This window comes from Pseudoliparis swirei, chromosome 19 (assembly GCF_029220125.1).
Source record: "Pseudoliparis swirei isolate HS2019 ecotype Mariana Trench chromosome 19, NWPU_hadal_v1, whole genome shotgun sequence".
NCBI lineage: Eukaryota > Metazoa > Chordata > Actinopteri > Perciformes > Liparidae > Pseudoliparis > Pseudoliparis swirei.
In genome coordinates, this window is record NC_079406.1 from 12,746,466 (window position 1) to 12,887,644 (window position 141,179).

The 141,179-nt window shown below is 41.8% G+C and overlaps 10 protein-coding genes across 28 annotated transcripts; 1 reads left to right on the plus strand and 9 right to left on the minus strand.

The window, feature by feature from the left end:
• Positions 1-7,726: 7,726 nt before the first annotated feature.
• On the minus strand, positions 7,727-20,202 carry reep2 (receptor accessory protein 2). The gene is made up of 8 exons (XM_056439738.1): positions 19,989-20,202; positions 17,830-17,902; positions 14,004-14,080; positions 13,590-13,710; positions 13,339-13,452; positions 11,976-12,156; positions 9,664-9,827; positions 7,727-8,123 (listed from the first exon to the last, which is right to left on the minus strand). The coding sequence occupies exons 1-8, from the start codon at positions 20,018-20,020 to the stop codon at positions 8,052-8,054; spliced, it is 834 nt and encodes a 277-aa protein (XP_056295713.1). The 5' UTR covers positions 20,021-20,202; the 3' UTR covers positions 7,727-8,051.
• Positions 20,203-21,526: 1,324 nt separating this feature from the next.
• Positions 21,527-35,695, minus strand: kdm3b (lysine (K)-specific demethylase 3B). 2 transcript variants are annotated; one of them, XM_056439420.1, is made up of 25 exons: positions 35,252-35,695; positions 33,361-33,528; positions 32,448-32,561; positions 32,050-32,155; positions 31,533-31,657; positions 31,285-31,338; positions 30,416-31,114; positions 29,150-30,308; positions 28,860-29,076; positions 28,438-28,652; positions 28,178-28,330; positions 27,911-28,018; positions 27,651-27,778; positions 27,265-27,562; positions 26,901-27,154; positions 26,442-26,714; positions 26,134-26,305; positions 25,937-26,027; positions 25,309-25,439; positions 25,093-25,212; positions 24,829-24,852; positions 23,613-23,752; positions 23,110-23,286; positions 22,851-22,985; positions 21,527-22,520 (listed from the first exon to the last, which is right to left on the minus strand). In XM_056439420.1, the coding sequence occupies exons 1-25, from the start codon at positions 35,459-35,461 to the stop codon at positions 22,440-22,442; spliced, it is 5,352 nt and encodes a 1,783-aa protein (XP_056295395.1). In that variant the 5' UTR covers positions 35,462-35,695; the 3' UTR covers positions 21,527-22,439. The 2 variants fall into 2 exon arrangements, with proteins under 2 accessions (XP_056295395.1, XP_056295394.1); XM_056439419.1 differs by having other exon boundaries at positions 27,265-27,565.
• Positions 35,696-39,651: 3,956 nt separating this feature from the next.
• spon2a (spondin 2a, extracellular matrix protein) lies at positions 39,652-51,846 on the minus strand. The gene is made up of 6 exons (XM_056440038.1): positions 51,696-51,846; positions 47,968-48,196; positions 45,916-46,136; positions 40,625-40,816; positions 40,114-40,285; positions 39,652-39,846 (listed from the first exon to the last, which is right to left on the minus strand). Exons 2-6 carry the CDS (start codon positions 48,194-48,196, stop codon positions 39,659-39,661), a joined length of 1,002 nt encoding a protein of 333 aa, XP_056296013.1. The 5' UTR covers positions 51,696-51,846; the 3' UTR covers positions 39,652-39,658.
• A 4,106-nt stretch (positions 51,847-55,952) lies between these two features.
• Positions 55,953-70,976, minus strand: ctbp1 (C-terminal binding protein 1). Of its 4 annotated transcripts, none has more exons than XM_056439465.1 (11): positions 70,845-70,976; positions 69,707-69,755; positions 69,261-69,404; positions 64,734-64,888; positions 64,336-64,480; positions 64,037-64,243; positions 63,557-63,771; positions 61,302-61,432; positions 61,083-61,210; positions 59,838-59,955; positions 55,953-59,719 (listed from the first exon to the last, which is right to left on the minus strand). In XM_056439465.1, the coding sequence occupies exons 3-11, from the start codon at positions 69,319-69,321 to the stop codon at positions 59,542-59,544; spliced, it is 1,338 nt and encodes a 445-aa protein (XP_056295440.1). In that variant the 5' UTR covers positions 69,322-69,404; positions 69,707-69,755; positions 70,845-70,976; the 3' UTR covers positions 55,953-59,541. The 4 variants fall into 4 exon arrangements, with proteins under 4 accessions (XP_056295440.1, XP_056295441.1, XP_056295439.1 ...); XM_056439466.1 differs by lacking the exon at positions 70,845-70,976 and adding an exon at positions 70,579-70,687; XM_056439464.1 differs by lacking the exon at positions 70,845-70,976 and having other exon boundaries at positions 69,267-69,404; positions 69,707-70,563.
• A 436-nt stretch (positions 70,977-71,412) lies between these two features.
• LOC130210150 (protein FAM53C-like) lies at positions 71,413-77,399 on the minus strand. 2 transcript variants are annotated; one of them, XM_056440140.1, is made up of 5 exons: positions 77,382-77,399; positions 75,176-75,427; positions 74,998-75,058; positions 74,091-74,911; positions 71,413-72,766 (listed from the first exon to the last, which is right to left on the minus strand). In XM_056440140.1, the coding sequence occupies exons 2-5, from the start codon at positions 75,257-75,259 to the stop codon at positions 72,518-72,520; spliced, it is 1,215 nt and encodes a 404-aa protein (XP_056296115.1). In that variant the 5' UTR covers positions 75,260-75,427; positions 77,382-77,399; the 3' UTR covers positions 71,413-72,517. The 2 variants fall into 2 exon arrangements, with proteins under 2 accessions (XP_056296115.1, XP_056296114.1); XM_056440139.1 differs by lacking the exon at positions 77,382-77,399 and adding an exon at positions 76,998-77,336.
• Positions 77,400-80,110: 2,711 nt separating this feature from the next.
• On the plus strand, positions 80,111-84,756 carry phykpl (5-phosphohydroxy-L-lysine phospho-lyase). 4 transcript variants are annotated; one of them, XM_056439430.1, is made up of 13 exons: positions 80,112-80,533; positions 81,004-81,122; positions 81,246-81,405; positions 81,489-81,563; positions 81,649-81,736; positions 81,826-81,942; positions 82,074-82,156; positions 82,226-82,451; positions 82,832-82,986; positions 83,740-83,829; positions 83,932-84,065; positions 84,227-84,271; positions 84,560-84,756. In XM_056439430.1, the coding sequence occupies exons 1-12, from the start codon at positions 80,478-80,480 to the stop codon at positions 84,247-84,249; spliced, it is 1,326 nt and encodes a 441-aa protein (XP_056295405.1). In that variant the 5' UTR covers positions 80,112-80,477; the 3' UTR covers positions 84,250-84,271; positions 84,560-84,756. The 4 variants fall into 4 exon arrangements, with proteins under 4 accessions (XP_056295404.1, XP_056295405.1, XP_056295406.1 ...); XM_056439429.1 differs by lacking the exons at positions 84,227-84,271; positions 84,560-84,756 and having other exon boundaries at positions 80,111-80,533; positions 83,932-84,220; XM_056439431.1 differs by lacking the exons at positions 81,004-81,122; positions 84,227-84,271; positions 84,560-84,756 and having other exon boundaries at positions 80,443-80,533; positions 83,932-84,220.
• A 334-nt stretch (positions 84,757-85,090) lies between these two features.
• hnrnpaba (heterogeneous nuclear ribonucleoprotein A/Ba) lies at positions 85,091-88,751 on the minus strand. 2 transcript variants are annotated; one of them, XM_056439433.1, is made up of 9 exons: positions 88,652-88,751; positions 87,954-88,192; positions 87,415-87,583; positions 87,162-87,320; positions 86,943-87,074; positions 86,733-86,823; positions 86,432-86,587; positions 86,237-86,322; positions 85,091-85,807 (listed from the first exon to the last, which is right to left on the minus strand). In XM_056439433.1, the coding sequence occupies exons 2-8, from the start codon at positions 88,175-88,177 to the stop codon at positions 86,252-86,254; spliced, it is 1,002 nt and encodes a 333-aa protein (XP_056295408.1). In that variant the 5' UTR covers positions 88,178-88,192; positions 88,652-88,751; the 3' UTR covers positions 85,091-85,807; positions 86,237-86,251. The 2 variants fall into 2 exon arrangements, with proteins under 2 accessions (XP_056295408.1, XP_056295409.1); XM_056439434.1 differs by lacking the exon at positions 86,237-86,322 and having other exon boundaries at positions 87,954-88,731.
• Positions 88,752-90,269: 1,518 nt separating this feature from the next.
• nme5 (NME/NM23 family member 5) lies at positions 90,270-92,610 on the minus strand. The gene is made up of 5 exons (XM_056439443.1): positions 92,285-92,610; positions 91,629-91,834; positions 90,739-90,839; positions 90,534-90,652; positions 90,270-90,429 (listed from the first exon to the last, which is right to left on the minus strand). The coding sequence occupies exons 1-5, from the start codon at positions 92,408-92,410 to the stop codon at positions 90,346-90,348; spliced, it is 636 nt and encodes a 211-aa protein (XP_056295418.1). The 5' UTR covers positions 92,411-92,610; the 3' UTR covers positions 90,270-90,345.
• Positions 92,611-93,197: 587 nt separating this feature from the next.
• On the minus strand, positions 93,198-97,719 carry rack1 (receptor for activated C kinase 1). The gene is made up of 8 exons (XM_056439171.1): positions 97,519-97,719; positions 96,144-96,315; positions 95,344-95,491; positions 94,572-94,667; positions 94,295-94,405; positions 93,873-94,013; positions 93,545-93,655; positions 93,198-93,312 (listed from the first exon to the last, which is right to left on the minus strand). The coding sequence occupies exons 1-8, from the start codon at positions 97,625-97,627 to the stop codon at positions 93,247-93,249; spliced, it is 954 nt and encodes a 317-aa protein (XP_056295146.1). The 5' UTR covers positions 97,628-97,719; the 3' UTR covers positions 93,198-93,246.
• Positions 97,720-99,688: 1,969 nt separating this feature from the next.
• Positions 99,689-115,284, minus strand: col23a1a (collagen type XXIII alpha 1 chain a). Of its 10 annotated transcripts, XM_056438802.1 has the most exons (24): positions 114,832-115,284; positions 113,319-113,435; positions 111,129-111,155; positions 110,978-111,004; positions 110,781-110,834; positions 110,634-110,693; positions 110,472-110,516; positions 110,307-110,384; positions 110,114-110,137; positions 106,442-106,486; positions 105,854-105,898; positions 105,691-105,771; positions 105,552-105,605; positions 105,334-105,399; positions 105,207-105,233; positions 105,063-105,122; positions 104,910-104,981; positions 104,785-104,811; positions 104,610-104,663; positions 104,424-104,510; positions 104,124-104,222; positions 102,895-102,933; positions 102,532-102,573; positions 99,689-102,086 (listed from the first exon to the last, which is right to left on the minus strand). In XM_056438802.1, the coding sequence occupies exons 1-23, from the start codon at positions 115,198-115,200 to the stop codon at positions 102,571-102,573; spliced, it is 1,560 nt and encodes a 519-aa protein (XP_056294777.1). In that variant the 5' UTR covers positions 115,201-115,284; the 3' UTR covers positions 99,689-102,086; positions 102,532-102,570. The 10 variants fall into 10 exon arrangements, 5 of the variants coding, with proteins under 5 accessions (XP_056294777.1, XP_056294775.1, XP_056294776.1 ...); XR_008834580.1 differs by having other exon boundaries at positions 102,895-104,222; XR_008834578.1 differs by having other exon boundaries at positions 102,203-102,573; positions 102,895-104,222.
• Positions 115,285-141,179: the final 25,895 nt, after the last annotated feature.

Sequence of the window (141,179 nt, forward strand, 5' to 3'; positions counted from 1 at the left end):
CCAGCCCAATGGCCAATAAAACCAGCCTGAGAGCGTTAGGTGCGTGTGTGTATGTGGGCGTGTCCCATGTCCATGTGTGTACGTGCTGATCTGGAGTCAGTTTGGTAGGATTTGGGTATAAATAAATAATTTCATTTCAAATATGGATTTTTATTTAACCCTCCTGTTACCTTCGGGTCAATTTGACCCCATTCAATGTTTAAAGATATTCATGTAATTTGCATGCAAAATAGGTCAACCCGAACTAGCGGACAAAAAATTCAACCCGCGGCAACACTTCAAAAGTAGCCCAATTCCACGGGACCTGGCAACACTGTGTGCCAGGCAAAAATAAAACATAACACACCACACACATCATCACACCCTGTGACCAATCATGCTTTAGACAGAGGTTCGGACCGCCCAGCTCATTTGAATATACGGACACGTAAATGTCACACATAAATAAATGAAGAAATACGTGTGGACACATAAATAGAGAAATAGAGAAATGAAGAAATACAGAAATGTAGAAATATATTTATTTAATGATGTCCTGTTGATTTATAACTTATATTTATTCATTCCTGTATTTATTTATGTATACATTTATTTAAGCATTTATTTATACATTTATTTAAGCATTTATACATGTATTTAAGCATTTATTTATTTATACATTTATTTATTTATTCCTATATTTATTCATGCATTTATTTATTTATACTTAAGTCATTTTGAGTCCTCCATGTGGAGCGTGCTCACCTATATGTGCGCACCTGTCTGTGCGCATGGGGGCTAAAAGAGTAAAGGTGTTAAAAAGAGTCTGGATGGAGCGATGTGTTTTGTGGAAGAAGTCTCAACACTAGGGATGCATTTAAGAGTATTTATTTGACAGTCATTTCTGGTTGCTTTAAAGTTTCTGTCGACCTCCAATAATCAGACAGACAATCTAATGTCTTGTAAATAAGATTAGTACTTACAGTCTCCATTTAGTGAGCTTAAAGCTCCCAGTTTGTGTGTTGTTCTTAATCACCACCCCGATGGCGTGCTCTCTACTGTTCAGCATTTCAAAAGAGACCCAGCTTCGCGCCAAGGGAGGTAACAGCTGCTTTCTGCTTCCGGTTTAGAGCCCTACCTCCGGTTTTAGACTTCAGAATAAGAGCCTAAACAGGAAACCAGCTAGGATCTCAAGGGAAACGCACCTCTACCACAATAAAACCAATCTCATTCAGACTGTCCACATCCTACAGTTGTGATAACAATAAACCTCATAAAATGTTGAAAATGTTACAGTTACACATATAATACAGTGATCATACTTGTCTATGCTTCTTAATACATTAATCGGAATATTCCTCCCTAATATCCACTTATGTAAATTATCTTTCTATATGCATTATTTAAAACATAAGACTTCCTTATTTACATGTGCAAGTGTACATAAAATCCACTACAACCGAACAGGGCGGAGCTCCGCCGCGATACCGAGAGCGAGGAGAAGTGACCGTGTTTACATGCATTCGAATAACTGGCTTAGTCGGACTGAAATCGAATTATCCGTTTCCTGTAAACACCTTTGTTCGACTATGTGCGGTCCGACTACGATCCGATTAACACCCCTGGATAACTCGATCCGATCCGGTTGATAATTTGACTATCGCGGCATGTAACGGTGAATTGGATTAGGAACTGGACTTTGCGTCTGCGCTTTGCGATGCTTGAGATCCCGCCGCCTCTCCCTCCCTCCCTCCCATGTCGTGACCCGGAAGTCGAAAGAGACGATAAGTTGTCACTGCCGGGAGCCTGGCCGGCAGAAAACAAACAAACAACGCGATGGAGAACACAAGAGCCACCACACATTTCTGGACCGAAGAGCAGACAGAATTTATACTTAATGTATTGAAGGAGTTGAACATACTAAAGTTCATGTTTCTTTCTCAAAATGTTGATGTTGTTGTTGTTGTTGTTGGTAGTGGTGAAGAGGTCAAGCGGAAATGGCTGTATCACCACGAGTTGTAATGAAAACAGCGCCACCTATCGTATCGGATATGACATGCTTTCGGCCAATGATTCGAATTACTCACTGCCATGTATATTGGGATAACAGCAGATCCCCCAAAAGATAGCAGAGTCCGACTAAAGCAAGATTCAAATTATACCATCATGTAAACGCACGGACTGTGAACGCCACCACGTAGAGACAGAAATGACATGCCACTGTGTAGATACGATCAATAACATATGACCGTTTAGTTGAATAAAACAACCTGACATTACTTATGTTGTAATCTGGCGCTATAGAGAACATGTCAGTGGGGCGGACCCCCACCCTGTTCTCATGGTAGGGGAAACACTAGTAATTCCCACCGCTCCTGAACGCGGCGGCCCTCACTGTCAACTTTTCTCCTTTTTTTGCCGTCGCCATGGCAAATAGGTTTCGAGAAGGGTTCACGCCACGGATGCAGAGCCAGATACATTAGAAAGGAGGAATTACGTCTTTCAAGTTTTTATGATTTATTTATTCTGACAGATCTGGCGGGCCAGAAATAACACATTATATGACCGATGTTGCGGGCCGTATGAAATCTGACCGCGGGCCGCCATTGGCCCGCGGGCCGGACTTTGGACATGCCTGGTCTACAGTGTCCACCCCCGGTTTCCGCCCACTGCCACGCCCGCTTCTGTTGGACCAGCTGTGATGAGTTTCTGGTAATCACCGGCAGTGTTTATAGGGACCATGTCTTTCTTTGGCGCGCTGTCAGGTCGTTCCGGTCCATGAGACGTGAAGACAAAAGGACTCCGGGGAGAAAGCAGAGTTGAGACGAATATGTCGCAGCGTGAAGGGACAGTTGTTCCCCAGAATTTCTTTTAATATATTCTGAAAGAGATGAACTGTTTTTTTGTTAAATTGTCCAGCAATGCTTTTTCTCACAAGTTTCACGAAACAGTCTTTGACCATTTCATCCCACGCCTCCTGTAACATTTTGGAAACTTCGTTGTGTACTACTGGTGGAAATTTTAATTTATTTAGGATTTCTTTTATTATTTCCTTTCCACATTCCAAATGCTTGTCAAGCATGCGATAAGGTGAATGTAATGACGGCATCACAAGTTGTTTCTTTGCTTCACTAATCTGCTTGCATACCGTGTGTCTATCCTTTTTGTTAATGTCTGATTCTAACGATTTGAAGACATTTATTTTTTTAATGCCTTTTAAAAGCTTCTGATCTAATGGGAAACAGTTGTCATTGCATTTCTCATAATACGAGATAAAAACACTGCTGGGATCTGATATATTAGAATAATTTAGATCGTCAAAATAATCGGGGCCTCTTAAGCCCCAAAACTTTGTGTATGCCATGCATAAATGAACTTTATAACTTGTGTACCATTCATAGCCTTTGTCTAAAAGCTGAAACATACACGGGACCTTCTTTCCTCTTTCCAAGCATGGCGAGTTAAGTGAATATATATAAATATGTTGTGCCATTCCTTTTATTTTGCACAGAAACTCATCCAATTTAATAATTAGAATTTCTTCGCAGTGTAATTTTTTTTGGGGATAAACTAGTGGTAAAAAAAATTGCTACCGTCTTTCAAGTGGACCATGGCTATGGCATATTGTTTGTCCTTTTCAGGTTGTGTGTTCTTTACATAGTCACAAAATGTTTGCCATCCTGTATCAGAATACACAGCATCACCAACCTCATCCTGTGGAAGCTGTGTCATTACATAGATATACCTCACTGTTTTGTCTATAAAGTCCATACATTGTATCCAATAATATTTTAGTTTCTGTATTCCGTCAAAGTTTTGTGCCATTGCATAATTTGGTAAAGTTTGAAAGATACCGTATTTTTTGCACTATAGGGCGCACTTAAAAGCCTTTAATTTTCTCAAAAAACGACAGTGCGCCTTATAATCCGAAGCGCCGTATATATGGATTAATTCTGGTTTTGTTTACTGACCTCTAAGCGATTTTGTGTGGTACAAGGCGCTCACGGCGCTAAGTCAAAATGTTTTAGTACGACTTTGGTAAACTACAAAGCCGCACCGCTTGCAGCGTTACGGCTACCGTAGCCAGGAGCGTCGCGGAGTAATACATACTGTAGCGACCCTGGGTCAGGAACGCTACGAGACGTAGATGGCTTATAGGGTGTTTATTCAAGGAACATAGAACAAGCTACTGTTGGCCGTAGCCTACGCCAAAACGACAACAAACCGCTGTGAAACCTCAAAACCAGCTTCACGTCTGCTCCGGGTCATAGCTCCGCCCCGAACCCGCGGAACACAACAACACACACACAACAACATCACTCGCTGTCCAATCACAGACACGCCTCACAGCTACCAGCTCGTGAGACGTTCACTTACATCCGGACATAACATTTCCCTCAGTCCGTTACAATACTGTGCTTCGCCATAATATTACAGTGTGTGTATAAGGATCCCAAAATACAACCGAATAAGGTTGGTAGTTATTGTGAATACGCTCATTAACGTTTGAATAATGTTGCGAATTATTGTGAACGCGTTTAATAAAGTTTGATCGACTGAGTTATCTGACTGTTTTTTTCCCGCTGAATGCGCCTTATAGTCCGGTGCGCTTTATATATGAAAAAAGATCGAAAATAGACCATTCATTGACAGTGCGCCTTATAATCTAGTGCGCCCTATAGTGCAAAAAATACGGTACTCACAGATTGTGATCTATAATCTGTTCGCGAAACGTTGTTAAAACCCGAACGATGCCTCTGTGACCGCAGTAAGGTAGACGAGGTCCGACCAAAATGTATTCAATATGTGCGGTGTCGACCTTTATATACCTTTCCTTGTTTTTTTCAATCAGTCAAGTTTCATTACGTCTATTGTTTCTATGCCAAGTTTCATTACGTATATTGTTTCTATGCCGAGTTTCATTACGTCCAGAAACTGGAATGCAGGTTGTCAAGTTTAAAGGGTGGATCACAAATGTGTCATACAGGTCATGGGAAAAGTTAAGCTGCACAACCATGTTACATTATTAACACTCCCTTGATGGGACTCAGTTGGGTAAATTACTGCCCATGGAAGTGGTTTCAAGTGGGATTGTGATGCGCTGGAAATCTGCGTTCTGTTCGACACCAAACAAAAACAGAAAAAGAAAGAGCGTTGTATTAAGGCATTGGTGTAATTATATTTTGTAGCTCCAGTATATCATTAAATAAAGATACATTCTCATTCACAGAGACAGTCTTGGATGGTTATTGGTGTGCAGTGCAGGGTAAATGTGCAAAATCAAAACTACATCTGGAGGCTGTGCGGTTATTTAAACCTTGCTATTAGGGTCAACGTGTTACTGTCTGATACCACAGTCAATATCAACTATAATGTTTACGTTCAGATTTTCTATTCTCAGTTCATTGAGGAGTTATTGTTTCGGATAGTGGCGAAAATCAATTACAGCAGCTCCACGGGCCAACTTTTATATCTTGGACTATTTACCTCTTTGATTATGGGAGTATGGCACAATGAGGATAAAAGCATGCGCTTATAGAACATGTTTAATTTTTCCGATATGGTTGTTGAACACATTTGAAGTTATGTTTTTGGTCTAATCTTGACTCCCCATTTATAAAATGTAAAGAATCCCAGGTCATATTGGACCTAAAGCTCCAGCACCCGCTTATACCCAAAGGCACAGCCGTTTCATTGCAAACGCTGAGTCAGACCTGTAGGATGATACTTGTGTGGAGATGGTACAACGCTGAGAAATCTCACGTGCTCCCTGGAATGCCTTCACGTACCACCATTTGAGAAACACTGCTCGATAATCACAAAAGGGTTGTCGTTGATTTCAACTTTACAAAAAGCAGTAACACGGTTTGCATTTTCTTTATTAGTAGTTTTTAAAAGATACATGACCGTGTTGGATACAATTGTCCCAGCACACATACTGTAATGCTTTTGGACAAGGAGCTTTGAGAATTGGCACAAACAATATACAATACTGATTTCAAACAGAGAAAATAAACAATAAATATAAAAAAATTGGCATGAAAAGGAGATTAAAATGCAGGGCTGTATCTTAATGGAAGAAATATATTTATATTTATTCCATTGCATGCTGTCTTTTTAAAATTTGGAGCAAATGTTCATTTAACATGAAAAAACACTTTTGGCCCAAAGAATACTTGATAGCCAAAGTAGAGCACATCGCAATATTTGAATATACAAACAGTTTAGACTCAGTCTAGAGGCTCCTTAATATGAGTTAAAATTAATGAGAAAGACAGAAAAATAAATCACTTGCCTGAGCTTCTTCCAGTTTAAGAACATAAAATGTTTTTTAAGCACAAAATGTATTAAGAAAGTCAATGTATTCAAGCCCAGAGAATGAATAAGGCAAGCTCATACTGTATATACCGTCACGGTTATTATTTACACTGCGTTTAACTTTTGTTTAGTAACTCCTCAAAGAGTTGAGGTGGATCTGTCTCCCTCTACTGGTTCAAATCTGTGTCACACTACAGACCGCAGTAATGAGTGCAGAAGTAGTATCATCCTTTTAAATTGCTCAGCAGAAACCAGTCCAAAAACAAGGTCTAACACTTCCTCCACATCTGGAACAGCATCGGGATGAGATCAAAATGTCTCATTCCTGATGTTGGTTTTGGTTTAATTAGTTCCATTATGTGTTGCTATATCCTGGCTTCTGAGATTCTTAAGTATGGCAAAGAGGCAGACTGTTACCACCCGGCAGGGTAAACGGAGTGATAAAGTACAGAGCTTCTCCGTGACCTTCGAATGTTGAACCCAAACAATATACAGACGTCACTACTGTGTGAGAGCAGATATGTTACCTTAAAAACACCAGCGAATCTCTTCCATGACTACTATGTTTATCAGGTGGCCGGGCTATGTATAACTGATCTTACTTATTACTAAATCACATGACCAAAAGACCTGAATAAAACAAGTGTAACAAATAGGAGTGAAGTCCAGATGGAGGACACTAAACAAACCATTCACATCACCAGTACTGTCAATGATGTGAAAGTCACTTTAAAGCAGTCAGGAAGAAAATTGCTATGACTGAGACCAGAACTCAACAGAGCCAGACTCGGAGGAATACAGACTTAATGAGGGGAAGGCCGAGGATGCAGTCAAAGCATGAAAAAAATAAAATAAAGGTAAAATAAAGAACCCAAACAGGTACGATCACAAGTCATCCTGTTAAACTAGAAGGGTGCATAAGATAAGACATGGAGGTGATGTTCTGAGCCCAGCTGTCGTCAAAAGTGGGAACTATTACATCTGAAAGATATGTCTACAATTGTTGGCCAAAGCTTGAAATGTTAAACCACCTTCTTAATCCTCAGTAAAAAGAAAACAACTTTAGGCACAATAAACTGAAAGCCAACTATTTTGGTGATGTTGTCCGTGCTCTGAAGACAACATCCGAGGCTTGCTACCATTGGCGTCAGGTCCAGATGAAAAGCCAGACTTGTAGAGGATGACATTTTCTTTGTTTTTAAATTGGAACCATGCAGGAGTAGCCCGAGGGACATACAAGAGACTTTAATCTAGAACTAAGAGTGAAGAATGTAATATTTTACTTGAGGTACTTCAACCAAAAATTGCCTAGGATGTGAATCAATGAGTGGAAAACTGCAACATGGCCAGCTTACATTCTCACCGCCTAGGGACCTACACACCACATATATATACATATATATACACACACACATATATATATTATATATACACACACATATATATACATATAAGTGTATCACTAACCAGACTGAAACATATCTAAGAAACATCTGAGTGTTGAATCTAGGATGATGCAAGTAAAGAGGCAAAGTATGCATCAACCCAGTCACTGTAAAAGGACCAACCCAACAGCAGAGTGCCCAAATACTGCTGAAAACCAGAGCCTGCACTTTGATCTAAAAAACAGCAAGAGTGACACAAATTCAGTGCTTAATATATAGATAAATATATATACACAGTGTGTCTGCGTGGAACCCAAACAGAGGAAGAAGGGCCTGCAGGTTGTGTGTGGAGAGGGTTGATTGCAGCCCTCATGGTGGCGTCTCTGCATTATTAGTCGTGGCCTTTTTTTTGGTCGGCTTCTTCACAGTCTTGATTTGTGTCTTGAAGAGGGAGGAGAGACAAGAAGGAGACGCTATTAAAGACAGACCAACACAACCGGGACTTATTAAATATGGAAGGGAGGTCCAAAAGGTTGGACTGAAGTTGGCTGATATCTCGAGTATTAGTGTCACACCGCGACGGTCTTGCTCTTCATGGAGAGTTGTATCATACAGTTATACAGTCGTTTAATATTTTCTAGGGCAGAAACCAGATGACATAAAAATGTCCCCATATTCCATCCCAAAAGTGGACATATCACGTTTCTGATGTGTATAATCAATAAATATATTGATCAGTGTGATCACAAACTATAAGTCTTTTAAAGTCTATCGAGTGTGTCCTTGCAGTTTGTGTTCTGGCAGTGTGATGATGTCTTAAACATTTTTTAAAGGCTAGAATAACTTATTTATTCGGGGTACATCACAAGTCTCTGAATAGCATCCCTGTTTCCTTCACTTATTTATTTTCAATGTTTTAGTTCCTTTCACCATCACAGCTGGATCAGCTGTCAGTCGGCTTTAACAGCTGGAGAGGCTTTTGATAACTGTGCTTATACTAATGAAGACAGTAATCATCACTGTACTTATACTAATACAATACACAGTAATCATCAATGTATTTATACTAATAAAGACGGTAATCATCACTGGAGAGAGGTTTTCTCTGTAGCCTGTTGAACTGTATTGAGTATTTATATAAAGTGTGTGGAATTTATACGGTTGTATGTTGCTTATAAGCGCAGGATTTATTTTTTTGGGCAGAATGTGTTTGTCTTATTTATTAATTATTTGCGTTTGTATGTTTTAAAATTCTGATTGTGACGTTATTATTAAATAACCCAGAATACGATGATGGTTTCTCTTGAACACTGGAATAATGTTTCGGGGGAAACTGAGGTGACATAACTCAAACTGAAACAGCCTCTCGTGACTGAATGAAAATGACTATAAAATGATGGAAAAGAGGCTTCTGCAGACTGACACAATCTCTAGATCTCTCAGACTATAAAACAAGCGATTATGGGAATTAACAGATCATGAAAAATCACATCTTTTTATGAATGAAGAAAGTAGTTTGTGGTAATTTTGTTGTTCAGACCTACAATAAATATAAATTTTGACCAGATGGAATTTCGACTAGAAGAATTAACTTGAGTTTAATCTGTGACCCGTCTTCACTCTGGTATGAAACTCCAGGGATCAGTCCGATCAGCATCCAATCAAACATTTCGGGAAGTCTGCTTTTGTGCGTCCTCGCTGCTCAGAGATCCCTCCTCGCTCCTCAGAGCAGAAATAAGAGCTTTGGGACAGCCATCAATGTGGCCGCGAAGAACAACTTCCGGTTCAAGTAAGAAAGTGACAAGTAAGACTTGGGAAGTACCCAATATCTTCAAAAACAATGCAGGATTGTTTCTATTGGCCGACCAAACACATCTCTCGTGTGGGCTTCAATTGAAGGAAATGGGAAACTGAGTGACTATTTGTATTACAGGCTGTGTGTGTGTGTGTGTGTGTGTGTGTGTGTGTGTATTGGCCATACCTCGGTCTTAGCAGCAGGAGGTTTCTTGGTCGCCTTGACGCTGGCCCGTTTTGGGGCTTTGTCTCCTGCATCTTCATCAGAGTGTTCAGTCCTTGTGTCTGATTGGTCAGAGCTGTGTTGGGATGAAGCGTCGTCGACGATGGACGCGGTTGCCGAGGAGCGGGCTGCAGGATTAGACAAAAATGTATGATTCACTCCTGAAGGAGCTGTGGTTAGTAAGTGACATGTAACTCACACCACCCAGTGGACACATTGCAAATGACAGGTTTTGTTTCCACCCGTTTTTTTAAGTAAATTGTTGGTAAAAGAGTTTCTTCTGCCCAGCCACCATAACAGAATCTGAAACATACTGGATTTATAAAAGGTCAGATAGGATCATCATTGGTGCTTCCATTTTAGTGCACCAGAAGCTACAGGAGCAGCAGAGGGCGAAGGTCACCAGACTCCAGACGACCGCAACATGCAAACAGACTCTGGTGCTGAAGCATGTGTAAAACAAACACATCTTTCACTAGTATTGACGTTACCATGTACAGCAGTGGTGTGCAGCCTTGGTTGTGTTGTATGGGGTCACAAGATTCATAGGATGATTAATGGCATCATAGAAAATGTATTCAGACTTGTATTATAATTTTCATTTAAAATACTGACTAATATTGTATCCCAAAAGGCTTCCTATAAAATAATTAAATTTAACAATCTGGCGAGGGGAAGATAATGTGTAGGTTAATATATACTGTATTAGAGCTTGATAGCAGGGCACAACTAGACACGTCTGTTTTAGAGGACAAGAATCACCAAGATAACTCAACACATTTGGTTGGTGGATGCAGTTGAAGGTGGGTTTGGGAGTTTTGAATTATTCCACTGATCATCAGGTTGTGGTAATGTGCCAACAAAACAAAAAAGCCACAATGCACAACGACAGGGAAGAAATAGACGACATCAATGTATTCTCGCTTACAAAGAACGCAGGATTTTAAAAACGATATTTTAGTTATACGTTTGTTCGACATCAAGGATCCACACAATGTGTTGGGAACACAACAGGGTTTAAGAGGAGTGCAAGTTATGGCTGCAACCGCCTATTTTTTGTTCTCAATTAATCTGTTGAATGATTATTTTAGACCCACCAATTAATGTTTTGTCTACAGATTGCTAGAGAATAGCAGTAAAGTGGTAATCACAATAATTCTGAAACCATTAAGTTATGACTTACTTGTCAAAAAACAATTGTTTTTTATAACTAGCACAGTCTGAAAGAGAAGGGCAAGAAGATACCCGGCCCTCTGAGCCCACTGCCACTACATAATCTGGTTTTGAAGAGAAAAAAATAAGGAGGACCTCATGGGTCCATGTGCATGACGTTGTTGTTCAGAACAGTTGAGCGCAATAACATGCCAATCTAGACACCCAGTCAACGTATTCATTGGGTTTTGTAATTGTATGTAGAAAGTACATTTCAATATTATATCATGTAAAGAAGTATTATAATCAATATTTTTTTTTATAATTTTGCTCCATTTACTTTTTTTTTCTAATAACTTGAAAATTATTTTAGATTGTAATACTGTGACGGCTTAGCAGGAATATTTTAATAGTGATTTGAACAGTCTGCTCCATTCAATGAATGAAGTCTGTGAGATGTGACTGAAAACTCTGAAACAAAGGAAGTCCGCCTTTGAATTATCTTCACTATATACTGTCCACAAAAGATTATCAAAAAGATGAATCTGTGCACAAAACACCCTGAAAATTGGATTTAAAGTCTCGCGGTTTAAAAAAAGAAAGATGGAGCAACACACTGAACTGAATGTATCCGACTGGATTTTTAAGCTGCCCGTGGTTACTTTTAAAGTTTAAATTAAAATGGGCCACTTTGTCCATTGTTTCACTACCTCTGTGTCTCTCTGTATTCAGTTCACAGCTCGCCAGGCCCACACAGCCAGCAAACCGGCAGTTTAGTGAGACACAAAGAGTCTTCCTTCCAAGCTTCTCCTCCCACTGGAGTCACATGCTTTCAATCCCCCTCCCGCCCCCTGTCCCGTCCTCAACTCCACACTTATTTGCATATCCTCCTCTGCCCCACCATCGGTCAGCGCTTTAAATCACATGACTTTACTCGCGTGACCAGCTCTAATCCTGCTCTGATGAAAGTTAAACAAAAGGAAGTCCTCCGTGTGGGCCCCCTGCCCAATGAGCAAACTGGACAGACAGTACGTATGCATTTATTCGGATGTGTACGACTCCATGCCTCTCCATGGGACGCTGCTCTTAAAGCAGTGAGGGTTGTTACTGCAGTGAGGCCTTACTCTGCCGCGCAGCGGTGCTCTTGGCCCGGGGCAGCGTGCTAGAGCCCGAGCTCAACTCGTCCACGGGGTCCCGTCTCATGCGGGCGTCTGAAGTGTGCAGAGCCAGCTCGTCCTCAGCGTTGATGAGAGTCAGGTCCTGCATGCTGAAACTCCGCAGCTTGTCGGAGAGCACGCCCTGCCCCTGGGCGTCACGGCAAAAACAAACACAGACACGTCAGATAGGCGACAGCGTGATAATATGTATCGCTTATCACTGCAGCACGCATTTCTTAGAGGAAGGTGATTCGAACATTTTTTTTAAACTATTAATAATAATAATAATCATTTATTTTATATAGCGCTTCTCTAGATACCCGAAGTCGCTTTACAGAGTGCAGAGTCCAGTAGTCACACACACACACAGTCATCCCGGTGGTGGTAAGCTACATCAGTAGCCACAGCTGCCCTGGGGCAGACTGACGGAAGCGTGGCAGCCAATCAGCGCCTACGGCCCCTCTGACCACCACCAACATTCATTCACATCCATACGAACCGGGGTGAGGCTGCGGTGCATGTCTTTATGATGGTGGGGGAAACCGGAGTACCCGGAGAAAACCCACGCAGACACGAGGAGAACATGCAAACTCCACACAGAAAGGACCTGGAACGACCGGGATTCGAACCCAGAGCCTTCTTGCTGTGAGGCGACAGTGCTAACCACTGAGCCACCGTGCTGTATTAAAATCGGACCGTGTATCACCAAACAATAAAATTAGCAAATTAAATTCAGTTGACCGACGTAAGGCTGACAAAATGGAACAGAATTATATGGCAAATATGCTGGGCAAAACAATTACAAATACTTTTATCCAGAACACGAGCATTGTGTGAATGTGTGTAAATGTGTGTAAATGTGAACGCAGCGCATGACAGTTCAAAAGCAATTCATGGCACCTTCAGGTCTCACCTTCAGGCTGCTGCATTCCTCTTTTGACACACATACATATTTCTATTATTTAGAGACCAGCATGCTTGATGAAAGATTTAATTTGGTCTAGCCATAACGTCATGTTTGAAATTAGCAAGGGAAATTAGAAAACCAGCTTAATAGACTTTGGGTAATCCAATTTATGTCAAGAAGACACATGTAAATACAGCTGTGCATTCATCACAAATGCATTGGGATGTGATCACACTCTATAAGGGATACAAGGCAGCTCTGAACAATCTACTTCCTTAGAAAAGTTGGCATGTTTAAAGTACAGCAAACCTCCCAGAGCATAGAGGTAATTTTGCTTTACCAAACAAGTCAAAGCCTAAACATTTACATTTCAAAACATTCTAACATTTTCCACGTTCATAGATCACGAAGCACACCACTCACCTTGGCGGCTGCGGTGACAGCAGCATTGGCAGCCAGGTTGAGACCCCTCTTTCCAAACCTCATCATGGTGTCATAACTCCGGTCTTTGGCTTGCGCTATGTACTCGTCTATCTCCTGCCGCATACGATGACAACAGGTAGACAGCAATGTAAACAATTGGTAAAAAGAGGAAAAGGAAACTCGGAATATTTCAATGTGCAAACCAGTTTATAATTGTCAGACAAAAACCAACAAGAAAGTCATGCTCCTGCCTTCTCTTTGTTGGACAGCGCGGGGTGGACAAACTTGCGGTAGAGGACACTGGAGCCCTTGGTGTATGGGGACAGGAGCCAGATCACAAAGGCAATCTTTAGCTCAAAGTAAAACGGAAACCTGGGTAATAAAGCAGAGGTATACCATCAGCAGAGAGGACAAGAAGAGGAAAAGCTTTGCATATGGGTCAGACACCTACATTATAAATAGAAAGACAAAACAATGAGAAGACCCTGAAAAAGCTGAATAGCTTCATTTTATTGAGTGAAAACAAGATACTTCAATAGGAGTCATTGTCCTAAAAATATCAAGAGCACTTAGCACGAGATACACACAAGAATGTGTCTATTCATAATACTTATTACAAGCTGGTCTGGCATGAGGGTTGCCATCATGAGCAGCTCCTGACCCACCATGAGAGGAGCAGGTCTGTGGCCGTCTCTGCTGTCGTGAACAACGCAAACACTATCCAGTACATCATCCATTTCACCTGGACACACACACACACACACACAAGAGAAGACAGAAATAACATCACAAAAATAGCGCATGAAAAACCCCAGCATTCAGTGCACACGTGCTGAGATGTGTGGAAGAAAACAGACTTTGCAACATACGTTTAAGATCAGTGTGCACAGTAAATGTCCCAGAGACAAACTCAATGAAACACTATAAACTAGGCCTTCAGTTTATTAGAAATACATCCTCACATTCGAAATACCAATATCTTAGATGATTGAGAACATTTGAGAAAAGCCCTGCATGGTCGCGGTATGTCTTAAGGCATGAACAGGTACGCAGCCATATGAAAACACAGAATGATGAATCATGTGTCTCCTGAGAAGCAAGAGCGGGGGAATGAAAACGTCACTTCTAAAAATGGCATCCGCCACTCTCACTCCTCCATCCCTCATTTGCTCCTTCTGTAGCTGCGTGCTTGAGTAGCAATTGTGTGTGTGTGTGTGTGGGGGGGGGGGGCATTGCCATGGTAACCTGCTAGAAGGAGAACCAGTGCATATCTAGGTGGAGTGATAGGGAGGCCAGGATGCTGCACGTGCACAGACATGTTGGGGGGCAGGTGCTCAAACCAAAAAAAAGGCACCCAATGCCAAAAAAAAATTCTGACAGAGTTGAAGCATTAGCATCAATACACTGATGATGCAATACATCCTCGACCTGCGTTTCCTCTGGCAGCATCAGACCGCTAGCTTACATTTTCTTTATGAATAAAGATGAATTATTATATAGCAACAACAGTACAAGCGTTCTGATTGGCTAATGGGTCGTCATGCCAGCCACGTATTGCCCTCCTCGCTGGTCTGATACGGATCCGTTTTGCCCTCTTACGTGATTTTCAAATGAGCGATATTGATAGACATCAACAGTAAAGCAGCCCTCTGAACAAGAGGCCTTTGAATTTTTTCAGTCTGACCACGCAAATCCTAGACAAGCCCCTGTTAAATAGAACGGAATAAGAATTCTCTCTCTCTCTCTCTCTCTCTATTCATAACTAACGTCAGTAAACAGCTGGACGAGGCTTTGAAATCACGGAGTTTTTGTTTGTTTATTTTTTTAGGAAACGTCGGACCAGTTGTGACGTCATGTTTTCAGCAGCGCTAATGTTGTGGTTGATTTATCACCAAACAACGTCAGGGGACAAACACCGTCATGATCCGTTTGCAGGGCTTTCAAGTGTCACGCATTGAGCGTGAGACTCACGCATTTCGGTCTTAAATTACGCACTCCCGCCACACATCGTATTTCTCACGCTGAAAAAAACTCTCGCCGATTTAATGTTTTAATGTGCCGCAGCGCGCCAACATGAGCTGGCCGCGCTGCCCTCACCGTGGAGGACTCAAGCGCTCCCCTGGAGTTCTGCTGTGAGGTGCCGCTTATCAGCGGATCCAAAAAAAAGAAATGGGCCAATCAGAAAAAAAACGTATCTGTTGTATCTGGGTAAGATTTAATCCAGCAACCAATGAAAATAAAGCATCATGGAATTGCGAGCGTCGCGGAGCATGTCGGGACGAAATGTTCACAAGAACTCAAATAAATGCCCCGTCGGATATTAAAACACATTTGGGGGGACTTGATGACAGAGAGAGAAACTGTTATTCTTAAATACTGATGAATGAAAAAAGTGGGCTCCAGCAAAAAGGGCACTTTTCTCATCCAGGGCAAAGGGGCTGGTGCTTGAGCACCACTAGGGCTCTATCTGTGCACCTGCCTGCTGCTATATATATTTTTTATTTTATTTTTTTAAAGAAAGAAAGTTAAAACAAAACAGAATGGGAACCTACTGCTTTCCATCCTGGTTTCCACTGGTTATTTCATCTGAAAATGATTACTTAATTTGTTGTTAAGTTGTCGTTATGCTTAAAAGAGATAGTTTGAAGTGGGTTGTTTGAGGTACTTATCCACAGACACTTACTGTGTATACTAGCAACTACTCTGATCCACAAGGTACATTTACAGCTTTTGTCAAATGAGTGTGGTAACTTTGGAGAGATCATTGATGCAGATTGAGATCATTGATGCAGACTGCTTCAGTTCCTGGTCAAACAGGGATGTCTGACGGTGTATATGGCAAGGTAAACCGTTATATAAAATATTCTACATATAGCGAACATTTAAATAGACTTTTTTTAAAAGGTAAGTCTTTCTTTTAGGCGACTGAAACAAGTTGTATTGCCGACACGGTCGACAATACATTATTTCCCCTAATGTCGGTCATACTCGAGTCTGACTAAGGATGAGTACCTCATAAAACTCCACTTCAAAATCGAAACTAGCCTTTCAAAAAGCAAAATGATTGACATTTGTCGGTTGCGGCTTGCAAACACAAAATAAATCGTTGGCCCCTCCTCTACGGCAGAAGCGCACGCAGCTTCGCGTTTTTTTGAGCAGGTTCGACTTGGATGCGTGCTCATGACCTCCACACACCGATAAGCAGGCAGCAAGCAACACCCTGTTTGCAAAGAGAGGCCAAAGCAGCAGGGGCTTAAACTTGATTTCTTTCCAATGGCCGCCTATCATGGGGCCACTCCTCTGGTTACAAAAAGAAGCCTGGTTGTATAGAAGTCGATGAGAATATTACTCCCCTCTACAGTTGATTTACTAAACTTTGTAAAAATAAGTTTATGGTCTTAATCGTTTATTTGTATAGCCCATTTTCACAAATTTGTCTCGGAGTGCTTTACAATCTGTACACATAGACATCCCTGTCCCAGAACCTCACATCGGACCAGGAAAAACTCCCAAATAACCCTTCAGGGGGAAAAAAGGGAAGAAACCTTCAGGAGAGCAACAGAGGAGGATCCCTCTCCAGGATGGACAGGTGCAATAGATGTAATGTGTACAGAAGGAATCATTATACACAAATTAAAACACAATCAATGAATATGACAGAGTGTTTGAATAGTTGGTAGTTGGCATATTCCACTGAGGTCCTCTTCAATACAGCATGATGCTCATTTAGCAAAAGACGGCCCTGTATAGAGCAAAATATACACGATAACAGTGTATGCTTTAGGGCGGGGCGACCTTGTGATTGACAGGTCGCTACCAGAGCCGTATAAGGCGTCTCTACATCACTCCTCCGCATTCCAAATATGGTAACTTCCGTTCACTGGTTGCATAAAGCTAAAATGGCAAAATCCAAAATGGCAAAAACCAAAGTAGCGACGAACAAAATGGTGAACTCAAGGCTTCAAAACCGCAGCCCACAAACCGATGGATGACATCACCACAACCAAGTCCACTCCCTTTATGCAGTCTATCGTAATAAGTGATGCATGAAAAGGAGTGGGTTTTGTTTTTAGAAAAATCCTACTCATTCTGCAATTAAAGATGTTTTTCTTGTTATTTTTTAAAATGCCATCAAATCCCAAACTGTTGCAACAGCTCAGTTTTAATGTTATAAAACTCGATGGACTCTGACGAGTTTAAAAATAACAGTGAACCGAGTGGAAATTTGCAGACACTATAGGACGTCATGACAACTACGGAAGTGTCATTTTAAACTATGAATCATTTTGGTATCAAGTCTATGATTGATAGTCCTCAGAGAGACAAAATAATCAGTGTGGCCATCATCCAAACCAAAATTATTTCAGGTGATTCATTGAAGTCCTGTTAATAAACAAGTGTGTGCCTGGTCTAAATGATATATGTGGGCTTCGCAATACATTCCTTTACATCATCTGTGCATTGAAAACATTAGCATGGGGTGATACTCACATATTCCTTCACGTTCTTCGTTTTGACAGCCTTGTATGAGGAGTATGCTGGGTAGAGCGTCCCAAAGGCGAGGCTGCAGAAGGAAGAGGAGCAGAGGAGCGCGGGTCAGAGGGGCTTCAGCTTGAAAAAATGGCCTCCAGGTGTTAACTCTGACCTCCAACAAATGTATCTCCGCTTAAAAAGCAGGTGAGCCATGTTGGCTCTGCTCTATTGGGGTACGTCAGCAAAGTCAGTCTCTTGGTGGTTTTAAACCGATTGGTGTTGCCACAGTAGAGGAGAGTTGATGGGCAGTGGCTTGACAAAACACATTGTTTTAATGATGGGTTAACAACAATGTTAATGGAGTCACCATGTGTTAGTCCATGTGCAGACTAGGACACTACACCCCCCCCCTCCCCCCACCCACACACACACAATGTGGATATTGGTTGCGTCGCTGTGCCACTGTGGCAATTTGTGCCGATGTGATGGGATGAGTAATGCTGAGTGAGGATATAGCAGGAAGAATCGAGTTCAGAAAGTCACTGGTGTGTCTGGGCTGCTTTCAGTGTGAACGGCTAATTGTGAAATAATATTTTATCTGGATCAGTGGTTCTCAAATGGGAGTATATACCCCTGGGAGATTTATTTTCAATATATATAAAACTATCATTCAAAAAGTGTAAATTTAGAAACAGATTTGTATATATTTTAATAGCAAATCCGACAATGGCACAGCACTGTGCATTACATCTTTTTTTTCAAGCTGTTTAGGGGGTACTTGGCTGAAAAAAGGTTGAGAACCAGTGATCTAGACTAAGGAGTGGATGGTTTTCACACAGACTCTCAATGAGTCCCGTCCTCCTGGCTGCATATCTACTGTTTCTCTCAGCATTTAAGTAGCTCCACCGTCCCCGTCGTCGTCTGAGCCGCTCAGTCATGTGTGCAGCGCCTCTCAGCCTTGTACAGTAAGCTGAGGCGACTCATAGCAGCCATCTAGGCCAGTTGTCTCCTCAGCAGAGGCCCTGTGCCTCTTTGTATCCCCATCTCAGGTTCATTTCAGAGTTGTGGACATCCCATCGTCTCGCTGAGACACGAAGACCAGAGATATTGAGCATATAGTAATTGACCCTGCTTCTTCCCAACACAAAGACAAAGAGGCCGCTGTATGTTTAATCCAGAGAGAAAAGATTACAAATGATTGATCTTGTGTTAGATGTACCGCAGCCATTATGATGCATAACGAGTCCCACCGTTAGTCTCCCATCAATGGATGACGAGCCAAAAGAGCGCAGAAGCAGAGCCAGCTAGAAGCAAAACTGTTTGCCAATGTTATGCTCTTCTTATGTAATACAGACCAACAGATGAATACCAATAACACATCTACACCTGGGCCTAGCAAAGCCACCATCATAGCCTAGTTAAATCCACAATAATGTTACACCATCATTGACCGAAAGGGACATCAGACGACACAATATCCGAATAAGCAGTCACTTGATACAAGACTACATTAATGCAGCATTTTGAAATAAAATGTCTGCAAAGATGATGATGATGATGGCAGCTGCTAGCTTTAGTTGAGTCATCCACACTGTCGGGATGTGATGTGGAAGTCCAGACCTGAACTGCTCTTCTGATCACAGGGAGAGATGTGTGATGTCATGATGCATTATTGAAAATGTACACATTTATTTGGCCAGTGCCTGAATCTAAAGCTGGGCTTCACCTCGTCATCCCAGCTCGCTAACTGGTTACATGGGCGCTGTGATGCTCGCCATATTCAGGCTGCGGTGTTTTAAAACGCCGTGGCAAGCAGTCGGTGTCCTTGTCTGCAGCGAGGCCGACATGTGAAGCAGGTTTCACTTGAACAACGTGGGCAGCTAACGGCTCCGTATCCTGCCAGCACGTCGCCTGTCAGGTGGTTGCAAGCCAGCGCACGTTAGCGGATCGCATTCGTTATGAAAGCCAGAGCAACGGCTGTCACTGTTCGAGGGGGCCGTTGCTTCGCTTGGAAACTAACAGCTTCCCCCACGGCATTTGTTTGCACATTTATGAAACGTCCCTATGCACGGCCAGGAAATGGATGCTGGCTAGTTGTGCGCGGCGTTGAGCAGCAGACAGCTGATGAATGGGGCCGTAAAAGAACAACAACAGATGCAGCCCGGCCCCATACTCACACGACTATCCTCGAGATCATCCAGGACACCATCGTTGTGGACCGCCGCCCGGGAGCTTTCTCCGCTTCCAGAGAAGTCTAGGTGGTCAGCTAGCGGGCTAGGTGCCCCCCATTCCCCCTCCAGGACGCGGTGTGTTGCGGTGTAACCCGGTGCTGCCTGTCCGCTCCGCCGTGCTGTCAGGTGGGCGAGCAGCAGCCGAGGATGTGCTGCAGTCTCTGGCTGCAAACTGGAGGGACTCTCTTAAAGGGCCAGTGCCCGCTGGAGGGAAACGTGTCCTTTCAAGAAAATGATGCATATCAAATGCACTAAGAGTGACACACACGATCCAATGGTGCTTGATAACAGAGCAGATTATTACAGAGTGACTCTAAACAGGAAACATAGCTTTGAAGAACATCCTGTTTGTAATATAAAATCATGTCTTGGTTGGTTTCATGCTTTTATTGTCCTTCTTGGTAATATACAGTACAAGTCAAACCTCCCTAGCCCTATTATTGTGACCTACTTACTAATTAAGGCATGAGCAGCGAAAGCGAGGCCACACAGGACACATATCAGAGCACGTGGTAAACATTTTGATTAAATGTAATACATAATACCATGGCGTTAAATGTGCAGTGTGTAGGATTGGGCTGCATCTAGCGGTAAGGTTGCAGATTGCAATCAACGGCCACTTCTCCCAGAGGCCAAGCGCGCGCATATAGAGAAATGGAGGCAGGGACCAATTCATTCACATGAAACATCTTTTTGCGCCACATGACATCACGACTGACCCGGATGTTCTAATTTCACTGTTTTTGACCTAGAAGTTGTAATTCACCGTTTTGCCACGATGTAAAATGAACTCAAAGCCAGGTGTTCTGATAAAGTGAATGGCCATGGCTAGAGCCAGTGTTTGGTTTGTCTGTTCTCAGCTACTGAACAAACACGGTGGCCCACTCCGTGACGAAAACCTGCTCCATATGCTCACTCTTAGGTAACTAAAACACGATTATTATTAATTTTATAATACATTTCTGTCAAAAGATACCCGTGGATGCTACATAGTTTATTTAACAATGGTAACACTAATGTGCTTCATCGAGCCAGTTAAAAGGAAAAAATAAGAAGATGCAGCACATAAATTGCAAATGAAAGCAACTGTTAGAATAAAAATGTTAATATGGCTGAGAAATTAATCATTTTAATACGTTCACAAATAAATAAAAAATGAAAACACACCAACCATATTCAACACATGGAACCTTACGTTTAGATAAGTCATTTAATCCTGAAACAATTACTTTATTAATACGTCAATTAACAGAAAAATGCCATCTATTCAAGTACTTGATGGTTAGCATTTGCTGCTTTTTTCAGTTTTATTATTACTGTAAACTTCTAATATTTGCTTTGTATCAAACAAATTAATTGATGACAAAAGGCGTTAGTCACAGCCATAATTTAGACATTTAAATATATAGTTTAATGTTTTATAGAGACCCTTGTTGTACAGGCCTAGAGGTGTTGTGGATAATAAACAAACCGTGGACAAACAATAGTTTTTATAAACTTTAATGTGAAAAATCAAACGCACTGCTAAGATCAATATATATTGATACAATGTTAATGGCCAGTAGTTCTATTCAGCTGCAATTGTGATTCTTGAACAATGTTGTTGGAAGTCTGTAGTTTATTCATCCCATGAGACAAAGATAAGTGACCAAAAAAACCAACTAAACCTGCCATCTCTGAAGTCCCCCTGATCATTGCCTTGTGGTGTCTACAAAGAAAAGACTTCTTACTCTGAAAGTGAAATAAAAAAACAAAAAATACAAAACTTTGGTCTGCTTTCCCTCACTGGCTGCTTCACAAATTCATTACAGCCACAGAGGGCAGAAGCAATCAGCTGTTTAAAAACTCCCAACAACAAAAGAAATCTACAAACACAGGTTAACCTCGCTCCTAATTAAGAAAAATAATATCAACGTCATGAAAATAGGAAAGTTAGCCCAGAACTTGCATTTTATCCGTCACTTATATAGAAGCTGAACCTCTGCTCCAAAGGCAAATCAGCGATTACCTTCCCAACTCTCACATTTACAATGAAAACAACAGAACAAACACACTGACCTCAAATACAGAGTTAATCCCCAAAAATTATAATTGGAAAACAACTAGACAAGTCTGAGCGTACTGTGGAACAGCGATAAAGGCCTTCCTTTATCAAAGCGCTGATTAGACCCTTGCCGTCTAATCCCTCCCCCAAATCAAACCTCTCATTCCCCAAACCCAGACCTTCAACACCCCAAAAGAACCAACACTATCTTTGTAATCTGCAGCCTGTACTTGTGTATGTAGGTATTTAATGTATACTCTGCGCGTGTGTGTGTGTGTGTGTGTGTGTCTGTTGGGGGGGGGGGGGGGGGAGTGAGAGTGGTTGGTTATTTTGGGATTACATTAAGTGAGGAACTAAGGGCGTGTTAGTTTAGGTTCATGGGCCTTAAGTGTCCCAACAGCATCCTTCACTGCATGATAGATGATGTTCTTCACCTGAGAAAGAAACCACAGGAAGTCTGTTAAAACAATGGCATTGAAAAAACAACGCCTCACATTGATGAGGGCTTTTTAAAATGTTGTCACAAATGTATTGTATAAATTCAGTTTTATATTGATTTCCATCCATCGATACTTTATAAATTGAAATACTCTCAGCAATTAATAGATCTAGTCTGAATGAATCACTTCTCTTGGCAATCACACCAGCAGATTATAAAGGTTGTGTAAACAGAGGCATAGTTTTAACACATCATTCATTCTGTGGCTAGTCGAACGCATTAAAATGTGACACTAGAAATCTTCATGAGAGAAAAGCACACCAACCTGTAGCTTGTCTTCGTGGTTTGTATGAGTCGTGGACAGGTGTCTGAACTCTTGTGTCAGTCTGAAACAGTGTTTTACATGCTCAGGAGACACAAAGTCCTCTGCCACCTTGATACAGCTGTACAGGTTGTGAACCTGGAGGGGGAGAGCATAACATGGACAAATATGTTAATGAAACAAGATAATTAAGTCTCTTCAATTCTCTAAATAAAAGGATATCAAGAGCAAGCTTCCTAGATGGAGCACACTAGAGTCTGACCTGGTGTGGTGCTCCAGCGGGGATAAATACGGCATCTCCTAAGAACTGGACAATGGCCCATCCCTGGACACCATATTCTTCATAGAGCCTGCGGCGGAGAACTTGGTCCAGGTACCAGCTCTGGTCGTGAATGGGGTCGTGGTCTGGAGGGTTCTCTTGACCCTGCTCCTCTCCCACCTGACACAGAGAAACCATGATGAATAAGAACCGCACTATTGGCTTCGGTTGTTGTTGCTAACCAGCTGATGATAACTTGTTATAATAAACCAGAATGTAGTGGATGGAAAACCAACGATTCAGATACATTAATGTATACACTGGATGTAGTCTTAAATTAATAACGGTTGGCCAGCAAAGAGTTTTCTGAAAGGTAATTGCATTTTCGAAGCCCATTGTATCTGCTACAGGTCAACGGCAGTGCACTTTTCATAAAATACATCGGTGTCTTTGTAAAGCTCAAGAGATCAGATGCTATTTCAGACGGAAGTCTTCTGGCTGCTGACCTTGCGGAGAAGTTCTCTGATCTTCTCAGCATCCTTGGCAGCGTAGATGTGCCAGAGAGCTCCAGGTTTCTCCTTTGCCTCGTATACCCTCCTCTTTGTCATTTCATCCACATCACCCTCCTCAATAGTGGTCATGACCTCTGAAGGACCAAACAGAACAACAACACACGGACACACACACAAAGGGCACCAGAGGATTATCAGCAGTGTTTCAATGATTGCATTTTTGTTTAAATCTATGGTTGCTGACATTTCAACATTAATATGTTGACGACTACTCTCTTGAATTAATTCCAGTTTGATTACTTAACGTGTCATGACTCATGACCCAGTGACTGGTACGGTCAAGCAAACCTGCACGTCTAATTTGCCATAGTATAATTATTAAACAACTGCATGTATGTACATCCATCATATCGTTTGACAAAAAGGCAAAGAGCTGTTCTCATCGCGTGATAGGTTACAAGCGAGATGTAGGATTGGGGTCCATTAACGGTTTCATTCTCAGTGCTTCACAGATTTCCCACAACTTCTCTTATTAAAATACAGTTTGTAGCTGCATCATGTGACTGACGTGACACAAACATCACGGGCCGTTAATACAGCATTTGGTCAAACATAAAAATGCTATTAAAAATGACTAATGTTTTTAGTGCACCGAAGAATTCATATTGGAAATGGTGCACATCTTCAATGATTTTGACTTCAGACAAATGTGGATTATGAGGCTGAACCCGTTGAGAACCACCGGGGCAAAGAAAAAGACAATGACATTTACCGACATAATGTTCACATTCACAGCATTGGGTTGACCGTACGGAGCAGCTTACTACCTGAACATATACTGACCTCTCATTGACAGTAATACAGGAAGATAATAAATGAAAACTATGTTTGCTTCGGTGGACCTTTGCCCTTCACTTGCTCAGATGTTTTTCCCCAGAGTTTCTTTGCTAGCTTACTATGTGTATGCACTTATTTAGCCAGGTGGCCAATGAGGTAACATATTAGCTGTGTGTGTGTGTGTGTGTTGCATTCATTATTATTTGGGAAGTCACAATTACTCTTTCACAGAAAGGGTGATACATTGTATGTGCTAGTGTACGCCTGCAAGGGAATAGGTATAGCACAGATAATACCAACAGGATGAGGTGAAGGGGAGTTAGACAAAAAGAAGGGCATGCTACTGAAGTGAAAGAATTGAAAGTCTACAGACCTTTGCGTCCATTGATATATGCCTCTGAGGAAGAGAAATGTCATAATGTAAATGAGTGACCCACTGAAAGGTCTTTTCAGTGTCCTATCCAAGCCAGTCAAGCCTAGAGCAACTCAAACAGTAAAAGCATGATGTTCAGGAAACAGCTGTAACAAACATCTTTAAGAGTGTTCAGGAGTAGTCAATGTGGTTAATGTTTAAAATTGGTGGTTTCTTTTATCCAACAAAGAGAGGGGCAGAAAGTGAGTGTTTAACTCCACTGACCTGGCCCTGGTTCTCCCTCTATTTGAGGGATACCAACATAGACCATTACGTTGACAGCATCAGAGACATCCAGATGGAGATTAGTGGTTCCCACTTTCCTGTCTTCAGAAGAGGTTAAGCCTGAGGGAAAGAAAGACAATGAGGGAGTGAGAGAGAGAAGATGAAAGAAACGAGCGCTCTAAATGAGTCGACAGGGACTAAGCCAATCCTTCTCACCATAGGCGTTGTACATCTTAGGTCCAAGGTCAGGACGCACAAAAAAGTTGGGCAGACGGGCAGCAAGGTTTAAACGACCATCTCTTTTTGTGTACTCGGGCAACGGGAGGTTATCCATCAGATCGTCAAACCTGGGAAAAGTATGAAAGAATATTACAACACAAAATAAGATTCACAAATGTGTTTCGTAAAAATATTTTTTTTTTACTAAAACAAAAGCAAAAGCAATCCATCTTAACTTTTCATAACTGGTAAATTGAGATATTCCTCAAAGAAACAGACCAATTACTGTGGTTATTTGCAATTTAACAAGCTTTTGTAAATACTTACATGAAGCTACCAATTGAGGTGCAATTCATAAATGCTCAAGAATGGCAACGAAATGCATATATTAACAATCCAATAAAAGGATTAATATACCCATTAAATTAATTAATTAATTACTTAATAAAACACCATTAATAATAACACTCAATTATGAAATTTTGCGATTAAAAATTATATATATATATTCTATGTTATTAGTATGATACATAGTTGGAAACCCCTCTGGGAAAGAAGCAGGTAGCTTGGTTGGTGAACAAAAGCATGGAAAACATAAGCAGCCGCATATTGCTGTGACCCTCACCGTGTGGGCATCATGTCCCTGAAGTCTTCACCTGGCGGCCAATCCTTTAATTTCAACACCATGTGCTGGCCCTCACCATCTTGCAGTCGCTCTGCATTCATAGAAAAACACATGAGCTGAAATATCTGAAAGAACCGTGAACTAAAATAACACAGTGCCTTAATAATAATTTAAGAAAAAATAGGATGTACACTCACGAGAGATGACCTCGAAGCCGTCCCAGAAGTCTCGGACCTTCACATCGGAAATGATAGCACAGTTCCTACAGTTGACGAGGTCTACGTCCTGTTCTCCAAACTCCCTACTGAAGGCATCAGGCCGCCACAAATCACCGTTCAGGCGTTTATGTATCCCTGACACCAACACGGGCTGCACACGAGAGAAGAGATTAGACAGATGACGGTTACGTTTCAAACCGTGCATCTCAAACAGCGATCTTTCTTGTGCAGCTCCATCATGTTGCTGCCACAGATGCCTCAGGAGCTTTACTAATTGTGGTTCTTACTTGTCCCTGCTTCCAGCACTCTCTGAAGATTTTCCAGTTGTTGCTGTTGCTGGGGTCCTGTAGGCAGAGGAGTCGTCCGTCACAGAGCCAGGAATGTGAGGTATGTGGTTCCAAGACACTGAGGCCCATTACTCCGTCTTTACGGCCGCCCAAAATACCGAGCTCGCCGCCCTCAGACACCCCGGTCCGGCGGCCTTCTGCCTTCTTGGTCTCCACAACGGAGGCGATGATGTGATCCAGGAAGTTTGGGAGGCTGCTCTTCAGCTTGTCACTCTAACAGACAAAACCACTTTAACTTTACTTCAGGTAAATAACATGCTAATTATTTTAGGCTTTCCATATTTTAATTAGGCATCCAGAGTGTAAAGTTTGGCATGTGACATGTGTTCTTACAACCAATACCCTTTTCAATCAATTGCCGATTGGCCTTTTAGTAATAAAAATGAGCTTTCCACGTACCCCTGCTGAGGTAAATACAGAAGGGAATGGCACCCCACTCTCTCCAGGCCCCTGGGGGAGCTTTCCCGGTCCAGAGTTGAGCAGATCCCGGAGACTGGACCCCTCAGGTTTGGACTGGGTCATGCTGGAGCCCAGTAACAGACTGTTAAATAGCTTCGGACTGGAGGCAGAAGGCTTTGACAGGGCACTGAGTGAGTCCAGGCCAAAAGGAGGCCGGCTGTCTCGACTCATCATGGCGCGAAGCGAACCGGATTCTGGAAGAGATGGCAAGAGGATAGCGATGCAACTTCAACTTTAATATAGATTTAGAGGTTTTTCATGCACTCAGACGACACTGATTCAGCATTTCCTCTTTCCCACTTACCCTTGGTGTCATCCTTGGCTTTCTGTGTGGCCAAGTCTGCCAGCCAGTGCAGCGCAGAGCTGTTGCCCTCACCAGATGAGCGAGACTCCTTGGCAGAGGACTGGGTGAGGTTACAGGGGGAGGATGTACCACTGGTTGAGTTATTGATACCGCCCACACCTTCTCCTCCCCCACTGTCTGATGGCGCTGCTGTTTGTGTAGCTTCTGTTTTAATGGCTGATATTTCTCCCTCTAATTTGAGGGTGATGCCAATACCAGACGCTGCACCTGCCAGGGTTCCACTACTACCTGTTGTAGACTGCTGAGACAAGCACAACCAGACGTTAAAGTTGAACACTTCAGAATGCAGATGTGGAAAACTAAAAACATATGCAGCACAACTGTACCTGTGAAATCCCATTGGGGGCACCGGGGCGTACTAGAGGCTTAGTGTGTCGACTGGTACAGGGACAATTGGCCTTAATACCCCATTTGCCTCTCGCTGAGTGCACCATGTCACCTATGTTGTAAAGTGCTAAAAAGAGAAAGGCCCCAAAAAAAACAATCCTTACAACTCTTACTGTATCAATACAAGATGATATCCAATTACTTAATGCTTGTGGTGGGGATTGATCGATTTATGATTCAATCATAATGTACACGTTACCTGTCCCAGGTATAATCTGTGTAGGCATAAGGTTCTGTGGCTCGTGAGGTTGGCCTTTGGCACACTTCAACCAAGAGAAGACCTCATCCTCTCGACCGTCATCTAGATCTGAAGGAAAGAACATAATAACAGGTGTGTTTCCAACACACTGAACCTCAAAAGATCTCACAAAGTAATAACCCTGTGACCACCCGTTTGTATTATTTTAATGGTAGTGAAATGGTAACAACTCTAAAAGCCCCCTAAAGTCATTCGGTATCGACTCACCCTCCCTTGGCCTGTTCCTACGGAGCCGATAGCAGTCCAGACACACTCCAAAGCCACACTTGCGACACACCCAGTGAATGTTGAACAGGGTGGTCTCACACACGTCACACATTTCTCTGACACCTCGCACGGCACGTTTCCACGCCACTTTCTCTGAAGGACAGACCGAGAAAAAAAAGAGGATTATAATAAAAATAGATTTGTCTCGAGACAAAATGATAAAACATTAAAAGTGAATGAAATCATGTCTTTCTACTCACGGTGAGGTTCCACCATCATCATGGCCTCCTTTTCAGACATGACCAATTGACAGAACTGGTCTCCCACATTGGCCAGGATGTACTTGGATGTATCAAGGTCAAGGCCCTCTAGGACAGCCGGTGCAGGTAACCACAGGCCCATGGCCATGGAGTCGCTCTGCTGAGGACTCAGGAAGCCCTCCACACGCAGTACACCTTTACGAGTGAAAGCCAACCTGGTCATGGGAAGAAAAGAGGAACACATCATTGCTTGATTGTTTATTGCTTCCTCTACTCTAATAACACTATTCAAGTCAGTTTATTTGTATAGCCCAATTTCACAAATTACAAATTTGTCTCAGAGTGCTTTGACTATGACTTTTTCTCTACAGCTCAGAACCACAAAGCAAGACATTGAGCAGCACAAGCATACAAACGTGTACCTTCTGAAGTGGAAGAACCGACAGGACACATTTGGGTCGTGATCATCATCGCTATCTTCGCCTGTCGTACGATATTTGCGGTAGCGCTCCAGGCGGCACTCACGGCACTTGTGCAAGTGAGGGGCAACGTTGATGCAGGAGCCGTCCTGGAGAAAGGACTCACCGGACTGCTTCAGACGACGCACTTTGCTCTGGTCTTTTAGTACAGACTGGCCCACTGGGGGAAACAAATCAGTTAATTATATTTCTAAGCTCGTCACCACAAACGAGAAAGAGTGGACGAGACTTACCTTTGAAAGGCTTGTTACGTGGCCGGCCTTTAGCAGCCACTTGGATTTTAGCTTTCTGCAACAGTGCCCCATCCTTGGCACGGTGAAGTGGTCCTCCTGGGATTGGGCCTTTCTCAGGGCCCTCTTCATTATCACTCAGGTCAGACAGGTCACTGTTGCTGCTGGAGTCAGAGTCACGTTTTGAGGATTGGCCCCTTTCCTCCAGGGTAAACTTCTGAGACTGGCTCTGGTCAAAGGAGACGGGGACCTCCTCCATTCCACCAGGGCCAGTGCTTCCAAACGTGGGGCAGCCTGAGGTGGATGTAGGCATCTCACCGGCCTCTAGCTCCCCTTTTGTCACAGTCCCATCACTCTGTGACCTCTGTGCTGGAGAGGAAGAAGAGCTGGCTGAAGCAGACAGAATCCCCTTTGGTGGCTCGGCCATGGTGAAAAGGTTTGGCTTGCTGTCTGAGGCATGGCCAAGGCTTTGTGGCTCAGCCCCAGTGAGGCCAGCAAAGGAGGTGTGGGAGGTTTTGTCCCCATATGCCAGAAACGGATTAGCAGGCTCTTTGGAGGCCTGCAGAAAAAGGTTCTGGTGGCTATCTGAAGTATTAAAACCAGATTGCATCCCAAAGCCTCCCACAGAAGTCCCATTAGCACTGCTCTTCTTAGAAGAAGTACTTAGATAAGCTCCAGCAGCCCCCGTCAGACCACCAACATTTAGACCAGAACCTCTTCCTCCTGCAGAGCCACCCATGCCCTGGAAGGCCAATGAGGATTTGTTGAGCACACCATTTCCTGATGAATGAGTCTCAGGCACATTGGGCTGCTCCGGCTTTTTCAGCCCTTCAGTGGAGGTCGCAGGCTTGAAAAGGCTAGGGGGCTCTTTACTCAAGCGTTCGGACACTGTGGTGAAGTAATTAGTGTCCTTGGACTGGGTCGGACCAGCAGCTGGACTTGGGCTGGATCCAGAATTCTGGGTCATGCACTGGAAAAACAAGTTTTGGTCTCGTTTGGATTGAGTCTCGTTCTTTGCTCCGCCAAAGCCAAAGCCAAAGGGCCTCGGCGTGTCCTGGGAGGCAGTCGTAGGAGCGCCATTGGTCTGAGAGGTAACATCTCCAAATACAGAAGCAGTGGGCACAGTCTGGGGCAAACCAAAGCCTGATGACGTTTTGGAGCCCTGTGAAACACAATGATGTACAGTAACATGAAATTAATACCAGAAACAAAACTGTGATGACTTAAAAAGGCATCATATAATGGTATTGATCATATGGATTGTCTTACCTCAGTCTGGCTTCCCCAGGTGGGGGCTTTAGAACTAAAGCCCACAGAGGCAGAAAGTGCCACACTAGGGCCGCTGTCATGCGCCCAAGAAATGGTGACAGGCCCCGGGGAAACAAGAGCAGCTGTTTTCGAATAAGCTGATAAGGAGGCCTCCACTCGGTCTGGTTGGGGGGATGATGAGGCTTTGGGGGCTGGAGCTCCAGGGACCAGGCTTGGCATCTGGCCTAGCGAGGGGAAAGAAGTGGTGGAGAAGGGAGAGGGGGCTGGTTTGAGGGGGGGAGGGGTGGGGGTGTGAGTAACTACAGTGGTGGAATCTGCTGCTCCTTGTGTGGAGAGTGAGCGCCCATTTTCTTTGACATGGGCGGGATGACGAGGAGTAGCGTTCGATTGGTCCATCTGGAGTGTGGAGTTGGTGTTTGGGGACAACCCTCTGCCCTGAGCAAAGGTTCCTTCTGAAGAGCTTCCGTTTTTGGTTGTGCTGCTGACTCTTTCTGCAGAGTCTCCTCCCCAGATCCCCATCCCTTCTGCTGGGATCTTGTTGGAATCGCCACATTTTTGCCCATCAGCTCCTGCATCGACTGCTCCTTTAAAACGCTTCAAGTTCAAGTCATCATCCCCTTCAGAGGCAGTCCTACGTCTGCGTCCACCGTCACCTTTCGTTGTTTCACTGTCCTTCCTTCGCCGCCCATTCTTGCCAAGCTAAAAGGGTAGTACAAGAATTAATTCTGTTAACACGGGGAGACAAATTATTTAAAGCTAAAAATAGGTACTAATACACGATAATCATGTATTGACCCCCAGGGGGAAGATACAGGTACAATTCAATGCAACCAATTACAAAGTACAGATGGATGATATGACCAACTCACCTCGTCTGCCAGCATGACATGTATCACGCGAGGATCTACAGTCTGATTTTCTCCCTATAGCAAAATAAAGATGGTATTTAAGCAAAATCCTTTGACACCATAACTGGCGGCACTGCCAATCCACCTCTAGATTTACTTCATTCGCCCATTCCAGGAAGTATTTGTTTGATATTGTATCTCTTATTTGTTTTGGTATTTAGATCCTGATACAATTTGCGTCCCAATTCAACGAGCAACACGGTTTTTACCTTATCTATGGTAATCTCCATAATGTGTGAGATCGGGTCGTGCTGCGAGACCAGTCCTGAAACCCAGCATTCCTCAAACTCTGGCTGGTACACGCGAACCCTGCGTCCTTGAATAGTGTATGAACCTGAAGGCCAGGACAGGGGGAAAGTAAGAGCGTTACATTCTGGCAGATTTAAATTAAACACCTCACATCACAAGTCAACAATACCACAGAAGTGAAGATTGTAAAGGCCTGAAACAAGATGATCATTATACTGCTAGTGGATTTCTTGGTCATCAAACTATGAACATAATTCACTATCTTTGCATATTGTGTTCATGCTATGTTTCAACATTTTCTGCATCAGAAACACAATGATTTACGGTCACTGTTGTTATTAGTCTGTCTGTATAATGTTTTCAGTGCTCAACATAATTTGTTACCAACATTTGATGCCAAATGACAGGTTTAAGCATTTCAAATGAACATTATATCCAAGTCCCGAAAAACAATATAGAAAAAAGTTGAAGTCTTACCCTTTCTGAAGATCTCCTGCAGTTCAAAGTCAGCACGCCAGCTGGAAATGGCAGTCTGCAGTGAGGGCTGCTCCAACAGCAACGGGTGTCTTAGGTCTTTATCAACCTGCAAAAGGACACAAAACACATTGTCCTCAGATATGATACTGGCAAAGCAATACTGTTAAACATCACACCAGAATATTACAGGAAAGAACACCAAGGCTGCAACGAACAGTTTACGCTGTATCTTTTTTTAAATGGCAAAAGAAATACAAAATGTCCTGTCCAATAAAGTTAATAAATATCCTACATATTCCTGCCATGATAACAAACTTTTAACGTTACAAATAAACTAATAGTTCCAGCACTTAACACTGCTAAAAAAGTTGAGCATACTGAAATCCAAAAGTACACACCTCAAACCTCTGGACAGTTTTGTTATCAGGTAGGAACTCAAAATTCTTGTCTCCAAAATACTCCACAGGAACCAACGGTCCTAAACCCACTCTGTCCACCAAGGAGCGGAAGACCTGATGAAAGAGTGAACAACATGAAATTATTTGACTGTTGAAAAATTCATCTTATTTGAATTGAACAGTAAAATTACATTCTTACATCTCTAAATAATACGGATAACTAGATTTTATAAATGCAAGTCAAAACATATCGGCTAAATTTACACCAGAAATTGTCGTGCCGTGAACTTTTAAGTCATGTTAGAGTGAGTAATATCGGATTCCTGTATTTAAGATAAGATATATACTTTTATTAATCCCCAAGGGGAAATTAGTTCTCTGCATTTAACCCATCCTTAGTTATTAAGGAGCAGTGGGCTGCAGTGATGCGCCCGGGAAGCAACTGGGGGTTCAGTGCCTTGCTCAAGGACACTTCGACTTGCAACAACTAATGGGGAGAACCGGGATCGAACCGACAACCTTGGGGTTGCAAGACGACCCCCTTACCCCACTGAGCTACAGCCGCCCCCATTTCCAGTCATAATACCCACACGAACACACAAGCAGAGCCAAAAGTCCGTCTCGTCTGCATTAGGCACAAACAATTCAAAACAACCATTCGAGCTGAAGGATGAACTGGAGAGTGACTACGGATTTCTATGGAAAGTCTGAGTGGGGAGGGTGGGCCAGGACAGTGAAAAGCATCTCTAGCCTTTATCAGTGTTTAGTCCAAAGCATTTAATTTCAAATGCATCTCAATAACCTAGACACTAGTGACCTGCTCAAACAGGATTGAGTCTATTTGGTTGGCCTCGTCCTGAAGCCTATTCCGTATTTAAGAAGTTAACCCAGATTGTTTCACGGCTTGACTCACCAGAGCAGGCCAGGCTGTGGATGATGCCGGGGCTCCAGCAGTCCCGTTACTTCCATCACTTCGACTGGCCCAAACAATAGAGTCTTCCACCAACACGGCTTTCACCCCCTTGTCAAACACTTGCACCCAAGAACAGCGCTGCAAAGCGTTCTCAAACTCCACAAACACCTGCAGGTGGAAAAACAGAAAGAAGCATAACATAAACATAAGGACCGTAAAGTGATATAAGAGGGCTTCCTCGGTAACTGCAACTATGGCAAATCAAATTAATATAAAATGCAGTACACAAGAAAAATAGTGGAAGTAACTTAACGGAAACAGAATTACTGCAAATAGAGGACAGGCTCCGATCTGCCCACGCCAACAGTGCCTTTTCTTTTATTACAGCCTGACATAATCTGGCCTCTACAGCAGGTTTGTAAATGTCACTGGAACAATGGTGATATGATCATTTGTCTTGAGCACATTCAATGCCAGTCAGAGTGGCCTGTTTACTGTTGAAGCGAGAGTTGGATAACACACTTAATTTTGCATAGAACTAGAATGCGACTTGCATGAACAAACCACCTGGAAAGGATAACAGGAGGAGTACCTGTCAATGATTAGTTATCTAGCTACTCTGGTTTAAAAGACAAAGTTAATGATAAACGGTCTCAAAATGACACACAGCCTTTAAAAATGGCAGTTGATAGTATTAAACATAGACCATTAGTCCACTTTTATTGATTTAAAGTTAATCAAAGCATATCGCATTAATGTGTAATCTGCTCTAGTATTTCCTAATATTACATGCATCCATATCCAGAATGTTTAGATAATTATCATAGCCTGTAGATTTGTAAATGGACACCTGTATTCCAGTTTGTTCCAAAATGTGCGAGAAAATTCGACTCACCAGGGAACCTCTCAGGCATGAAAACGGGTCAGGAGTGAAAAAGGTGAGAAGGATAGGCGCTGGTTATTCTCCTTGACATTTTTTTGGTTTAACTTTGTTTCATTATTAAAAGACAAAGACAAATTACAATAATGGTCATTGTAACTCAACATTATTTTAAACTATTTGATTTGTAATCCAATAAACCTAGGTTTTGATAGATCACAATTGTATTATATGTGCATTGTATCCCTTGAATCTCCTTATATTTATGTACGAATAAAGTGTTAATATTAGATGAATCAAACATGTGTACACTTGGTAATTACTTACTATTGTAATATTATGTTGTAAAAGAGTCCGTTTTATCTATCAAGTGTGTGTTAACAGAGACGTCACACACCACCACCACCCCACATTTACACATCTCACCCAAATGTCGCTCTGCAGTTTATCAACCCTGCTAAATGTTAACTAACACTTTAGGAGGATTAATTTAATAGGTTATTATAGTATACACATGTGCGTTGGACTTAACACTAAATAATATGGACCCTCATAGTGAAGTCGGAGGGATTCCTTGTTCACCCTCGTATGAACTTGTGAGGCCTTTAACTAAACTAACGCGAGAAGGAAACCTAGGAGCTAACGTCGTTATTCACACAGCGATTGGTTTCAATATCGTGTACGACTTGTTATCTCTGTCGCATCTGTGTTTTACACCTTAATGCTACGACTTTGCAAGTATCTCTGGCTGAGCTTAATGTTGTTCTACAGAGAAAAAAAGCGAACAAAGCAAAGGCCAGAGAATCCCCGGCCTCGAGTTTAGCTTCGCCCGCAACTTGTAACGTTAGCTTGCGCGAGCTCGCGTTACCTGCCAACACAAGTTTCAACGTTGACGGTTAAACCGACGTTAAGTAGTGTTACTGGCCGGAGAGAGAGGTGCTCTACACGTTACACACATCCGGTCGTGTGTATTTATCCATGCAGAGCGTCCTCTCGTCTGTAAACACTGACCGTCAGTCCCGCAGCAGCAGCGGGTGTTGTTGTCGCCTCTTCCCCGCTAACCTCCGGGACCTGTAGGCCGATGACGCTCACTGCCCGCACCGTCCCCCGGAGCCAGTCCCGGGTCCATGCAGCCGGCTCCGGCTCCGATCCATTCGCAGACCTGCCGTCGTCGAGGAGCAAAAGCAGACGCTTTCCTATCAGTTCAAGGGAGACCTCCATTGCTTGCTAGCTGCAGTCAGTGGGCCACCATGAACGGATAACTTCTCCGCTCGATAACTCAAGAAACGATAGAAGACGAGCAGACAACAGCTGCGACGACTTTCTACTCAACGTGATTGAGAGAGAGCCCGTAACAAACGTTCGCCCGTGGGGGGACGCAGCAGCGGACCAGGTCACGCCGGGAATTCACTCAGTCGAGATGTTATTGTCCTCGGTGCTCACGCGACTATCCAGCTCTGTCCGCCATTGAGCCCTGCAACAATCAAACGCACTCCTCCTCGACAGGCAGCACTGCGGAGATAGAGAGCAGCGTGGAAACAGCGCCCCCTGGAGGCCGGCCCGGCGATCACGCTGGGGGACGTTTTAGTTGGGATGCGTTAGTTTCAAGATGTCCCGCAGTGGTAACGCTGCTAATATTAAGTGAAGCCACTCATTCGGGCCTATTAACCTTCCTCCTGTGTTAGCTTTCTGCTACCATCTCTTATGTTAGCGGGTCGGTGCCGACCCGTGTCTTCATCTGTAAAAAAATACAACAACAACAATGATCTATCTCATCTCTTGTTTCTCTCTTCTTAGGCCTGTTTTAGCTTCCTTATCCATGAAAATATTGGTTTTTATATTTTTTGGTGTGGGCTTTCTTCTTCTTTGTATTCAGTATATATTTTTTTTCAATTTTGAAAATGGTAAAATGAACCTCATAAATAAAAAATAAATGTTGTTGTGTGTTTGTATTGTACTGAGGGGTATTAGAACACATTCTAAAAATAATTTGTTATATTTATTTTTATTTTTTTATTTTATTTAATATTATTAACGATAGTAACATTTATAGTGTTATAGTCAATTTTTACCCATATATATCAAGAAAAGTCAAAAAAATTTTTTTTCAATAAAACAAAAAAACAAATAAAAAATAAAAAAAAAAAAAAATATAAAAACAAAACATAGATTTTGCAAAACAAAACAAAATCAAAAAAAAATCAACAAAAATCAAACAAATCAATCAAAACAAAAAAACAAAAACTCAACAAAAAAAAAAAGAGTGTGCAAGTGTGTGTGTGTGTGTGTAGATGTGTGTGTGTGTGTTGTGTGTGTATGTGTGTGTTCTGACACTTTTATTTTGTTTCTTGCAGATAACACTTCCAGTTGAAGCACTTGCGTGTGTGTCTTGCTTGACTTAGAATCAGGTCTTTTGAGTCATAGCTGGTCAGGTGGCCATAGCTGGTAAGTGTAAGTGACAGTCCAGTGTGACCCTGCAGTGATCACACACTTTTTCCTTGGTTTTTCCTTCTTTTTCTCAAGCTTTCTCAGGCCTGCTTGCCTGAGTCTGGAGAGAGAAATGCAAATGGAGAATGCCCTAAAGCAGCATGATTGGGGAGAGGAGGGAGGGGGACTGCTAGTGGACTTGGCTGAAATGATTTTGGCTGACAGTTTTTATTTGGCTCTATAATCTTATTTATAATCTTATTTACCGGGGTGAAAAACCGAAGGTCATACTTTCAACCAACAATTTTTAGTCATTGAAATTTATTGATTTTTTTTAAAATTGTTTTTTTTTTTTTTTTTGTTGAAATAGAGGAATGAAAAAGCAAAAAAAGTGTATGAAAAAATAATAAAATAAAATTCTTTTGCATTTAAAAACTAAACGGTTTAGAATTCGATGAAGAGGAAGGTTAAGGGCCTATACTAATATTGATTTTGACTTGTTACAAAAAAATATTCCATATATATATATAAATATATTCAAACATGATCAAATAAACAGAAAATCCAACCGAATAAAAGCAACAACAAAAATCTTAAATGTAACCTAACATCGTAATGGCCATGAAAGGTGATCTCAGATGTGGTGAATTTTGAGTTCTACGGTGTTTCCCATTTTGACCTCCTGAAAAAAGCAGACATTCCTCCTATGCGTTGTAGGAGCACAGTGGCTGTAGGAGTATTGTTGTTAGATAGATAGATAGATAGATAGATATGTACTTTATTAATCCCCAAGGGGAAATTTGTCGTAACAGTAGCAGCACCAATAAACTAAACACACAAGAATACAAAATAAAATATAAAAAACAGGGATGAAAGATAAAGATGTATACAAGAAGTATACAAAGTAAAATATAAAATAAAATATATATGTATCGATACAACATATATGCATACACAATACACAATACAATACTAATGACAAATTAAATTAAATATAAAAATATTAAATATAGACAGTGTGCAAAATGCAAAGTGTGTGTATGTGTGTAGTGTAAGTAAATGAAATGTGTGAAGTGCAGATCAACATTGTGTGGATATGAAGTTATTATTGCAGTTATTGCACTAGGATCTGGCAAGAGGTGATCTGTTGTAGAGCCTCATAGCCGTCGGCAGGAATGTTCTCCTGTATCTGTCCTTGTGGCAGCGGAGCGTGAGGAGACGTTTGGAGAAAGTACTCCTCTGTCCCTGTAGGAGGTGGTGGAGAGGGTGGTCCGGGTTGTCCAATATGGACACAAGTTTCTTCAACGTCCTCCTCTCCACCACCTGTTCCAGGTGCTCCAGCTGGCAGCCGATGATGGAGCCAGCCTTCCTAACCAGTTTGTTGAGACGGCTGGTGTCACCGGCTCCGATGCTGCTCCCCCAGCAGACAATGGCAAAGTGCAGCACACTGGCGACAACCGACTGGTAGAATAACTCCAACATCTTGCTGCACACGTTGAAGGATCGAAGCTTTCTCAGGAAAAAGAGTCGACTCATCCCCTTCTTGTACACAGCGTTGATGTTGGCCTTCCAGTTTAGTCGGCTGTCGATGGAGACGCCCAGGTACTTGTACTCCTCCACCATGTCCACGTCCACTCCCAGGACACTCAGAGGTGTAGGATTGTGGCCACTAGGAGATGCTACACTGCCACAAACTCTTCAATGCAGTGCAGTGCTGACACTTGTCATATCAAGGGGTGTTCTGCCAGAGTGAATTATTATCATTCATATGAGTAGAAAAATGTATTTACATTCAGAAATTTATTAATTATCTCAATAGGCTACCAAAAAGAAAGTAGCACATGGACTATGCAGCACTGAGTAATCAAAGTTATATTGCAATATTGTGGAGTAAATATAACTTTCAGCTATAAATATGTAGAACTCCGACTTCTATTTTAGTGAATACAAAACATCATAACCTTTTCACACTGTGATATTAATGGCTGTGTATTTTTACGTTTAAGCTGTGCGTTCTTTGGACAGAAATAAAGAATGGTCAATCTTGGTCAAATTATGATCTAGCATTCAAAAATACATTTACTTTGAAATGTATTACTGGAACCGTGCAACATGAGAGTCTTCTTTGGTCTTGCAAGAGTATTAAATAAAGCTGTCACATAATAACATTTTCCAACTGAAAAGTCATATGGCGAACAAAGTAATCCAGAGGTTTTCTATTTGAAAAACACACCCCTTATTTATTCATGAGCGATACAAGATAAGATACATCATACAATATATACAAAATCTACACATCAAAATGTCAAAAGAGATAATAACAATACAAATATTTATCTTTCTTTTTCTAAAAAAGCTTTTTGTTAAAAAATAGGCCGTCTTCTTTCGGCTATTTCAAAGCCTCAAGTCAGTTATTAGGTGTTTCTTGTGAAAGGTGATATTTATTAATTTATAATTCGGGGTGAGGTTGTTTTGAAAGAGCTGTATGTGCCAAGCATGTATAGGTTCCCTATGTAAACAAATCCCTCTGTGCTTGTAAAAGTATGCACTGTACAAGGTCTCTGTGATTATGGTGTGCTACTATCAGTGTACAGATTCAATGCATATGTTGATGATGAATAAACCAGAAGAAGTCTCAAAAAGGTCTTTGAGGAGACACATTTCTATTCTGCATCCACGACAATTGATTAAAAAGAAAATCACACTTTATCTGAACATTCAAAGTGTCATCTCAAACACAATTTAACTGCCCACTGTTCTGCTAAACTCATACTTCAATATCCCTTTATTGTCATTACAATACATCCAGAGGAGTGTACACTCCAATGCTAAGTGTCTGCATAGGGAAGGCAGCAGGTCTTTAATTTCTGCAATTTGACTGTGACAAAAGATCCTTTGCATTTTCAAGGAAATGCTCAAATGCAGCAACATTTCTCAGTGCAGCAGTGAGTCCCAGTGTTGAATACTGGCCGTATCTGTGCACCCTGTGGGTTACTGGAGTCTCATGCAGCTGTGTGATACGCATTCAGTCTGCTCCTCCAGCTCAGGGCAGGGAACGCCAGCATTGGCCGGACGCAAAAGAATGTAACGTGTGCGATGGCGGACACCACCTCTGGAGCAAGGACCAAGACACAAACCCCAGGATGACCAGAAAGACACTTCACAGTCCAATGGGGTCGCTGAATCGAGAAGAAAGAGATGTGAGAAAAATACAGTACTTGGGAGTAAAGAGAGAAAGGCAAATAGTTAAGAAGTACAAATCTCAGCAAAAATAAGGGCTGTTTAAATATTAGTACGTGCTTATATGACTAAGCTGTGTAGAACTGTTTAAGTGAGATCATATTATAACTTTCATGGAATACAAATCAATGAAATAGCATTTGTCATTACCATCATCATTAACTTCCAGGTGAAATGTGTATGTACCACAGATGTATTTGACTTACCGAAGAAACGCCGGGGATTGATAGTGTTTGGCAGGATGTGATTTGACATAAGGATTTGACGGTCAGATGATCTGCTCTGCTGACTGATCCTTATGCTGGCCATAGGTGGAAGCTCCTTTAAACGTGTATAGTAGAAGGAGTTTGCGGGATGGTTCGGCATCTCAGACGTGATCTGAGCGAGGCAGCAAAAAACTGTCAGGCAAAATTCATCAGGAGAGCCAACATGTTCTCAACTAAAGTTAAAATACACAATAGGCTACTTCAAACCCATGCTGGGAGAGGATAGCTGGTCTATTATGTGAGAGAGGCCCTTTTTACTCACTTCAGGTCAGGCATGAGGGCCACCAAGTAATCATTTGTGCAGACAGCTAAGAATGACAACCTATTCCCACACTGCTCACCTATTTTAAGTACACGGCTTTGCTTCGCCTCACCATGGAGTGAAGGACTAAATTAAGTCAATTTGTCAACCGATGATGGTTTTCGTACCCGTGAATGTGCGAGACCTCACCTTTGTGATGTTTTCTCGGGGGCTTGTGCGGAAGTTAGGAGAAGAGAAAGTGAATCCATTGTCTGTCCCTGCATCATAAGGATAGAGGTCAATGGTCACTTCCTGTTTCCACTGGCTGCCCTCGCAGAGGTTTATGCTGTCCACACCAACAAACCAGTCGGGGCTGGGGATTATCTTCACCATCAGGGACAACTATCGGTCAGAGAAAGAGAGAGAAGGCCGTTAGATCAAGCATTAATGTCCAAGAGTGAGGACAGAAAATAAATGGAGAAAACAAACAGAACTAGATGAAAGAAATACACAGATTATGTACTTTTGTTCACCTTAATTACGTTAGAAGATCAATTAAGAATTAGTCAATCGATTATTGAGTATCATGGCCATCCTAACCCTCCTGTTATGTTCATTTCTTACATCCAGCCATGATGTTTCCAGGTCTTTGAACCGGTAAATGTTGAATCGACCAAAAGTTGTCAGAAACCAAAAAACCCTAATAACTATAGTCTGTACCTCATCACCAATGTCATTACTAACAATTCAATCAGTTTATAGTGGAATTGAGTTATTCACCACTCAATAGATCAGAGTTCAATTCGGAGAACTTACTCATTTTAAGGAAAAATACATGTTCACACAATTGTTTAGGTAAATTGGAAAAATCTAGATATAAATTGCATTTGTCTACCATAACATTGTAATTTTTTTTTTTATGGGGTGATGTAAATAAATAGAGATGAGACACCTGTGCTGTTCAGGAACATATTGACCCGCTCACTCAAAATCAAGCCAAATGTACATTAAGGATTTGTATTGAAAGTAAACTTTCGTTATATTAATTTAGAATGTTAAGATACATTAAGTATATTATAAAAGATGACCAAAGGCCAGCGTGCAGTCATTCTCTTGGTGCATTTTGTATGTATCTGCAGAGTGTAATGTTGCAGGACTTCTCAGCAACCATTTTGTATGTTTGGCCCCTCCCCTGATACGTGTGGGTGGAGTTTTCTCGCAAAGAAAAATAAAGGTTCCGGTCAAAAATAGTATCTGTATTTCTCACACAGGTGGGGTCGTTAGAAAGAGAATGTGGGTGCAACTATGTCACAGATAAATGGCCTGACTGTATTTCTTTACTCTATAGAAAATGATTTCTCCCTGCTTTATTTTATAGTTTTGTTACTATGGTATTGTTTTTGTTTCTTTATTTGCATATGTGTTTATTTTTTTTGTTTTTTACATCTCTTTATACAAAGAATCTGAAAAATGTCAATATGTGTATGTGAGATTCTGAACACTAATAAAATATAAATTAAAAAAGAAAAAAAAGAAAGAGAATGTGTGTACGTCTGAGATTGGGATAAAACAGAGTGTGTGTCACTCTCAGTCAGACAGTCCGAAGTACTGTAGTAGCATATTTATTAGGAGAGACATGAAAGAAACTCTTACATTAGTGTCCCATGTCCAATTAAGATTCTTTTGTTTAAAGTTTGAACTGTGTACAACTTTATATATGGGGCTTTGAACAGGTGTGTGTGTGTGTGTGTGTGTGTGTGTGTGTGTGTGTGTGTGTGTGTGTGTGTGTGTGTGTGTGTGTGTGTGTGTGTGTGTGTGTGTGTGTGTGTGTGTGTGTGTGTGTGTGTGTGTGTGTGTGTGTGTGTATTGAAACCTGGTGGTAGGGAGTACGAAAGACTGTCACACATTTACAAATAAATAAATGGTCTAAACTTGACACGTCTGACCACTTTTAGCCTCCACTTTCACTGCCGGGTCAAATTGACCCGACCATAATCTCTGTTATATAAAAAAATATGTTCCCTAGATTTTCAAACTTTGAAACGGGTCAATTTGACCTGCAGCATAACAGGAGGGTTAATGTTATGGCGGGATTTCTTTGTAGCAAAGTTAGAGACTCTAGAAACAGCAATGTCTGTTAGACATCACTTTGGTCCAGACCCAAATATATTATTGGATGTATTGCCATGTTATTCATATGTCAACATACATGTTCTTCTGTAATTGTAATAACTCTGATGATTTGACTTAACTTTTCATCCAGGTTCATGGCTGAACACTTGCATGTGGATATTAGCATTTAGCTCAAAGCACCACTGCTTAAGTACAGCCTCACAGGTAAGTTACCAGGCAAGTTACCAGTTATCCTGATTGCCAGTTGGTATTGTTTTCATCTTGTGAGTCTGTGTGTGTCTTCATGACAAATGGAGGTCCTGGAGACACCCCCTTTAGTAGAAACTCCCACAGAAGAGGTTTTGAGTTCTTTGCCAGGTGTCAACATTTCTGTCTCTCTGTGGACGTATTGTTTCGCAGCGACAGCATCACAACAGTGAAAATACAGTCAGAAATGTTTACATGTGTGTAGTTGGGATCAAAGTGAAGGCTGAGTTTGAACATGGGTGTGGTCCAACAAAGGGGGCATCAGAAGCAGGGGATAGGAAGTGTTGCCATTCACCCAATTGGGGTTAGTGGCTCGTGTGATCCCATCAAAAGATGGTCTCTTTTACTTTCTTTATATAACCAGGGGGAAAAAACTCTGATGCATATATTTATATCTTTTTCCCAAGATTATTTCATATATGCTGCTGTGTAAATATTGTTTTTTGCACTGATGCGCAGATTTAGTTTTCTTGTATTTATTTACTTTGTCAAATTGTTACTGCAAAATAAAATTACACAGGAAATGCTGCAATATACTTATTTCACAAGAAGACAAACAAACAATCAAAGCACAGCTGGGATTATTATCCTGGCTCCAGTCAAAGGTCTAACTGCAGCACTCTGGATAAGTAGAAAAGTAGAGGAAAAATCATTATAGAAAAGAACAACATCAACTGGTCTTCAAGTAATTTGATTACCTCACCGCAGTAATATGTTTTATGCTGTTAATATGTATTGTTTGTATAATGTATTAAGTTAAAGGAAAAACACACACACTGATGACGTCAGGATTTATAAAACGTAAAAAATTATAAATGAAGGCACTGGAGACTGTGTGTGTGTGTGCACAGCAAATACATACATGCACCCACACACACAGTTTCCTGTGCAGGGTTATACTGTGTCTCCTCTGTGATGGATGTTTCCTGAGAGCGAGTGACCTCATACAGGAAGTGGCCTGGGGGTCAGCACACGCTGAGGTGGCAGAAGCCCAAAAAAAAGCGCATTTAAACAGAACGCCTCCTCACTTGCGGCTTAAAGTAGGATGGGTGGGCTTGGAAAGCTTTGGACAGCTTGGAAAGGGTGGCCTGGAGTCAAACAGAGAGCGCTGGAGAGAAGACTGCTGGGACGAACTTCAAACCAGTTCACCAGGCGCAAAAGACCACTCGGGACAGGAGGCAGGTAGGTAGTCAGCATGACACATGGGGTCTGTTTCTTGCCTGTGACGCACGGCAGAAGAAACCAAATCAGAAGCAGCTCTGTTGCTTTTTAGAATCATCCATTGATGCCCTCCCTCCTTCCTTCCTTCCTTTTCCCCCCCTTTGCTAACATCCCTCCCTCCTCTTGTCCTTTCAGGCTCCTTTCATAGAGCGGTTTTTCCAAGAAGTCCCGTCCTGCTATATCCATTGGGCCAGTCAGTGAGGATGTCTACTCAGGGGTATCCCACGTCAGTGTCTTGATCAGTCCATGTTGCTTTCGATATACAGCCCAGGAAGTATCTCCAGAGCAGAGACCGTTTGATTCCTTTCACTTTTACTTCATCACAACCCTGGAGAGGCCTTAAAATCATGCACTCAGTCCAGTCGCGCTAGCACTTTAATGCTGAGTTGTTGTTGTCCCATTTTCTGTGGTGCCACTGATACAGATACTTTAAGAGTAATGGCAGTTGGATCCTGAATGGTACTTATTTGCCAGGATCTGTCTCTTTTGAATTACACATTTAACAAAAATGGCAGAGAGCTCATGAATATGGAGATAGGAATCATATGTGTTTGGGATTCTTGGGGCATTGCGTATGAATGTTTTGGTTTGTGTGCAAGACAAAAAGCATGGCATTTATATAAGGGTGTGCAAGGAAGAGAGAGAGAGAGACAAAAAGAAAAGCAGAATAGCAGATGAAGCTTTTAACACATTCATATAATTTAGTCTGTCATTGTCACGTTCATAAACACACACACTACTCATAACCTGCTTGTTTTTGCATTCTGTCCACTGATCTAAAAACAGATGGACCCATTTAAAAGCAGGCACAGACAATCACGTTCTTAGATGAAAAGCTGTAAAGCTGCTGTCCATGACAAGTTACCAAAGATGCCCTCCGACAGGATTGTTTATGATTTTTAAGGGCCCCCGGGTTCAAGCAGTGGAATAACCAATAAACAAATGTAGGACACCAAACTTTCATGCAGGGCAACACCTATTTCTAAAAGCTCCAATGAATGTCTGCTTCTCTTCTGCACCTCTTTCACCCATGTTCATCGGGTACAAATTATTTATACATAAAGGAATAGTTCATTTCTGGTTTAAATTGAAATAGTATGGTGCATTTCCCAAAGCGCCATAACTCATATACCTCAAATCCTTTACTGAAGCCCTAGACCAAATTTAGCGAGTCTGACCATGACCTTTGCCCCCAGACTTACTCGCTATTCCACAACAGTGTTAGCCTGTAGTTTAGCAATGATACACTTTGAACTGTAGTTGGACATTGATAATACAACCCAGCAGTCCACATTCATTCAACAATTTTAAATATGACATAATATTAGACTTCAGCTGTTCCCAGAATGTGATGTGCCAGGCCAAGAGATAGTCTAGCACATAACACGGTATAATGTAATCTTACTTAAAAAATCAAGATATAACAAGTTAATTAGTAATCATTAGAGGTCCTGGTTGGCAGATTCTGTTACTGTTGTACAAAGCCAGACAAGCTGTTTTCTGTTTCCAGTGTTAATGCTAAGCTCAGCTAACAGGCTTCTAGCTATAGCTTCATATGCACAGGAGGCCTACAGACACAAGAGTTTTCTCAAACCTTTCATCTCACTCTCAGTAAAAAAAAAGTGAATCAGTTCCCCAAATTGTCAAGCTAAACGTATGATTCTGAGCTCGCAGAGTTCAGTTGGACAGGCAGCAAACAGAGTGCAGACCGCGAAGGCTGCATGTGAGTGTTTGTGGCTGCTTGGATAGTGGAAAGAAGTGTGTTTGGTCAGAGCAGATGGACGACGTCATGGGGAGGCCCGGGTCACCAGATGACTGAGGAGGTTTAGTCAGACCCATTGACTTACTGTGTGCTTTTGTGAATGAGTACTGCTTCTCCTTAAAGTTTGATTTTTGCTTACCAGGGAGCCCCGGGGCTGCATGACCAACTCCGTGGAGCTGTGCCCGATGCCGTTAGGGATGCCGGCTGTACGGTACATGGTGCCAACTGCGCGTCTCTTCCTGGCCTCCTTGGCAGCCTTCATCAGCTCCACCGTCACCCCGACCTCGGCAAAGCTCTGCACCCCTGCACCAGCTGGAGCACCATGCTTCCACAGCCGAAAATGGCGATTATGGCTCACCGCTGAAGGGAGACCGAGGAGAAGAAAGGAGTAAGATGCTTATTCACTGGAATGCATATCAATGTCAATGAAGTACCACAGAGCCTCAGCCAGACAGTGAGATCATTTCCACGGTGGAGCCTGTATGTATTTCTTTGGCTGCCGCTGACATCCTGCTATTAAACAGACAATTCTGACGGAATTGCCAGCATGCATGTCTTTGGCATTATTACACTTTTACAGTTACATCTTTTCTCCTTTTATCACTGATAAAACAACAAAGAGATAGGTCAGGAGTTTACCTTTATCACTTCTTTCCGAAGAGGCATTTGATTCAAATTGTCATATTTAGTTCTCGGTATCTTTGAAGCCGGTTGAGAATCAAGAGAATTATTTTGGTTAAACTGTTTGCACTGAAGCACCATATTGAAACCCACAGAGCCACTTGTCTGGGCCAGTGGTTTTAAGGGCAGAGTGAGGTTAGCCAGAAACACGCTGATGGTTCTGCCTTACCTCACTTTTCAGAGCTGTGTACAGGCACACATACACAACCATGCAGTTATGCTTAAATGCTCTTGACGTGTATTAACACAGACACTGCGCTGCCCAGCACACTTCACACACTATCTTATTACTCCCCAAACTACCATTACTTACACGTAATTGCATTTCCATCCTAACAAATTTCCCACAAGCATCAGGACCTTGAAACTTAATAATACGTCACGTTTAGGCCCCACCAAGAAGTTAAAGCCCACTTCCTTTCCTTCCTAAATTGCTTGCGTTTATTTTTGTTTTGGGCCATCATAAACTCCATTCCCTCTTCCCCTCTGGCAGTGTCCTTGGCTCCCCACTCCCAGGTCTCCACAGTTAAGCAACACACAACCATTGCAGGCCCCTTGACAGGTTTTTCTTTTCTCTGTGTATTTCCAATGTTCTTTTTGTCCCTAACCAGCCGACTGTCAGCCCATTGAGGCCCCTGTGTTTTTCTTCTCATTTTGTTCCTATGCCTTGACTACGGGAAGGGACACACATTAAAAGCCATTATGGGTGATCAGAATCTCCCGTGCCTGTCTCTATAACGAGCACCTAGCACATCATCCTCTGGCAGAGCAGCAGGGCACCATTGGAAAAACTGGAAACCAGACAAAGCCACATCGTTGATGCACAAGAGCAGTCCAGCTCACAGACACACACACACATACACACACACACACACACACATACACACATACATACACACAAATCTACAAACATCTGCCAGCCATCCCATGCTCCATGGCTTGTGAATTGAAAAAAGCAGAATAAAGGGGCCTGAATTGCTTCTTCTGTTCCTCCTTCTGGCTCTGAGGTAAGCAGTCTGACACCACCACACCCCAACTATCATCACCCACCGTCACCAGCCCCGAAACCACTACTCCAGTGTTTACCGCCAACACTGTGGTAAACCAGCAGAAATGTGGCAAGGAGTGTAGGGTTGAGTTGAATAAATATAAATATATCACCAGACAGAAGTTGAAGAAAACCCCACCTGGGAGCATTTAGACTGTCTTTCTTATTGCTCTATTAACATCACTCACCCTCGTGTATGCATACGTGGATACTGACAAAGAGGAACTAGATCGCTGACACATGATGGGGAGCCAAACATCTGCCTTAAGTTGAAGCTATGTGTCCCTTCGTCTCACTGTGGTCACCATCTCTGTCCCAGCTTTGGGTCCTCTTTCTCACAAAAGCAATGCATGGGTACATTTTGATGGATGGAGGTCAAGTCTGAAATAATGGTCAAACTTTCCATAAGAAATAACAGGTTTTTAAATAATCAACTTCTTTGTCCCTGGCTGTTTTTCTCACCTATGAGCTTGGACCACTGTGCAGGGGGCCGGAACAGTGGATACTGCTTGGGGAATGCCTGTGGGCTCCAGTGACCTGTAAAGACCAGGATGTAGGAAGCAGGACCCTTGGCTGAGCAGTCTGTCCCATTGAGTGGTCGCAAAGGTCCAGCAAAAGTGAGACAAAGCTTCAGAAGTACGACGAGTAGCTGCTGCAGCCAACCGCAGGTCAGGTGCTCTGATGACATCATCTGAAAGAAATGGAGAAAATGAAAACGGGTCGTGAAAGAGTTTTCTTTAATACCATTAAACATGTGGGATATTTTATCATCAAAAGCTGCTGAAGAGGCCTGACGGAAGCACTTTGGCATGTCACCATTGTCTATCACCAAGCAAATTAAAGGATCTTAACATGAACATTAAGGAAACCAAATCCAGACAATTGTGGAAAATCAGTGAGGGGGAAATTCCAAACTGTTGCCCTCATATCATGACACATCAATTTTTATCAAAGAACAAAGATTATTGAAGCTATTACTGACCGTGGCGGCTTTGAATGAAAAATAAACTTAGTCTATGTAATGTCTGCCATTGCGTCGCTGTTGTTTTATTCTAGGCCAGGGATGACATCTCTGAGGACCGATGCAAATCCTGTCTGCTCCGCTGCTCTACTGACCTCACCGACTGACCATCCACCGACCACCGGCGGCTGACTCATAATCTCACTCCATTACCAGAGGGGAGGAGGGCACATGCATTATAATTGCATGTGCACATTTCAGCCTTACATTTCATTGGGTATGGCTGAAGAGTTTTTGCTGGAGATGAATGTAAATCGTGGCCCCCTCTTACCTCTGAACACACACCCTTTTGCCTCAAACTCTCCAACTGAAACAGACGAGGCTATTCTTTTATGTGTGAGAGTCTTTGAAAGCGCCACAATAAAATGCTCTATCTTAATTTATTCCAGATTTGCTTTCAAGACAGCATTCAAAATGCAAGCTGTAAAATATCCATGGAAAGAACCAGAAACAATTTGGCAAGGACACAGTTTTATTGTTTCTATAAAAAAAATCATTTCACATGGATGAATGTGATGTATGGGAGTGATGCCTCTATCCAATGTACAGGTATGAGAGTTCAATTTCATGGATGTACTTTAAAAAAATACTTTGGGGCGAAAATGCCCTTCAAAGATGATATTTCACCATCCTCCTATTTCATTGGCAAATGTATAAATGTTAAGATGGCCATTTGTGACTTTGCAGATACATTTCTCTGTGTTTGTGTGTCACAGAGAGGGAGAATGATGTTTCGTGGCCGGAGCCTTGTGTGGCGTTACTTTGGGTTACTACACGATTACTAAACGCCCAAGCAGCTGCAGAATGCAGACAGTTAAATTTGGGCACACAATAACACTCGCACACACCCACACAACGTATGCACACTCGTGTCCAGCTGCATATTGTCCCTGAAGTCTATTTCCAGAGGTCAGATAATATTACTCTGCCAATGTAGCTGCAAAACTCGGACACTTTTCTGACTGCAGCCTTATATGTTACCAAGTGTTTTATCAATTCTCTGTCTCCATTAAATGTATATTAACCACTGCACAGTTTTAACAGCCAGCCATAATACCTCATGTATGAGACACACAGAGCCCAGCTTTGATCTCACTGCTCAGTCATCGGATCATCTCAAGGGCTTCAACTTTGCAGCTCTGCAGGAGGCAGATAGAGATCCAGGTTGAAATGCTTGTTCATGTAACTCGTTCAAAAAAGTAACTCTTTCTTTTGTCCCAGCTTTGTGAGCTTGGGTTGATGGAAGTTCACCTGGTTGAGCTGGAGGTTTTACACATCAGGACGTGATCTTAACTGCTGCTGCTGTTGGCTCCGTTAATTATGTTTTCGGATTGAAAATGAGGTCAGTGTGACTGGCTGTTGCAAAGTTAACTTTGTTTACACACAAATTCAAAGGATGATGACTCATTTAACGGTCAACACACACCACACACTGAACGTGATCCTTCTTACTAAAAATGATTGGTTTCGGAATATACTGTAAGTGTAGCCTGTTGATGGCCGCCATGTTATTTTTGTTCCCGTAACAACCTCTAATCAGATAACCCTAATCTGAGAGTTTGGTTCAGTAAATCCTTCGACCATCCCTCTGAACTTGTCACACTGACACTATAACACACCAAAGAGACATTTCTTGAATTCCCACACTGACACACTGAACTTTATCAGCACACACAGCTACCTGGAAACACATACATATATATATATTGAAATATTGTATGGCATTTATTGATGCATAGAGAGGCACACACTTATTTTCCGTGGACATAAGGTGTACACTCTCACACACGCGTATGTAGTCACACCGACCTGCTCTCATCACTCAACATAGACAGACACACGCAGCAGTTTTTTTGTCACAAGGCACAATAAAACTCGGGGATGTGGCGTGGAGCCAAATGTGGCGGCTGCCTCCACATGGGCACGTTCACTGTGTAATTACAGCCGCCTCATGCAGAGATAATACACACATTTGTCTCAGCTCATATACACGGGCATGCAGGTATGCATGCACAAGCACAGATTTGTGCACACAGTGGGAGTCATGTCCATTTTTAACAAGGGGATGGCAGGGAGGTCATTTGCTGTTTTCCCTGAGATTGTTTCTCAGAAATTTTCAGTTGGGAAAGTGTTGGATTTTGGGGACTTCGGCTGAGAAAATAAATGCATCCCTCTTTTTATTGAATAAGCCTTTAACACACCCCTGTGGGCTTATAATGTTCATCTTCATGCACACAGACACACTCCGCCATGCATGCATCACAACAGGTCGTCAGAAACTGGACTTTGTGTGGACAGCAGTTCAAACTGAGAAAAGTAACTATAAAAACTATATCCACAATTCTGTAATTGTGGATATAGAAAGACCGGTGTGGATGAGTACTTGTGTGGGTACTTGTATATCATCTAGAAATCGGACCAATTAAGGTGAAGCAGCTACCGATGGAAACGTGCAAAAAAAATCGATAAAGACGAAAAGTGAATTCAGTGGCAAGTGATTTGTGTTCAGGGTAACAATAAGCAACGAACAAACATCCATTGCAATAGATGCAATTTGGACAAAAGTGTATGAGAACAAACAAGGCGTACAATCAATGAGGAAAAATACATTCATCTGCTTTATGGTACCATTTTGTGGCCGTTGCACTTGAGTATTTACATTTACAATTTTTACAGACAACACTGACAGCTTAACTTACTAGTTACTTTACAGCATAAGATTCTACACAAAAACATTTGTTATATTTCTGAAACATGATGCAACATTTGATGTTGCATTATGTTAAAGCATCAGTCCACAACCCCATAACTGAATTCACTATATTAACACTATTTACAGTATAATAAAATATCCCTCTGAAACTTTGCACTCTGCAAAAATTCAAACTTTGACGTTAGATAGGTTATGTATATTTTGCCGGCAATAGTTACATTAACCCCTTTAAAAATTGTATTCTTTTACATTTTGTGTGCATAACCTCTCTTGGTCATGAAATACTTTCACAACTAAGGAATCTGAACATTTCATCTCACACTGCTTGCTTTTACTCCCCCAAAAAGTTATGTTCCGCAGATAAAAGCACAAGCACACTGGATCTTCTATGTCTAAAAACATGTCACATGTGCTCTCAGACTCCCGAGTGGAGAATGACCGGAGTGTGTGTCCTACCTGTGTTGGTCAGCCAGTCATTGACAGAGAGACGCTGCAGCAGAATCACACTGTTGGGATCTCAGCTCGACTCACTTCTTCTCCTCCTCCACTGTGAGCTGCTGTCTGGTGCAGCCTTATCAGACTTTATCCCGCTATTCTCCGTCTTTATCTCCTTTCTCTCCTCCTCCCTTCTCCCTCTCATTGTATCTCCTCATATTACCTCTTTTTCTCGTTGCCTCTCGCTTTCTCCTCCCCCTCCTCTTTTCTCCCCCTACCTCTCCTTGTATGGAAAGGCAGTTAACAGCCTCACTCCTCTCCTCCACTGTCCCTCTCTTCTCTCCCTCTATCTTTCGCCCTTCTTTCTCTCTCCAGTCTTTGAGTGGCTGTGTAAACTCAGCAACCTCATTGCTGACAAGGTAATCAACACCACATTGGCCTCGCTTAACATTCACCACTCAGCATTGTGTATTTTCTTACCCCTGTTTCTCGGAGCACACTGTCAGACTTGTGTGGTGTTGGTTGCTGAATAATGGCAGTGAAATAAAGAGAAATGAGGAATAGGGCTCACGCACAGACATGCAACCTGGATAACAGACGAGTGGAGTCTGGACAGAAGCGCATGCATTTATTTCTGCAGTTCATTTACTGATTGGACATTGCAGACAATCAAGATTAATTTGAATGGTTGCCGTCTTTTTCCCTTTCCAAATAGTTCTGACCTGTGCCAGATCCAGCTGTGATCTCAGCCGAGGAACCCTGTTTCCCTGGGTTAGAGTGTGTGTGTGTGTGTGTGTGTGTGTGTGTATATCAGAGACGTGTGTTCACCAGTTCCCACAGCTGGTACACACATGGACAACCAGGGAGGTTTCTGTTACTGGGTGCTGCTCACTTATCAATATGTCAAGGCTCAGACTGAAGAGAGATTGTGTGTGTGTGTGTGTGTGTGTGTGTGTGCGTGTGTGTAAAAGTTGGTACATATGCATGCTTGTGAGGAAGAAACATCTATAGGAACTTTTCTTTCTTATTATCCATGGCTATGACACATCAAAGCAGTCAAACCAAATATTGCAGAGAACAATGTGACAGGTACACACAGGTCATGGTTGAGAAGTAATGCAGCACAGCTCGTCCTAAGATCTGCACTATCAAGTCGCCCCGGCTCGCATCCGCCTCAACCCAAAGACAAATGTGCAATTGGACAACTGCGGACCTTTAAATGGACTCGGCCACGCCGCTGTATGACTCGCCTGAGAGACTTCCAGAAATCAGGGGAGACGAAAGGAAGCTGGAAGAGGAGAAGTGGGGTTAGCCGTGGATGAGGAAACAATGTGGACTGCTTGTCCTGCAGTCATAAACAATCAAATAAACAATCACACCAATTTGTTCCGCTCCATTTCTTTCCTGTCTTTGTCTCCAAAGCGGTTATTCAGTCCTTTCATCCGTCCGTCTGTCTGGAAAGTAGGTTATTGGAAAAACACAGACTTCCCTGCTGCTGCCCACTGATTAATGACGGTGAGCTCAGCATCCAGACTCACTCACTGATGTGAAACATCATTGACGCACTGTCAGATACACAGGTGTGCGGTTGTATGAGCGCACACGATACAGAAACCAAACCGCTTATAATCTGCACTGGCATACGTCAAAAGACATTTAGACGCATGACAACCTGAGCGAGAATTGATGAAAACTTGAATTACTAGAACACAGTTTACAGTTCAACGAGACTATTCGGGACCCACACACACGTACACACACGTACACACACGTACACACACGTACACACACCGCGGCTTGATTTGGGAAACCAGATACCAGATGAATGGCTTCAAATTGCCTGACTGACGCAAATCTCCAAGATAGCAGAACGTTTTCGTCCTGACCACCGCGTGGTCACGTCGGCCGCTGGAGCCAAGTGAGTGAAGCAATGAGAGGAAAACCTTGAGCTGATCACAGAGCGCTGGGCCATGCGCACGCCAGTGTCTCAGCTCCACCGCCGCAAACCCTCTGGACCTCTCAGACAGACACCCCGTGAGAGTAGCATGACAAACATATGGATAATATTGACAGTGTGTGTGTTCCATTGCGACACGGCTTTGTGTAGCTCCGTCGTGGATTAAGCAATACTCGTAAAGAGGATGAATTCATTGTTGGTTCTGGACTTGGCTTTTTTTTTTTAAAGCTTTTCATGGTATTAGATGACAATAAGGGAATACACAAGATAACCTGCCTTTTATTGTAATTTTTCTTTTCTTTTAAAAAGGATCCCAAACCTGCTGCAGTCTGACGGTGACGCAACATATGAATCATTCAGTGGCTGGAATAATGTTCTCTTATTCCAAAGACAACCAAATATTTATCCACTCTGCTTTAGAGAGTTGGTGGAACGATCTTTCCAAGTAGGATAGGTCATCTGTCATGAGACTAATCAATCTCACTCACCACACACACACACAAGCACACGCACACGCACGCAAGCACACATCTTCTGACCTCAGTTAAATGATCTTACATGACCTATGACCCACTTTGAGTTGTTTTCTTCTTTTTTTTAATGATCCACTCACTGAAACCAATGCAGGTTACCGACGCAGGATGCCCCGTCTTACGGAGCAGTGAGGTCCGGCACGGGAACCAGTCCTCCCATTTGGCTGGTTCTACCAGTGTGTTCCCAGACCTGATGGAATCTGAGCATTTCAAGACTCCCTTCTCCTCCTCGTCCTTCTCTTGAGCTAAACAAACACATTTTAAAAATCTGGCTGCACAGCAGGGGGGCTGACAGGGGTAGTAATGCATGACGCTGCGAGAGGTGAATGATGCTCTGCTATGCTTCTTTGCACAATTTCAAGTAGGACTTGGAAAGCAATGAGTGCGAGTGATGTAGGTCTGTTAAAATATTGCTTGCAGGCTGGGCCTCCTGCAACTACACACACATTAAGTAATACGCATATACACACACATTTATATATGCATATACTGCGACAATAGCTCGTCCCTTCTCTTTTCATCTAGCAGCACTATCATAAAGTCAGAGTTGTGTCCACTAAATGTCCAACAACACGAATGACATTCGCTGCAGCCTCCGTTGTACTTTTGTGTTATCAAATCTATACCAACATGCTAAATACAAACATTTACCAGTAAGCATGGCCGTAGCCTAAAGTCTTGTTGGGAGGACTGTGGCCTGGATAACAAAAAGATAATTAATTACCTGAAACTCTTCCCAGGAGATTCTTTCCCACAATATATAAAGACAGCCCTAAACAAACATATTAAAGTCCATTTCCAGGTCATGGGAAATACTACTGGGAAGGTATGTATGGACAAGACTTGTTGTGGTTTCAGAGGGAGCAGGGCCAAGTCTGAAAAACCTCCTCATTTGATGTCACTAGAGTCAGTGATGGTAGGATGAAGAGTACAAGTTTAAGTGTGTAGAGTTAGAAAGAAGTGAGCTTACTAGAGCCAACTCGTCATCTGGGCTCGAGGCTGCATGAGCCGCATAGAACTAGCAAAACACGGCCAAAATCTGACATAACTGCAGGTAACGGAGTTGCATTGTGGGTAATGCAGGTGCCTGGTTTTGATAAGAGAAGACAACTGGATGGATATTGTTCCTGTATATCACGAGTGTGCCACGCACGCTTTTTGCTTTGACAGTTTCTTAGACATTTGGAGAGCCAGCTTTTGACTGCAAATAATCATTTTTTTAATAAAAATTAAAAACCCACCATGGAGTCAATAAATACAACCAAACAAAACCACGGCACCCTTATGCCTTAGGGTGCCAGCCTTTAGCCAGTGGGCTCCTGAAGGTGCCTCTAGTGAGTGGACTTCAGCTTTGAGTACCATCACTCCATTTTAAGAGCAGGCTCCTGGTTACGCACATGTGGTAGCAATTTTGGGGGTGATAATCCCCCGCCGTCCTGTGCCCTGTGGGCCGGCAGAGAAGCCCCTTTTCCTGGACACCACACCCAGCCTGCCCCTTTGTGAAGCTGTGGCCTGTCAGGCATTGCATAACCCCTCGTTGCCAAATAAAAGAGCAGACCAACTGGGGTAGTAAACAATTTTGTTTAAGGCTAAATGTAGAGTGTAATCAGTGGGACGACACACTGGGAGCTGGCATCATCGTCACCATGTTACTGACCACTATAATCAAGCACAGATGCATTTTCTAATTAAATAAACAAAGGCAGAGTGAAAGTTTCAGTACACAACATGATTTAATGACCAGTGGAGAAATCATATTACTTTGAAAGGTAATGACAAAATCAAATGTTTAATTTTTAAGATTTTATTAAAATACGGTGTGGAGTTTACCATCGGAAGTTACCATCACAAACATGATTGTTTCTAATAAAAAAGTAAACAAAACAAAAATAAAGCTGAAGAGCCTAGTTACAGGAGAAGGTTTTTTTTTCTTCTTTTTTTTTTGCAGTCTGGTGAAAAAAAAAAAAATCAATTCACACCGAGTGGAAAAAAATGTTCACATGTTGTAAAAATACATTTCCCAAATTTAACATTACAGTCAATTCCACACATTCATTCATTCATTCCTTGTTAGATGGTTAGATATCAGTGCCAAAAGAAAGCAAATCAGAAAAAAATAAGTTCAGACCTGTGCACAAAGGGGGAACAGGGAGAGAGCGGTTTCTAAAAATGCAGGAGGCTGTTCTACATTCTGGGGCAAACAACTTGGTACATGGGACACGAGAAAGAGGGCGACTGCTGGAGGATATGTGTGCATTTGAACCCTGAGAGAGAAAAAGTGACCGATTCTCATCGTAATTTTCAGCTTTTTTTGACAGACCACACCAGTGCCCTCCCCCTCCCCGCCCCACTGGGGCTGTGGGAGCACTGTGAAAGATGCTTTAAGAGCCCCAGTGATGGTGGGTGGGGGCATTCTCACACCCAAGAGGGAAATATCAGCTGTGGCTTTATGAGCATACACACTGTGCTTATGTTAGCCTCCACACAAACACAGGCCCGGGCTGACTTGTTCAAAGTAAAAAAAAAGAAAATCATAACATCTTATCAATGCGCAGCGAGACGTCACGCTGGGAAACGAGGTTCATCAGTGAAGAATGAAATGCAACTGGCTGCAGATTCAGGCCCGTCAGGGTGTGAGGAGCTTTCTGCGGAGCAGCCCTGATTGCGGCCCGTTGTTTTCAGCTGGATGCGTCTCCTGACTCTACCGACTGTGGTCCACTGTATTAAGGCAGTGAGTGGTTCCATGGCGACTTTCTATAACAGCTATTTTTACAGGGAGAGAATAAGTAAGGCCCAGAGGATATCAGCTGGAAAAGACAGTTGGGATAAGACCAATAAAACAAATTTAAAATTACCAGTAGAGGGATCTCTTGTTTTTTCTCCGAAATGTTTCAGTACAACATGTAGAACAGACAGCATATCCATAAAGATTAATCCTACAATAAAACAGAATGCTTTTCATAACAGTGCACTGCTGAACTGAAAAATATATATATATATAATCATCATCATCAACAGCAACATTTTAAGATTACTATTATTCTCATATTCCGAACTATGGGGGAAATTTTTAAAAATATATACTCATCACATGACAGAGGAGCCTAGCATCTCAGGACAGACATGCTCCATGTCTCTCATAGACTCTGAGGGGAAACTGTACATCACTGGAGACTGACCACGACAAATGGCAACGCGTGTTGAAAACACTCTGAGGGGGAAAAGGCCAAGGAGCAGAGGGAAACAGCAAGATGACACAAATTCATTAAGCCAATAGTATATCCCCTAAAAAATTACCTCACATGCACTATAGATAGAGCAGCCTGACGATGAAGAGGGAAGCAAAACAAAAAACTGCATCTACTTCTACTGCTCTAGTTTTTTTTTAAACAACTAGCAAACCACAACGACCGCCATTAGTTTTTTCTTCTTTTTCAATAGCCAATAAGACGGAGGTGGAAACACATTAACGACTGACTGAGGTCTAAGAATGGGAAAGCGTTGTGCTGACATTTCCACAATGAAGAAATAAAAGAAACCGGCAAAAAGATACGCATTGGTTTCGAAGCCTGAGTATTCAGTGACCTATAGCGAACCTCAAAGGATTTTGTCAATTCAGTTCATGGGGCAATGTTTTTTTATTGTATCATTACTGCTACAATTTCACATCCCTTCTGATAAACAGTAAAGAAGTATCTAGAAAATCTGTACAAAAAATAAAAGGGTATGCACGGTACATTCAATATCTGTTACTGAGGTACTAGAAAGGTGTTCCCTTGACACCAGGGCAACAGCGTTAAAGAGTTACTCCTAGGGACTATTCCTTTGGAAAGACAATAGCTTGTTATCATAACAGGGTGAGGGAACATATACGCACACAGTCATGTATCCACACACACACAGTCATGTATCCACACACACACCTCCCCCCCCCACACACCAGTCATTAACAAAGCCAGCATGCAAGAACACTATGCCTTTGCTCCAACAGGGAAACTAAACTTTAGGGTTCCCTCAAGCTTAAAGGAATTGGTGGCTGCATACTGGTTCATGAGCAGATGAGTAGGGTAGGCCATGACAGTGTGAGAAGAGTGGAGGGAGGGTGAGTGGGTGGTGGTGGGATGCAGTGAGATCTTATACAACAATAAGGCGGTCGTCGATCCCTGGTCACCCGTCCTGTGTTCTGAATGTTGGCAGTGTGCGATCATGTTTTTCATCACTACAGCTAACCGTGACTGGAAGTAGCTGTGTGCCGCTCTCAGCACACAGCTCTGAGCAGTCAGACAGCGCCCTCTGCTGGCGAGGCTTCTGGCATGCTCGTTTATACAGCCAGAAAAAGCTGCTGCATTAGATTCTTTGTGGGCAAATGATGTGAAGACCTCCAGCATGAGATACAATTCATGCCCAGGCGCTCTCTCATGCAACGCTATCGTCTCGTGACAAAACAATTCATAAGGGGCAAAGCATGTGTAAATACAGTGTTGACTGTCCAAAAACTAGACGGTCACAGCAGTAAAAGGTGGCAAAGGATGTTGGGTATCACCATATGGAGTAGGAGCTGAGCAGATTCAAAAACGTGACAGTCCGATAGAACTCCACACCGACTGCATTGCGGCTCCCTCTGCTGAGCCAGCGGACGACAGCGCCAAGGAGAGCTGAGGGCCAAACAGAGCTGAGGGGCCGCTAGACGCCTGGTGGGGAGCACAGGTTGTACGGTTTGTGGTTCTGTCTGGTTTACACATTTGCCCACATCACAACAAAAGTGGAGGGGGGAGAAAAAAAGAGAAAAAGAAGAAGAGAGCAGTAACATGAGCCATTAATGTACAAAGGGGGGCTTCAACCTTTCTGCCTATGTGCCTCTCTACTAGTTGGTCAGAGGAGGACTGCAGGAGGCAGTAGACTGTAAAGCCTCATGTCAGAAATGCTATATAATTTTGCATTTACACTTTTTTTTTTTTTTTTTAAACAAACAAACAAACATTAACACCTAGAACCACAACGGGGCAACTTTCCATTAAAACAACAGCCAACTAAGGATATAAACCAATCCAATCATTGAATCCTTGAGAACACAGTTATTGCTGACATTGTAGGGGAGTGAAAGGGAGAGGGGGATGGCAGGTGGGTGGGTGAGACGATGACAGGGATGGAGGGATGTGTGTGTGTGTGTGTGTGTGTGTTCTGAGGGTGTGGATGGGATGGGGCTAGCTGTGGCTAGGTCACTCCTGGGCTGGTTATGTGATCTGAGGAACAAGACTGGGTAGATCCACATCAGGTCAAACTGGCGCTGCCGATGTACTGGAGGGGCGGGCTGTGTCTGGTGCTGGGAGGTGGGGGTTTCCAGAGGTGACGGAATGTGCCGGTGGCAGCAGGGGGGCTATTGGTCAGAGGGGATGTCTCTGTCGGCTTCAGCCTTATTAGGGGACGGGGCATGAGGGGGGTGGGAGACAGGGGTGATGCCGTGTGGCAGGGTTCCTGTAACGAGGCTTTCAACCCCTACACCAGCTCCTGGGAGACCCCCTGCTATTGCAACATTGATCAGACCTGGAGGAAATCTGAAACACAGATGGAAAAAAAATTACAATAGGTGTTTGATTTAAAAAATTAAAAAAAGTAATCTTTTGAAAATCCTGAAGTGTTGCCCTGTCCAGTCTCATCTGCTACACCTCTCACCTGTAAGTGGCTCCATTAAGTTCTGGGTGAACAGTGGCTGCCTCCATACTGGGCCACTGAGAGGCTGCCATCAGATACTCCTTATTAACGCAGTTCTTCAGACTATCGGGGATTCGCCCTTGAGTGGGGAAACAAGACGTTACTTTAGAGGTTTTCTGGTGATTTATTTTACTGCCCGGTTAATTTCAAGGCTGTATCCAAATCTGAATTCCCAAACCAACTCTGTTTTGCCGGTTTAGGCTAAATAATCAACTTCCATATATTGTACCAAATAGTTTAAATCTACATTCATAATGTTGACTGTCAAATACTAAATCTACATTGAATACTGCGTAGCCTATTTATTCTGTTAGAACGCATTACTGTGGTAGCAGGTAAAGAATAGACTACACGATTCACTGTTTCTGCAACATATTTATCCTGCATCGGCACATAATCATAAATATCCTGATTTTACTTTTCAGAGTCCATGACTTAGTCTTCCCACAGACGCAGAGTGGTGGAGAGACAGGTGATGCGAGGATAACTTAAAGGTATCGCTTACAAACCGGCCCAGTAGTGAATAGTGTGATATAAGATTACAGTGGTGGCTGCATAGGATTGTTTCCAACTTGTGCGATCCAAATATTGCCAATAACTCCAGAGCATTGTAAATTTAAAAAAACAAAACATTTATTGATAATAGTAAAATATAATAATTTCCAATAAATGTGCATCTATCAAAATACATCAATCCATATTTGTTGGGGTATAGACATTAAAAAACTTTCACTGCGGTCAAATGTTTGCTCTCCCGCTTGCTGCCCATAAAAGAAAATCTACAGATTGTATAATACCCATAACATTAGTGTAGCCTGGTCTGTATCTGCAACATTTAAATCTGTTCATCTCTAATAAACAAAGAAAAAGAAAGAAAACTGAAACTGCGCAGCATTCCAATGTCAACGGGACTGAAGCTTTTAACTCTTCGGTACAGCCCTATTATGAATCACTCGTATAATGTAATCAAGGCGGGTAACGCTTCATCCACCATTCTCTAAAACCAGCTTTATACATTTATTCCCATCTGTAAATCACCAGCAATGTTGTCCACCCTCCAACCAATCAGTGTTCACAGAATGAAAACATTACAACTTGCAGTGGAGTTGGATTTGTGTAGTTGCCGTCTACTGTATCTATAATATATCACTAAATGTATTAAAGTGAAACAACAGGCCTGATCCTGCTCAGTGAGACGTGTCTTACCAGTGATGGCGCGGCGAACCTCCCTGGCCGCCTCCTCGCGAGCCTCTACGGAGGCCTGCTCGCTGTACCAGGATGTGTGCGGGGTGCAGATTAAATTGGGGGCATCCTTCAGAGGGCCTGTTGAAAAACTGTTCGGAAAGGGAAACAAGGTTACAGAGAAGAGTGCGGGGGTTGTGTATCAGCCACCGCTATTGGGTGTCACCTGAGTATCATGGTTACCTGAAAGGTTCCGTCTCATGGACGTCCAGGGCAGCCCCTCGTATCCGGCCCTCCTTCAAGGCCTGAGCCAGTGCTTTCTCGTCAACCAGACCGCCTCTTGACGTGTTCACCAGGAAGGCTCCCTGACGCATCTGTATCACACAATTAGGAACAGTACGCTTAAACGATGGGGAGTAGGCCATGCTAAAAAAGGCTGAAACTTGAAATCTACAGCAAGATACAACAGCACAGACCAACAAAACGTGGCACAAATACTTTCCATTTCTATAATACAGACTGTCCTTAAATATGGAAGCAATAACTGGTTGAGGCCAAACATCAATGTCTAGACGTTCTATAGCACATGTGTCAAACTCACATCCAGCCCGCCACGCCATTTTATGTGGCCCGCGACTGCAGGAGATAAATATGATGCCGTTTCTTAAAAAATGGAAGGATAAAAATCCTGTGCTTTTATTTTGAAGCTCTTTTTTTCTGCAGCGGAGCGCGGTTTGTTCACGCCAGAGGAGAGGCGAACCCTTGCGTTGCTTTACTAAATGTACTCGCGTGAGTTCGCTCGCCGGACTGTTTGTGATCGTTTTCTTCACTCGCGCTAGAAGCGCCGGAGAGGGGGCGTGGCTTATCGTGGCAGATAACAGTTCGTTACCACCGTCCACCACGGAAGAAATAAACACTCTTTGTACTGTTGAGGAAGTCCCACACACGTCGGACCATCAAGCACTCGAGTCTGGGTTCATAATATTAATATTATATTATCCATAGCCGCACGCAGCTTCTCCAGGAGCTGCGTCTGGATGACGGCCGCTTCCAGACGATCAACTATCCTCTGTAGTTTCTGATTCAACGGGATGACGTCAGTGACGTCACTGAGCTGCTCCTCAAGACGCTTGACTTTTAGAGCAATTATGTGTCATAGATTCAGAAAGTGAGCCGTAAATTACATCTTTTGAGGCTTTTTAAAACTACTTCACCAGACTTTTTTATTTCATGTTTATGCATGAAAGCACTGTTTAGTATTTTTTTAAGTCTGAAGTTACTGAAAAGAAATGTATGTTGTATTACCTTGTGTCCTTAAGATTCACTTGTTGGTTTATAATTGACTGTAAAAGGGAATATTACTAACTAGTAATGTTGTGCATCTGTGATATTCTGAACTATTTCAGGTTTAAACTGCACCATCTTTTCATTAAATACATTTGAGAAGTTACAAATGTTCCTCGATTTATGTCTCAGCTTGTCATTCAGGGGTGATAGTGCGTCCCACAGCCAGACCAGTGGAGAACCACAGCCCCAGACCAGTGGAGCACCACTGCCCAGACTAGTGGAGAACCACTGTCACAGACCAGTGGAGAACCACCTGTCTCAACTGTGACAAAGCTTTTAACAAAGTTCATGTAATAATGTTTCTTTGATCTTTGATCAAGTAATGTGGGTTAAAATAAATATAATTAAATGGATTTATTTTATAATATTAAATGCATTTGCATATATATTTATACATTTATATTTATTTATTGAAGTACACTTAAATAAACAATAAACAAATGCAGACAGTTATTTAACAATATATTCTGGAGTAGTAATTATACCGTGTTACAGTTACACCGGCCCTTTGAGGGCAGCCATGAGGCTGACGTGGCCCACGGTGAAAATGAGTTTGACACGCCTGTTCTATAGAACTGAGATCCAACATCGTCAGCTAAGGGTTTGAGTCAGGATTTTAAGCAGCATATAAAAACAGAATGCCAATTCTTTTTGGTAATGTTTGAATTTGCTCCTTGTAATTTCAGAATACCAACCAATTGGTCTGGGCATACTATAAATTGTTCAGGGTTCTGCATATTAAACTTGACAGAATACATTTCTTTATCCGTTACGCTGTTTAACAAAAAGCCAGGATTACATGAGGATACGGTCTTGAACTCAGCTAATGCAGGCACATAATCTACTGCATTTCCTCGATAAATTCTACAGATAATTCTCACATATGAAAATTGGAATAAAGACAAGCGATTTTTTAAATCTGAAATTAATCTTTAAATTCAATAAAACAAAACTCAAAACCATTGTAAAAACATTTAAGATTTTCAGTTAATTGCCACAATTTTGTTTGAATGAGATGGCCATTTACATTATTTCTATCCAGCTTACAAGACATTGATTAGATGCTTCCTTGTGTAAATACTTCAACATTTAAGAATGTTGCTACACAAGACCACATTTTTGTTTGGCATATCCAGAGTTCATTCACACACCTGTTTGATGGTGAAGTCATTAATGAGGTGGTGGTTGTGCTCGTTGAGGCTGCAGTGCAGGGAGACGCAGTCAGAGTGGATAAGCAGGTCCTGCAGAGTGGACATGCGCTGCAGGCCCAGTGAACGCTCCACACCATCAGGCAGGTACGGGTCATAAAAAATCACGCCAAATCCAAAGGCCTTAGACCGCAGAGCCACTGCTTGGCCAACACGCCCTGGAAGACGAAGAGCAATGTTAAGGTTATTAACAGCTGCTGCGATGCCTCTGTTGGAAATAAAGTACAAATCAGCCTTTTATTGAAACAGGTCTTTTAGTCTGAGCATCAACTGTCATGCTTAAAATCAAACAGAGCTCCTAAAGCACTTTAGAACAAAATAACCTGATTTTAAAAATAACATCTGATTTAAGGAAATGTTAGAATAACTGGCGCGGGTGCACCCAAACAAACCTAGCCTCCCACGTCCACACTCTTCACTCACCCAGACCGATAATGCCCAGCGTTTCACCCCGGATTCGAGCAGCACCACCAGCTACCTCCCTGATCTGCTCCACACTGGAGGCACGGGTTCCCTCCCTGAGGGCCTGGTGCATCCAGGTGACTCGCCTGTACAGGTTGAGGATCAGACATAGCGAAGTGTCGGCTGTCTCCTCCACAGACGATGCTGGCACGTTACAGACTGCAATGCCTGGATGACCATTTGAAAGTAGAAAATAAATATTAATATCTCCGTGTCATTCTGTGCGGAAGATATTTTTAACATTCCGCCCACTCACTCACCTAGCTCGGCTGCTGCTTTGATGTCAACGTTGTCGAAGCCCGAGCCAATTCTGACAATAACACGAAGGCCTTTAAACTTTTCCAAGTCATCTCTGGACAGAGTGATGGTGTGGTAGAGCAGGGCAGCAACTGCCTCATTGAGCACCTACAGAAGACAAATGCATCAGAAATAATTTGATATCACATTAAACTCCACTTAAAACTTAAATATGACACCACTTCAACGACTGAGAGACTGACTCTGGGATGGAGAAAATTCTGCTTGATAAAATAAAAGAGGCAACTATTGGGGGTACAGCGAAGCTCTTAATCACTTACATACTCCCGAGTGTTCTGGCCTCATGGATTAGGATTGCAGTATGGACATGGGGGAGGGGGGGGGGGCAGGTCATTCCTACCTTCTCATGAATCTCTTGTGTGGACTGGGCATCGCAGAAGGCCACTGTGGCCACATCTTTGAGGATGGGCATTTCCACAGTGCAGTCGCGCCCGTCCAGCAGGGCAACCAGGGGCCGAGGGTGCATTGGCCCGTTCAGGATGGGGGGTCGGATACCTGAGTCCGGCAGAAAGAGAATAATGATAGTTGTTGCATATCAGCAAGAGGTTTAATATTCAGTAACCATTGCAAATATGAGACAAAAATTTATTAAAAAGTTACATAAATAACAGCAGTCAAATGAACACATGTTTTAATCTCCGAATTTACAAGTGCCCTGATTCAGTTTCTGTACGGTGGATACTGAAAATTATAATTCCCTCTATAATATCCGTTTTATATTGCTGTGAAAACAGCTCCTTCAATCAACTGCATGTATTCAGGTTTCTCAGCAAAAACTACATTTAGAAGTTTACGTTTGTGCAAATCATAACGTTCTCTAATTTTCCTTTGCCCAACACTAAGTTTTACTGAATGGAGCATCATAACGTAACTCAAAGGAACCGTCATACGTTAGCTGTTAGCTTTAGTGCTGCCAACGTTAACTAGATCTCCTACCGATTTCAACATGGATGTACTCAGTCAGAATCAATGTCGATCTCCCGATCGCATATATTTACTGAATTTGAGCCGATACCAACAGCAAAACGTCATTTCACAATATCACATTTGAACTTATCCGTAGTTCACAAAAATGCGGAACCGTGTGAGGGATCGGTTCGGTTCGTGGATCAGCTGCAGCCCGTTACACCACGACTTACTGCAGTGACAACTGTATGATGCACCTTGATGGACACAGCTGCCAACCACTTACATTACAGAACCAGCCAGGTTGAGATCAATGACTCAACAGTCTGGACTTTCCACGGTGAAGCAAGTCATCATACATTTAAACTAAATCCGCCTGCACACATATCTGCTAACAGTTGTAACTGCCACACTCCTTAGTCGTTAACAACTCAATGATTTTGTGACCGTCTTTTTCCAACACCTCAGGCAACTACGTGGATGATGCGTGTAAGAGTTTACTATGGTTAGAGAAGTTATGTGTAACTAAGACCATGTCCACACTACTATGTTTTAATTGTAAAACCTTTTTTTTTTGCTCTGTTTTCACCGAGTGTCCACACTGAGCCAGAGTTTTAGAGCACCAAAAACGGATATGTTTAAAAATGAGGTTAATTCCTAGTGTAGACCGGCAGAACCTCATGATTATGGAAACGATGTTAACTCCTGCATTCGCTAGTTGATTGGGTCATAAATCGTGACATGTCCTTCCGATTCATCAAGCCCCTATCACATAACCCTTTTCCGTAAGAACACAAACAGCCTTTATTATCGATCGACTCCAGGTTAATTTAACATGATAACTGATTACAGCCATTGCCGACCGTATCTTCGAAACTAGCAGCTGTTGTTTGAATTTGTATTTTATAATCTTATTACTGCCAACATGTGGAGGAAGCAAAAGCTCTTCAATCTTCCACGAAACATGTCTGAGTTTATAGAGTAAGAGTTTTAGAGGATGATCTTAAATATCAAGCAGTACCATTCATTATTAAAGATGACGATAATACTCTTTTGGATTTTCTGTAACTAAGCAACAAATCTACTTCCCGTTTACAGCGGCACTTGCATGCCCAGTGGATGGGAATAGTGATGTGATATTTGTTTTTAGTCTTTGTCGTCATTTTGAAATGAAGCTGAAACGTCTGTGTGGACGGAGATTGTTTTTGTTTAAAACCCTGGTTTTAAACAAAAACGTCGTAGTGTGGAAGCCTAAATCTCGGACGAGTGTCCATCATCCTTGCTTATTTGGTATTGAACTCCAGCGGTTTAGTCATGCCTGGAACTAGTAAACACCATCCAGCTTTCATTGATCCATCTCTGTTCGGGGATTCTTAGACCACTCATAAGGGGAAAGTTACATTTTGGTTAATGACGCAGAAGTCTGGGAACCTGACCTACCACTGTATGAGAAGTGCACACGCAGAGGAGGAGGGGGGGAGGGGGGGCTGGGACGAGAAGGGGAGAGTGTGGCGGCTGGGGGAGGGGTGGAGAAAACTATGGGGTCTCGGAGAGTAGGCGCTGGGGGTTCATGGGGGGGTCTGAGTCATGACCTAAATTCCTCCTGTCTGCAAGAGTCCATCTTCCTATTTTTCTGGTTCTCTTCCTTCGGACACACACACACACACACACACCTTACTGGCGAACATCTGCATATCTGGCCCATGTGCACCGTGGTCACTTACCATTATGCCAACAAAGGAAATGGAGCATGTCAAACACAAATCATTTCCATAAATAAATGCCACAATTCGGCCAATGCCTTGGTATAGAGTGAAGGTACAGTTATAGTAATATCTGCAAATACTTTTTACAGCTCTCCCTCTCTGCAGTTCTTGGCTCGGACTGGCCCCACACATGCACCAGTAAACACTATCTTGCCCCTACTGTGTGACAGGTGTGTGTGTGTGTGTCCCAGAGTGGGGGAGTGTGTCTAACTTGAACATTTACTTGGACAGAGGGCAAGAGGTAATGGTGAGACTGCAGAGGAGGGAAAGGAGCTGGTCGCAGAGGGTGGAAACAAATATTTGTAAACACTTCCTCTGACGTTTGAGCATTTCCCAATGCATGCATGAAAAGCACACAAATTAAGAAAAGCATACCGCCTGGTAGTTATAAATATGTAAAATGAACAATGTACTTCTCTACTGCACTTCATGTAGCGGTATGATTTACAATGATTGCAGATGGCTCAAGAATGCTAACAGGCCTACTGCTACACGCTGAAGGCACAAAGAGACACTTACTATGTAGAAAAACCCAAAGAGATTCATCACAAAGACTCCTCTGAAAAAGTAGTTCTGGAAATATACAAGTAGGCCTACACAAAGAGTAATTTGAGTATAGGACACTGGCATACCCGAGGCCTACTAAGCGCAAGCATGGCCGCACACACAATACAATTCATTCAGTGATTCATTCATTCTCCCTCCCTCTCCCTTTCTTTCCCCACACTCCCTCCTCCTCTTCTCTCTCCCTCTGGCCGCAGTTGGAGGAGTAGGAGGTGAGGGGGGGAGGGGCAGCAAACGATGATAATGCAGCAAGCAGCAGTACTCCACCCAGACACAGCTATATACACACACACACACGCACACACACGCACACACACACACACACACACACACGAGTATTCAGTTCCTTCTTGACGGCTGTGACAAAACCAATACGTGCTGAACATAAAAGGGAAACTACACACATAGCTGCTCCACACTTAAACCGTAGATCTCTACCACAACACGTCACAAATTTCAAAAACACATGCCAAAATAGAAAACACATGAGCACCAGGCCTAACCTTGCATTATGAAGTCTGTGAGCCTGTCTTCCTCTCTCTCTCTCTCCCCTTACTCTCCCTCTATCGCTTTTTTTCTCCCTCTCTCTCTGTCAGCCTGCTCTTGGCTGGCTGGATCCCAGCTGTCATCCACGCCCAGCCCCTCCCCCACACACAGCCTCCAATCACCAATCAGCTTCATTGAGGGCCAGCCAACCAGTACTAACCTCATTAGCATAGCCAAGGCTGAGGCGAGGGCAGTTTGTGCTGTTGTCGTTTTTTTAAAGAGACAGCTGGACCGTTTCCCTGTAGTTGTGGCCACGACCCTTCACCTTGTCCTCTCCCTCTCACCCGTCTCCAGAGACTCACCCAGACTGTTCCCTCCATTTTAGCACACCATTATGTCTGATCTCCACCATCTACTCTCCACTCTACAACATCTCAGAATACAGTCTCTTTTTGAAATGTGAACTGTGCCATCCAAAGAAATAAGGACAGTTCTTTTGGGTTCTAAGAAAAAAGTACTTCCAGTCAACTCGAGGAATAAGAAAAGAGTGAAACAGTGTACTAGTCTCTTAGGCAGAGGGCAGAGTTTGTGCTAGGTGGCGAATGCATAGGTCTTATTTGTAGGACATTGACCTAATTATTCTCATTTTTCAACCTATAGGAAAAATGTACATCTCCCCCATCAGTTCCTTTCATTGCTCACATTTCACAATATTACAGGCAAGCCATTAACTTTTGATCCCCGTAAAATAAAAGAAAGAATTACATCAACACCAGAATATCTCCAGAGGGGTAGGCTAATAATTTAAAAGGAACAATTATATAGCAGAATTGTACAAACATATAATGGAACTGTCAGTATATAGTTTTAAAAAATAAAATAAATAAACATTTTAACGTTTTGTTAAAATAGGGAACATGTGTCCTCACTCTGACCTGCCTCCATAGCTGCAGGTAAAATATTGTGTTTTACAACCTCACATATTGGCAATTATTATGTTTCATAACTACAAGGCTCAACTTTCTGACTTGATGGCCTTCAAAGTACAACTTAATTGTATGTTTTATTATTTTATATTTAAAAAACAAAATAGACTTAAAAATGTAATTTCTTACGTTAACTTTGTTTACAAGTATAAATCTCACCCTCACAAATGCGGTCAAGTCTCTGCCGCTTGACTTGTTTGTGTTTGTCCATCAGAGCCATAGACCGTGCAGTCTGAACCTGGCACAGAGAAGAACAAATCCAAGTCCAATGGAGGCCTTTTAATGTTGTCCACTTAGTTTCACCTGCACACACACAAACAAAACCAGATAGTCAAGAACATAATAATCGTAATTCCTGTTTCTATTTCCACACGATAAAAAAAAAGGGGATCAAAACTGTAAAAAGAAAAGATGGCAGAACTGCACAAGTAACTTGAATTTGGTTTGTTGAAAACTAGCAGTGACTACATTTCCTCTTTGTATGACAAAAGTATAGGCGTGGGTTACTATTAAAACATGGATATGACACCTACCCATTTGAAGAATCCACAATTCATCAAATCGATTATATCGGATATTTACACAGGGACAGACAAGTGACTAACCTGGAGAACTGAGTCCGTTGTGCCGGTCAGATTGAAAACTTCGTTTCCACTGTAAACAATAAGAGAGCATATTGATTTTAGATCATGCCAATGCCACCGGATCACTACAGGTGTCTGGTTAACACATGGCGTTAAGACAATAACGCCATGGGCCTGACTCAAACAGAGAAGTCAATAAAATGCAACTCGTAGTATGTGAAACGCCTGTCGACAACCGAGGTTAGTTAAAAAGGCAACGCGTGTCTAACTGATTCAGAAGCGGCTCGTGAAGAGTAACAGCGGCTTAACCTCCAGTGTGTTTCTACATCTAACCTGTTAACGGCTGTCCATCCTGAACTACAACTTTGTGGTCAACTTTATTTTATCTTGCAATAATAACGCCACTCTCTCATACAATAACCAGTTCCCGTAAACCACACAGCAGTCACCGGTGAAATAGCGACGCTGCTACATTTACCGATAACGACGTTAATAGTGTAACTACTATTAGCTTCTCGTTAGCAGCCGAGTGACCGTTAACTAGCTAATGCTGCTAGCTAAACCGCTTCTGATACTGAATGACGAACAATATGTACATGTTCCTTAAAATATTAAAGTCACTCAGCTCTTATTAAACGGGTACCAAGTCACAATTAACGTGTTTGATCTGAGGTATTAACTTCTGAAACGCTGATGCTAACTACATACATAGCACGGGAGCTAGCTAGCCGATGTTGGCTAGCTAACACAAACACAAACAGTCGAGGACTTTAAGTAGCTTAATTTAGTTAAAACAACAATTCCCTGCTAACTCCCGAAGATGCGCAGCGTTTTTTGTGTTATTTCTCTGCCACAAACTTGTTACGCGTGTGAAGAAAAAACCCCATAGCTACATTTATGAGGCGCTTGCAGCCTTGCTAAAGTTAGCACGCCTGCGCCGTTAAGTAGCGTGCCGCTGAGCCAGAGCTGCAAACGGCGGGGGAGCCCAGCTCGTCCGAGTTGTTATCAGCGAGTGGCGCTACAATGTGAAATATCTGACCCACGGGCTAAAGAGTTGGTTAAGTCTACAGGGCACACGAGTCCTCCACACGACTGAATTCAAGGAAAACTGATTTGAAAACACAGTGACCCAATGTTGCAAGTAATGTCAGTTATTTACCCCGGATAAACTCTTTCGAGAGTGCTGAGGCAGTGTGCGTGCGTCGGTGGCGTTCCCTCTCTCCCGATCGCCATGAAATTAGACAAAAGAGGAAGTGGCCTGTTGGTGGGGGGGGTCAGACAGTCTGTGAAAAAGCACCGGTGGACTGCAAGGAGCGCCCTCACTGTCCACGGCGGAACGGCAATCTCAATCTCAAATGTGCAAAACTTTTCAGCGCAACGGGCCGCCCTATACAATGATCAAATGTAAAAATTTTAATTATGGAGGGTTTCGTTTCATCCGCCGATTAAGATTTTCAGGGATCCATCCAGGTATTCGCCTCGAGAAGAGACGTTATTTGTATTCCGTTGAAGCAAGCTATAATACGCTTTTTGTGAAACCTTTGGGTTTTCCCTCAACAGAAAATGTAGTTAGTAAAGTCAGAATGGACTTAATGCATTTCTATGCAACGTCTTATACTAAACTCAACCACTAGGCGTCACAATAATGTTCTAATCTATTGGCTCCTGATGTGCGGGAGAGCAAGATACATTTGTGAATGGAAGAAAATACAATTTTTGGAAAAAAATGTCTCTATTAAACTTTATTTGTACATAAATTGTGCAACAGTAGTATTTTCAGCTGAAAATACATAATTTCTGAAAGGCCACCAAATGATCTACAGCAGTTCCACCTTTGTCATCACAATTGTCTCAATGTGTGTACTCATTCTAACCACTATACAGTACCATACGTTGTGCCCTATAGAGTCCCACTGCAGCATCGATTCTACTATTCAATTCACTGTTATAGTGCATGTGCCATCAAAAATATCTGAATCAGCGCAAATGGAGATTGCAAAAATGTCTGGCTGTGAAAAGACCAGAGCACCAATAACTCTGTTTTAAGCTTAAGGCATGGTCAGTTTATAGTATACGCAGTATTATTTTTCAAGGTCTGTTTATGTTCAAGCAATTGAGAACTCCTAAAAAGAAAATATATGAACAAAAGAGAGTTGTCCTTTCCCTATAATAAACATTTCCCTTTGATGTAGTTACTCTCAAAAGGACACAAATAAATTAAAATGGACAATATATGTGATGAATTTAAGGAACAGCAGTGAAATCCAGGAATCTGTACCATTTAACATACATGAGACCAATAACATATAGATTGGCCTTATTATGTTGTTTGGGCTTCTCCAAAATATGTTGCCAGTATTTGACAGCGCACTGAGGAATGTTTACCTCTTTTCTATTGCCTTTTAATGTGTACTCAAATCACTTGAGAGGAAACATTAAGCACATTCTGATAACTCCAGTATACAGTTATTTGATTATGACGAGTTGTAGTAAGGAAATGAAGCTGCATTCCAATAGTTCACGTAAATTAACATTTTTCTGAATATGAAATAATAGTCGAAATTCGGTACACAATAAAACTAGCTTAATTGCTCGTGCACATTGTTGAATACGCAGCCCTGACATTTGTGAAATGTTGATTAAACCAATTGTTACAATCATAACATCGTCATTTGATTAGCTTCTAATTGCTTGGTTCTTGATTATGAAATCTGAACATATGCCTTAGAAGGGCAGCAGGTTCGCAAGGACGCTGACAAGAATTGACAAAACCTACAAGTGTGCTTAACATAGTTATGAATGCAGTTATCACAATAGCGTCAAGGAGTGTGGTCAGTTCTCTTCTATAAGGTTTAAGTCCAGTTCTGTGCAGTCTCTTTCAAAAGCAGTCTTTTGCTTTCCGTCTATTGCAGTCCTTTTCTCATCATCATCTTCTTCATCTTCCTCACTTTCACTGAGTGGCCCAATGCTGGCTCGTCCCAGAGACTCTGCAGGGGAGAAGGCTGAGCACTGCTCTGCCCGGGAAGACACTGGAACTATGCAGACACCTGTACCACACAGGAGGCTGTCGTGATTACCAATCTACACAGGAGAAGAGGAGGAGTCATGATTATCTTGTTATCATGTCACAATTCTAGAATTTAACATGTGGCAAAACACTTGCGCACCAGTCTAATTATTATAAATATAGCTGAGGCATCAGCTTCCTACATCTCCAGGATCCACCCCCAAAAGATAATAAAGTTTAGATGGTGCAGTGACGTCATCACTTGCAATGCCACGAAGTCTGCATGGATGTAGTGCCCGTTTGTTTGGGTAAGTGAACACTTTGGATCGAGTTAATGTTCTTGGCTGATACGTGCGACATGACCAACACAAGCAAAGTATCCACCTAGAACAGCATTAACTCTAGAAACTACAGTCTAAAATTATGTAATTTGTATAAATAGAATTTAAACCCATTCATAGACTGAAATATTTACATTCATATATTAGAATGTGTAGGAAAGTACCAGGAGTGTGTGAGCAAGCCCACATACTTTACCTTCTAGATACCCATTTCTTAATTTTGTGACATAATATTAGCGGGAAATAAGTTATAAATTAACTTGAGACATGTCACCCCAAAATGGAAGGTAAAGTTTTCCTTTAACTGGAGTACCATTACATCAATCTAGATTGCATTTGTGTCGCGTTGCAGTGGGAGATGTGCGCCTTCCCTTGAGAATAATGGTACTAGTGATGCTCAAATCTCTAGAAAATACACAAAAAGAAACAAACCTCTTTCCAGAAATCATGACCTGTTCAAGATAATCCACAGACCTTTTTGGGATTAGTTTCATGTCGGAACTATTTTCTTCTTACATTACTACAACTGTATCACCACGCAAGAGAGGTCTGCATTTAAGGATTTTGCTTCAAGAGCCACTTTGAACATCATCAAGTAAAAAGTGGGAAACTTAGTTTTGTTTTATAGGCGGTTGCTACCAAGAAAACCTGTGACAAGTTACATTTTTAACAAGTCAAATTCTGATTAGGAACGTTTTCAACAGAGTGAAACATAGCCAAATGGAGCTTGAGACACTCGTTTTGCCTGCACCAAAAACACAGCCCAGAACCCAAACCTCAGTGCACTGACGTGACAGACAAGTTTGTGGAAACAGATCTGGGGTCCTACTCCTTCACCAATCAATACAATAACAACAGTGTGAAATGAAGAGCACTGAATAGTTAGGGGCCACGCTTAGCTGTGCCACATTGTTGGGGAGGAGTTACTGCCATGGGCCTCCTCTTGCCCTCCAAGATTCAGAGGACAGTTAAACCCGGGCCCTCTGATTACACACGGTTACCATCAATGAGGAGCTTGACAGAAACTAGCTTCAGCACATTGAGCTTTCTTACTCACCTGTGTCATCTTGCTGAAGTCAAGGCCTGGCCTGGGGCAGGGCAGAACATCTGGGTCATGGCGCCTCTTCAAGCGCGGTTTGCGCATGTCACAGGGCTGCGAGTGGCACCGCGGCAGCGCGGGGGGCAGATCGCGCCTAGAGGAGGATGGTGTGCTGCAGGCTGAGGTGGGAGATGAAGACAGGGCTGGGTGTTCAATGCCAGGACAGCTGTATCTCAAAGCAGAAACATGGGAGGGCAGGAGCACCAAGGAGGAATCCTGAATGTGCACAGGGGAGAGGGAGAAGCGCCGATGCAGGACTGAGTGGGAAACCAGCGGGGCTGGTGAGGAGGAGCAGGAGGAAGGAGTCACAAAGGAGGCAGCACAGGCTCCTTTCAGTTTGTCACAGGGGTCCCATGAGAAGCTCCATGGTAGTGGCGAGTCAGAGGAGAGTGCTAAGCTAAAGAAGGTGGGGCTAGAAGATGAGTGTAGGGAAGAAGAGGTGAAAGAGGAACTGGGACCACAAAGTGGCAAAGAGCTGGCTCCAGAGCTGGAGCTAGATGCTCCTCCACTTTGGCAGCCACGTTTGACTGGGGTCCAAACCTTGGATGCACTAGGATGCCAAGTGGAACGACACCGAGACAGGTCCTCTGGAACAGAGAGGGACCGGCAGTGGCGTTTTGGAGGTGGTGGTGGTGAGCTCTGGAAAACCTGGTTTGAAAAAGAAACCTCTGGTCTCTGGAGAGGTTCTCCAGAGTGGGACCGACACCATGTGGAGTCTAGTCCACAGGAATCACTCAGAGGGTTGACTTTGGACAATTGGTGTGGAGCTGAGCTGGTCTCTGAAAATGCCAAAAGACAGACATGGGATTAGGCAGGCAGATTTCTCCACCGAAAAGTTGCAAACGCTTTTTTAAAATGAACTCACCTTGTGATGATCTACAAGGACTCCATGAGACCGTGGGACTGGAACCGACTGCAGGTAATGACTGAAACAGGAGTATAACAAAATGTAAAAACTAGAACACATCCAACTAAGTAGTCCTAGAAAATGGGGGGGGGGGGAAAGCCCTTTCAAAAAATAAAATATTCAGTATCCAACTTACCACATTGACATTGAATGAGAACGCCTTATAATAAGGCTCTTCCAAACTCTGCTTACGGAGCTGCTCTGTGATAAGAGTCACCATATTTATAACAAAAATCCAGTGATGGACATGAATGATGAGATTTACTGAGGGCAGTGAAGAGTGTATTAGTCAGAATACTGGCGTGGTTGGTTTGTGGTGTCCCCTCTACACCTCAACCAGCCAGACTGACCAGCTTTCCTCACTATGCCACCGTCATCTTTAAGCCACCTAGAGGGACAGATGAAAAGGGATTCTTTGGTCAATGACATGGCAATAATTTACTGAACACATTGCAGAGAGAGCACTTCATTTAAATAAATCAAATTGATTTAACATTAGCACATGTGTTTTAGAGACGATCTGTCCTTTGATAAGAGTGTACAATCTGACTTTCCTCCAACATACAATAACTGTTTTAGTGGGGAAAAGCAGAAAGAACAGAATTCCTGGAAGAAAAGTGTTCCTAGTACTGACCACATTACTACACATGACCTAGGCTAGGATCTACAATTACACATGCTGCCTCATTCATTCATGAAAGGCAGAAGTTCATGTTCACAAAGGCAGAGAGGGAACACACAGCCATGAGAGCCAGAACAAAGAAACACTTCACATTCCATCATTCACAGTAAACTGGGACATGCGGGTACGACAAACATGGACGAGTAAAAAGTCAAAGAAAACGTAGAGTATGTTCAAACCGAAATTCTCTGGGGGAATTCCATCACAACCATAGTCATTTGGGCCCAACAAAATGTCAAGAGTTGGAGTTGTGAAGTGAATGGTAGGGGGAGGGAGAGAGGAAAAAAGAAAAGATGGGGGAAGTGTGAAAAAATTGAATGGGGATAGGGGTTGGAGGCAGGCCAGTGTCTTTGCAAGGGAGACTAAAGAACAGTGATAGTCTCAGGGGCTTATATTAGCAAGGAAAGCCAAAATGGTGTCATATTGAGCAGAGGGCCACCATGTAAGCTGCGTCCATGTTCCTCTAATATTTACTTTACATGCAAATAGAAATTTGCTTTTAAGATCGAACAGTTACTCAATGCACAAACATCTCTAAAGATTCACCCACACTGGCCCATTCCAGCAAACCTTTGCATGGCACAACAACATATCAGACTAAAACTACAACATGAAGGACAATGTGGGTACTTTAGCCACATCATTTAAATGTAGCATGTTGTTTGGGCATTGCAGTGTAACACTGCAGAGCACTCAAAATCTAGAGCACATTTAATGCTGACATTCGAGCCAGATAAGACTCAACATATTGAAACATAACGTGGATCAACTTTAAGATATGCGTCTTTAATCTGAATTCAAACGCTTGATTTAAAAGAGTCTTCACGAGAGAGGCTTTGATTGAACACTGGCTTTTGGCCTGTGTGATGTGGCCTCCAGGGCCTTCCTCCTTGTGGCAAACATGTTGCTACATTGCTAGCCTAGTTCCACATGCCAGGAGACAAGCTACTTCGCCAGCACAGGCTAAACCTCATCATGCCCCAGCGACTCCATTTGATCTCAAACAGCCAGGAGCAGTGCTGTCAGCCACCAGCTGACGTACAACTTTAACATGACTTCAGCATCTCGTCTAACGTATAACACGTTAAACATGCCTGTGTGTGAATTAGGCGATATTTCTTAAAACGACTAGCGAGACACATGTATCAAAACATAACTAATAATATCGTAGCATTAGTACAGACAATTAGCGTTAAGCACTGTCGCGAAGCGTACTGACGTTAATCTAACAAAAAATAAAAACACATTTATGTTGGACAATTCAAATTAACGCTACCTTGTACAAAACATACGCAGCACGACAACCGCTTGTCATTGATACTGTAGGACCTTTTATACATATGTAACTACAGGCTTCATCGTATCCTGATGTTTGTGTCAGTGTAGTGAGCTTGCTCAGCAGCACGATGCAGCCCGTGGCATCGCTATTAGCCGGTGTTGTTAGCTAGCGCTAGCCGATAACACACCTCCTGACACTCAGTCTGCTAATATTACCGGTTAACGGCGTGTCAGTGTACGCGGTTTCATCAATGATTCGGTATACTAAAATATGATACACGTACGGCTGCGCCGCTGTTGTATAACTAAATCCGTTGTAGCATTAGCTCGGTTACGCAGTCCGTTTGAAAGCTAACGTGCTACAGCTGTCCTGATGTATTACCTGCATTCAGTGGTTCCTTAGCAACCGAGGCTGAACACTGCGCACCAGACAGAGAGCAGATTAGTGGGGTATTTATAGCCTTTGGACCGTACCAAGACAGAGGCATTCGGAAAGAACGGCCTTAAAAATGCAATTTAAGGAAACCCCATAATACTTATACAGCGCATACTTTTCAAAAAATACCATTATTTCTAACGTGTTCCCAATTGAAACGGGAGACATAGCAGAAAATGCTGCACTTATTTTTGAAGTATCTGTCCCATTAACAACCCCACAGTTGAGCCCTTCTAAATAAGGCCACAGCATAAACCAAACAACCAATATTATATATAAATTACAAATATATCATGTGTGGTGGATGTCAAGACTGCCACTCTTGTGGCTATCAATGTAAATAGTGTCAAAAAAAGGAGAGAGAGTAGAGCACGTCCTGATTTCACGCAGGACGTGTGAGGGAGAAGGAAGGCCGAGGAGAGGTGAAAGACAGCGGAGAAAAATGATATTTGAGTTTTTGAAAGCAATCAGACATGTCAAAGGGATGTAATAGAATAATGTTAGTGTCCGTTTAATTCCAGTAGGAGGCAGTAATTAAATTTAAGGACTGGATAAACTCCAAAGAGAAGAAGATCTGTCATTGTGCGGCTCTATTAGCAGTCCTTCCGAGTACTGCGGTCAACTCAGCCGACACTCGGATCTCCTTGGTCAACTCAGCCGACACTTAAATTTCTGTGCACCTATAGACTGATGTTCACGGTAAACGCATTCGATCGGGAGCGCGCAAGGGTTTTGATAAAGTTAGCGGCAGGATTCACGTGACACAACATCCGGTTTTACAAAGTTAGCGGAAAGAACTACGTGAAACAACATCCGGTTTTCAAAATAAGATGTCGACAAATCATACACTAGCATATACAAGTAAACAATTAACTGATTTTGAATCTTTCTAGATCGTTTCTGAGATTTAGCTTAAATTATGCTAACATTAAAACGTTTTACTGTACCAAGGAAGAGTTTATAAAAATAAAACTCAGACTTTGTATGATAAAAAATTCCTGTTTAAAGAAATCGGTCATTTCTTTCATGTTTGAAGTGCTTTATATATATTTTTCCTCATAATGCCCGGCATTGACTGATGCAGCTGTGTTTAGGACAATCCAGACTTCCATTATCCTGGGAATCAGACATATTTACTGTCGCAATTGGGATATATCTCAAATTAAAAGTCCAAAATGTTTAGAGAAATCGGTCATTTCTTTCATGTTTAAAGAAATCGGTCATTTCTTTCATGTTTGAAGTGCTTTATTTATGTTTCTCCCCATAATGCCAGGCATTGACTGATGCAGCTGTGTTCAGGACAATCCAGACATCCATTATCCTGGGAATCAGATATATTTACTGTCCCAATTTGGAGATATTTCAAATTAAAAGTCCAAAATGTTTAGAGAAATCGGTCATTTCTTTCATGTTTGAAGTGCTTTATTTATGTTTCTTCCCATAATGCCAGGCATTGACTGATGCAGCTGTGTTCAGGACAATCCAGACATCCATTATCCTGGGAATCAGACATATTTACTGTCCCAATTTGGAGATATTTCAAATTAAACGTCCAAAATGTTTAGAGAAATCGGTCATTTCTTTCATGTTTGAAGTGCTTTATTTATGTTTCTCCCCATAATGCCAGGCATTGACTGATGCAGCTGTGTTCAGGACAATCCAGACATCCATTATCCTGGGAATCAGACATATTTACTGTCCCAATTTGGAGATATTTCAAATTAAAAGTCCAAAATGTTTAAAGAAATCGGTCATTTCTTTCATGTTTGAAGTACTTTATATATGTTTTTCCCCATAATGCCCGGCATTGACTGATGCAGCTGTGTTCAGGACAATCCAGACATCCATTATCCTGGGAATCAGACATATTTACTGTCCCAATTTGGAGATATTTCAAATTAAAAGTCCAAAATGTTTAAAGAAATCGGTCATTTCTTACATGTTTGAAGTGCTTTATATGTTTCCCCATAATGCCCGGCATTGACTGATGCAGCTGTATTCAGGACAATCCGGACTTCCATTATCCTGGGAATCAGACATATTTACAGACATCTAAGAAATGACCGATTTCTTTAAACATTTTGGACTTTTAATTTGAAATATCTCCAAATTGGGACAGTAAATATGTCTGATTCCCAGGATAATGGATGTCTGGATTGTCCTGAACACAGCTGCATCAGTCAATGCCTGGCATTATGGGGAGAAACATAAATAAAGCACTTCAAACATGAAAGAAATGACCGATTTCTCTAAACATTTTGGACTTTTAATTTGAAATATCTCCAAATTGGGACAGTAAATATGTCTGATTCCCAGGATAATGGATGTCTGGATTGTCCTGAACACAGCTGCATCAGTCAATGCCTGGCATTATGGGGAGAAACATAAATAAAGCACTTCAAACATGAAAGAAATGACCGATTTCTTTAAAGAAATGACCGATTTCTCTAAACATTTTGGACTTTTAATTTGAGATATATCCCAATTGCGACAGTAAATATGTCTGATTCCCAGGATAATGGAAGTCTGGATTGTCCTAAACACAGCTGCATCAGTCAATGCCGGGCATTATGAGGAAAAATATATATAAAGCACTTCAAACATGAAAGAAATGACCGATTTCTTTAAACAGGAATTTTGTATCATACAGTCTGAGTTTTATTTTTATAAACTCTTCCTTGGTACAGTAAAACGTTTTAATGTTAGCATAATTTAAGCTAAATCTCAGAAACGATCTAGAAAGATTCAAAATCAGTTAATTGTTTACTTGTATATGCTAGTGTATGATTTGTCGACATCTTATTTTGAAAACCGGATGTTGTTTCACGTAGTTCTTTCCGCTAACTTTGTAAAACCGGATGTTGTGTCACGTGAATCCTGCCGCTAACTTTATCAAAACCCTTGCGCGCTCCCGATCGAATGCGTTTACCGTGAACATCAGTCTATAGGTGCACAGAAATTTAAGTGTCGGCTGAGTTGACCAAGGAGATCCGAGTGTCGGCTGAGTTGACCGCAGTTTCCGAGTTCGAACCGAAAGAGAAAATGGCACAAAAACTCAGGAAAGAAGAAACTCTCGAAATGAGGAAGAGATTTATTGGGTATGTAAAGGGGACACTGGCCGGTATTTTGTGACTTCCGTGATACTTGCTGTTTGACATATTGTGAACATTGTGCTTTGGCGCACTGCGGTCATGTGAGCCGCCGCTTGAAATGTAATGCACCTCTATTCATGGTGTTACGGTACGAGGGCTTGTACGGCCCAAAAAGCACTACGAGGGACCCAATTTGATACAAGTCAAAAACAACATTATTTTGGACATTATATGAAATATAAAGTTACACTGCTATTATTTCATATAATGTCCAAATTAATATTGTTCTTGACTTGGAATTGGACACATCATTGCCTAAATAATGGTCTATCTCAGTGCTTTTTAGCCGTACAAGTCCCTGTACCGTAACACCAGGAATAGAGGTGCATTACATTTCAAGCTGCTCACATGACCGCAGTCTGCCGCGCAGTGGCAGCACGAAAGTTACTGACGTTGAGTAATTTCTTCGATCGCAGGCAGTCATGTAGACTGTTTTATTCAGATGACCCTGTTAAAATAGTGAAAGCAAGAGGCCAATATCTATTTGATGAAAACGGCAAGCGCTATCTGGATTGCATCAGCAACGTTCATCATGGTAAACATTAATCATCATTCAGTGCATAGTTCATTACCGTTGGGTAAAACATTATATTAACCTCTGCCTTAATGGCAGAGCGTTGTTATGCGTTAATAACATGCTGTATGATTCCTTTTGTAGTGGGCCACTGTCACCCCAGCATTACTGCAGCTGCAGCAGCACAAATGGACCTACTGAACACCAATGCACGATTCCTGCATGACAACATAGTCTTGTATGCAGACCGCCTGGCTGCCACCCTGCCTGAGAAACTGTGTGTGTTCTACTTTGTTAACTCAGGGTAAGTTTCACACTCACACACAGAAACGGAATAGTATTCATGAAGTTTCCATTCCAGTGATGTTACATCTGTTCTTCTGACAGTTCAGAGGCCAATGATCTTGCCCTACGCCTGGCACAGCAGTACACCCAGCATGATGATGTCATTGTGCTTGACCAGTAAGTATTTTGTTCTCCTGCAACATATTCACCTTCAGACAATACACTCAGTTATCAATTACAATGAACTCTACTTTTATACTAGTGCATACCATGGGCATCTAATGTCTCTCATCGACATTAGTCCATACAAGTTCCGGAAACTGGCAGGACAGAAAGAATGGGTTCATGTGGTGTGTAAATATATATTACCATCATCACACAAACCGCTGACCAACTGTGGACCCCTGTCTATCTGAAAGAATGTGATTATTCCTTCTAGGCCCCGTTACCAGACACTTACCGAGGCATTTACAGAGAGGATCACCTCAACCCTGGCCAAGCATACGCCGATACAGTAAAAGACCTAATCGAGGAGGTGCACAGGAAAGGTCGTAAGGTACACTTTAACAGTTACATGGAGCAGGGATCAAATCAGCAATGCTCTTAACACGTATAATGTATAATGGTGTAATAAACATAACCAATGCATGCCATTTATATTACTTATTTACAAAATGTTCGATACAGATCTCTGCCTTCTTTGCTGAATCATTGCCAAGTGTTGGAGGACAAATCATTTTGCCCCAAGGATACTCAACGAAAGTTGCAGAGTGAGTGCTGACTCCTTTTCGGATTCTGCTTTTTTGTACATGAGTGTTAACATGGTGCATCTCCCACAGATACGTGCGCTCAGCTGGTGGAGTGTTTGTGGCAGACGAGGTGCAGACCGGCTTTGGCCGTGTGGGAAGTCATTTCTGGGCGTTCCAGCTGCAAGGGGAGGGTTTCTGTCCCGATATAGTGACCATGGGTAAACCAATGGGCAACGGGCACCCCCTGGCTTGTGTGGCAACCACTGTCGAAATAGCCGAAGCTTTCACAGCCAATGGAGTGGAGTACTTCAATACGGTGACTATACAGTAGCCATTACACAGCGAATTCTTCAAGTGGCTTTCTACAGCTGGAGAGACAGTCAGGGTGCCTTTTTGTCATAAGGAAGACAACATTAAGTTCATTTTCAGTATAATGTGACATCATAGTAAGACTTTGTTTTATTACTAAACTGATGTCGGTCACACAGAGATGGTGTCTTTTCAGGTAAAAAGTGTACCACTTTTTTTTATTTACAACTATGCTGCACATACATTACATTACTAATTAGAATTTCTAAATTCAATTGCAAACAATTTTCTGCTTCTAAGCAAAATAATATTTATATTTAAATCTCTTTCAACCTGTTGAGCATGCATGTATAACAAATTAATTGTTTTTCATCTAACTTCGTGCAGTTTGGAGGGAATCCAGTGTCCTGCGCAATCGGCCTTGCAGTGCTCGATGTGATCGAGAATGACGATCTAAGAGGAAACGCCATAAGGGTGGGAGCACATCTTAAAGATTTGCTCACAAAGATACAAACACGGCATCAAATGATTGGCGAGGTCCGGTAAGGATGCAATGACTAATGCGCTCAGGTGTTAAAACTCATTAAGACCAACATTATTCTTTTCTCCAGAATTCATGGCATTTATTCAGATTGAATAACAAATAAAATGATGAAAAACAGGCTCCTACATGCTCTCGATACATCCATACTGATATTAGCTGACAATTTGAATGTGTAGTGCTTAATTGAATTCTCTCTGGTGGAAAACAATATTCTCAACCCAATATTCATGGTGGGTGCTCAGGTTTGAGACTTATGTCTTTCATCAACACTGTAAACATTATTAGGTTTCAAAATAATGTCCATGTGTAAAAGTCTAGTGACTTTTTAAGTCTGTAAATGTGACAAAAATTCTTGTGAAAAGGGCTTTGGCAGTTGTTTTACTTCACAAATAGTGTAGATTCCTTTCATAAGAATACCAAGCTCAACTAAAACTGGGAAAATATGTATAAACACAGCAATAACTTACACTGAAGGCATGCTCTCTGAAAGCATTGAGAACCTGGGATACTAGATGAAGAGTATTTTTCTTTATTTAAGATTTCCCACAAACCGGCTAAAAACATCGAGTTTAAGCACACATTTTTTTCTGGTAGATGATCATTCTTCCCTCAATATATATTTACACAGGAAGATGCTGAAAAATTAATTAAATATGTTCCATTATTCTTGTTACCTGATTCAATCTTGATGTGGGTCGAAGGGGTTCATAAGTCAACCTCAAAGCTGTTTTTGTATTATTTATTTGCTCAGAGGTGTGGGACTGTTTGTGGGTCTCGAGCTGGTTACCGACAGGGAGCGCAAGACTCCAGCCACAGCAACAGCAGCACGTGTGGTGAAGAGGTACTGAACATATGTGCAAAACTGGCAACTTCAGAACTTGATTTTCTTGTATTCTGTCTGCGCGTGGCACTTATTGATTTGACTGTGTCCCTTCTCCCTTAGGTTGAAAGAGGAGGATAACATCTGCGTCAGTACAGATGGCCCCTGGGAAAGTGTCGTGAAGTTTAAACCCCCTATGTGTTTCAGTATGGAGGACGCAGAGCTGGTGGTACAATGTATTGACCGCATCCTCACAGGTCAGTTGCCCAGACACATTAGCCCACAGCCATGACTCCAGGAGCCAACCTAGGTCTGCACCTACGTGACAGAACACTTCATGGGAGTTGTGACAGTGAAAGATCCATGTAGACCTAATATCACACACGTGGAGAATGACATTCAATCTTCTTGTCCTCAGACATGGAAGCCAATGACAGTTAACCGGAAAAGGAAGACATCTAAGGTTTGTTAAACCTGTAGAAAAACCTTTAATTGCATCAGACATTGTCAGACGGTCACATTCATAAAGTCCAGAGGTAGAGATGTGAATGTCTATGCTAGAGGTTGCAGGAGATCATTTCACTTAGAACATGTTGCCACCCTCGGCCCACTGGTTACTGTATTTGATATTGATTAATCAAAGTCTGACTCATAATTACTGTGTCAGTAGATTTTCATAACTATTAAAGTGGGCGCTGGTCAATTAAAAACAGATCCTAGCCATCACTGATTATCTTCTCTCCTCCCCCAGTTGTTGAGTGCCATTTTGAGGCATCACTTTAGTAGAACGAGGAGATGTAAGCAGTCACATAACGGATGAAACAGCCAATTGGAAGAGTTGCCACCTGAAAGACAGTCGGCTATGAAAGATGCTAATGTAAAAACCATTGAACTGCCACAAATGTTTCTATCAAGAAACTAATAAATAAAATTCTCTTTAAAACCTGACTCCTTTCTTTTCCTTATAGCAGCAATATATTAATTGTTCCCAACTTACAACACTGATCAGCGACATGTTCTCAAGACAGTACGGTTGAGATGAGCACTTACCAGACTACTATCTTTACCACTTGTTCACATTCATAAAAATGCTCAAGTAATGCAGTTTCACATCTAGCGGGGTGGGTATTAACACCGCGCCAGTGTTTCTGCAAGCAGTGCAGCCCTCTCCCAGAGGCATCCGTAGAGGTGTTATCATTACTCAAGACAAAACAAGCAAGCCATTTAACAGTACAAAACATTTAACATTAACTTTACAAATAATAACAAAAGGATCCATGTGTAATATAAACCAAAAGTTTATTTCTATCAATTTGCCCAAGACACTAGAGGAATGAGTTTCCAGTGAGAGAGGGAGTACCCTCTTACATTAACAGGCTTGCGTTCAGTTGAATAACACTAGTAAAGCCACTTAAAATTGCAGACATGATGGGGGAAGAATCTCATTAAAAGCCAAAAGAAAAAAAAGAAAATAAATGAAAAAAATAAATGCTGGTTGTCTTCGTCTACTAGGCAGTCTGCAAACATTCACTTAACACGCTTACAATGAACCCATTGATTAGTTTAAATCTCTTATTTTGCCTCACCCCACATCTGAAGCCATGCAACTTGCATCCAACATTCAGCACGGGAGAAAATAACTAAAGATCTAGAAACACCAAAAAAGAAAAGAAAATTGTTTTATTTGTGAGCTTTAAAAGCTCTTGCTCCTTCTCTTCTGTAAATCCAGTAGACATGTAAAAATACAACCATACAATACATTAGATTCAAAAAGGTACCAAAAAGTACAGTAAAAATAACACTTCCATCACTGGAAATGTAAATGGACACAAAACAATATAAAATAAAAAGTGGAAAAGTGACATTTGCTTCCCCAGTTCCTCACTTGATCTGTACAAATGGAGCATGAGTCCAAATTTCTGCCAACTCCAAAGGAAAAGCCAGAGCCCATGTTGGTTGTGGTCAGACCATGGATCTCTTTTTCTTATTTACTTTAGACCTTAAGAGAAAAACACGGTGCTTAACGTTACTGAGAATAAACCAAATAAGGCATGCAGTTACACACAGACAAACAGGTGCATGAATGAGTTTGACAGGTCAGTGAATGGACAGACACACTTTTGGGGGGAGGGGGGGCACGACCGCTAACTATTACACCTAGCACCCTGGTGAAAGGTGAAACGGTCCTTTTCCTGTTCTCAACCACCAACTCAACCCTTATTGATCAAGTAGTAGAGGTGCATCTTAAGATGGCTGACAGGTGGAATGAATCCATCTTTAATGATCACAGACCCCACAACACAGCCTACCCTAACCCCACCACAATGCTTGAATGGATTTAGAGTAGATGGAGATCTTTGGGGTCAAAAAGGCACCAATGGTTACAGCTATGTTCTCATACTACCACGGATGATGCAAAAATGCATACCTGCACTACGTGTGATCAGTATGGCTTGTAGCTACTCTGGTGGCCTCCACGTCTTGGAGTTTTCCCATAGCTTGTATTGCCCTGGTCTGGAGGACAAGAGAAAAAGGGACTGAGTTCTTCTGTACAACAAGGAGGACCAAGAAAATAAAGTTTCTCTCATTCTTTTTTCTTTCCCGGGGGGCACTTATCGCTTACTGTAATCGTAGCCACCCCCATAGCCGTAATAACCAGCAGAGTAGTCATAGTTGCCGTAGCCGCCATATCCGTAGCCTTGCTGTCCGTAGCCATAGTTCTGGTTGTATCCCTGGTTCCAGTAGTTGTTGTAACCTTGATTCCAGTTCTGGCCCTGGCCTAGAAACAACAGGTGAGGCCTTTGTCACAACTCTCCAGCACATAGGACCCAGGTAGTTATTCGGCACAAATTTTAAGTCTACGTGGAGTATAGTTTAAAAGAAAGATTTTGCTGGTACAGACAAAAAAAAAAAAAGGTGCTTACCTCCACGGCCCCTGCCTCGTCCTCCGTATCCACGGGCACCGTACTGCTGCTGCACGTAGACCTCTTTGGGTTGGGCTATTTTAATTTCACACTGGAACACCACACAGGAGCACATTATGTTGCAGTATGGCCGGACTTTCGCAACATGTGTGAAACTGAAGACATCATACCACATTTCACAGATATGCAAAACGTGCGGTATGCCATTACCTTGCTGCCACCGACATTGTGGTATTTCTTCTCCATGACCTTCTTGACAGGAGTCTCTTCTTTATATGTGATAAATACAAATCCCCTCCTCTTTTCCGTCTTTGGATCTTGTGGTAGCTCAATGGTCTCAACCTACACAAGACGAAAACAAACTTTAAAAGCAACCAATGGCTTATGCATTCCATTCCTTAATAAACTGATATGCGTTTAATATTATACCTCTCCAAAGGTCCCAAAGTACTCCTGAATGACCTCCTTAGAAGTGTCAGGGTTAAGGCCTCCCACAAAGATTTTCTTGACTGGATCTTTCTTCATGGCCATGGCCTTCTTGGGGTCGATCACTCGCCCATCTAGCCTATGCTCCTTCTGTTCAAGAACCTTGAAAAAAACCAAAGTGTGGGTAGGAAAGTATTGAAACTTGCCTGCCTTGTAAAGAGTTCCTTTTGCGCCAACATTATTCTTCAACACTCACCTTTTCGACACTGGCTGCATCTTTAAAGAGAATGAAGCCAAAGCCTCTTGACCGGCCTGTCTGCTGGTCCATCTTTATGGTGCAGTCTGTCACCTCACCAAATTTAGTGAAGTAATCTTTAAGATCCTTCTTGCTCGTTTCCCAGCTGAGACCACCAACAAACATTTTCCTGGGCACAGAGAGATGGGGGACATGTTTAGCATTACAGGCAGTCCCGCTACTCTAAATGTCTAGGCCCGGGCGGGGTGTGAATGTACACACTGTTCTAGAACATCTGTTGACCCAATGACGTAGAGGGCCCGGCTTTTGCGTAGCACGGATTTAGAGGATTAATTCATCAAAATGGAAATAGTTTCGATACGACCACAGCATATCGAGGGTTCCTCGTGAGCTAATAGACGCTAGATTTTATCCCTGCTGAAGCGCCCATCCCCCCCCCCCTCCGCTCTGTATATGGCGCCAACAAAGGCCGGTTGAACAAAGAAACATGGCTAACCGCGGGCGCTTACGCAAAAGAAACGCCACACCATTTTACTCACCCTGCATCCTCCTCGCCTTTGCTGGCGTCGATCTGGCCGCCCTCCGTCCCACCGTTTTGCGAGTTGCCGTCGGCATCGGGCCCTGCGCCCTCCTCCTCCTTCTTGCATTCATTCACCGCGCTCTCGTCGTTCGTCTCCTCAGTGTGGTCGGCGCCGTTAAAATCATCGTCGACTTCATGGCCATTTTCTGATGTTTCCATATACTGCTGCTCTGTCTCAGACATGTTGCACTATTATACCTAAACCCCCCCCCCCCCAAAAATGGAAAATTATATTGATATATTATTAAAACGAAATATGGGCGGTTGTACAACCTCTCCTGCCGTACATTCTTCGCCATTAACACGGTGCCAGTCCATGCATTTCCCACCATTTTGGCCGGCAGGATCACGTCCTATAGATTTACATTCATTCGGATGTGTTGCAGTGTCAGCAAATGGCAACTCTGTAGCGTTAAATTGCGCAATAAAGCAACCACTCCGCATTTATAGTATACTTGTGGTGCGGCTGAAGATTAGAAACAGCCGAACCATCTGCATCACGCTGATAAACGAAGCCAGGACTGAAGAACTAAAATTCGCAGTTACGTAACGCAAAGGCCTTGCTAGCCGCACGATACGCTTTATGTTTTCTAATAATTAAATAGATTACATCTACCCGGCAAATAATGAAAAGACTACGACAATCTAAATACTTACGTGACGATATAATGAAAATACCAAGGCTAAAGAAGTACGGAAAGCCGCTTACTGGTCACACAACCGGAGAGCTCTCTTCAAGATGGATTCTCCCACACGACGACAACTCGTGGTTGGTTTTCTAGAACCGGCAGAAAAAAACGCCATTTCTGTGGAGAAGCTGTCTGATTGGATGATCACCGCTGTCACTCACGACTCGACCAATTGCATGCACGTGCCTTTCTTTGCACAGAAGATGTTCACGCCCGCACCACACAGGAAGGAACTCCGAGTCCCCTTTCTGCGACTAATGCAAATGAGTCGTTCACTGCTCGGCAATTAAAAACATATGATGAATTGCGAGTGTTGCGTTAATCGATGTGTCAAAGCGTTACACATCTGCTTTCCATTCTAGACCTGACAAAATGCACTCAAATGCAACAGTACTCTGGTCCAGGGTCGTGACAATGAACGGCACCCTGCCTGTGTGAAAACTGTTCAAAATGTAGACCTTGGCATATAGGAACAATAATGATGGATAAACTCAGGGAGCTGCATTCAATCTGTTTATGTGTATGGACAGCTATGCATTAAAGGTGACTTTCTTTCAAGGGCTGCCGTACAAGTGTTAAGGAAATACTAAACATAGGTTGGATAAAATAAGACAGAAAATAATAACGAAATCACATGCATTATCAACAACAATATGTTTGCAATAAAACCCATTATATCAAGTTTGTAAGCAGTTTTCTTAAGGCGGGGGTTTAGAGGTGTTGATTCATATATGACAAAAAGTTAGTTGGTCCAGGAGATGGTGGAGACAGTTTGATATTAAATGGCATGTGTGGTTTTGTTTGTTAAACGAGAATTTACTTACATGTGTTATTATCTATTTATAATCCCTGCTTATGCTTTGCACAACCAGCAGCCTTCTGTCTAAACAGTGATTAGAAACCACATACAAACCCATCAAGAGGAACATACTGCAGGCCAAATAACCCTCACATGGAATTTAAAGAAAATACTAAAAACATCAAGCCATGTTCTATATATTTTTATTTGATTGTTGAAAAACTATCACCTAATACTTATGTTGCAAGTTATTGATCTTATTATCAATACGCAATGTGAGCTGACATGCAACATACTGTAAAGCAGCCTGGGTATCATACTGTGATACTCATTTAAACAGTTGGTCACTTTGTTCATCAAGTAACATATTTGTTCAACAGTTTTATTCCTTTGTTTAGGTTCTTTACAAGCTGTAATTCTGTGTTTGAGCACCAGTTCCAGAGGTTCAACAAGAGATGAAGCTGTGAGTGTTTTGTCCAATTTAGAGAATGTAATCATTGAAACACCGGTCACACAACTCATCCAATTAATTCGGTGTAATCATCCTCATTGAATCAAATAAAAATGTTTTCACCCACTGGCTAAATTACTGCAATTCCATGTATGTTGGGCGGCTTTGTTAGAAAACAAATAAGCCTGAGATTTTTACTGAATGATCAGGACCAGTTATTAGTGTTCTCATGTACAACCGCTAAACTTTGATTAGGTTATGAATAAGTTCAGCGAGTAGGAGAACAGAGGGTTTAAAAATAGGCCAACTTTATGAGAAAGCAAACAAAACAGATGATTAACACTGAAAATACACTTTATTTAATCATTGCACTGAAAATATATATATTTGTTTATAAATTATGTATTTGTTGTCATTCTGCTTCTTCCACAGTGGCTCCATCACAAATGCGAGGCTTATTTGGATCGTTGTTGATCAGCCAGTCAGCAAGCCAAATCTATTAGATGAAAAAAAGTGGATAGTGGAGAAATATGTCAAAAACATGGTAACAGCAATACATCACTGCTGTATATCTTCACATGTTGAGCATGGAATACTTACACAGGGATTGTGCGTCTTGTGCTTGCAGAGCTCAGTGAGTCCAAGTAGCAGAGTTGGGTTGACATACTTGCTCAGGTATTCTTCGGTGGCTTCTCTTGAGGGAAAGGGCTCAATTACGGCTGCAGAGAAAAAGCATGTGGGGTGCATTAGTGTCCGAAACATTTCTATATGAACAACAGTAAGTGTGGTTCTGTGTATTGCTTACAGTTTGGGAACATGAATTTGATCTCCCTTTCAGCCGCAGGAAATGACTCGCTGCCATGGAGTGCGTTTTTGTGTTCAGAAGTGCCATATTTGGCTCTCAGGCTGCGAAGACAGAGGGGGGGGGGAGATATATTACATTCAGATGCACCTCTCTGCGATGTTACTGTGACTGCAAACTTCTACCGCTCTACATTATTTAAAAACAAGGAATCATGATGGCAAGTTATAGGACGACCTATACGGAGCCACAGGCCCAGAATCACAATCAATTATGTCTGTATGTGCAAATATGAAAACCACAGCTTGTTTCAATAACCAAGAGCAGTCAATATAACAGTATACTGTTACATATTACATAATTACAACACAAATGTTAATTTAAACATATATGTTTAAATTAATGTGTCCAACAGCAGTATGAATTTGTCTGACCTAAGAATTAATGGCATGCTAAATATTTAAATATTGTGACACCCTAATGTGGATGTGCTCACATGTTATATTATTTTTGGACAGATATATACAGAACTTGCATTGGTAGTGGAATTGATAGTTAAACAAATCCATTTCAGTATCGGTATCTAAAATGGTAACAATAATCCAGTTTTTCCTCTTTTGATTTAGATTTAATATACTGAAGGTTTGTTTGATTTAATTTCTAAGCAGATATTAGATGCATTGGCAGGAACTTGAATATCTAACATGGTTTCATTATAGATCACCCCCTATTTATCAGTCCTTAAAACAGCGGTTCTACACAGTGCATATACTGTCAATATGATCACCATTGTAGATAGATACTTTATTCATCGTAATACAATACATGTGCCAGAAGGAACAGACAACCAAACAAAAAGACTGAATCAACTCTATAGAAGTGAACAGACTGACCACCCTGGATGAGTTTCTTTGGCCTTGATGCTGTTGACGGGCCCGATGATGGACTTCCAGTGGGCGATGGCGTTGTCCCGGGTCAGAGTCAGAGCAATGATGGGGCCAGAGCTCATGAAGGCAGTCAAGTTGGAAAAGAAGGGCCTTCCATACAGGTCAGTGTAGAAATCACTGCATTGCGCTGGACTTAGCTGCAGCTTCCGCTTCTTACACATGCAGGAATGAAGTATTGCACACTTCAGTGAAATGTGTACCGATATTGAATATAGCGTTTGAAACAATTAACATTTGATTATGAAAGTGTAACCATATGTCGCGTAGGACATTGTTTGGGTAAAACGTCATGGTGTCTGTTTTTGTTGCTATCCAATATATGTTGTATTATTGTACTGCAATGTTCCGTCAAATATCAGCCAAAATTACATGCAGAGTAAAATATATTTTTATATTGAGCGGTTATAAATGAGCTATGTTGCTGTAATATTTATTAATAGGCCTACTTGTTGAGAGAGGGCCATCGACAAGGAAAAGACAAACTATTACTTCATAAATTAGATTGGTAAAGCCACGTCAACCCGTTCACGACACACAGTAGCTCCCATAGTTTACAGGTTCATGTTACAACGACCGCTGTATTCCAAGACATTTTAACCAACCTGCAAGATGATGAAGCCTGATTTTAGGATAGTGTCCTCTATCTCTTCCGCCTTGTGGATGGCATCTGGTTTAATAAGAGCCAGAGTTTGCTCCACATAGATGCGAGGATGTATCGTTTGGTTCATATTCTCATGGAGCCTTAACAGCTAATGCGAAGTTAGCTAGCGTTAATAAAGTTATACTTTCCGTCAGTCCTATCAACTAAACTCTGTTACACGTAAGCAACCTCGGGGTTAGTGAACGTTAAGTAAGCTGTTAAATGTAATATTCGAGCGGTCACTTACTGGTTTTAACGCACCTTCACGGCTGTTTGGGTTGCTAGGATACCATTGCAAAACTACGGCAACTCAAACCGGCCAACAGATACTAGATTCGTAAAGCACTTCACAATGTACTCGAGGCACTTACGTGTCTCCTCTTGAAGACTCGTTTAGAGTAACTTCGGCCCATTCAAGAGTATATCTATACATTGCATATTAAAAGCATACATGACTCAAATAGACTAAATTAAAATAGATGAATTATATTTCCTCTCTTCTTTAAGGATTTTGGAGCAGCCTCACTCCTTTACTCAAGAGCATAATTCACTTACTCAAACGAAACTCTTAAACAACCTGTACAGTAATTAAGCAAACTCTCTCCTTCTGAATGCCAAGGTCAACATTGAATGGTAACAAAAAGTCAGATGATCACTTAATATTTTATGAATTTGTTACCGTAATGCAATTTTAGACATAAATGACAAATTAACCATTCACTTATTTGTCAAATAATGGTAATTGGATTATTGCTTTAGTTCATACACCATTGTCCCTACTGCTGTTAAAGTTATAGCAACATAAAAACAGTACCACTGCTTAATTGGCAGTAATAAACATGCATCATAAACATATCAGAGTTGAAAGAAAGACGTAAGCTTTTCTCAAAGTCTTTTATTCAAAGTAGCTTGCGACGAAAGCTTTTAGCGAGTTCCAATAGTGACCTGCCACACTCTGATCAGGTTGTCAGTGTAGCCAGCAAACAAGGTCTGTAAATAAAAATAGATGGATAAAGAAAAATGATTAATACACATCTGTGATTACACCATCCTACAATATTATATAGCCTATTAATATTCAAATACGTGTGTTTCTATTTCCCCTCATATTTGCAGGTATGTCACCATTGGAGATCAGAGGTAAATGTGAATAGTTATAATCACTGGGGGTTAAACACCAATAGCCACTGAAATTGTACTGAAAAAATTCTGTGGGACGTACCTGTCCATCAGCAGACCATGCCAGGGAAGTGCACTGTGGTGGTTCAGCCTTGCTGTTTGTGCTGATCACTTCCTGTCTCAGCTCATCCACAATGATCTTGCCCTCAAGATCCTACACAAGGAAAAGAACACCAGTGACAGATCAATAAGAAGTTGATGCAACATAAATTCATTAGATAATATATACATTTGTCTAGACTAGAGCTCAGAAACAGCCTCTTTATCATCATATAATACAGTTGGCATTGGAAGTTTCATCACCGCCCTTTGCACTGTAGCTTTAATGCGTCTTTTAATGATCATGACTGATTTAGAATGAAGTCTTTTACCCAGATTTTGATACTGGGGCCAGTGGCGGCACACAGCCAGTAACGGTTGGGGCTGAAGCAAAGGGCATTGATGGTGTCGCCACTGTCGAGGGTGTAGAGGTGCTTGCCCTCATTCAGGTCCCACAGCATGGCCTGACCGTCCTAGACAATGAGAAAATACGCAGCAATAGCCATATTAATAGATATATTACATTGCTAGGATATAGAACACATTCGTGTATGCGTTTGTTGCATACAATTTTTAAGTGCAGGTATAACTCAGAAACAGCCTCTTTATCATCAATGTTAAACAGATACTTTTGAAAGTTTTCATCACAGCTAAAACCTGCAGCTGAACTTAAAATGTGTGCTTTAGTTGAGTTCAGAATGGTGGGGAAAATCATTCTGTGGTAATCTACAATTCAAAAAGGGTTCATTCATACCCTTCCACCAGATGCACACAGGGAGCCATCAGGAGAGACCGTAACGGTGTTCAGGAATCCAGTATGGCCAATGTGGTTAGTCTTCAGCTTGCAGTTGGCCAGGTTCCACACCTAGAAGTAAAGGACAGGAATCATGTAGCTTTATACAGGTTGTGGTCTCATCCACGGGGATATTGAGGCAATACAAGCCAGTTTTTCAAAATCTACTTAGAATCACATAAATTCAGTTGCAAGAGAACTCAGGCAAACGCTAAGGACGTTTAAAAGAGTCAAATACCTTGACCATCTTGTCCCAGCCGCAGGAGACAATGATAGGGTTGTTGCTGTTGGGGGAGAAGCGTACACAAGAAGCCCACTCAGAATGACCTTCGTCCTGCAAATATAAAAGGAACATACATTTTCAATGCAAGATTATTTGGTTCCCCAACGTTAGCGTTATTGTTTTGTTTATTGGCCATATGAAATCAAGCAAGGTGGGAAAAACCGATGTCTGCAGTATTGTTTTGTTTGGCTACTTATTAGCAACATGAACCAAGATTACACACATTTTCAATGAACCAAGGTCACTGCGGCATTTGGTTTATATTATTTAAAAATCAACATTCTGGACTTCACATCCATCTGCTGTAGATAACTAGTCTACAGCAGTATCTATCCTTTTGACATAAATTTGAGAAAACGTCATACTAAATGATAGTAGTCGTCCCCGCCCCCCTCCTATTAAGACAGCCAAGTTTAGACTTCTAATGTCAAGTGGCGCAAGAACATTGACAAGTATTTAAATTCACTAATATCTAGTTCAACTGACACCGAAAGAGATCAACTTGCTACTCACAAGACGACCTTCTTCAGTGTGTATTCTGGTACACTGAGGAGCGTCTTGCCAAAAACCTCTGTGTGGGAATATAACAAAGTCAAATTGGTGTGCTGTTCTAGTCTTCCCCTTTTCATTATCCACATTCAGTCCAGCAACCCTGCCTTCTCAGTCTTATCACGAGTTGGGGCGTTGTCTTAATCATAAATCCCATCGAAATGACCTGGCAGCTCACCTGGATGGTGTATTTGCACACTCCAAGAGTGTTCCATAGCTTGATGGTCTTGTCCCGGGAGCCAGACACAATCTGGCGGTTATCAGCGGAAAAGGCCACGCTTAAAACATCCTTGGTGTGTCCAACAAAGTGGCGGGTGGTGAGGCCACTGGGGAAGCAAATTTTTATTTAATTTAAAAGAAGTCCAACAAGCTGTGTCTTTAAAGACCAAATTAGAAGGAAGCATTTCCAATACAGCTTTACATGTTTTTTTAGAGCGGTGAGTCCAAAGTTCACTAATAATGGATGGAAGAATTGGGTGACTATGCATTTTTAGCATTACTACAACAGTGTTTGTACTAATATGATACTAAGTGGGATTCATAACAAGCTGGGTAGTCTATCATAGGCAGACGTAGCATAACATTTTTACAAATGCATATTTATGGGCAGGTATAACTCAGAAACAGCCTCTTTATCATCAATGTTAAACAGATACTTGTAAAGCTTTCATCATTGCTAAAACCTGCAGCTGGACTTAAACATGTACTTCAGTTGAGTTTAAGCATGGTAAATTGACATCGAATTATTGAATTCACGAGATTGCAGAAAGGGGGCTTTGGAGTTAATAGTTTAGTTATATGGTCAGATTGTATTTCACAAATCCTAAATTCCTAGCAACAGTAGACAAGACACTTCCGTGCTAAACTTTTACACATACAAAACACCCACACAATTGATAAGAAATCTAACAAGACACTAAAAGTAAGACAGAAAAAATCTAAACATGTGCTTTAGAGATTGCCATTGTCTGTACGTACGATGTGAGATCCCACAGGCGAAGGCACCCATCCCAGGCACCGGACAGGGCAAACTGTCCATCTGAGGAGATGACCACATCACTTACGAAGTGAGAGTGGCCCTTCAAGGAGCGCTGGGGGATGCCATAGTTTGTTTCATCACGGGTCAGCTTCCACATGATGATAGACTTATCTGGAAAACAAGATATACAGGATATGTTTAGCTTTGTGTCCATATTTCATTCTGGGGATAACTGATATTAACATTACTATGCCATTATATTTTTGTTTCAGTGCATTTCCAAAGAAAGCTAACATTTAGTCATGAGAATGTAAGTTGCATTCAAGTTCACTGGACTTGTCAGTTTTGATGCAGATTTATAGAGGAAAATCATATTTTTTGTACCCTCGTCACAATTGAAATTGATTACTTGGATAGGTAATGAATGATTAAACATCACAGCATTGTCAGATGCTTTCAGAAAGATTGACCACTTCTCTAGCTAATCTTATCGTCTTCATGGGATCGTAGAGACATGGATGTGATCTGTGGCCATTTGTGACGAGAACTGGGACTTAGAACATCTAAACTGGAGAGATCAAAGTTTAAGGGCATTTTAACATATTGCCACTTTACATTTAACTAAATAAAAGTCTACAATGTAATAGTCCACAGTCTACACACGTCAGCATGCAATTAATGTCTAATATTTCACTATCTTATTATAATTAGCTCATTCGCATTTAAATAAGTGTTTCCATTCCCCCTCATATTTGCAGGACTGTCACCATTAGAGATCAGAGGTAAAAGTGAATGGGTATAATCACTGGGGGATAAAAACGTCAGCCACCGTACTGGAAAAATCCTACATGAGGGTGATGTACCTTATTGTAATAATGACCTGCCAGAAGCCACGCAATACTTCCAGTTTGTGCCTCAAGCGTGATCGCAAAATATTACATAATATGGGACTCGTACTTTCCTCACAAATAAATACAGGTGCGAGTTAAGTTGTTATTTGCATGGTTTCTATCGTTAGATGAATAGTTTTAGCAGAACGGGAACATATTGGGCTACTGTGGCGTTCCTCATCACTATTATACGTTTACACGAGACTAAATGTGGCATTACACGTGTCAGAGCGACATTACTGATGGCGTTAGCTAGTGTTAGCAACTTTAAGCTAACCGGCCTCGGTCTCACAAGTCCGGGCAGATTCCGTCCAAGTACCAAATACGTACAACTTCACGCCCGTAATTGACAAGTAAGCCGCGTGTGCACAACCGACTCACGCCAGCGTCGTCGTTTATATCGCGTATGTTAGTTGGAAGTTCCGCTGACTAATGCTAACCTAACGTCGGCCATGTTGGCGGAGCCAGGAGGGGGAATCCTCACCTCGGGACGCCGACAGAATCATGTCGGGATACTGGGGCGTCGTGGCGATCTGGGTGACCCATCCACTGTGACCCTTCAGGGTCCCCCTCACTGTCATCTGCTCGGTCATCTTGGCGAGGTTTGGTGGTGCCTTTTACAAGGATGGATTCGGATTTGCCTCAGGTCCAGGGGAGCCTAGGTCCTCATCGCGTCTCAGCACAGAGGAAAAGGAAGTCGAAACCCGGATGCTAAAGCTATGAAGGGTTCGCGGCCCGCAAAGGATTCTGGGAAATGTGGACAAGGAGAATGGCGCTTTATTCAAGCAAGGCCGCTAAGAGGAAATAAATTAGTGATCTGAGGGACGACAATGACGCTTTTCATCAAAAATCTGATTTGTATGAATCGTTACATTTTTGAAATAATTCTGTAAATAAACAACGAATAGGATATGGTTATATGGTTAAATATCATTATGAAATGCCACATTCTTGCATGCAAATGGGAATGTTGAATCCCTCTTTTTGTTTATATATTAGTTTAAGAATGACCTCCTTTTGTTCTGGATTGTTGATGGGAGTGCTCGTATTGAACCATTAGAAGACTTGCATTTGAATAAAGTTGTAGTTTTTCATTATCTTTTTGGAACAATATGTATATACATATATAATATGTATATAAATATATGTTAATAAATATATTATAAATATAACAACATTTGTTTACAAAGAAATTGGCTATTTTTAAAGGAAACCATTATCTGAATGTCTCATTGTTAATCCATAGACAGAATACTGAAAAATACTACAAATTGGGAATGCTATTACTGAAATAATGTTAATGATAGCATTTCATTTAAACTGTCGATTTTTGAGAGATGAAACCCTCCAGTGGAAACGTATTCATGACGCATGTAATATAGATATAGAATATTGCCAGGATGGTTAATAACTTTCATATATGTGACATCAATTCACAAACATTGCACCACAAAAATAAGATAATGTGTTCATTTAAAACAAGCTGTTGTTGAAAGTGAAAAACATAAACAACCAAGTTCCTGTAAACAATTAAATGCCGTTTTTTTTACAATGTTCTCTTCCTCATCAACTGCAACCACTTGTGTAGTAACATGTTGTTCAGACTTAGAAACAATGAGCTTGTTCAACTAAAACAATGGAGGACATATGGGAATTATTTCAGAAAATGTTTCATGTATTTCTTTGCTGAAATTTGTAAAATATCCCTGACAGGCATATTAAGGCCAGAAGACTTTCCGCCGGTGTTTTATTGTGTTGTTTTTGAACAAACCAACTAACTAACTAACTAACTAACAGGATAATAAAAGGAACTTTTGATTTGGAGCTTTCCACAGGGCGTCAACGACAACATCAAGTTGGCAAAAAGGGATCAACACATTCAGCAGAATGTAGTCATGGACATTTTCTATGGAATATTTCTGAATTCAGTATTGATACCAATCTTTTTTTAATGAAATATCTCACAAAGTGGACCATCAAATTTGATACAGATATACATGATGAAATATAATAACTTTGGTGATTCCTATGGAGTCTTTATCAGATAAAAATTATAATTTATACGACCCTTTGGTTTGTGATAGGCCATTCTTATCCATCAGCTTCAGCTTTAGCTTGTGTTTTGTGCGATTAGAAAATATGAGCATGAGCATTACCTCGTATCCATTGTCAATGTGAGCGTGTTAGCATGGTGGTGTCAGCATTTCAATGCACTGCTGTCCCTGAGAACAGCTTCACATCGCTGCAATGGCTGTAGACTATTGTGTTTGGTTTACGGTTTATTCTAGTGGGTTAAAGTATAGTGCCACGTATTTGAAGAGATTGTTCAACTTTAGAAATGTAGGAAATATAAAATGTTTTCACTGGTAATCATTCAACTAGTGGCTTTCAGCAAGAGTATAACGATGGGAGAAAAGCTGCTGTCTCTTCTAACATATTACATGAACTTGAGCTCACAGGGCCCCTTTGCTTAAATATGTGTTGCAGTACCTGCCTGTCTTTACATTGTACCATATATTCTGGTGTGGTTCTTTTACATTCAATACATTTGCCTCCTTTGGTTTAATTATTGCATTTTTATACATGCATTATGTGGGAGGGGTGGCAGAATATCTTGATTTTATATTGTGTTATATTAAATGAATGCAACTGAATATTGTTATATGATGCTTTAATGGACAAAAACAACATACAACTGTACAGTTTACTTCAGTTTACATGTTTAGTTGATCACATTTCATGTTTTACATTTTTAGACAAGTAATTACAAAAATAGCTTCATTCCTTTACAACCAAGTACACAACCAAAAGTCATTCTCACAAAATCAATCTAGTACTGTGATACTGAGTATGACTAAAACACACAACTGTATTCACATTGCCATTTACTGACTCCATCACGCCGTACAACTAAAATTGATAGAATCTGCAAAAGAAATAAACACATATGATAGCGTTAAGTGGCAGATAACCATCAGCTTCCAGTGAAATTATGCTTTCAGTTACTTCTCAGTCAACAAACATTTTTATTATTTTCAAATATAGTTTGTATGCCAGCTATTCTATTTCATCTCAATGAAATGTAACTCCTTTACATGTTTGGTTTTTAAAAGAAAAGGTCTCTAGAATACAATTTGCTGTTTAAATGAGCGGTGCAGTACAGGGGTGTAATATGTTATGTACCCTACGAACCTCTTTTACTAAAGTGAAAACATTCAGTGGGACTGTTCATCATATTTATCCCAATGATATGGAAATAAATGAAGTGATGTCAGTAATTCTGGTCTCTATCATTGGGACGTAATGTGAGCCAGTGGATATGTTTGATTACAAATTGACAGCATTAGTCAGCATTACTAATGTCCTGTGTGTTTTCTGGATTCAGTAAAAACTATGAACCAACACTGCTATCCTTCTGGTACGAGTCCCTAATTGAAATAACAAATATCCATATAAATGTCAATTTTTATTCCTCCGATTAATTTGAAGATATTGTGGAAACTCCTACTAGAATTGGAATTAGCAATGTTTAGCAGCCTGTATGTACATGTTGAATATAGATCAACAAATAAAACATTATGTTGTAAATGATTGATTGTCAGTCATGTCCAGCGATGTATTGCTTAATGCTATTTACATTCAGGTGTATGTATTTCTGTCCATGTAAAGAGGACCACATAATGATTCCATGAATCTCTGCCCTGTATACATGTAGCCAAATATGTGATATTAGTACATCAGTAAAACCCACGTTTTATTTATGTTCAACATTCCTTTAAACAATGATACATGTGTTATGGTGGACATGTTTTTTTTGCATATGGATATGCAGAGTATAGCTTTAAAATGTGTGCATTAAAGTATATAAGCACCATGGAATTATTCCATTTGAGAAATGTTTTCGAAAGACCAAAACACACCTGTAAAAGTCATTTGATAGTAAAGACTTAAAACGTTTTTGGGATAATTGAAAAAAAGCACACTCAAATGCAAAAATAACTGATAAACCATTGTCCAGAGGTGTACTGCTGGAAAAAAAAGATTCCCCAAAAACAATGGTTTTGTATACATTTGATTCAATTTTCATATTTTAGTCTGTTAGTCCTTCAATTCAAATAATTATATTGATTCAAAAATATCAAACAAACACATTTAAGTCAGCAGCAAGAACGTACACTGTCCAGAGCAAATTGGCAACAGTAAATCAAACATATCTTCATCAGTGATTAAAGGATAATGATCATTTAAAATGCAGCAACATTATAGCAAAATAATATTTGACTGGCAATAATTTGTCAAGGCAAGAAAAACACTGGTTTATTACTAATACTGTAAATAGTTGCTTCAAATCTGGCCTTGAAGTTTTACTATCTATATATTCCACAAACATGGCAATGCACAGGAATGCAAACTGTAACTGGACAAAAACTGTAATAATATAACACAAGAAAACATGTCACCACTGACACAAGTGCAAGTCTTAAAAAGGTAGACTTACTGACTTTTCTGAGTGGCTTGTTCAAATGGAAAGACTATTAAAACGGCTTCATGTTAATGCAAAGGAATCTAATTTAATTTGATCTTTCAGTCAGGTAGTCATACAGCTGTCAGCACGCTAAACACCACTGTTTGTTATGATCATGCATTTAACTCGTGAACGCCTTTACAAAAGAGCCATACAAGAGATCCCCACAACGTGTTCAAAGTATCTGTAGTATATCCTTCCTTATGTGCCAGTGACGTCAGTGACTCCCAAATAACTTTGACTGGTTGTGAAGCTTTTGTGCAACATCATCAGCCGCAGGTGTGTCTTTACTTCTCAGGTGAGTGTGGAAATGCAGGGCTCTCTGTCGCCCCCCTCTCGGAGAGTTTCCATGACGGAGGATCAGAGGGTTCATTATGTCACTGAGGCATGGTTCACTCGGCTTCATCAAAGGCCAATCTGCCCCTTGTGCTCTCTGCCTGTTTATGTGTCCTTTCTCCACCAGGCCACACACCCATTCAGGGCTGAGAGAGACACTTGCGTTTGAGCTTCTGTCTCGCCATTTCCTCCTTTTAGAAAACAGAGAGAGAAGAAGAGAGTACTGACCCACATTCCTCCATCTGCCACTCCCAAAGAGATCTGTCCATCCATCCAAGCATCCGTGAGAGTGAGTGAGTGTACACACCATTATATCCATACAGCGTTCATGATTACCATCAGGCAGCAAGTCAGGCTTTGTTAGTGAGACCGCTAGACTATCAAGGCACCCCAACACTGTCATCTGGACTGTCCTTCAAAGTAAGAGTCCAACTGCCAGTTCAGTTTCATCTTCTCAAAACCATAGCTGCATTCCCAACAACACTGGCTCTCTAAAGTTTAAAAAAATTATTGGAACACTGTAGACTCAAAAATGTCCTTGTTAAAAAAATCTCAATATATTATATCAAATGTTTTACGAAAAAAAGAAATAAAAGGGAGAGGGTTGTTGGTGTAGTATTCAACTGCAATATATACCATATCAATATGTACAGATTCCATGCTGCTGGTTAGTCATCACTGTAAAGAAGAATAGTAGGGATACATTATTAGTAGCATACCAAATTAAAATCCAAACATAAATAACTATCGATAACAAATACTCATGCTTTATGATTACAAGCTCACACATTGTAATATACTTACAAAATGTCCCTGTATCAAATCAGAGTCAAGCAATTAATTTAATGCTGGCACTCTATGATTATTAATGTATGCGTTGGTTGCACATAGTGTTAGCTTTTTCCTACCCTCTGATGGTGCCATCTGCTGTCTCATAATACAATGCTCCTCCTTCAATTAGTAAACAATACATTTTACAAATAACCTCTTAACACTCACCTTGTGCCAGCAGCCTGGTATGGGCAGCCCATCCTGTCCCTGTAGAGAAGGAACAGCAGTGGAATGTTTACAAGCCGGAACATGTCCTGTGATGAATGCTTAAACACACCTTAGTCATGTGACACATGTCCAAGGTGTGCACTCTCTATCAGCAAACTTATGTTGTAGGCTACAACAAAGCAAAGGTGGAGGCTGAGCGTGAAATAGTTGAGATTTAGATTAAGTTTGAAACCACTCATATCTTTATATGTATACATTTTGAATAAAGGGCTACTATTGGTAACTGTTAATTTAGCGTAGCATAAAGATTGGTAGGTTACCTAGACGGAATAGCTAGCCTGGCTTTTAAAGGAAAAGTGTGTAGGGTTTTGTGACATATAGCTGTGTAGGTGCAGATTGCAACCAACTGATACCCCTCCACTCACTCCCCCTTTTCCAAGAGGGCAATAACTTGATATTATGTATGAACTAAAGAGTAGAGGTCCTGCTAGGCACATTTTTTTACTTTGGGCAGAGCCAGGCAAACAGTTTCCCCCTGCTGCCACTCTTTATGCTAAGCTAAGCTAACTAGCTGCAGCCTTATATCTAACAGATACTGTATGTGAGTGGTATTAATGCGCTCATCTAAATTGTACATCATACAACTTATAAGCAAATACAAAAAAAACAGAACATGATTTATGGTGGCCATTAGTTGATTTCAATGCATTCTTTTCTGTATGTTTCTTTTTGTGAGTGTACTGTAGACCTCTTTTATTTGGCCGTTAGAATAATGTTTTATGTTTGTAACCAGGTATCTTGGGAGTTGTTCCTGATCCGATGTGAGCTCCTGGGACAGGGATGTCGTATGTGTACAGATTGTAAAGCCCTCTGAGGCAAATTTGTAATTTGTGATATTGAGCAATACAAAATAAACTGAATTGAATTGAATCTTCCATCCATTTATTTCACACATGAAAAGCAAGATGTAATATAGAGACATATCAGAATTAGACAGTATTTTCCTGTTGCCAGTTAGTATTGAAACCTTTTGATATTACTGTTTATTATCTGTGCATTTCTCTCTTCATAGTGAATTCTGAACTAGACATTCATGTACTATCAGTTGGTGACTAACCGAACATGTAAAACAGAGTTTGAGACATTGAATAGAAAATAGCAACAGTAGATGCATAAATAGTGATGCAAGAGGAGGAGGACTGAGGAGGAAGGAGACAGAGATACTCTACCACAGGACAGGGGGGCTCAGTGCCGGAAGGAGTAAGAAGAGGAGATGGAGGAGAAGAAAGCCTTGCCTCCTGAGACACACCGTTACTCTCATTGCAACCCTGTCAGCAAGAGCCAGTTACACATTCACAGCAATGAGGAGGAAACTCAGAGACACACAGAAAATGACAGAAACAGTGTTGAGAAAAGAAAGCAGGGAAATACTGTATGAGGCGAGAGGACGTGGTAGTAAATAAATCACTTCTAATGTGCAGATTTACAGAGTGTGTGTGTGTGTGTGTGTGTGTGTATAGGTGACATACCACAGGACAGGGCTGGTCCAGGCCTGGAGGACCCTGCTCTCCCTTCTGGCCCTTTAGACCCCTCTTTCCCACTGATCCCCGGTCACCCTAGACGAGTAGGAAAGGCGGAGAACATTGAGGAAATAAAATGTTTCATTGCTTGTATTTGAATGAAGATAATTATATATGTTTGCGTTCTGAACTAACCTTGTCTCCCCTTTCCCCTCGTTCACCTTTCCCTCCGGTCAGACCTGGGAAACCCTGGAGATAGAAGCCCAGACAGGTCAAAGGCAGATTATCACTGGGCACAGATTCAAGTCAAATTCAATTGAAAATTATCTCATTGAAAATGTAAAGAACCGATTCCTAGCGAGAGACTCACGTCTAGTCCATGGTCCCCTGGTCTGCCCTGCAAACACACATTCACAGATAGAAATAAGAATTAAGTTTTGTTGAAGACAATACAATATTTAGTTAAGACATGAATGGAGGTGATCAGGGGCTTACTTTGTCTCCCTTCGCACCTGGAAGACCCACTAACCCTGCAGGCCCACTTGTGCCCTGGAGACCGTCTAATCCCTGCAGTTAAAAAGCACATTATCATCCATGTGACATGTCGAGGTTTAACATGTTTTATTATGATGATACTGGGTCACTTACTCTGGCTCCAGGAGCACCAGAGTCCCCTTTATCTCCCTTCATCCCAAATCCAGGCTCACCCTGCATCAGAAGGACAGGAACATTAAGCATCCAACCACATGTCAACGCCTTTACCACACACAGCATATGCTCCTGCAGTCTTACCTTAGGACCAGGCATACCATGCAGCCCCTGAAAAACATGTGTGAGTGAGTTTGAGCAGCTACAGATGCAGACAACTAACTTGACTTGAATAGCTTCTCCCTGGATTTGGAGAGAGATTAGTACTCACCATAGATCCAGGCGACCCGGGAACCCCTGGTGGGCCAGCTGGGCCTGGCTGCGAAATCATCTGAACCTGAACACCATCGCAATTAGAAAAGTCAGAGATTTACAAAATGGAATCAAATGGGATAAAACACACACTTACTGGTACAGTCCTTGGAGCCGTTGTCTGCACTGATCTGATACACATGAGTGAATGTTGTATTGCTTGTGTGTGTCACTCACCAGGTTGTCTTCCATTCTGCAGTCACCTTTCTCTCCTTTGTATCCGTCCATACCCTGACCCAGAAAAAGGAAGATGAACGCCCAGCACTTTATGCACGTTCCACTGTTTGTGTGTCAGAGAAACATGTTTACTACTTACAGCAGGCCCAGAGAGCCCCATCTCTCCCCTCCCTCCTCTCTCACCAGGGGGTCCCGTCTCACCCGTGTCCCCGTTAGGCCCCTGGAGACAAATAATTGAGAGTCAGTTCAATGATAAACATAAACAAATCTATAAGACATTGTGTGTCATTTCGCAACCATACCTTCTCCCCATCGGTTGCTGCTGGGCCAGGTAAACCAAGCTCACCCTGGAAGATGACAAGCAGAGAAAAGATGAGATTGATGAATATGAATGGCTCAGGTTTTAACACACAATCTAATTTAATTAATCATATAGCCCCTTCATTAGCTGGTGGCAGTGCACTGCTAGGATTACAGAGATTCTAAGGCTTGGTGGTATATATTATTATCACCAGGGAGACATCAGTATATGACATATTTGGCAAAAAAACTAAACTTAAAACCTGAGCTGCTGGTGATATAAGTTATTGTGTCATGTTTTCCATTGTCTTGCATACAAGGGTAATATCTGTTCAAATACGTTTGGCTTCTAGAATTATTAATATAGGAAAAAAGTGTCCTTTTCCCATAGGTTGTTGCTGGAGGACCTGATGACACTTGTAGCAGCGGACATCTACGCATCAGTGTGCTGACGGAGATAATGTATGAGTGGTGGTGGTAAAGTGGCAGTTGAAGAAAAGCAAAAAATGTAATGAATTGCTCTTGTAGTTGGAAGAAGTCATATCAATATTTAGTTATATGCAGCAATAATTGATTGATTCAGCCCTTACCTTTTCCCCTGAAGGGCCGGGGGGTCCAGGTGGTCCAGATGGACCCTGCAGAGAGAAACAAATTCAGCAAAAGATACACATGTTCAGCAGTGGCGGCTGGTGAAATATCACTCAACAATGAGAAGAAAAGAGGTTTTGAGTAGAATATTGTAAAAAACAAAGCTTTATTTAAAGAACACAGCGTGCTCAACACTGTCCAATAACAATCAACACACTGTAACTTTGGGCATGAGAGGTTCAGAGCAGCTTTAAGAAACATTGGGTTGGGTTTCAGAGGTTTGCAAAATAATAGTTTCACCCTCACATGAAAGAGGTTCAGAGCAGAATAGAGTCAGAAAGAGATGCAGCACATGTTACATTGGGTGTTTGACAGAGTAGACCCACTACTGTAAAGAAAAGTAGCCCTCCTCTCTTTAAAGTTGGCAAACTTCTCAATAACTCTCTGGTTAAAGTCAATCATGTCTGTAACCAGCCTGTTTCATTATTCTTGAGGGAATGTGTCTGTTTTTCAGAACTTCTTCGTTGTGTTTCGATGCCAGTTCGGTCTCCTTCTGCTGCTCTGCTCTGCAAACAGGGTTAGCTTCATGCTGTTAGCTCGTTAGCTCCATGCTCTTTGCTAGATAACTGCGGCAAGATTCGTGCTTTACACTTGTCTGAAGCTCTTTAGATCCCTCACCCCGTTGTAGTCCAGAGAGTTTCAGTCCCAGGACTTTGGAACAACAGACAGGGGAAACTAAACAGCGCATTACTCACTGAGCCTCCAGCTAACAGCTCCGGTTAGCAACCTGCTCCCGTAGCTCCGTGGAGTCCGAATAGTCCAGTCACGTGACATAAGAAACGATGTCATTGGCCAGGGCGCACATTTTTGTGACCCAAGATTCACGTTTCATCCGCCAATGAGAAGCCGTCCTTGCCGAAATGACCTGAAATGTTTGCTCGCTGCCGCACACACACGTTGGGCCGGAGCCCCGATAATGGGGAGGGGCTTCTCTCCGTGAGGATGAGTGGCGATATATTATTTATGTCTCATTTAACTTAAGTGGTTGTTGACAGGCTTACGGTCTCCCACACACATTTAGCGAGTCAACACGGTATATTTGTTCTTTAAATGATTTGGTATATAATGTTTTTTGACAGGATATATAATATTTTTGTCTTCTTCTTTTTTTTTTCATCTCAAAATTTTAAGAGGGGCGGCGCCCTAGCGCCCTCTATGGACGCACCGCCACTGATGTTCAGATAGTCTTTATGATGTGTCTAATCTTAGAATGAATTCAAGTTGATCCATCAAGCACTTGCAATAACGTGTTGGCCACTTGGGGGCAGTGGAAACAAGCTGTCGTCACAACATCGCCACCTTTTAAGTTGATATAATGAACTTGTTAGCAAACAGTTGCTTATGTTACACATCCAGCAGGTATGGAGTCATGTTTGAGAAATGGACGCTCAATAACTGTCCTGTTAATCAATGTGTCAAAGTTGAATTATAACAAAATGTGAATCTCTTACGCAATTGTAATTTTACTACTTGCATAGCATCATAAAAAAGAAAAAGTTCTCCCATAACCATGAACTTGTAATTATATATGAGAGCCCTACACAAGGCTGCCATCTTTATGAAAACATCCACATCTGTGGTGAAATCATCAACACCTCTGACCTTCTACAAATCTTGTTTGTCCGCAACAACCTTAACAAAGTGTTCGCCAATCAGAGGCAGACGAGGGCAGGTCTTTGGGGAATGAGGGCGAGCAAAGAATCAGTCAATCTACCTTAAATACCAGGCCAGAGCCAAAAAACTCTCTTGCACTCTTATTGCTAGTGTGCCATTGGAGCTGCCGCGTACCAATGGGGCACATGTGCCGCCGGGTTGATAACATTTTTTATTTCTGTTGTGGCCAGAAACGTGAGAGCTGTGAGAGTGAATAGTAAAGCTGTGAGTTGGACCTAGCAAACAAAGACCTGGAACTTAGCTCAGAGGAGTCTCTGTGTCTTGGTCACCATTGATGAACCGTTTCACATACATGTCATGTGATCCGTTTTTCACTATAAACATACAGATTATAGCTGCTTTATTTACATCTGTCCTTTTTAGACATGTTGTATATGTATGTCTATTTACTCTGTTTATCACAATGGTGGAACAACTCCACCATGCGGCTTGATCATGGGCCAACGCAAGCCTGACAGTAAACACAGCCGAGGATTTCTTTCTTTCATTCTGTTCACTGATCACAACCAACTTGAAGCAATTTCATTTTACAAAGATTGTGCTGAATGTGGTTTGTGGTACACAACTGTAGCCTGGCCTCATGTTCTGCAGATTGTTTTGATGCAGGATGAGACCGTTTATAAGGAGGAGAGGAAAAACAGTCACCTGACTTTATGTAACACCATGGAGGAAGAATATATGCTATCCATTCCATGTTGTCTTCTATGCCGGTTTATTAGTGAAAGCACCTTAAAAAACTCTTCTTAATCTCTACATCCTCCACCTTACACTTATTACTTCTCCCTCTGAAGTCCTCGGACATCTTTAAGTCATAATAGAGCAACCCGTGTTTGAACATGAGTAGTCTCTCTCTTTTTCCAATCTCTAACTTTTAGTTTATCATCCATTTCACCATGGAAACCAATAGATGTTAACAAACAACAATTTGATCTGAGATATTCAATCAATTTAAGTGAAGGCTTTTCATGCAAACAATTATACAAAAAGCTGTCAAATGAATGGCAGTTACAGGCAACCAATTGTATCATGAAATTCTAACCAAATTCAATGTCACATACATTTTTACCACAGATTAAACCAATACAGCTTTTCAAAAGAACAAGTGCATGGATCATAACAAGCACTGGGTGGCCAATGAGCTTGATGGTTATAACTCGAGCTGAGACCTTGCGTGTGATTACGTGCCAGCTGACACACGTTGGCCAAAGGCTTCTGATAAGATCTCAGGTTCGTGTTTGCACAGATTTCTTTGTAACTGTCTCACGCTGCCGTCTACAGCTTTGCATGCAGGAGCCCATTTCAGATCAGGTCCGAGGGGAACTGGTGCAGAGTGGTTTTTAATCAAATACACACTCCACTGCAGAGATAGTCATCTGTTATTAGCATGTTGCACGGTAACTGAGACTGTGGCGACTGTTCCTTCCTTTCTGATACATTCTCCTTGTGCATTCGATTATGTGGAACACAAATGCAAATAAAAAAACACCATGCTGTAGCGAGTTACAGCCACATACCGTGTGAGGCACATTGGAAACATAGCATGAAACTCAGAACAGTATAACAAAAGTTAATATGTTTTTTTTATCGCATGATTGAGCATGCTTTTTTGGCTGCATGTTATCTGATAGTAGAGCACAGCTGCACTATATTTTCTGGGGCTGTGTGTTTCATCCTAAATGAATACACCAGAGAGCCTGGGACATTCAGTAATGCTCTTTGGATGTAGCCTCTAGACTCTAGAGGGAGATCCAATACATCTGAAGTAAGTAGTTCTGGGTGGTGGCGGGCATCTACCAAAACATACAGATCCGCTGGCTGAAACAGTTGCGATAAGATGCGAATACACACGGGTTGTGTTGTTTTTGCAAGCCTGTGTGATCATTAGAGGTGTTAGTTACTGATCACTTCACCAGAACCATGCAGATATCGCGGCAGGTTACCGAAACACTGATGGTGTCGATGGCCTGTCAAGAAGAAAAGAGGGATAAGAAAATAGTGTTCCTTACCACGCTACCATTTCTGGGCTTGTTTAAGTTCCCCCTGACGCCTCAATTAAGATTCAGCGATAAATGTTTGATGGAATATGTAATGCAACCATATATCTGGTGTCATTGACTCTTTTACATCACTCACCTGGAAAGCATCTAGAAGCTTCCCATTGAAGTCAATGATGTCTGAGGAGCCCGTTGCGCCCTTTTCACCAGGAAAACCCTGAGGCAGAGACAGAGAAACATGAACGAGAGATACACAAACAACTGAAGATAATCGCAATACAAGTGTTTCTGTTCATCCACATACCATGGCTCCCTGTTGTCCTTGCTCTCCTATTTCCCCTTTGTCTCCCTGTTTGATTACACATATGGCATACTATGGTCAAACTCTCTCAGGCAATAGACATTTTAAATGTTTAAATATAAATAATGTTATAGCTCAGTATTGATATGTGTATCGGTTTTCTACCTTCAATCCTGGGAGTCCATCCATGCCCCTCTCTCCTTTTCCTCCGATACCGGACTCGCCCTGTTTTCACACACACAAAACCTTCAAACCAATCCATAAAAAAGACAGACATATTTAAATACTTTAACGAGTGATGCTTATCTGTACCTTCGGTCCTGGAGGACCGTGTGGTCCCGGATAGCCGGACTCCCCATCTACTCCCTGTCAATTCATAAAAGTTCTTTAATGTCAAAAGCGCACACTTTTGGTCACATGATGCAGCAGAATGTTACAAAACACTTGAGGAAAACAAGAAGTGAGGAAATTGAGTTGAGTCAAGGTCAGATGTCTAGTAATGATCATACCGGCTTTCCAGGCAATCCTTTTAGCCCCTGAAGCAGAAATATAATTGGTTACCAGAATTATCCAGATACAGAGAAATGATAATAACAGACTTGTAATAGTTATTCATGAACAACAATCAGATAGCTCCAACTGGATTTGATCTGAACTCACCTCAACGCCATCACGACCTGGAAACCCCTGAGGAGACAGAAGAGAAACCAGTGACGAGACCGCAGATAAATCTTTATAAACGACTTCAGCCACTTCCGCCACTAGATGTCAGTGTTTAGCAAGGAATGAACTTGAGTTCAGCACGTCCTTGTTCTGAGCCAGAGTACTTAGCCGACAGACAAGTGACAAATATAAACAATTTCTGAGTGTTTCATATGCTATGGCCGTTGCAGTCAGATCTCAATCCAATTGAATTCCTATGTGAGATTTCGGGTGTTTTAGACAGCGCTCCCAACAGCATCATCAAAACACAAAATGAGAAACAACAATCATTTAAACACTTTCTCCTGCCTTTTCCTGTGATGCTTCATCAATTGTTCCCGTTTGCAGGAGATGACCTCGGTGTGTGATGGTGAGCGATAACCCAACACGAACACTGAGAGAGTATTCCATGTCCACTTTTTGTCATCTGTCCGTCGGGAGTTTGGTGGCTTGTTTCGGTGAACAGACCTATCGTGGCTGTTTGTGAGGGCCAGGTGGACGTCTGCTTGGAGCAACTCAACATCTGCTATGAAGTCATCCATGGTCGAGACAACTTACTGGGATCTTGTGCAAGAGCCCTCCCTCTCTCTCACACAACCTACTATCAAGTTGATAGCACTGCAATAAAAGCATGCTATCATTTGGTTATTAGCCTTCCACTATTTTGTTGTTAAAATAATGTACAGAAGGTACTTCGAAGGGTCCAAGCTGGATTTCTTCCTCCTGCTCTTTGACTGCACATACAAACTGTCATCCTGATCCTCTCTACTTCTATGTGGTCCTCTTTTATTTCCACCCTTGGATTTTTAACCTCTTCTCTCACCCCTCTCACCTCCTCCTTGTCTTTTGATCTTTCCTACACAGCAGCGGTAAACAAATCACTGTTGCAAATCATTTCTTTAGTACTTTTTAAAATCCTGAGCGCAAAGGACGGATGAAGAGCAGTTCTGATGTCAGATGCGTTTCCACATATGAAGAATCCTACATTTACTTGAAATGAGTTCTTGAAGTTATGTTGTTTACGGACACATACACCACAGCAGCAGCCACACATCAGGCAGAAACTAGCTGCAACTTTGTTTGAACTGTCCTTCCGTTACTTTCCACTTTAAAGAAACAAACGACGATGGTTCAATGACGCCCACGCTGAGCAGGCTCACTCACTTTCTCCTGCTCAGACATCTGTCCACAGCATGGAGCTGCTCTTTGTGCCACTCTGCTTTGTTTTTGCTGTTTTAGTTTTGCAATGCTTTTAATCAACTTGAAGAATATATTAGAAATCGACTTGGACCTGTCTGTTTTTCGTCATTTTCCGAGCTGCGCAGGCTTTCTCTTTTGACGGTTCTGTGTAATCTCTCAACTCACCCACAGTGACACCAACATTTTCCCCTAAATCCTTTGCCTGCCCTGTGCCAGTTGAGGGTAACACCAAATTAATTCCATCACTTGGTTGCACAACAATTCCCTTCATAGCCTCTTTTTCGCTTTTCCATCCTACAGCCACAGCTTTAAGCTGCCGCTGCATATGAACTAAACTCTGGGAAGCAGAACATTAATTTAGAGAAACATAAACTGCCTTAGGCGAGGAGCACAGCTATTGTTTTGCAAGGCCGGCAAACTGCCCATGAACTCGCCGCAGTGCCATATCTGTTTCAGGGGTACGCAGCGACACAGTCGTGGTATAGGAGGGTGGGAGAATGGGGGGTGTTGGGGATCTTTGTGGCTGCTTTCTTACACAAACCAGACAAGGCCAGGAGTGGAGTTGCTATTCTGGAAGCTTTTAGGTAAGCCACAGCTCACTGGCAAACCAGAGAGAATGGAGATTTGGGTTCACTGCACTTACCCACTTAATATATGTGTATAAATGCACATTTACACACAACATACAAACATATATTCTCAATCTGTCACAACCTGGGGTTGAACCCACCAGGTGAACACAATTGCGGTAACGGCAGTTCCTGATGACTGAGGTGTTTTACATGACTGCATTCTTTGTGGTGTGACCTTAGTTAGAGGGTGAGCAAAATGGAGAGAATGATGAAGGAGGACAAGAATAACAGCACCAAAGTGTGGCTGTGTATGGGTGCATTGTTTCATGTAGTGGTGTACATTTGTCTCTTGTGATGCATGAGGAGAAGCTCTCACCGACTCGCCAGCAGGCCCACGTGGCCCGTCCTTGCCTGTGTTCCCAGGGGGGCCTCTGGGACCTGGGGGACCTGGAGGACCAGGAGGACCAGCGGGTCCAGCCTGGCCTTGGTCACCCTGAGAAAAAGGAAAAGAAAAAAAAGTATTTTATCCATGAAAAAGCAAAGCATTATGTCTTAATAGTTGTTGTCTCATATTGACTATCTTGGTCTGTATCAGCACAGGTTTAAACCCATTACTGCATTTCTTAAACCAATCAGAATGGTCAAGGGCAGGCCTACAGCTCTTTGGTTAACACGTAGCAATGCTGGAGCTGCATTCATTTAGTTATTAGTTTCCACTAAGTCCTGGGGGAAACCTGCGGTTTAGCTGCTTAATGCTCCAGCAGATAGTTACTAACTTTGTCCATCTCTGGTTTTGTGCTGGGCATACGGTGGGATTAAAGGGTCTTTCATAAATAACAGCTGAAACCGCAGAGAGCAAAGCTAGAATGGTTGTGAATTGGAAAATAACCAGACAATGAGCTAAAAGATGAGCTGATAAGAAATAAGGTTGATGGACCTAAGTTCATTATGTGAGTGACTTCATTTATAAATATCGATCGAATTGTCAGTATAAAAATGTGGATTACAGCCTTATCTTCTCTGTTTGTTTATTTATTTTATTGCACCATCTTTTTACCGTGTATTATACTTTGCTCTTCAATCTGTCTATGTTTTGGCCCTTGTTGTTTTAATTGACTTCTGTACTGCACTTTGTGACACTTTGTCTGTGATAAGTGCAATATAAATAAACTTGACTTACTTACTTACTTAAAAAGTCTTAAATATAATCAGTATGATAAATAATTTAGGCTTTTCTACATAATTAAAAATCCTAATTAAATCTTTCATCACTGGATCTACACTGGGGGCCCGTCTTGTTTGATGACTTCTACTCTCATGCTTCGGCCAAACAGAAACCATAAAGGACCTAGAAGTCCCCACAGAAGGGGATGTACTGAAGGCCCAGTGTTGTCCCAATAGTCACATGGTGACACTTCCTCTGCACTCACTCGTCTCTATGAACATGTGGTGCTTTAGTATTTGCTTTGTTGCGGCAAGCAACATAATAGAGCAAGCCCTTTCAATCAAATTATATTACCGAAGACGAGGTACAAATAATTATCACGTCTATGTTAAGCTAATAAGGCTTCAATGTAACTGTCACAAACAAAGCTTTTCTATTCTTCTTGTAATGAGTAGCAACCCTTTCTGGAGGCTTTCTGAAATGCGTGTGCCTCATCTTCCAAGATGTTTTGATACATTTCTGGAAGCTTTAGAACTTTGATAAACAATTAAATTGAATAAATACTGTGAACTAAACAAGCCGGCACACTCAGGAAAAGAACACGGAAACAACGAAATGCAACTAAGAAAAGTAAGAAAGAAGGGAGATGCATTGTTAATCAAAACATGCATAAGAATGTTAATTAAAGTGTTCAAAGTGCACACATGCACAAATTGTGGTGTACCTTCAGAAAGCGTCTCTGAAAACTACCGGACTGCTCTCCAGAGAGAAAGCCATGGTCATATCTGGGAAAGACCATCTGAGATGCAAGAGGTGCGGCAGGGACAAGAAGTAGAAATTCAGGAGAAAAAGGAAATAGTGGAAAGAGAGAGAGAGAGAGGGTGGGACATGGAGCATGTTGAAGGACAAACAAGATGGGAAAGAGAAAGGGATAAATGAGTACCGAAACCAGAAACCAATCGTTAATTAAGAGACTGCAGATGAGAATCCAACCAAGAGGGAAATAACTGCTGTGGGAAAAAACAGATGAGAGTTCAGCGGTCTTTGAAGCTGGAAGCCGAAAGAGAAAGCTTAAGGAGGGTGTTTGGCCCATTTGTCTGCAGCGATAGCAAGAGATGAGCAGCCTGACAGAGAGCGCAGGCTGCTGGGAGGACTTCGCGACTGTTCGCTTGGAGGAACAAACCTTGACGGTGAGAATCTGATTACTGTGCAGACCTGCATATGTGCCGTAGTTAGGAGGACCCTGAAGAGAGGAAGTGACAACGGGAACGATGAACAACTTACAGTGGCATACCAATGGGGTTGGAAATGGCATGACAAGATATACATTTGAGAATGAAAAATACGTAATACATCATCTGCAAATAGTGAGACATAAAGAGTTCCATTAAAACTGAGAAATACTGCAGAACCAAGACCCAGTAACTCTCCCCTTTGTCCTTTCAGAAACTCTTTCCTGGGTTTCTTGTTCAAACATGTATTTAATTTTGTGTGTGCATTTCATTTAATGTCTCCCCTCTGTCCCTTTGCAACCAAACCAAGAAAGAAGCAGAGTTTGTCTGCCGCCACAAAGTTCGGAGCACTGCGTCGCTTCTCTGGTTGAGTTCCCTCCAAAAACACATTGAATGAAGGAGGGAGGAATAACAGCAGGGGGATAGGAGGGAGAGAAAGAGCGCAGATGCTCATCCACTCATGAGGTTCCCGTTAGCGGGCTGCGGTGTACGCTGGATAGCTTAGGTTTTTCTGACACTGTAGACCCCTCCTCTTTCTCTCTTTGCTGACACACTCCTCTCTCCCCCTATCAGAATCACTCATTCCCATCATGGAAACCACATACTGCACACATATGCTCCTTCAACCTCTCATTAGAGAATAGGCTGTTTCACAGCTGGTTTCTCCTTTACCTTGTTCTCATCAGACCGGCTGATACTAAGACAATCAGCCATTCAACTTGGGAGCCCCGTCTAACCATGGGATTTTCGTCGCTGCTCCAGGGGAGGCAAGAGGCGGTTTTGGCTGAGGATGAAACTCCCATCGTGGCTTGTCTTTCAACTAAGCCGCCAGACAAACTTAATCATGCATTCACAACATACTGCTTATGTTTTTGACAGTATGGAGCCTGGGAAGATGGCAACTGTCTTTTTGCCTTTCAATAAAAGTTGCTTTTGAGATGCAACACCACACATGGCCTTTTTAAACATGTTTTTAGTGGTTCTACTACATTTGATTGTGTTTTAACACCCGTGTTGTAATCTGTTCTGTGACCAGATTCTGCCTCAGTGCACTGAACATGATAGATTGACAGGAAGTCACAGGTTGACATAGATTCATGGCTACTTCCTGTTTTCACATGTTTTCTCTTGTCCTCTCATAGTTTCAAAGGTGAATCAGCATACAATGTTGAGATCAGGGCAATGTTGAGTTTATGTACTGAGGATGATACTCCCACTGCTACACCCTTTATCTGCAGGGATTCATAACTGGTGAGAAATCATGTTTTAAACATTCAAAGACCAAAAGCTTTTAATTTGCTATACTATCTAGTCATATCTATGAAAATGGACCCCCGATGCCAAACCTCATTCATAAATACAATAGTTTTAGGAGCTGCAGGGTTTGTTTGTATCCAAGCCGGTTTCTCCAAGCGAAGCGATGAGGTTTTTTCAGGGACAGACTTATCCAATAACTTCCAAGCTCCAGAAGCCTCATCCAAATGCAATATTTACTATTTGGAAGAACTATTTAATGTATAATGCCAAAAAGATTGAATTCTTGCACAAACTATCACCTCAAAATCTGAGGGGATAAGCTAGGAAACCAAATAGCATACACCTCGTGCAGGAATTCCTGCTCCATATTTCTGAGCTGCATTATCAACAGCCCTGTCAAGTTTACACTCGATTTGTGCTCTGCTATAAAACGATAGTCATTCAGTATCATTCCAATTCTTGTAACACACACTGTTATGTCAATATTGCCAGTATCCAATTCTGAGAGGATTTATAACCACACATCTATTTCATGTTATTATTCTGTAGCTCATTTGAAGGATATTTTCTCAAGTTGAAGTGGCTCATTGTCAGTTGTGGTTCTCATATTACAGGCCACTTCTAATATGGAAATGATTGTCTAATTTGCAGTTTTTGTTCCAAATAAATGGATTTTTTATTAGGTTTAGTTAACTTTTGTAACTTTTTTAATGTAATGTATTACATATTTATATATAAGCTTCTGCTATTCATCCATATTCCCTATTGTCAGTTGTCAAATATATATATCAATTATCCAAATTGTTGCATTAAAGTATCAATCAAGTGATTAATCATTTCTGTTCTACGTTATGTTTCTACAATTTGACATCAAAGAGAAAAAAATGCATACATTTCCTCAGTAGCAATAGTTTTGCAAGTGAGGAAACGTGACTTATGCCTGATATTATACTTAAATCAAACTAGAAAAACATCATTCTGGATTCTTGACTCCTTCAAAGAGTCAAAGATACTTACCATGTAAAGCACAGGGGGATTATTTTCTAACCACAGTGAATCAAATGGGAGATAATTACATATATCTCATAGTGGGTGGAATAATATCACATGAAAAGACAAGACCAGATGCAGAGCTAGGTTACTCCGTAATATAAAGAAAACATAGTTTGGGTGAGACTAGATGGCAGCTGTGGCGCACCATCCCAACCATTGAGTTTTGATGTTGACGTTTAAGTATTTCCATCGTTCTTTAATATCATAATTTCTCATCTTTGGCTTTGGAGATGTGGGCAACTCAAACCTCATCACACGAGCCGGACTGTGTTGTTGATGCAGTTGCTGGGCAAGCGGCGCAGGGTAAACACACTATATCTTGACTTATTAAAAGCCCAAGTGTTGAATGTCATGTGGGGAGATCACAGTGGGACACAACTTGTGTTCAGATGTGTTGTCATGTTTGTCTGCTTGCACATGCACAAAGTCCCCCCAGCGCGACAACACGGAAATGATTAGTCGTTTTCAGATGTTGTAAAAACTAGAATTTTCCATTTTTGATGGTCTGTTACTCTGTCTGGTCTGGGTTTGAATAAAGCTGCATGCATTCCCTGCATTGGTTTTGGTTTCTTGCTGCAGTCTTAAGACGGTCAGTTGTATGTTTATGTGATAGAGAGCCGCAGATGTGGTTACAGTCAGGTATCTGCATTGTGGTTCACTGGTATCAATCTAAATGTGTATTTCCTCAAATGTTTTTTCCAGCTTTAATTACACATACACTTTGTGTTGAGCCTTTAGTTCTTTCAAAATAAAGTGTAAAAGTAAGTGAAATCAAAGTGTCTCGTGACCTTAAAGGCAGTAAAAAAAGACAAAAAACGAAAGAAGACAAAAACTGTAAGGAACATATAAATGGAAGGATTTTTAAATTGCAAAGATTTGCTGAGGAAGAAAACACAATCGAAGGAAAGGCTTTTTCAGCCCGGTCAGCTAAAATGCACATAAAACAATCATAACATCTCAGTCAAAGACAGAAAACATGACTTACTCTTGCACCAACATCTCCTTGGTCCCCCTTGGAGAAAAACAGGAAAATAGCAGTTGTCAGCAGCTATTACCACTGTAAAAGCAACTGTGACAGAAAGGCTTACAAACTAACACTTGAATACGGGAAGGAAGTGCCTCCAAGGTCATGTGTACCCAAACCATCTGAGGAAGTCAACATTTTCTGCATAAATCATTTGATACACCACAATCCGACGGGACGGGATGTAAGTAAAAGTAGGAATGCACATGCTGGGGATTGTTGGTTCACTGATGAGTTCATGTTCTCATCACAGAGCTACTCGCATGATTGCACGAAGGGAGACAATTTTTCAAACCCCAGCCTCATCCGTCATGATGATTTGCAATTCCCGCTCATCAAACTGAATCCTGCTCCGACAGATGCCGTTTACTGCAGTTGTTCTTGCGGCGGCGCTTATCCGGACAATTTTCGCTCGAGTGCAAAAAAAAGTACACACACAAAGTAACCCATCAGTGCGTACACAAACGACCGCATGCAGATGCCTCGTCTGCCTGCCCGCTCAGCTCTTACGGTCACTTACGTGATCTCAAGCAGGGCAGAGGTTCACAGAGCGAGAAAACATCTGGCTATCATCGAGCCCTGCGGAAGGCCTGTTAACCTGTTTAGTACCTTGACGTGAGAATGTGCGGAGACATATAAGCTCCTATACAACTACATGTAATCTATGGCTCGTTTGATGGGCGCGCAGTGGGAGAGCTGCAGAGAACACCTGTGAGCTTGTGTGTAAGTGTGTAAGTGTGTCTGCCTGCATTTCTGAAGCTGTCCGCCTGTGAGAAATACATCTATACAGTGCAATCATTGACTTGTCTGGCAGGGCGATTGAAATCCATATTGAAGCATACCTTTTCTCCCTTGGGTCCGGCTGGTCCCTGTCGGAGGGAGGAGATAATCAGAGACAGTTGGTCAAGATACATAATAAATCATATGGCAACATGCACAGTGCAGTACATCTTAAACCGGCTGCTTGCAGAGAGCATTCAATCAAATGGTGAGGCGAGGCAGTAACGCAGCTGTGTCATTGAGACTTCTCAATCACAAGTCACTTCTGTCTGAACATATTTCCCAATAAGAGTGCCATCTGACAAGTGGTTGGAGTGAGCGGGCTTTATAAGGCTCCTTTTTGTGCGATAAAAACTGTTTAGCTCCGAGATAAAACATAATGCAGCAACATGTTCCTTTGCTCCGTCTTTCTTTTAGAGGGGAAGATGATTTAGACGTGGAATGCTGGAAACGCGAACGAAAAACACAGGGTCGGACACAACAGGCCCATGCACTCATGGATAGGTCCCTCCAGTTGATCCAGAATGCTGCAGCTCGTGTTCTCACTAAAACTAAGAAAAGAGATCACATTACTCCTGCACTAGCTGCTCTGCACTGGCTCCCCGTAAAATCAAGAATCACTTTTAAAATTCTTCTCTTAACCTACAAAGCCTTGATTGGTGATGCACCATCATATCTTAAGGAGCTTGTAGTACCATATTGCCCCACTAGAGAGCTACGCTCACTAAATGCGGGGCTAGTTGTAGTTCCTAGAGCAGGGGTCGGGAACCTATGGCTTTTCCGGTGACGGCATATGGCTCGCAGACAATTTTGAGTTGGAAAAAAAAAAACTCCGCCCACCCCTCTATCGCTCCAGATTACAGCAGAAGTAATGTCAGGTCCTTTTCTTAAAGACGTCTTTGTTCTTTTATTAAAATAAACATCTGTTATTGATCGTCTCTACACACCAGCATGTCATTTCTGTCTCTACGTGTCCCGGTAACACTTCTCGGCTCGCCGTCTCACGCGCCGCAGAGATCCGATGCCGGCGTGTGCGCGCATCGGAGCGGAGCAAAGAAAAAGTCACCTGCGCCCCCCGTAGCATCATGCAGCACCAGAAGTCGCATTAAAAGCAAGACATATTTAATTTAGTATCAGTTAAAAATACGATATGGCTCTCAATGAAATATATTTAGAAATATTTGGCTTTTATGGCTCTCCCAGTCAAAAAGGTTCCTGACCCCTGTCCTAGAGTTTTAAAAAGTAGAATGGGAGCCTTCAGTTATCAAGCTCCTCTTTTATGGAACCAGCTTCCACCTTCAGTCCGGGAGGCAGACACAATCACCTCATTTAAGAGTAGACTGAAGACTTTCCTCTTTGACAGAGCTTATAGTTCGGGCTGAATCAGGTTCACCTGGTCCAGCCCCTTGATATGCTGCTATAGGCTTATAGCTGCCGGGGGACATTTAGGATGCACTGAGCACCTATCTCCTCTTTTTCTCTCCTTCGGGATGCATTTTCATCTCTCAATCACACGTTACTAACTCTGCTTTCTCCCCGGAGTCCTTTTGACTTCACATCTCATGGGGTCATCGGACCCTATGAGACGACATAGATCATATCTGCTGATGGATCATCGAGGTCTGGGTCGTGGAATTCCTGCTACCGACGACGCCACTGTCCTGTTGAGACTCCGCCCACTGTTGAGACTCCGCCCACTCCTCTCTACCTCCATCTGCCTGATGGATCGTGGAGGTCTCCATCGTGGAATATGCCTACTATGAACTATTCATACACTCTGTCATATTCATTGAATGTATTTTAACTCTAAATCTGTCCTTCTGTACACATTACATCTATTGCATCTGTCCATCCTGGAGAGGGATCCTCCTCTGTTGCTCTCCTGAAGGTTTCTTCCTTTTGCCCCTGAAGGGTTATTTGGGAGTTTTTCCTGATCCGATGTGAGGTTTTGGGGCAGGGATGTCTATGTGTACAGATTGTAAAGCACTCCGAGACAAATTTGTAATTTGTGAAATTGGGCTATACAAATAAACTGAATTGAAAAAACTGAATAATTCAATTATTCAGTTTTTTAAAGGCTACATGTGAGACGCTGACACAAAGTGACAGTGTGTGTTGGACCTTTGACATTGTTTCATAAACACCAGGCCCGCAGATGAGCTAAACCCCGTCAGTCGGGCGTTGCCGTGCCCTCGGCCCTCCGTCTGCCTGCCTGTCACAGAGGCACGAGGACCAAAAGTGTGGCCGCACCACCCAGGGAGAACGGCGGTGTCTGATCTCAGCCGCTGTCTCTCTAAAAGTGACTACAGTGATCTCACCTCGGACATCCTAGACACTTTTCTCATAACTCTATACTCTAACTTGTCTATTCTTTCTACTCTTCCTTCTCTCTCGTTCCCTCATTCTGCTTTTATTCAGTCTCCAAATGTGCCATGCAATCCGGTGTGAAGCCTCCTCCTCTGATTTGATCCACATTTCCTCTCGTCTTCACTGTCTGGCAGACGTTTTGTCTGGACTGGAGCTCTAACTGTGTACGAGTATGTATCTGAGAAAGGGGGGTGAGGAGAGGATGAGCAGCAGTCTGCTAATGTGACTGGTGACATGATAACGAGCAGCAGCTCATCTCCTGTTCTGCTCTCAGCTTCTGTTCAGGGATAGCAGATATGAAGGAGGAGGAAGAGGAGACTTGCAGGTACTTCGTATAAGGTGTGTCATTTTAGTTCAGCCTCTTTAATCTCCTGTTTCCCCAAATCATCCAAACATTGTTCAAATCTAGCTTTAACTTTATTTAAATTTCTAGTGGAGATCTCAACATTTCTAAAGAGATCAAAAGTGTTAAGCAAATACATTTGGAAGTTTACTTTATTACAAATGTTTAGTTTTTGATGTCAGAGTTTCTCCCTGGTTTTAATAACATCTGTAATGCTTTTGGCAGGAATGAACTTTGTGTCTATGCTTGCAAAAGTTTTTTTTTAAATGAGTCCATGAGTTTTACATAAATATAAAGAGATGTCATTTTAGAAATAGGCAAAACTACTTTTTTATGAAGATAAAAGGTTAATTATTGACCTTGTTTTTATCTATAACCATGAAATGTAGTTTAGTTTATGGTGGTTCAACTCAACTTCTCTCGTGACTTCCTTTAAACTTGATTTATTCCTGCAGACTAACCTTCTGACTCCCCTTGCCGTCATCCAACAACAAACTAAACTGCTTTCATCCTTTATTCTCTTGTTTTCATCGCACCTAACACCCCTTGTGTACTCAGGCGACTCTGGTCACGTGCTCTGTGTCACACCTGTTGGGGTTTTATTACGGCATTCGCTCGGCGATGGGGAGAGTCCTCTTTAAAGGACAGGCTCAGCTTGAGTTCTCCTTTTGTAGGAAACAACAGCTTAATGGTGTTTGGAGAGGAGCTTTTCAAACAGCTCTCATTAAGCTGTGAAGAGTTTACCTTTCAGCAGATGACTCGTTCTTCTCGTGGGCAAAGAAGGGAGGGGGGGGTGTTAGAGAGGGTCCCATAATGACTTTTTAAAGAGCTTCTGTGAGGTTGTAAACTCTTTTCTCTCTCTCAGTTTTCTCACTGGTGTGTAACCCATTCGCTCTGCTTCGCCTGTTTCCACGCTATACCTGGGTGTGCCTGGGCAGGGTAGGGGAAAAGTGATAGATAGGACTCAGAGGTGAAGTTCAAAGGGGATTTCAGCACCCGGTTCAGTTGAGCCATGAGTCCCCCGTGGCTGTGAGCCCTGGGATGACTTAAGAGGTTGAACAGGAAAAAAGACGGCTACCTTGTTTTTTTTTCACCCACTTGCAATTTCCCCTTGGGAACAGTAAAGATGATTCATGAAGTTTAGCAAACCATCACCTGTCTCACATACACACCTGGATTCTTAGAGATTTAAATGCTTTAATGAAATTGATATGTGCTATTAGAAAACTAAAACAAGACAATGTGTGTGATGGTGTACCTGGCTTCCCTTGGGACCTGGAACACCCTGAGAGGAGAAACACAGAGTTAAAACCAAACTATTGTCACTCACTTGAAGCAAGTTTTACACATTTCATCATGGGAATACTCACTGGTTTCCCGTCCAAGCCAAGAGGACCCTGTTGGAGGAGAGATGAAGAAAACATTATGAAAAGACAAATGAGAGCAACGAAGAACCACTGAATTAGTAGTTTGCCATTTTGGGAAATATAATTGTTCACTTTTTTTGACATGAAATAGATGATGAGATTGATCCCACTCTCAAGTCTCATGAATGTGAGCCAAAGAACAGTTAGCTGAGCTAATCATGGCAACTAAGCAAACAATCGACACAAAACCAGCACGTATCTTTTTTTACTGTTCAGCTTTTGTACATAATAAATAGACGAGATATACTATGTAGATTAGTACACTTTTTACTTCAGACTGGTATCAACCTTCTCATCTTCGTCTCAGAAAAACTGTTTTATTTTCAACACATTTATTTCCAAATCCTTCCAAAAATGTCTGTTAGTCTGAGCAAAGAACATGATTTAGACACCATTTAGACACCCCTCCAGGCTTTTATTCATTAGTATTGTTAATGTCTGAGTCTTATCTCCGTATAACAATGTTAGTGATCTTTGGTTAGGAAAAGCAGTTAAATGGTTTTGGCAAGACAAATGTTTCAATGTGGGACAGAGAGAAAACAGCTGCAAATATTGGATGAAAAAGTAGGAAAAGTAAGATTTTTTTATACAATGTTTGATGTACATACTGCCCCATTTAACTGTGTGTGTGTGTGTGTGTTTGTGTTTGTTTGTACAAGCGAGACTCAGAGAATAAGACATTTCCAGGTGGTTTGTAATTATTCTAAGATTTAGAGTGTGGTGTCTAGACTCGGGGTGGATTTAGTCCAGCTGGAATACTCTTTCACACAACCCCACATCTACCGCATCACTGTGGCAGTTAAGTTCGATTAAAGTCCCTGTCCATCCTCACCCAAGTGCTGAAACAGCAGTTGGAGTTGTCCACTTTGTCTACCTCTATAAAAACAGCCTTCCAGTTCAAAGGCCCAAACCTTTAGATCCCTATTTAAACTTGAAGGTACAGTTGAATCAAACATTCCTAAAACACTTAAATGTGATGTACGTAGTAAATGCTAATGTTGACTTCCTCCTTAATAGCAGCACTCAAAGTTAAGCTAACAGATTTTATGGGATCCCTTGAGTCGAGTTCCACAACCGCTCACAGTCCTGGTTGCTCTGCAGACTGGAAACCATATTTAACAATTGTCATCTCTGTCCTTGGATGCCTTTTATTAATTGGGCTTTTCTCTTCCTCTCCCTGTTTTACGTGGGTGCTATCCGGCCTGCGGTCTTGTCGTGAAAACCTACCAGAGTGTCATCGCCGCTTGCTTTGATGGATGGATGGTGGGCACATAAGGATGGAGGGAAGAGGAGAAGCAGCAAGGAGACAATGATAAACTTTGGAGCTGCTCTCATTAATAGTTCATGAGATTGTTGATATTGGGCCCCTTGTGAAAGCAGCAGTAGTGGAACAAAAGACCATTCAGATCATCAATATTTCCCCCCTGACTTGTCTGAAGTTGAGAGCAGTGTGAGGAGTAAGGATGTAATGCTGGATGCTACGTACAGAACAGGTTATCGTTCCACCACACATTAAATGCAGAACACTGTGTTCATCATGTCAGGATGCAGGTGTCAGCCTACAAATGTCACAGTGAGCTTTCCCAGGTATTTGTGTCTATGTCTCAGGATCTATATGTATGTGTGTGTGTGTGTGTGTGTGTGTGTGTGTGTGTGTGTGCGCGCGCGTGTGTGTGTATGTATGCAGTGATATTTCTGCATCTGGCAGTGTTTAGAAGGGCCCGGCTCCTTCAAGACTCATCATGATGAGTAGAGGAGGTGTATACTGTTAAGTTGTAATAGTTTATTTTGATAACATCTGCAGAGGTCTTATGGTTTAAATTAATACATATAGAAAGATATTATAATAGACAATATTAAGGAGAATATTGTTATTAATGTATTATGAAGCATAGGGGTAATGTTTACTCTATGCAAATGTAAATGGCAAGAATTAATGTATATTGCATGAGAGTGACTGTATGTTAGTATTATAGATTGAAGAAGCCGGTTGAAATCCGTGAAGTGACTTTTATTGTGAAGGTGACTTTAATTGACGGGATTCTTATTGTGAAAGCGTCGGAACCGGAAGTGACGTTTCGAGCCGGCGCAAGGGGATTATGAAACAGCGTGTTTTTAGAGAGCTCGTTCTCTTTTTCAGGTGAGCTCGACGGAGGAGGCTGTGAGCTCCCAGGTGGAGCTGGGAGCCTGCAGCCTGGACACGAGGGAGAGCGCGTTGAATGTTTGATTCACTTTTCTTGCCATTAAATGTTGATAACTTAATCCATGCGTGTCCGGAAGCCTGTTTCTCCACCATCTGCGTAGTGCCCCAGTTTTGAGAATACCTTACAATACGGTGAGGTCATCGGCTGCTGCAAAGTCCAAACCGGAGCAAAAACAGACTGATTTATGGCCGCTAACAAGCCACACAGTGGCCCGTGAACAGAAGGTATACGATAGCTGTGTGTGTCTGTGTGTAAGGGAGGGTTTTTTCTCAACAGTAGAATCCTGTATCTAATATCTGGCAGCTGACAGTTTACATCCTTTAGAAATATAGAGGAGATACTCTACTCTATACTTCTATCACTAAACTTACTTCAATATATGGAAGAAAATAAGACCCAGCATTAGCTGCCTGGAGCAATAAGTTCAGGAAGCTCTTCTACAACTGGTTAGATAAGATACTTTAGAATATATGAGCCTTACTTAAATCAGCAACAGAGGTTTGTACCACACTGTGTGGCAGTGTGGTACAAACCTATGTTTCTGATTTACAGTATACAATAGTCAAAGGGGCGGGAAAAGGAGCTGAAAAAAAAATACAAATAGAACAGGCCGAAACCAAAAAACAATATTAAAAAACTCAAACAACAAATGGATCAGGTGACCGAATAAATGGACGAATAGAGAAACATAGAAAAAAACGAGCTTAATGTTGAGAAAATAGATTTCCACCAAAACCTCAAGTGAATGTGTGGGAAAATGACAACCCCTTTTATTTTCGTGTAAGTGGTGCTCTTTATGTGCATTTCTTGTCTACATCGCCATCTTGTCCTGCAGCGTCCGTCAGTAGAGGCAAAATTAAAAAGTTTTGACTCAGCATTCCCACCAATTAGATGGCTTTTAAAAACATTTGTGGAAAATCACTTGGCCTGCAGGGGGGCATATGTCTGGGTCTATGTGTGTGTACTTGTGTGTGTTTTCATGCTCATGTGTGTCTTAATCCCAATGAAACATGGGGAGGAGTGTCTCTGTTCTCTTTATTGTACTCCCCTTGGTGCAGACTGGTAATTATCCAGCATGGTGTAATTTCTGAGGATGCTGCTTGAAAACTTGGTGTCTGCACATCAGAGCAGACGTCTCAGTCAGAAACACACATGGTAATGTGTCGCACACATGAGACTCAATGAGCTTAACCACGTGTCGGCAAAATAAAGGAAGATGATGCGAGCATGCGAACCCTTTCCACTCCCCTGGTTATACTTTCCTCCTTTGATACCATTACCTTTTCCACTCTCGCAGCGGTCAACCAACCCACTAATGAATGTGTTTCACTCCCTCCTCTCTCTTTACTTTAATGTTCCCACAGGGTTAGAGCTCCACTCTAAGTCAGAGCGAACACAGTTTGGGATAAATCACATTTACTTCTTAAAAATATTTAAAATAAATAGTGGCTAAATCCAGAACCAAAGAGCACCAGAATGCAGTGTGTTTGGGATGGAAAATTACTGACATGTTTTCAGGGGTGACTGTCTGGCTTTAATCTGCACTGAGCGGCCTGGAAAGCTGAACAATAGAGGCCTTGGCCTGTTTCTGCTGAGTGAGGGCCGCTGTCTGTCACAGACTGGCACTTTTGTATAAACACGCCAGTGGCAGGACATTCAAATGAGAATCAACTGGTGTGTGTTTACCCCTCTGCACTGTTCTGTCAGCCTGCTTGACTTTGATTGTTTGACAGTGGGAAGGCTCTTTTCTGAAACTCAAACCCCTCGTCTGTGATTTATGAGAAGAAGAAGTGAGAGGGGTTATATGAGGAGAAAAAACATACATCAGCACGCACAAACACACACACACACACACACACTTATGGTGTTATGCTTGAGGTACACACAGGCGGCTTGCCATTAACACTGTTTATCACATACCTAATGCTTCAATGGAAGTGGACTGCTAGACATGTGTATGCTGCATGAATGAGGTGCAGAACATGCACACTCACACACTGGTAAACATGCACACGATTATGCACATATCTTAAATGACTTGAATTGGTTCACGCTGGAAGGAGTATTCAGATCTTTCACTTTAAGTAAAATTAATAATTCTACAGTGGAAATACTCTTGGTCATGCAATGAACATATTATTTTGGAGAGTATGTCCCAAAATACACTCATTAAGCAAAATGTCTTATTTCCAAATAATATGATACCAATGGATAATAATAATCATTGATGCATTGACGTGTACATCATTTTAATGATGCAGCCGATAAAGGTGGGACTAGTTTAAGTAATGAAGTATTTATAATGACACACATTATAATGATTTATTGATTAGATTTTGAATCATAAATCTCAATTAGCAAAATAAATAATGTTGTCAAATAAATTTAGTGGAGGACAAAGTATTTGACTCTCAAATATGGTATAAAGTAGCAGAACATGTAAAGACTTCAGTAATGTACAATAACCTAAAGACTTGCACATTACTTGAGTAAATGTACTTTATTACTTTCCACCACTGCTGCTATGTTTGTACTGTTAAATGATGTGTTAATATGTTCAGCATGTCAATGCAAGAGTGAAAAAGTGCTACAAAGCAATATCACTGTTTGTTTTAACAATGGTAAAATAAAGAAAAAGAAGCTACTGCACACAATACAAGCCCTCCGGAAACTGACTTGACTTATTTATGTTGATGTGCGCATTCCCTCTCCATGTGAGAGAAGTGAAAACATATCACACAAAGACCAATGACCACTTACAGTTCTGGCATTTGTGACAGAGATCTACATAAACTATGGGCGGCTGGATGGCGTTCTATCATATCTGAACATCTGGACACAGATACGCAAACACTGTGACTCACTGTGTCCCTCTTTAAGCTTCAGTGTTTGAAATTTGATAATCTCTGCTGCTAAAATGAAATAATGTACTCTCCATGTTTATTGCCATTATGATTAATCTCCTGTTCCTTTCACTGTAACTTCATACAGCTTCTTTAGACGTCATATCCGCATCTCTGAATACGAACAGGAGGCTTATATAAGGACCATGCAGATTGATTTCCTTCTGGTGACTAGACCTGGAAGGATCACCCAGATTATACACAGGACGTGACATCATTTCAATTAGCAGATGTTTTAAAGTTAAAAACAGCATGTGCCACAACGTTGGCATTTCTAATAAAGACATATAGAGTCACAGGCAAACAAATAGAAAAGTGCACACTCATCTCTGTGCACTCGGCCCACCGGTGTGTAATTAGCAGCAGGCATTTCCCGTCAGGAGGGCCCAGCAGTGCCCGGCAGACTGGGAGCGGGCCTCATGGGAAATGAACTTCTTAAAATTCCCAGTGAGACAACCACACAACCAACAAGACGGCGTGGAACACAACACCGGGGTCACGCGGGACAGAGTGTCTCACTGGACATGTAACACGCTCACACTTGGAGCCTGCACATGCGAACGTTTCATGTGAACTGCACACTATGCAGACGTCCAGTTCTGAGGAGTCCATCTGATCATGCAACTCAAGCTCTTGAATGATGAGGGTGTTTCTGTATCAGATGATGAACATTTGATGATGGCTACTCCACAAAGCAGCGGCAGAGCCATGCGCAGTTTCAGGAGTCGAACCGGCCACAAGAGGCCGCAGTATCTCAGGATAACACAAGACCTGCATCTCAGTCTGCAGTCACTGGTGGAAATCCAGTGGGGAAAAAAGTAAGCAGATCTTTTACTTGTCTTATGAAAATATATGCTCCTGCCACTCATTGATAACTTTAAATCATCAAAGTAAATAGAGGCTAAAGCTATCAAATTAATTTCTTTGAGTAAAAGTATAATATTTTCCTTCGAAATGTGGGAAAGTAGAATTATAAAGTAGTATAAAGTGGAAATACTCACGGTACTTAAATATCTAAAAAATATACTTGAGTACAGTACAACAGTAAAGATTTCACCACTGTGGAAAACAGTGATCTGCTTTGCATCCAGGGTGTTCACAGTTATTGCATTTTGTTTTATGTATTATGTATTATTGGTTTGTGGCTTTTATGATTCTCTCCTGATTTCTATATATTCATTCTTTTTTAAATTAATCTCTCAGTACATGTGTAATATCTTACATATCTTTTTCTACTGTGTGTGTACTGTTGTCTTTTTCTCTTTATATTTCTGTGTGCAGAACTTAAAAATCTTCCCTTAAGAACAATACGGTGCATTTTCTCTTACATTTTTCAAACATTAGTAAAACCATTATAACCTGAAGGCCATCATTTTTGCCTTGTGGATGAATGTTTTACATTTTGATTGGTATGGTTTACACTTTGTGGTTTAGGTTTATAGATGACATCTTAACAAAATCTGTATTTGTGTTTACTAATCTTCATGTTTACTGATTTTTCACACGTGCGGTAAATATGTTTTATGGCACATTTTTATGCCTCGAGTCAGGAAGCTTCAAATTGCCAAAATAAATTAGGAAAAAAAATACTTTTGTTTCATTCTACCATTGGGCAATTATGTGTTTGTTTGTGCTTCAATACAACCATATTGTACTTAAATACAAACATATTGTACTTAAATACAACCGGATTTGAGCCACGTATGAGTCATGGGGCAGGATGCATCATCAGTGAGGAACAAACATAATGAAGGAAGCATCTAGAGGCAATTCGAGTAAACGTAATTTTTTCAGAAAAGTGCACAGAGAAAAAAAAGGCTGAATGAAGCTGCAGGAAAAGGTGTGATAAATCCAGAGAAAAAAATGAAGGGAAATGGATATGTGATTGGGTAAATTGAAAAGTGACAGGATGAATAACAAATCAAATTTACCGGGTATCCATCCCGTCCAGCCTTGCCCTGGTGAGGTTAGAGATTAAAGCATGAAGCATCGAGACAGGTTAGAACAGAAACCAACAGCTGTATATATAAATACACCAATCCAGGTCACACGACCTGGTACACTTTCCTGGTAAACAGAATCACGGTTTAGTTTTTACTGGTTTGAATAAAGACTTTATAAAATAACTAAATGACTGAATACATTTTAAACTGGAATTAAGGACGATTGAGTGCAGGCGTAACTTTACAGTACAGTATGTTTACAGTGCAACTTTTAATCTGTTTGGCTCCTCTTTACATGCTTACCAACGTGAGCACATACTGGATTTTTGTATGATGTGTAGTAAGAAAACAAATTACCATCGACATTGTTTGAGTTAGTTTTGGCGGCTTCAAGTCGATAAACTTGAATCAAACGAATGACAGATTGTTACTTTGTGGATTAACGGTGCCTCACACCACACCTTCTCTTCGTCTTTATATGCTCGAGGTTAGATGTGCGTGTTTTTTAGGAAAATAAATAATAAATAGGTTTATTTACACTTTGTGTAAACCAACTGTACAGACATTTGTCTCTTAATTTATATGACATTATATGCATATCAATGCTGTGCCATATGTGACCAAATTAATTCAAAAACATCAGGAAAGCGTCACTTTTCCCAGACAAGTAATATCATTTAATTTTTAAATGAAAATTCACACCTGAAGGCAGCAATACTCTCCATTTAGCACACGTCTTTGTGAATGTGTGTGTTTGTTGTATCTGATGTGCGTGTAAAAGACTGTCAGCAAGAGTAATAGTCCCACAGAGGAGAATACGTCGCTGCTTATAACAAGTCACCACTTCCAAACCATCACCATGAAACATGCACACACACATGCACACAAATCGCTCCCTAGGTGGTCCATTTGTTGCCGTGCTTTGTGAACGCACGTGTGAGTGTGTCTGTGACCGTTTGTGTGTCTGTGTGTTCATATGTTCATGTTTTACTGCTGTGAATGAAAACCCATAGTTTGTATACTAAAGGATATAATGTATACTTGTGTGTGTGTATGTGAGTGTGAAACTGTAACAGCTCCATGCTCAATTTGAATACTACCTGGATGAGATGAAATTGTACTTACAGGCAGTCCTGCAACACAAAAAGAGAAATCAGGCATTAGTAAATAAATTCCCTACATCGGACATACGGAGCCCAGCATGTGAAGGTTATGGTAACCTTTGGTTTGTACAGCAATCAATTCCTCTGAAAAGTGGTGAACAACAAAATAAAAATTGCGAAGGCAATGTGGTTTGTTAGATGACTGTGATTAACCACCTAAATATGGTACAGAACAAGCCCATTAGAGCAGCTGCCAATGGAGTTTGTGGTGAACCTGTTATGATAAACAGACTTGTGGGTAATGGGCCATGTTTTGCATGAGGATTTAAAGTCACATCAAGACTTTGTTTCCTAACAAGATATGGGCGTACAAGATGGAGGACAAACAGTCAGTGTAAAGGTCGGGGGTATGCTGGCAAAGTGTGTCCCTTTAAAGTAGAAAAAAAATTGTCTCAGAGTTTTCTCCGGGGCAGTCTTTCAAATCTGATTGAAATTCTCTGATGTTGAGCCTCAGCAGCAACATGTACATGCTGCTTTTCTTACTTAGCCTAACCAAAAACAACAGGAATGATCAAAAGACTCCACTCGTTCTTCGTGGTCTTAATGGAATATTTTGATAGAAAACACTCTTAAAGGTCCATGCCGAGGGCACTAATAAACAAACCCAGACCCCTACAAAGTGAATATCTAATTTTTTCCATTTAAATATCCTATATTATTGATTGGTTCATGTGTATCTGATCTAAATTCAAAACCAATCATGACGTTAACACAATTACAGTCCATGGCACAATTTGGCGCCATGCCACCACTGCTGGTCCTGGTACAACACAGTTCATCAGCGTGGATACAACACCAAACATCGACATTAACTTAGCGAGAGTGAAAACAGACTTCCTCTGGGGGAAAGTGGGCTATTTGTGGTGTTTTGTTACTATTCAAACAAAAAAAAGTCATGCTAACGTGACCAGAATATGTGAGCCTTGACGTTTGCTGATTGATTCAAGGGAAACACATTTTTAGGGATAAGAGTAATAGAAAGAGGGATCAAAAATTATTGTGGTTGGGGCGAGACGTGAAAGGGAAAGAAGAGAGAGGTGTTGAGGGTTATGAGGCATGAAGACCAAGTCAATCACACGTAGCTGCGTCTAGACGCCGGGACAAGGACCCCATAGGCCGGACGGTTAGGTAAACAACCGCACACTAGTTGGAGAGGTGTGTGTGAGTGTGGACAGGTGTGTGTGAGTGTGGAGACTTAGGTAAAGAGACAGGGAAGGAGAGAGAGAGAGAAGTAAACAGAAGAGGACCCAAATAAAAGAGCCAACTGAAGATTCAAATAGTGAGGATTGATGCAAGAGACAAGGCGGCAGACGCCTAACTGCCCTGTCTGCTCTCTTTCCTGTTATTCAAGTTTGTGTTTGTGTTTCTTTTCCCCACTTTCATTTGTTATTCTGAGAGAACAGGAACAAACTTGTCTGGTCTTGTAAAAAGTTGTCCCAAAGTCATCAGCTAGAGGATGGCGCAACAGCCACCCGGTGCCACCTACCCCCGCTCAATATAACCCAGGCTGCAACGTGAGGACCCGAATGTAAACAACAGGAGACATGACCTAAACAGAACCAGTCATTCAGATGCAGACCATCCTGTGATAAATATCAATCAGCCTATGGGTGTCCTGTATTTGTCCTGGTGATTTCTGGATACAACCGCACACCTCAGAGGGATTTCAGTGAAGAGGATTAAGAGGTTGAACGATATGGGGAGTTAAAGGGGAAATCTGGTGATGATCTGTATTTTTCTTATTATCAAGAAATCTCATGACAATAACAAAGCCAACTACCGTTGATGTCCAGAAACTGTTAAAAACACATCATTGTGCCCCAATGTTGCACTGGGTCAACCCCACATACATTGTCATGCAACCCTATCAATGTGATTGTAATTTATACTTGAGTAATGTTTGCTAAAAGACTAGAGCCAGGCTGTTTTAGGTAATTACTGAGCCTTTTTGAAAAGAAAATATACATTTGTGGTCTGTATTTAAATATGTACTGTATGTCTTCAGTAGGACTCAACACTGATTGGCACTGATAGCCACAGTCCAGTAAAACTAGGCACTAAAACAGCTTGCAAGAATTAATTTCAAATATATTGCATTGCTTTGAAAGAGTGAGTTAGCCTGCAAAAGTTTCCGAGTGTAAGTAAGTACGGTGAGCTTTCACAACATCTTCACAGGAACAGATCTCATCTACTAAATACCCACAACAATGAATCACAACCAGACTGGAAGTGTTCCCATCTGACACATATCCTGCAGAACAACGACAGTTCTGCAGGTTTTGATAAAATCGTCTAACAGTGTCGCGCCACAATTTGGTGGAGTCAACATTTAAAATGAGGGTGACTCAAACTTAAAGAACATCTGCTCTATCTGTCATGGCGTCCTTTTGAGTAACATGAGTTGTGTCTTTGTCTCTGCACAGTTTTGGTTCCACGATGAGTCTTTTACGGTCTGGCAGGAAAGACAAAGCAAGAGTATAATGGCGGGTCGTGATGTTGGCAAGGGAGAATCTCATTAGGCTCACACTACTGCAGCTGCTACCGCTCAGCGAGAACGACTCACATCTGGGCAAAGTTAGTACAACCACATGGCCGAGGTGAGCGCCATGTCGGCGCAAATAGGGAGGGACAGGGAGAAGGGCAGCCTGTAGCCCATCATCTCTCGGCCTTACTCGTGGGTCACTGCTCAAACTTATCCAGGGACAGAGAGATGGAGCAAGTGAGACAAAGGAGCGCTTCCAGGAAAACAGAGAATAGTAGTTATAAACAACCGAAGCAGGTGGTGAGCGTCACTTACCAGGTTCCCCTCTTCTTCCCATCCTTCCACGCTTTCCTGGAGGCCCTGTGAACACACAGACAGAGCAGTAAATCTCCCAAATCAGCACTGCGCGGATGAGTAGAGAACAAGCGAGCATCACTTGCTGTTTCACTGCAGGTGGTCGTGTGTTGCCTGGCATTAACTTTGTGTGAGCTGGCACAGAACTGAATTACCTGTGCTTAAGCGATGGAGGGAAAGATTCAGATGCTAGCAACTTAAACAAAGTGACAACAAAGATCCCGTCACACTTACAACCAAATGTACGGTTTCTATGTCGGACTGAACTGAACGACCTGGACCTTCAGGCGTATTTAAGACCGATTCACATTCTGGCTGAACATCAGGTTCATCAGGCTTATTCCTCTCTGCAGATGGGGATGCAGATGGTACCAAAGCCTTTCCGCTAAAAGGATGTCTGCTGTTGATGGAGAAGTCTGGTAAAGTTGTGAAAAATAACAGAAGGTCTGTAGTGAAACCAGGAGATGATGTGGCCGGAGTCTGAGTCTCAGACCTCATGCTGCTACAAGGCCATGAATCATTTCTTCACCGCCACAGCTCTGCGTCAGTGTCTGACTGGTCTGTTAACAGACGTATTGCTTTGAGAGATGGTGCAAATGAAGAAACTCCCCCCCCCAAAAATCATAGGTTTCTGCAGGAAGATTGTCCACTGCTCCCCTTTAGGTTACCAACTGGAACAAGGCATGTCAGTCGGCTGCCAGAATTGAGCAGCTTGCTTTTGTCAAGCTTTGAGGGAAATGCAAGTGAGACAAAGACCTATTGTTTCAAGCAATGTGTAATACTTTAAGCACCACTATAGTCATTGTAAAATGCATGTTAGGCATGAACGCTTGAGAGGTAAAAAAATAACTAAACCGTCTGCATTTTTTTATCTACGTAACTGGTTCACGCGTTCGTTACTTCTAGACTAGATTACTGCATCCCCTTATTATCAGGCTGCTCTAATAAGTCTCTTAGGTCCCTCCAGTTGATCCAGAATGCTGCAGCTCGTGTTCTCACTAAAACTAAGAGAAGAGATCACATCACTCCTGCATTAGCTGCTCTGCACTGGCTCCCTGTACAATCAAGAATAACATTTACAATTCTTCTCCTAGCCTTCAGGTATCAAGCTCCTCTTTTATGGAACCAGCTTCCACCTTCAGTCCGGGAGGCAGACACAGTCACCTCATGTAAGAGTAGACTTAAGACTTTCCTCTTTAATAGAGCTTATAGTGAGGGCTGCATCAGGTTCACCTGGTGCAGCCCCTAGATATGCTGCTACAGGCGTATAGGCTGCTGGGGACGTTTTAGGATACACTGAGCACCTCTCTCCTCTTCTCTCTCTACTCATGGATGCATTTCCCTTTCGCTATTGCACATCATGAACTCTGCTTCCTCCCCGGAGTCCTTGTAACTTCACGTCTTATAGAGTTCATTGGACCTGTCTGGGTCTGATGCCATGGCCCTGCTGATGTGCCCTGCCCACTCCTCCTCTCTACCTCCATCTGCCTGATGGATTGTGGAGGTCTGGATCTTGGTCCATGCCTACTACGAACTATTCATACAATCTGTTATATAAATTGAATGTGTTGTAACTCTGTAATGATTCCTTCTGTACACATGACATCTATTGCTTCTGTCCATCCTGGAGAGGGATCCTCCTCTGTTGCTCTCCTGAAGGTTTCTTCCTTTTTTTCATGGGAGTTTCTTGGGAGTTTTTCCTGATCCGATGTGAGGTCCTGGGACAGGGATGTCGTATGTGTACAGATTGTAAAGCCCTTTGAGGCAAATTTGTAACTTGTGATATTGGGCTTTACAAAATAAACTGAATTAAATTTAATTGAAATTCTCCTTGGCCTGAAACCCTCCTGTAGGTAGTAACACCTTACTTCATCTATTTCTTTCCATGTGCCCCCTCCCTTACCCATATAACTCACTAAAATAGGAACCATACTGGGTACTGGTCCTGATCTTAAATGGTTGTGGCTGCAGACATGTTTTCCCTATTGTCATTATTGGAGTGGTTGTCGTGGACTAATCACTTCCTGACTCTGCCAACCCTTTCAAAGAGAGCTCAATCTTGCTCTTCCACCTCCCTCTACCATCCACCTCTCCCTCTTTCATCCTTCTTTCCATCCTTTATGCTGCAGCAATCTGCTGGATTGAAGGATTTAAGAAATCACATTAAAAAAGAGTCAACTGCTGCCTGTGTCGAGTTGAAGATTGGCCCAGGCCACAGTGGACCACTGAACCAGATTTTCACCTTGGAACAGTTTCTTCGAGTTCTTTATCTGATTCAGTTTGCCATTTGTAGTTGCTGCCAGATTTTGTTGGCAACAGGAAGAAACAATTCAACATATGACAATGGAGAATGAGTACAGCTGTGCACTTACTGACTCATTTAAAATGAATGTTTAAACAATTGTAATCATTTAACACCTCTACACCTTCAAACCTCAGACGCAAGCTAACTTAGAGACTCACACTCAGCCCGTGCAGCATTTATATGAACAGTCTGCAAGATGGAAGAGGGGGAGAGGAATGTGTAAGAGGGGTGGGATGGGGAGAAAAGACAGTGGAGATAGAAAAATTAAACTGCAGGGACAGAGAAGGAGATATACTGCAGTTCAAAATGACAGGAGGGCCCTGGATGAAAAATGGTGGAAAAAAGATGAAGAGAGTCAGTGAGAAGGGATGGATAGCTTCCCAATCCTTTAAACACCCGTGTATAACATAATTGTTTGCCATTTAACGTTCCTCCTCAATTAGGGATATGCATTATACGATGTGGATCCACTGCTGTACCTTTATTTCAGACATAAAAGGCAACGGTTGTAATGTTGACCAGTCGGCTGCCAAGTGCTGGAGGAGCGGGCGTCAATGTGACTGAATAGGTGGGCGATAACAGGCTGATGTAGGACTGGACTGACTGGAGGAATTAATGTGAAAAACAGCAGCACTGGAGGGTGGAGCATATGTGTGCCTGTGTGTGTGTGTGTGTGTGTGTGTGTTTGTGTGTGTACATGTATACACGTGTGGAAGTAGTTCAGATTCCTATTTCAGGAGAGAGCAGAGAACACATACCCACTGAGATACAGACAAACAAACACACCAACACATAAACGTGAAGACACATGACGTGACTTGGGTGTCAGTCTTGACTTCTTGAAGGCTACGTTGTGGAATACCAAGGCCAGATAATGTCACACAAGCATGCATAAATAGAAAAAGTGTGCAAGTTAGAGAGAGTAAGAGACAGTCTAGTGGATAATGTTTTACTTGACACAGTATTGTGCTTTAGCATAATTAGATTATCTTCTTCTCTCAGAGGTCAAAGGTTATCAACGGCAAATGTTGCACACCTCAAAGATAAAAACAAAGCTCCATCTTCCTAAGTGATATTTTGGTTTACATTTTGAAAAGCAGACAGAGAGTTAACAGATGCACACAAAAACGTGTGTTTCAGAAATGGGAGGAAAGCTGCTGAAGGACGAGGTCGTCCTCACAGGTGTTGAACAACTCCAAAAGAAAGATAGATGGACCTCCACAAAGACAGTTAAGAGAGAAAACTACATCTTGTGCATACAATAAATCTCTGAGGGACACACACACTCAAACACTCACTTCACGCATGTTGTGAAGAGTTCCCTGGAAACAGAATGAGAATACACTCACTCACACACTCACACACACACAAACACATACACACATTCAAACACACACATGCGTTTGATCTTGTGGATAGCTGCATGCCTTGTTCGCCTGAAGTGCTGTATCTCAAGCTAAGCTAACCCTAAACTTATTCTCTGTATTAGGAAAACATGCGCTCCAAAGTTTGACTGGGAGCCAGCTCGCAGTCCAACTGTCCCCTCAGGAACAGAATTGTGTTTATGTGTGTAAAAATGTCAAATACTGACAGAGAAATAAATATGTGGATCTCTGCCTAGAGTCCTTTGTTAGTCTTTAGATGGGACTGGAGAATGACAGATACTTTATATCACAGTACTGTATAAGCTCACAGACACAAATAGAGAGATACATGCACACAGATTCCCATAAGGAGTTACTTGCTGGCCTTCTGTACATATTACATCTATTGCACCTGTCCATCCTGGAGAGGGATCCTCCTCTGTTGCTCTCCTGAAGGTTTCTTCCCTTTTTTTTCCCCCTGAAGGGTTATTTGGGAGTTTTTCCTGATCCGATGCGAGGTTCTGGGACAGGGATGTCTATGTGTACAGATTGTAAAGCACTCCGAGACAAATTTGTAATTTGTGAAATTGGGCAATACAAATAAACTGAATTGAATATACTAAGACATATTAAACCTCACTGCTGACAAGTGTTATCAACCTGAGAGTGTTTAGAAGCAATTTCAGCATCAACACTTTCTCTGGTGGCAAGTATGTCTGTATGCTCAAAACATCATGCGTACAGTGTCTCTATAAACTTTTAGAGCAACAGTAAGAAGTGAACAAAAGCATGTCAATATGCTCCCTACATGTACGCCACCTTTGTTCTCTTGGCACACACATCCTTCCATCTTCCATCTGCTCTATCGGTTTCTCGTAGCCGTTGGCTCGAGTTGATTAAGCTACTGTGACATTTCTCGCAAACAAAGTGCTACCAGGGAACAAAGCGCAGGGTTGGTGGTGCAGCCCCCTCCTCCTCTCTCTTCTTTTAGGCCCCATTTTGTTTAACCCAGCAACTGGGAGCAATAAAGTGCCAAATGAAAATAGCAGAATGTGATACTCCATATGCAAGACCACAGGACTTAATCCATCCATCTACTCACCCTCCTCTCCACTACACCCACCCAAAGCTCCTCCTGCAACAGGGGGGCATTTCATTTAACAGCAAAGGAAGAGAAAGGTGAGTCAGGGGTGTGGAGAGGAAGGGTGCAAGTAGTGAAGGTTAACTTCTTGTTTCCATGCGCTGGAGGCAATGTGTCTCCATGGCATATTTTTTACATCCCAGTCTCAGATATTTCTCTAATCTCCTTCAATTAAAATAAAAAAATGTGGAAGAGGTGTCGATATAAAGGCATCCTCACATGAAGACAAAGAGGGGACTAGCGATTTGCTCTTGATCACAGAGTCATATAACGACAAAAAATGCATTTTATTATATAATTGCAGAGATTTCGACAGTCAGAACCAAAGATTTTGGTTAAGAAATATTGATTATAGAGGTACAGCTTTTGTTTAAACTTATAGAGTGAGTTGAAGACGGAATCTATTGGCTCAGAATGAAGTCAATTGCTATCATTGAAATAGTTTACTGGTCTGAGATGTGATTGTGAGGATTCCCTTCTTTCAGCAGCTGTAAAGCCTCCTTGTCTGAACTATCACTTACTAACCATCTCCTGAACTGTCAGCACTTCCCACATGTTCGTCCAACTTTCGCTCCAATAAGATGGGGGACACATGCTGTGGATGTAAACAGCAACAGAAAGAGAAAAAGACAACGGATGTGATTCACATGGCGGTGATTCATTCTCCAGCTGCCCTGCGTCTCTCCTGCCCGAGGTCAGCCCGGGTTCAGTGGCTCAGAAAGGGTTCATACCCATAGAGTTTCACAGTAGGTGCGATCAGATAACCAGAATTAAACAGGAAAGAGCAGTTACTTGAAATTCAACCACATCCTATCAAATCTCCTCATGTTAACAATGTAGATTTAATAAAGATCAGCACCACATGTATACACTGTGTTTAAATTATCCCATGATGTCAAACATCAGGTGGTTTTTTCACTTGTTGCACCAGACTCAACCATTATACACTAAATGTACAACATATTATGGAAATTTCATAAATTGGGCGTAAATGTGTAATGAACTATGACCACGGAGCGCTCCAACACCTCTTATGAACAAGCAGGTATGACACTCCAATAACATCAATTCAAATAGACAGATATAAAACATATGCATAATCTTCATCTTTTGAAACATATCATCAGTTCAAGATGTTTGCAATGACTGTTCAGCAAATGGTTAAAATAGCTCAAATAGAGTTAATTCTAGATGGGAGTAAATGCTAAAAGAAATGTCAGAAAAGTATCAAACTAATATTTTATTCTCTTAATATTTATGTGTTTTGAAAACTACAATCACATGACCTGTTAATCTTGTGCAATAATATCTAAGGGTTATTTGGATAATAAACTCTCTGATGAAATGGGGTTAGAGAGAGAGGGATGCTATGCAGTTGACAGCACTCTGGTATTCATGCAAAGGCTGTCTGTGATTGGGAAATAAGAAGCCGAGAACACATCGGTGCTGAGTCGACCTTTCTGTTTTACTACCAGCATCAAGTGTTGCGTGACTTCAGAGTGGATTTCTCGTAGCTGAGTGCAGAGGGCGTCTTTGTGAGAGTGTATTTGTGTCAGGGCATGGACGCTTATGTCATGCTTGTGTGATCAACGTATATAGTTTCTCGACACGCTCTGTCAGAGCTGAGTGACGCTGCTGTAAACCTGTTTTTGTGTGTGTGTGTGTGTGTGTGTGTGTAAGTATGCGTGCATGCTCTTAGAGTTGCAGGGTTGTTTATGTCTTTTGCATTA

What these genes read in the sequence shown, in the direction of transcription:
- reep2 (XM_056439738.1), bottom strand. Translation starts at nt 20,020, where the DNA reads ATGGTGTCCTGGATGATCTCGAGGATAGTCGT. An exon ending in ACAGACCTGCTCCTCTCATG is followed by an intron (nt 13,711 to 14,003) that starts GTGGGTCAGGAG and finishes TTTATTACCCAG; the next exon opens with GTTTCCGTTTTACTTTGAGC. An exon ending in GAGCACCGCTGCGCGGCAGA is followed by an intron (nt 9,828 to 11,975) that starts GTAAGGCCTCAC and finishes CTAATCCTGCAG; the next exon opens with CCCGCTCCTCGGCAACCGCG.
- kdm3b (XM_056439419.1), bottom strand. Translation starts at nt 35,461, where the DNA reads ATGGAGGTCTCCCTTGAACTGATAGGAAAGCGTCTGCTTTTGCTCCTC. An exon ending in CTGCTGCTGCGGGACTGACG is followed by an intron (nt 33,529 to 35,251) that starts GTCAGTGTTTAC and finishes TTCCACCTGCAG; the next exon opens with GTGTTTGTGGAGTTTGAGAA. An exon ending in AGTGCTGGAAGCAGGGACAA is followed by an intron (nt 26,306 to 26,441) that starts GTAAGAACCACA and finishes TCTCGTGTGCAG; the next exon opens with CCCGTGTTGGTGTCAGGGAT.
- spon2a (XM_056440038.1), bottom strand. Translation starts at nt 48,196, where the DNA reads ATGATGTCATCAGAGCACCTGACCTGCGGTTGGCTGCAGCAGCTACTC. An exon ending in CCCGAGAAAACATCACAAAG is followed by an intron (nt 40,286 to 40,624) that starts GTGAGGTCTCGC and finishes TGCCTCGCTCAG; the next exon opens with ATCACGTCTGAGATGCCGAA. An exon ending in CAATCCCCGGCGTTTCTTCG is followed by an intron (nt 39,847 to 40,113) that starts GTAAGTCAAATA and finishes TTCTCGATTCAG; the next exon opens with CGACCCCATTGGACTGTGAA.
- ctbp1 (XM_056439463.1), bottom strand. Translation starts at nt 69,776, where the DNA reads ATGCTCTCTTATTGTTTACAGTGGAAACGAAGTTTTCAATCTGACCGG. An exon ending in CAAAGCAGCAGCCGAGCTAG is followed by an intron (nt 64,244 to 64,335) that starts GTGAGTGAGTGG and finishes ATGGTCATCCAG; the next exon opens with GCATTGCAGTCTGTAACGTG. An exon ending in ATGACTTCACCATCAAACAG is followed by an intron (nt 61,433 to 63,556) that starts GTGTGTGAATGA and finishes TGTGTGATACAG; the next exon opens with ATGCGTCAGGGAGCCTTCCT.
- LOC130210150 (XM_056440140.1), bottom strand. Translation starts at nt 75,259, where the DNA reads ATGGTGACTCTTATCACAGAGCAGCTCCGTAAGCAGAGTTTGGAAGAG. An exon ending in TCCTTGTAGATCATCACAAG is followed by an intron (nt 74,912 to 74,997) that starts GTGAGTTCATTT and finishes TGGCATTTTCAG; the next exon opens with AGACCAGCTCAGCTCCACAC. An exon ending in ACTTCAGCAAGATGACACAG is followed by an intron (nt 72,767 to 74,090) that starts GTGAGTAAGAAA and finishes TCTCCTGTGTAG; the next exon opens with ATTGGTAATCACGACAGCCT.
- phykpl (XM_056439429.1), top strand. Translation starts at nt 80,478, where the DNA reads ATGGCACAAAAACTCAGGAAAGAAGAAACTCTCGAAATGAGGAAGAGA. An exon ending in AGAAAGAATGGGTTCATGTG is followed by an intron (nt 81,737 to 81,825) that starts GTGTGTAAATAT and finishes TATTCCTTCTAG; the next exon opens with GCCCCGTTACCAGACACTTA. An exon ending in TACTCAACGAAAGTTGCAGA is followed by an intron (nt 82,157 to 82,225) that starts GTGAGTGCTGAC and finishes CATCTCCCACAG; the next exon opens with ATACGTGCGCTCAGCTGGTG.
- hnrnpaba (XM_056439433.1), bottom strand. Translation starts at nt 88,177, where the DNA reads ATGTCTGAGACAGAGCAGCAGTATATGGAAACATCAGAAAATGGCCAT. An exon ending in ACTTTGGGACCTTTGGAGAG is followed by an intron (nt 87,075 to 87,161) that starts GTATAATATTAA and finishes CGTCTTGTGTAG; the next exon opens with GTTGAGACCATTGAGCTACC. An exon ending in ACAATGTCGGTGGCAGCAAG is followed by an intron (nt 86,824 to 86,942) that starts GTAATGGCATAC and finishes GTGGTGTTCCAG; the next exon opens with TGTGAAATTAAAATAGCCCA.
- nme5 (XM_056439443.1), bottom strand. Translation starts at nt 92,410, where the DNA reads ATGAACCAAACGATACATCCTCGCATCTATGTGGAGCAAACTCTGGCT. An exon ending in CAGGCTTCATCATCTTGCAG is followed by an intron (nt 91,835 to 92,284) that starts GTTGGTTAAAAT and finishes TGCATGTGTAAG; the next exon opens with AAGCGGAAGCTGCAGCTAAG. An exon ending in CAAATTCATGTTCCCAAACT is followed by an intron (nt 90,653 to 90,738) that starts GTAAGCAATACA and finishes TTTTCTCTGCAG; the next exon opens with CCGTAATTGAGCCCTTTCCC.
- rack1 (XM_056439171.1), bottom strand. Translation starts at nt 97,627, where the DNA reads ATGACCGAGCAGATGACAGTGAGGGGGACCCTGAAGGGTCACAGTGGA. An exon ending in CGCCTGTGGGATCTCACATC is followed by an intron (nt 95,492 to 96,143) that starts GTACGTACAGAC and finishes TTGCTTCCCCAG; the next exon opens with TGGCCTCACCACCCGCCACT. An exon ending in GCCCCAGTATCAAAATCTGG is followed by an intron (nt 93,656 to 93,872) that starts GTAAAAGACTTC and finishes TTCCTTGTGTAG; the next exon opens with GATCTTGAGGGCAAGATCAT.
- col23a1a (XM_056438800.1), bottom strand. Translation starts at nt 115,200, where the DNA reads ATGGGCCAAACACCCTCCTTAAGCTTTCTCTTTCGGCTTCCAGCTTCA. An exon ending in AAGGACAACAGGGAGCCATG is followed by an intron (nt 110,385 to 110,471) that starts GTATGTGGATGA and finishes TCTCTGCCTCAG; the next exon opens with GGTTTTCCTGGTGAAAAGGG. An exon ending in TCGACACCATCAGTGTTTCG is followed by an intron (nt 106,487 to 110,113) that starts GTAACCTGCCGC and finishes TTCTCTCTGCAG; the next exon opens with GGTCCATCTGGACCACCTGG.